General features: G+C 39.2%; 12 protein-coding genes across 16 annotated transcripts; 10 read left to right on the plus strand and 2 right to left on the minus strand.

The window, feature by feature from the left end:
- The first annotated feature begins 309 nt into the window (after positions 1 to 309).
- LOC131777926 (glutamine--tRNA ligase) lies at positions 310 to 18657 on the plus strand. 2 transcript variants are annotated; one of them, XM_066174242.1, is made up of 25 exons: positions 310 to 537; positions 1941 to 2091; positions 3105 to 3214; positions 3637 to 3712; positions 4010 to 4074; positions 4493 to 4549; positions 5669 to 5804; positions 6363 to 6448; positions 7017 to 7103; positions 7817 to 7916; positions 8688 to 8766; positions 8866 to 8974; positions 9927 to 9959; positions 10422 to 10519; positions 10735 to 10827; positions 11333 to 11470; positions 12146 to 12233; positions 12993 to 13078; positions 13657 to 13708; positions 14098 to 14202; positions 14943 to 15035; positions 15476 to 15603; positions 16208 to 16274; positions 16740 to 16865; positions 17194 to 18657. In XM_066174242.1, the coding sequence occupies exons 1-25, from the start codon at positions 340 to 342 to the stop codon at positions 17242 to 17244; spliced, it is 2412 nt and encodes an 803-aa protein (XP_066030339.1). In that variant the 5' UTR covers positions 310 to 339; the 3' UTR covers positions 17245 to 18657. The 2 variants fall into 2 exon arrangements, with proteins under 2 accessions (XP_066030339.1, XP_066030341.1); XM_066174244.1 differs by lacking the exons at positions 310 to 537; positions 1941 to 2091 and having other exon boundaries at positions 3155 to 3212.
- Positions 18658 to 19369: 712 nt separating this feature from the next.
- LOC131777929 (protein SPMIP1-like) lies at positions 19370 to 20494 on the minus strand. The gene has a single exon (XM_059094307.2). It carries the CDS (start codon positions 20375 to 20377, stop codon positions 19838 to 19840), a length of 540 nt encoding a protein of 179 aa, XP_058950290.1. The 5' UTR covers positions 20378 to 20494; the 3' UTR covers positions 19370 to 19837.
- Positions 20495 to 20990: 496 nt separating this feature from the next.
- Positions 20991 to 51764, plus strand: LOC131777909 (trichohyalin). Its single transcript, XM_059094274.2, has 39 exons — positions 20991 to 21766; positions 23404 to 23612; positions 24976 to 25262; positions 25972 to 26266; positions 26656 to 26915; positions 27384 to 27649; positions 27910 to 28257; positions 28580 to 28798; positions 29267 to 29421; positions 29543 to 29658; positions 30435 to 30638; positions 30719 to 30909; positions 31508 to 31700; positions 32455 to 32632; positions 33008 to 33166; positions 34054 to 34248; positions 34455 to 34635; positions 35142 to 35265; positions 35383 to 35573; positions 35997 to 36285; positions 36897 to 37138; positions 37605 to 37804; positions 38625 to 38790; positions 39428 to 39577; positions 39946 to 40191; positions 40937 to 41265; positions 41771 to 42047; positions 42634 to 42833; positions 43567 to 43822; positions 44430 to 44609; positions 45106 to 45336; positions 45782 to 45904; positions 46636 to 46836; positions 47356 to 47541; positions 48530 to 48694; positions 49171 to 49317; positions 49747 to 49860; positions 50022 to 50252; positions 50565 to 51764. The coding sequence occupies exons 1-39, from the start codon at positions 21224 to 21226 to the stop codon at positions 50781 to 50783; spliced, it is 8466 nt and encodes a 2821-aa protein (XP_058950257.2). The 5' UTR covers positions 20991 to 21223; the 3' UTR covers positions 50784 to 51764.
- On the minus strand, positions 51580 to 67545 carry LOC131777914 (serine/threonine-protein kinase pim-1-like). Of its 4 annotated transcripts, none has more exons than XM_066158653.1 (7): positions 67470 to 67545; positions 58879 to 59167; positions 58688 to 58788; positions 55915 to 55962; positions 55108 to 55468; positions 53780 to 53956; positions 51580 to 52745 (listed from the first exon to the last, which is right to left on the minus strand). In XM_066158653.1, exons 1-7 carry the CDS (start codon positions 67524 to 67526, stop codon positions 52534 to 52536), a joined length of 1245 nt encoding a protein of 414 aa, XP_066014750.1. In that variant the 5' UTR covers positions 67527 to 67545; the 3' UTR covers positions 51580 to 52533. The 4 variants fall into 4 exon arrangements, with proteins under 4 accessions (XP_066014750.1, XP_058950263.1, XP_058950264.1 ...); XM_059094280.2 differs by lacking the exon at positions 67470 to 67545 and adding an exon at positions 60837 to 61177; XM_059094281.2 differs by lacking the exon at positions 67470 to 67545 and adding an exon at positions 60852 to 61175.
- Positions 63020 to 65072, plus strand: LOC131777956 (uncharacterized). The gene is made up of 3 exons (XM_059094331.2): positions 63020 to 63258; positions 63953 to 64054; positions 64290 to 65072. The coding sequence occupies exons 1-3, from the start codon at positions 63177 to 63179 to the stop codon at positions 64577 to 64579; spliced, it is 474 nt and encodes a 157-aa protein (XP_058950314.2). The 5' UTR covers positions 63020 to 63176; the 3' UTR covers positions 64580 to 65072.
- On the plus strand, positions 66677 to 74391 carry LOC131777920 (proton myo-inositol cotransporter-like). Its single transcript, XM_059094289.2, has 6 exons — positions 66677 to 67055; positions 67753 to 68286; positions 69497 to 69656; positions 71402 to 71610; positions 71844 to 71967; positions 72737 to 74391. The coding sequence occupies exons 2-6, from the start codon at positions 67845 to 67847 to the stop codon at positions 73527 to 73529; spliced, it is 1728 nt and encodes a 575-aa protein (XP_058950272.2). The 5' UTR covers positions 66677 to 67055; positions 67753 to 67844; the 3' UTR covers positions 73530 to 74391.
- Positions 74392 to 76282: 1891 nt separating this feature from the next.
- LOC131777919 (proton myo-inositol cotransporter-like) lies at positions 76283 to 83939 on the plus strand. The gene is made up of 5 exons (XM_059094288.2): positions 76283 to 76703; positions 80213 to 80372; positions 80886 to 81094; positions 82194 to 82317; positions 83067 to 83939. The coding sequence occupies exons 1-5, from the start codon at positions 76283 to 76285 to the stop codon at positions 83857 to 83859; spliced, it is 1707 nt and encodes a 568-aa protein (XP_058950271.2). The 3' UTR covers positions 83860 to 83939.
- Positions 83940 to 89527: 5588 nt separating this feature from the next.
- On the plus strand, positions 89528 to 96740 carry LOC136284376 (proton myo-inositol cotransporter-like). The gene is made up of 5 exons (XM_066174634.1): positions 89528 to 89981; positions 92206 to 92365; positions 92876 to 93084; positions 94184 to 94307; positions 95066 to 96740. Exons 1-5 carry the CDS (start codon positions 89873 to 89875, stop codon positions 95856 to 95858), a joined length of 1395 nt encoding a protein of 464 aa, XP_066030731.1. The 5' UTR covers positions 89528 to 89872; the 3' UTR covers positions 95859 to 96740.
- Positions 96741 to 97702: 962 nt separating this feature from the next.
- LOC131777933 (proton myo-inositol cotransporter-like) lies at positions 97703 to 103432 on the plus strand. Its single transcript, XM_066174655.1, has 5 exons — positions 97703 to 98191; positions 98999 to 99158; positions 100847 to 101059; positions 101485 to 101607; positions 102448 to 103432. Exons 1-5 carry the CDS (start codon positions 97771 to 97773, stop codon positions 103241 to 103243), a joined length of 1713 nt encoding a protein of 570 aa, XP_066030752.1. The 5' UTR covers positions 97703 to 97770; the 3' UTR covers positions 103244 to 103432.
- Positions 103433 to 104698: 1266 nt separating this feature from the next.
- Positions 104699 to 112214, plus strand: LOC131777951 (proton myo-inositol cotransporter). Its single transcript, XM_059094328.2, has 5 exons — positions 104699 to 105444; positions 107886 to 108045; positions 109833 to 110038; positions 110482 to 110584; positions 111364 to 112214. The coding sequence occupies exons 1-5, from the start codon at positions 105024 to 105026 to the stop codon at positions 112157 to 112159; spliced, it is 1686 nt and encodes a 561-aa protein (XP_058950311.2). The 5' UTR covers positions 104699 to 105023; the 3' UTR covers positions 112160 to 112214.
- Positions 112215 to 114693: 2479 nt separating this feature from the next.
- On the plus strand, positions 114694 to 121214 carry LOC131777950 (proton myo-inositol cotransporter-like). The gene is made up of 5 exons (XM_059094327.2): positions 114694 to 115218; positions 116721 to 116880; positions 117738 to 117946; positions 118396 to 118498; positions 120177 to 121214. Exons 1-5 carry the CDS (start codon positions 114798 to 114800, stop codon positions 120970 to 120972), a joined length of 1689 nt encoding a protein of 562 aa, XP_058950310.2. The 5' UTR covers positions 114694 to 114797; the 3' UTR covers positions 120973 to 121214.
- A 1659-nt stretch (positions 121215 to 122873) lies between these two features.
- On the plus strand, positions 122874 to 136052 carry LOC131777901 (DNA replication licensing factor mcm2). The gene is made up of 20 exons (XM_059094264.2): positions 122874 to 122927; positions 123526 to 123698; positions 123942 to 124111; positions 124664 to 124755; positions 125210 to 125384; positions 125969 to 126078; positions 126583 to 126692; positions 127333 to 127540; positions 127832 to 127966; positions 128207 to 128398; positions 128536 to 128629; positions 129478 to 129728; positions 130793 to 130882; positions 131006 to 131080; positions 131897 to 131971; positions 132445 to 132540; positions 133091 to 133240; positions 133800 to 133982; positions 134739 to 134894; positions 135519 to 136052. The coding sequence occupies exons 1-20, from the start codon at positions 122922 to 122924 to the stop codon at positions 135627 to 135629; spliced, it is 2652 nt and encodes an 883-aa protein (XP_058950247.1). The 5' UTR covers positions 122874 to 122921; the 3' UTR covers positions 135630 to 136052.
- Positions 136053 to 136748: the final 696 nt, after the last annotated feature.

The raw sequence follows: 136748 nt of genomic DNA on the forward strand, positions 1-136748 counted from the left end.
AGTCTTACTTTTAGTCACAGCCCAGACACGAGGCTGAATGGGCTACTCTGGAGCAAAGTTCATCATTATATTGATGTATTTATCTATGTACCTGATTTTTCCTTAAAATATCACCCCTAAATCACGCATGAAGGTCACAACAATAAAGAAAATGATCACAAAACTAAAGAAGCTCTTGATTGGTACACAAATTCTTCTTGTCAACACCTTGGCAAGTCCACCTTAGGAAACGTACTGTGACACCGCCAAAATAAATGTAGATCCAATAAACCAAGCCAGTCTCGACCTAGTCTTCTTGAACGAGCTTGCGCGGCTACAAAGGTATAGTCTATTCCATGCATGTGGCTGTTTCCTCGTAGAATAAGGTTTCGTTCTTTTGCTTCCGCGCTTTGTGAGAATTTTTCTCCTGTTATTGTTAGTCGATCGGTGATGGACAAGGCTGGAATTTTCCAAAGTATTGGTTTAAGCGAGCAGAAAGCTCAGGAAACACTGAAGAATGATGCGCTTTCGAAGCGACTGGAATCCATCATAACTTTGGTGAGTAAAAGCTTGGGGTTTTCATTCGATAGATTTTAATAGCCTGTGATATTTGTGGAGTGTTAACTGATCATGGATGCACTTGCTTGAAATAATGTTTGTATACTTTTAGTGATTTCGATAGATCGGCTGAGAATGTTTGTTAAAGGTGCTACTGCAATCCCTCTATCTTATATCAGCTCGATTAGTTCTTCGTAGGCTGATGCAATAACTGGTACTTACATGTAATAGTAACATAAGTGGATAACATAAAGTCTTAAGTTTTTCTCTTTCTTACGATTCTTGCAATAATTGGAAATCTTGTTTATGTGTGATGAAATTAAAATTAATGCACTACTGGAATGAAGATTTGTTATGTAAATGAGCATATATTGGTTTTGAACAGTACATTGGTAATATACTGGGTACAAATTGAGTGAGTGAGAGGACTGGACGAGAATGCACAAGGTTTGTATGTCATGACACAAAGCTAAATATTCTCTGTCCAGCTGGACCTAACTCAGTCACTGAGGGCTGATTATTTAAACAAAGTTTAGCTTTTGTTTAACAAAACCACATTGTAAACAATCCTCAGTTTAACTGAACCCTTTATGTGAACATTTATTTTTGGGAACAGTGTCAAGAGAGCTGAAAGCTTGCAGTGAAAGGGCATTTTTAAGTCAATCAACCCTCTTGTAGTGTGCCTGAGGCCCATTGATTGCATAAAAGCTTGGTTTATCCTAGACCTTGTATAAATATCTGGCTTTATGTTCATGCAAATACTCTTTTTTTATCCTTCTCTACTTGCATCCTGCATGTTCATTTGTAAAGCAGGGCTGGGTTGTTCAAAGCTGGGTAAAGATAACCAAGGGTTAATTAGAAACCTGATTTCAGATCTGAACGTTAAAAAATAAATTTTTAATTTTGGTGTAATTTTTTTTGCCTTTTTTATCTTGGATGCTATCAAAAATTGTGAAAATTATCCCAAGAAGGCTATTGAATCAAAGGAATAAAGAAACCCTGATTAAAATTTAACTTTGGATTAGTGCTAATTGGCCTTTGAACAACTTGCCTCAGAGTGCTAATGGAGATGAAGTAATCAAGACACAAAATGAAGCACCCAAAATAAGGACAAGCAATGACCAATTTTGAGTTGTACTTTTTTAAGCCTATGGTCACTCTGTAATCTTTTGGCCTTGTAGTTGATCTCCTTTTTCCTTTTTGCCATTTTCTTCGTATCTAATGAATTGTGAAGACAAGCTTGTACCTTTGTGAAACAGTCAGTATGACACTAGGCTGGGGCAAACAGATTTTAGTATCCATGGTACAACTGTCCTACACTGTAGAATTGATGATGGTTATTTCTTGTGTTCACTGCTTCTCTATGCTTAGATTGAGCATCACAATTTTTCTGTTTTTAACAGGTGAAAGAAAAATCCACAGATGCAATTGGAAAACCCACTGGCATTTTGATGTACTCCTTGGCAAGCAGCAATATCAAAGATGAATCACAGATCAAGTTTGTTAGTAACTACATTGCAAACAAGAAGTTGGCATCTGCGATACAACTGACAGGTATGATGTTGCTATCTAGCGAAAGAGAGGGAGGAGAAGCTGTGATTGATCAGGTTTTTTATTATATCTCTGAATTACTATGTGCATCATGATTGGTCAGTTCATTAAGCCTTTTTTTACTATATGGTGTGCTAAATCAAAAAGTGTGTTTAGGTCAAAATCTACCCCCTCTAATTTAACCCAGAGATGGAAAAAAAATATTTTTAAGTTACTAACCTTGTTTTCTTGGTCCATTCTGTAAATTAAGTGTAAGTAGTGTAAATATTTTTAAGAAACAACTGAAAACGCATCTTTTTAAACAAGCTTACTGTTAACTGTGTGAACATTTTTAGACTATATACTATATAGATTTTTAATCACTTTTTTAATTTATTGTTAAATATAATTTTGTTTTCATTTTGTAATCTAACTATCATATTCTCTGGGGTTTCTTTTGATATTTTTTAAATTTATTGCAAAGTGCATTAGATCATATACCTTTAATGAATTTTATGCTATATAACTATTAAATTTATTACTATTATTATTATTATTGTTATTATTATTATTATTATTATTATCATTATTATTATTACAGAACATGGTTTTTTTATGCTGGGATTTTACCCAATGGAATTTTTTTGACCTGTGCAAAAAAAATCGGTCATAAGTTACAGTATGGACCTTGAACTTGGTGATTAAGAAGTACTTATTGTTTAGTTGATGATTAATTATTTCGAAGGTATTTCAGGGGATTAATAAATTTGACGGTCCTGTCTGATTGTCTGAGTAAATTGAGAAGGACTGCAGTTGGTGGAAGTGACTGACATTTTAAAAATCATTGCGGAGGTCATCATCAGAATGGAGACAAGATGAAGACTTCCCCTGGGGTTGTCAAAATATCACGAACTAATATGAACATTAGTACTTCTCCAGACTGCCTTTGTCTGATTGGATGACATAAATAAATTCTACCCCTGGGTTCAATCAGTTAATTAATATTCATATTATGTGTTACTTTTATTTCATCTTAGCTGCAGTGGATTTTATGAAGGCCAATCCAGTTTTGCCTGTTGATGTGGCTGCCTTTGAAAAAAATTGTGGTATTGGAGTAAACATCACACCTGATCAGATTGAAGACTGTGTAAGTAAGAAATTGAAAGATTTGATTTACTCTTTTAAAGTAGCTCACATCAGTTTCACTTAACTTACTTGAATTGCAAGGTACTGTATATCAGTTGAAAGGGAGAATCACTTACGTGTACAACAACTTGACCCTTTAACCCCTAAGAGTGACTAGCATCTAATTTCTCCTTACAATATCACCCCTGAATCACACAATAATGTCATGAGAATAAGGGAAATGATCATTAACAGAAGAAACTCTTGATTACTAAACAAATTCTCCTTGTCAGCACCTTGAGAAATGTATGATGAGCAGGATGGAGAATATGTCTACTGATGTTAGGATGTAAAGGGTTAATAATACCATTACTAATACTAAGGATTAAGATAACACTCATTTCAGGGACTTTTTGGTTTGATCGTCTTTTTTTTTCTCCCTAGGTTGAGGAACTTATCAAGAAACACAAGGAAGAATTGTTGAAGAAACGCTACAAATTCAATGTTGGAATAATAATGGGTGAGTTACGAATGAGACTTTATTCTTTCACAGTGTCTAATGAGCCCCTTTCTCCAATGAACCTTCTCAAATGAGTCCCCTCTCTCATAAAGCCTCCCTCCTCTAAAGAGTCCCTCCCTAATAAGCCCCTTTCTGACAAGCCCCTCTCAAATAAGCCCCTCAGTAATAAGGCCCCCTCTAATGTGCCCCTTGTCTGGAAGCCCTGAAAATTAAAAATCCTCTTGTGTGCTTATTTAATGGATATTGTTTGTATTAGTAAAGATATATGACCTGTTTTTAATTTGTTTGAAATTTTAGGAAAGGCAAGAGAGAAGTTGAAGTGGGCAGATGGAAAAGCTGTGAAAGCAGAAATTGATATGCAGGTTTGTGGTACAATAGCTTGCTATAAATCAGTCCTACTGTCTGCCTGTCATTCTGTATGTCCATCAGTTGTCACTCCATCCATCAGTTTTGCCAGGAACATCAAACTCACACCAGGTCAAAGGAAGTCTTCACTGCTGACAGGAATAAGTTGCCCTTAGACTGAAGAAAATGTCCTATATTAAATAGAAGATCCATGATTACTGTCACAAGTAGAGACTACTATATTATGAACATTTTTTGCAAGAAAGTTAGAGAGAACCATGCCCCAAAATGTAAAAAAACAGGAAAATATTAATGTTTGAATATTACGGACTTATCTTTTGGAAGGTTTGATTTCACACAGGTGTAACTATTAATATTGAACAATGACTCTTTTGTTGGATGATATTTATTGTTGGTATTTTGACTCTTTTACAGATCTTAGATTTGCTTGGACCTAAAACTGAAGAAGACATGCAAACTTTCAAAACAAAGGTGACATAACTAGAGACTTGTATTTATAACACCATATTTTAAAGTTTCCACCTTGATATAACCAATAATTGTGCAGAACCAGACAATGAGCAGCAAAAGTAATTGATGGAGATGATTTATAAGTCGCTCTCAGGGGTCAATGGCTTTGACTCCCATGAGGGACCAAGACAGAATTTCTCCTTACAAAATATATACAATATCAAGCAAAAAAGTGATAAGAATAAAGAAAAATATCAGTTAGGGGATTACAAGTTGATCCAATAACAAATTCCAGGCGTGAAATTAATTTTTTTTTCTGATAGCCACTTGGCTTCTAAATTCTTCAAAGTCGTAGCCAATTTAAAAAGAGTTGGGCACCATTTTCAAAGACAAACAAAACCTTTTTTTTACGCTGTCATCATTCTAGAAATTAAGTTAGGGAAAAGATCTTTAACATGCTACAAAGTGGACGCTAGGATGGATGATATGCAATGTCCAAGCTCACCTAAATCCAAGATGGCATCTAGTTATTGATTGAGATGCATGTGCTGTGTTTTGGAAACAAACTTAACGAGGAAGTTTGCCGCAGATTTATCTTTGCAAATCTTTTTAATTCACTATATCTCTTGGTAAGGTTATGATGAAGCATTCTAGTCGCCAATTTGGCTACTAATTTTCAGGATTTGGTCGCCGAAGTAAAAATTTAATGGCATTGGTGCCTGTGTTAGGCGCAATTTCACGCCCTGAATTCTCCAAACACACATTGCAAGAACTGTATAGTAAGGATTATTACTAGTGAGATCTTGGGAGTTAAAGGGTTAAGGATAATTTACGTAAATGAACCATTTTTCAAACAATATTGTATGATTTGAAGTTTGGTCCTTTTACCCTCTCAGAGTGATTAGCATATAATTTCTCCTCATAGTATCATCCTTTTAAAAAAAAGTGAATGAAGAAACTCAGATTAAAATTTTACCCTGGGTTAGCACTAAATGGACTTTGAGCAACCGGACCCAGAAGCTTCTGATTGTTAAACAAATTCTTGTTTAGGAAATGTGTTGGAAACAGTATGGAGAATATGCTTACTGATGTTAGGGTGTTAAGGGTTAATGTTATGGACTGTTCATGTATTGATCATAGGAGGCCAAGCCCAGCAAAGAGGGAAAGCCAGCAAAAGAGTCTCGTTCTGCAGCTGTAGAGGTTTCATTGAATGGTGATACTGGAGATGATGAAACAAGTTCTTTGTTTGGAGAGGCAAGCAAGTTCCACAAACCAGGTGAATATACAGTAGATCAGGATACAGGCCACATTACATGGTTTGTGATCAGTTTTAATCTAATCTGTTTTCAGCCAGGATACTCTGGCATGTATCTAATAATTCATCTTCATATTTGCCTCTCCTGTCTTATTATATCCCACCAAACTAAAATTTTTATAGTTTTGTGGTTAGCCAAAATTATTTTATCTTTTGAACTTTTAAAATGACTGGCATTTCTTCTTACTGACAATATCACCTCCAAGTCACACACTAAGGTCATGACAATGAAGGAAATGATCAGCTCTTGATTGTTAAACAAATTCTCCCTGTCAGCTCCTTAGGAAAAGTATAAGAACAGCTTATAGAATATGCATACTGATCATGGTTAGGTGTAAAGGGTTGACTCATTTGAAATCGTGTACTGTCAGTAGCTCCATTAGGAATAGTTATTATCAGGCCATAATGTAATAATGTTTATTATAATGGACATGTAAGATGTCTTCAGTCTCCCCTTGGTAACACACTTAGTTATGTATATGTACTAATCAACATTTTCAATACCTTTTTTAAACTTAGGTGAGAACTACCTTACACCTGCCTATGTTGTAACCCCTAAGACAATGACACTTCTAAAGGAACATTTAGAAAGAACTGGAGGAAGAGTAAGTGTCAGATAGTTTTACTGTTCAAGTAATGAAATGATTCTTACAGGATTTCACAGTTTCAGTGTTGAATGATGCATTATGCTTTGGAGACATGTTAACAATATGGACTGTTAACTGAGTACTTGGGTTACAAAACTGGCAGAGATCATTTTATTTTGTCCTGGGTTAGATTATTACAATAGCTTGTTCTCTCGCACTGACTCTTTACTCTGGGGATTACAAATGTGCAATGCTGGACTGCACAGAAATCAAAAGTACATTTTAATAAGGAATTTTTGTTGATTGTCCAACATCATACATAGAGAGAAAAGCCCCACATTGTAATCTTCAGGTGTTAGAAAATATGTACTCTAAAATACATGTAAGCATAGTTCCCAGCTCACAGTTTATTACTTTTTATTGTAATTTGTAGACTTCCATATTTATTTTCAGTAATTAATTATTATTTTCTGTCATTTTTTTCTGTGTTTCCTGAGTTTACATGCAGTACCTACACAATAATTACATAGCATCTTCTGACAAGCTAAATATTACATGGAGTTTATTAAGGATTCTACTTTTCTAGGTGCAAACAAGATTTCCTCCTGAACCCAATGGCATTCTTCACATTGGTCATGCCAAAGCTATCAACTTCAACTTTGGTTATGCAAGAGTAAGGTTTATGATACTGTATCACTTCAGAATGCTCTGATAGCTTTTTCTGATTGTTTAGTCTAATTGTCCAGATAAGGGTAGTCTGGAGAAGGAATGTTTTGGTAGTGCTTACTGATGTTTCAACAACCTAAGTGGAAGGCTTCATCGGAGTCTAAAGAAGAGTTTTTTTTTAGTTGAGTGGTATAAGTTGTGTGGTTTTTGGGGTGAAATGATTGCTCAGTTTATGCAGTGATGATATTGGCTGTTAGATTCAAGTAGTATAAGTCTGTGGTGATTGGTCAGTTTTGATCTATTGTGATGTGAGGTTGTGTTTTTTGGTTTGTTGGTTATGTAAAGTCAGGAATAATATGGTGCCAAAAATTGTTCATTATTTAATGTGGGAAGTGCTTCAAGATTAGCTCAAGACATGGTGATTTGGAGGGACCTTGTTAAGGTGTTACCTGTGTCACTGGGAACAGTGAAGTTGAGTGTATGCTGCCAGTTATTGTTGAAATCTGTTGTATTTAATAGACTCCTAGCACTAAATCTCATCTTGTTTATGTTATCATCATAATGATTTCTGTTTTAGCATTTTTTGAATGTATAACTGCGATAATTGTGATTGCCATCACAATCCCAACCTCATCATCATCATTACCTTTATGAATCTCATCAGTGTTATTGATATGTATTTATTATTAATAAATTAATTTTTTTGTTAATTCTCCTCAGGCCCACAACGGTGTTTGCTACTTGAGATATGATGACACAAACCCAGAGAAGGAAGAGGAAAAGTTTTTTACAGGAATTTTGGATATGGTCAAATGGCTTGGTAAGTAAAATAGTTTTGTTAAAGAAGATTTCTAGGAAAAGCTGAATATTTTCTGTCTGTATATCTCTCTTAGTTTTTCCTTTAAATTTGTCAAGTTCAAGAAGTTTTAATTGTCTTTAAAGAATTTATGCCCATTGTCAAAAATTAATCCTTTGATCCCCAAGTAGTACTTCATAACATCTAATTTCCAATATCACCCCTGAATCATGCTTTAAGGTGACAAGAATAAAGAAGTTCTTGATTGTTAAATAAATTCTCCCAGTCAACACTTTACGAAATGTGTAGAAAACAGTATGGAGAACATGCATACTGATGGCGGCGTCTAAAGGGTTAATTCACAAATTTCCAAGTGGATTCATTTGCAATCCATGCTTGATCATCTCTATCATTAGCCACATTTGATTCTTCCTGGGTCATTGATGCCTTTTACTGACCAAGCTCAAGGTCTGTGCTGTGAGCAGAGTATGTGGGGCATGTACCCCATTAGAAAAAACAAGGTTCCATAACTTACTGCACAGACCAAGAAAACGAGATTAGTAAGATATTTATTTTATTTCTGGGTTCAAATGGAGAAGAAAGATTTCTATTCAAACAAACTTTTGAATTTAGCAGGTGCACCATGAGATACAGCCTGCTTAATTGACCAATTATAGTGCGCATGCTAACAAATTATTATCTCCTTATTGTTCTCCTTCCTTACTAAACCAAAATTGAATTGTGTGTTGCTTCTCCACCAGACTATGATATCCCACTTTCAATTTTTTTTTTCAGGTTTTGAACCATGGAAGATAACTCATGCTTCAGACAATTTTGGAAAATTGTATGATTTTGCTGTAGAGCTCATCAAAAGGTAAACATTATCACATTGATGTGCATCTATTGCAACAAATCTGCTTGTCAGAGTTACGACAATTTTACTTTTTTTTTCATCAACTTTGTGATGATTTAGGGGACAAGCATATGTCTGTCACCAGCAGTATGAAGAAATCAAAGGCCACAATCCCCCACCCAGCCCCTGGCGGGACAGACCAATAGAAGAATCACTGAGGCTGTTTGAGGTTTGCTTCAATGTTGTTTTTTTTTAAGTAGCTCATGTAGGGGTGGCAATGGTAAAATCCTAGACTCCTGAGGTGCAAAGACTCTTGTTTAGAAACCTAAGACACCAAACAGTAGTCATACAAGTCCCTGTTATATACGGTTGCTTAACCCAGATTGTTGCAAGTTACTGGTAATGAGGAGAAAGTTATGATACCCTCTTCTGTGTTGGTTTTTACCATGTATTTGACAAGCACCATGTTAACCATTCAACTCCCAGAAGTGATCAACATGAAACTTCTCCCAATAATTATATCCTTACATTATCCTACAAGCAGCTGATGAGAATATTCAAACTTATCAGGTAGAGGTTGTTGTCTTGATCTAACACCAAATTCTTATAACTAATTTAGAAGGAAATGTGTAGCAGCTTGAGGGGATAATTACCAATCAGATCTTAGGAGTTAAAGGGTTTGACCAACAAGCAACCCTTCAGTTAATTCTCTTGATGACATAAATTCAGGTTGATTCATTCTTCTACTCCAAATAATCACCAATAATCAATTTTTCCTTACAATATTGATATGTTGTCCAGCAGGGCCCAGTTATTTAAAGGTGGATATGTATATAACAGAAAAATCCCTATTCAACATTTATTGAAGTGTTAACAAAACCTACCGCACTATCCACCACATGGAGATTTATCCAGTGGATAATGATATCCACCCTTCAAACCTTCAGGTCCAGTTGTAGTTGTAGAGAAGATGGAAAAATGACAATCAGAGGGTATCCTTTGATTCAACACCAAATTCTCTGAGTGAAATTACAAGGAATGTATGATAGACTGTGAGGAGAATTGATATATACATCCTGGGAGTATAGGTGAAATACGTCGGCCTGTCTACAGTTAGATGTGCTTCTTAGCAAATTGAAATAATTTTCTGTTCAAGTCATTCATGGTTTGCACTCTTTCAGGATATGAGAAAAGGGAAAATAGAGGAAGGAGTGGTAAGGGTTTTTATATTACAACTTTCTTTCTTCCACTTGAGCTATTTCCCTTTTTTTGTCCAAGAAGCTATCTACCACTTGACCTGGAAATAACTTCCTCCAAGTATGGTCTTGTCATGTATAAACTGTCACTTTGTCTTCCTGCAAATAATATTCTGCTCATGTTCATTTGTTTGCTTGCTCTTTTGTGAGAAATGGAGATAGCTCCCCTGAGCTTTCAAGAGAGAGAATTATGTAGTTATGAGAAACAAAACTGCCGATTAAATGATAAAAATAATTTTCAAACCCAGATTAGGCAAAATATCTTGATCCGTCAGTGTCTGACAGATCAATTAACTTGTCCCAGTCATGAACTTGGACAAATAATTAATTTTGACTGCTGATCACTGGAAAATCATTCTATCTGTTCAACTTCATCCAATGATTCTTGTTGATTATTACCTTTCATGTTGCATTCCCAAGGCAACACTGAGAATGAGGACCACGCTTGAGGATGGAAAAATGGACCCTGTGGCCTATCGTATAAAGTTTACCCCTCATCATAGATCTGGAACTGAATGGTACTTGTGTTGATAAATTTTTGTTGTCATAATATATTTACCTTGTTATAGAAAAATCAATGTCATTGTCAGATCACAGAGTTTATTTCCTCATCATTGTAGTCTGTGACAGCTGACTGAATTAATGATAGATTCTCACCATGCTTTTTAATGGTAATTTTATAAAACTGATATTTATTTGAATTAATATTGATGGATTATTTTATATTTATCAGGTGTATATATCCAACATATGACTTCACTCATTGTCTGTGTGATTCTGTGGAGGATATCTCACATTCACTCTGTACAAAAGAATTTCAGTCAAGGTAGGTGCAGTGTAGATAGGCATTGAATTTAGTAATAGACCCCACTTTGGACTGGTTAATTTATGTAATAACCCACTCGGGTTACTGGGAGAACACAAAAATATATTGTAAATCCCATGCCTATAAAGGTAAGTGATTTAGAAACTTTCTTGTGTTGTTTCCATATCCAACATTGGTTATTGTGCTGTCAAACCAGCAGAAGCAGGGTCTATTGATTTTATTAAATAGACTTAAAATGTTTCAGTTTTCTATGGTGCTATACACAATAGGTTTTTTTTGAACAATTAGGGCATGTGAAGTTTCTCAATTTTTTTTCACAATTAGTACTAGACCAATTCTTTCTTGCTCGTGTCCAAAAATAACAAATGTTGGTTTCACCTTACATGTATAGTGTTGCAAAAGTTGAAGCTGATCTTTTCTCTGCAGATGCTTTAGAGTTTGCACCCACATTAGCTGTGTCACATCAGGCACAGCTTTTAAATGTTTGTTTCTTTCTGTTTGACAGGCGTTCATCATATTACTGGTTATGCAATGCTCTTGATATCTACTGCCCAGTGCAGTGGGAGTATGGTCGATTAAACTTGAGTTACACTGTTGTCTCCAAGAGAAAAATTGGTAAATTGATCTCTTCTGGAATTGTCAGGTAGGTGAGAGAACAGAGGAGTTGTGTGCTGGTGTGTTATGGTTTTAACCCTTTGACTCCCATGAGTGAATGAGACAGAATTTCTCCTTACAATAACCATTCAATGTTAAGCAGGCAATTGATGAGAATATAGAAAAATATCAGCTAGGGGATTATAAGTTGATCCAATACTAAATTCTCCAAATTAACATCACAAGAACTGTATAGTAGACAGTAAGGAGAATTACTAATGAGATCTTGGGAGTTAAATGGTTTAAACATAATTAATTATACTGAGAGGGCAATTTTCTATCCACATCCTGGGAGTTTTAAGAATTTTCTTCCAGATCTTTGGGTTGATCCTTTTGGTTCCAAGATCTGAATATAAATTCTTATCTCTGATTGTCAGACATTCTTTCTGTCAATCCTTACCAAAAAAAGTAATAAGTATAATGATTTTTTTTGCAGAGATTCCTTTTTTGTTCTCTCTTAGGTGTTATCCACCATCTCTTTCATTCCCAAGATCAAAATATCCACTCTCTTTACTGTTCACCATACATTCTCTTGTAATTGTAGATGAGAGAATTTTGTTGTTAATCAAACAACAGTTTGTAGTTGATATTCTTCTGATACAAAAATTTCTTTTACATGTAGGTCTCTCCTGGTAGTGATAGGGTTAATTTTTGTCTTTTTCAGGGATTGGGATGATCCTAGATTGTTCACTCTCACAGCCCTGAGAAGGAGAGGATTTCCTCCAGAGGCTATAAATAAATTCTGCAGCAAGGTAACTTACTCCCTAATGTGTAAAACATTGTTTGTCATAGTTTCTGCAACACAAATTGTCAAGAAGTACTCAAGACATTTGATACTTCTTCTGGTGCACTCTGAACTGTGACAGTTTTGGTTTGTAATGGCAGTTGCCAATGTAGGAACCTGTGTTTAACCATTATGTAATAATTTGTATTGTTTTATAACATAGTTTTAATTGTTAGAAGTGAAAGTGAGATTAACATTCATAAAATATTACTCATGCATCATCTAAGTAATAAATAATAAATAAATAAGTAATTAATTATTGATTCATCATTAATTAAGTAATATCTAAGTAGTAAGACATGAAAGGTAGCATGGCTCTCCTGTTTTTGTAAAACTGAATTTCAGCCTCACTACCTTCTCTAAATATTTGCAGTGCTGTCATTGGTGTAATAGATCATGTAATAATATTACACAAGTTGACAACGTTGAAAAAAGTTGAGTTTACAGCCCAGTGTTAGGGACAGAGTGATGATCCCAAGAAAGATCAGGATTGACTCCTTCACTTCTGGAATCAATTTTCTGCACCTTCTGACATTCATTTCCTATACTTTAAGGCTTTGGGAATTTGCATGGTGTCAACTTAGAAAAAAATTGCCCAGTATTTAATATTTTTCTTTCTACACATTACTGCCCTGTTTTACAATGTGAAGAAAGAGTAAGGAGGAATTATTTTATGGTCACTCTCGGGAGTGAAAGTGCTAAACATTGTTGAATTATTTTGTTGCAGGTGGGTGTGACAATGGCACAGACAGTCACAGATCCATTGCTCCTTGAGTCATGCGTTCGGGATGAACTGAATGTTACTGCTCCCAGGTAGTCATAGCAACTATTGCAGTGCTCCTTTAATTTAGTCAGTGCTCATGTATGTTAATTTATGACAACCATGGAAATTCACAGGTAGTGGTGACACATTTTGCTGTGAATGGAGATTAGTGAGTTAAAGTCTTCACACCCAACCATCATTGATAATAAAATTATGCTCTGTACTGTTCTCTAATTCCAAAAGGTTCCAATAATGAGAATTTGTTCAATGATCAAGAGCTTCTCCAGTTGGCAATCATGTCCTTTATTCTTGGCAGAGTAATGCGTGATCAGTTCAGGGGTGAAATTGTCAAAAGAAATTTGACGCTCGTCCCTCTCAGGAGTCAAAGGTTGCTCATTGATGACACCAGACCAAGTTCCATGACATATCCATAAAATTTCTTTTGTTGTGTGAACCAACCAATCTGGCCTACATGTATGTTATCGCTGCTATTATCAGAGCATTCATTTGCAGAAGTTTATGGCCATTAACTTTTGGTTTCTAAGAACATATTAATGTTACTTATTATATAAAAATTGTTTTTGTGAAAGTGATGGAAATATTAATAAAAGCTTTTTCAAACTTTCAGGGTCATGGCTGTTCTTGAACCTCTCAAGGTGACAATACAGAACTTTGACAAGGTAATGTAGGATTTGAATTATCTAATTAATTAATTATCTAATTAATTAATTATCTAATTGATTAATTATCTAATTATCTAATTAATTGATTAATTATCTAATTATCTAATTAATTAATTATCTAATTATCTAATTAATTTATTTAGTGAAACTGTGATGGCCGAAAATTTTTCATGGACATTCACTGTGACACCATGATTATAACATTCTTGAAAATGAAAAGATACTGTATTCACAGTTTCACAGTTTTAAAATTATTTTTTTTTATTGCAAGCATTTGGCCTAGCTTCAACTTTTTCATGGCACAAGAACTATTTTGACTATGTGTGGAAAACAATGAGCAAAATAAAAGCAATGTCTTATTTTGGTTGTTGAATTTTTTCTTTTAGCAAGTCAAGCTCGGTGTTCCCAATTTCCCTCAAGACACAAGTAAAGGAAGTCATGAAATATCATTTGGAAAAACAATTTTTATTGAACAGACAGACTTTAAAGAGGTAGGTTACTAGATATTTCCAAATTGACAATCACAGGGTTGTGTCAACAATTTACACCGAAATGTCAGTATGCATATTCTCCATACTGTTCTTTATACATTTTCTGAAGCAGTCATGAGGAGAAATTTGTTAAATACAATCAAGAGCTTAAGTGTGTGATCATTTCCTTTATTCTCATTACCCGAATGTGTGATTCAGGGGTGATATTGTAAGGAGAAATCAGATATTGTTCACTCTTAGGGGTTGAAGGGTCAAGTGATAATGTTGAGTGGCAGTCTCATTTTAAATTGGCTCAACAACATGCATTTAGTGGTCCACAAGATGATGTCTACTTTCATAAGTGTTTGCTTTCATCTTTTAACCCTTTAATTCCCATGAGTGACCAAGATAGAATTTCTCCTTACAATATCAATACAATATCAAGAAGACAAGTGATGAGAATAAAGAAAAATATCAATTAGGGGAGCATAAGTTGATCTAATACTAGATTCTCTAAACTAACATCACAAAAACTGAATAGCAGACTGTAAGGAGAATCACTGATAAGATCTTGGTAGTTAAAGGGTCAAGATCTGTTATTTGTTTTTGTTGATTTGTGACACCTTCCCTTACCTTCCTGTCTTTTTGACTGGTTCCATAAGATGTTTTGTTGGTCCCTGCAACAATGGCTGCTTGCAGGGTTGCTATGGATACCTTTATTCTCCTCCTTCACTATTCAACTGTCAAAACTTCTGCTTTAGGTGTCAGAGAAGGGTTTTCGCCGTCTCACTCCTGATCAGTCTGTTGGCCTCAAGTACGCTGGTATGGTGATAACACTTCATAAAGTTGTTAAGGTATGGCTGGTTCACCTTCATACCTACAGTGTCACTATTTCTTCTTAGAGTGAGGTTCACTGAGTTTTATTCCATAGTGCCTCAATGCAAATCTGTTTTCTAGTTTGTAAGCTGTTTTATACATTCTTTAATCCATGTCTACAATGCAGCAATGCCAAGCTGTAGCAGTTATATATTTGTGTTCATGTTTTGTGGATATCATGCTCTATGATCATGTTTACCCTTTCAATCCAAAATGTTAAATGTCAATTGTCGCCACTGTCTGGCACACATTTTGTGTTGTTTTAGCATGGAGAAATTAGTGTTTAATCAGACACTCTTCCTAAGCTGTGATTTTCTTCCTAGTCATTAACTTTCTTATTGAAAGGGTGTTGAGATATTATAATTGTAATGAGTAATGGCTTCTCTTTGTTCCCTCTTGTTCTTCTTTTCTGTGTTAGGATTCCAGTGGGAAAGTGACAGAGTTGTTAGTGAATTGTGAGTCAACAGAAACTGCACCAAAACCAAAGGCTTTCATTCACTGGGTATCTTCACCTCTGAAATGTGAAGTCAGACTTTATGAAAGACTGTAAGTATTTTGAATTTTTATTATCTGGAGAGACCAGTGCTTTCACACAAAGGACCACTTTTCATATGTGACTTTTCAAACCATGCAGGCAATTTTCAAATTAAACAGGCGGTACAAAAGACACTCTTTTTCTCTAGGTCTTTTTTCCAATGTAATTGGTTGAAATTAACCAAACATGTAGTAATAACGGATTGCAGGATTTAATTTCAGTGCTCTGAGCTGCAATCATTTTGGTTATCATGGGGAGTAGAAAAAGATTTTGGAAACAAAATTTGTTGCCAATCTAATGACTTACTGCTGTGTTCAGCAGTTATGTGGCAGGCTACAACATTGGTTTCAAATACTGTGTATGGTGTTAAGTTTAAGTGACACAAACTTTGCATAAAATATTGTCTTAGTGCAATATGTGACAAAATTTCTTCTTTTTTTACTCTCTCCTGGTAACTTAAATTTTTCATTTCTGTGGACCACTTTGTATCGTCAGATGGCCAAGCAGTGACTGAAAAAACTGAACTTGGAACTCAGAATTTATTCAAGTCATACTTGACTGAATGAAATTGTTTGATTATAAATTAATAATTTTATGATAATTGCATTGAAACAGATTCAAACACAAGAATCCAGAAGACCCAGCTGAAGTACCAGGTGGTTTCATAACAGATTGCAACAAGGTATGATTTCTTACTTTTTAACCCTTTACAACCAAACATCAGTGTGCATATTCTCCATACTGTTCTCTATACATTTCCTTAGGCATCGACAAGGAGAATTTCTACAACAATCAAGAGCTTCTTTAGTTGTGATCATTTCCTTTATTCTCATGACCTTAATGTGAGATGCAACATTGATATTGTAAGGAGAAATTAGATGCCAGTCACTCTTCATGTGTGAACAATTGGCTGATGGGAAAATTAAACCCTATGTGAGTGTCGATAAACTTCTATTTTCCTTTAAAAACACATTGCATCAAAAACACTTTTGGCTCCCTTTCACCCACCCCTTCCTGCTTGATTTGGCAAGGCACTGAGACATTCATTGGACTTTTTCACGTCCCCTCTCCTTCCCCTCTCCTCACAAACACCTCCCCTTCCTTAGTAATACACTAACATGCTTTTTTTTTTTTTTTTTCCCAAAAGGATTCTCTTACTGTAATTCCTGATGCTCTTGTGGAACAAACTGTCAAACAGGCAACTGTCTATGACAAATTCCAGTTTGAAAGGATTGGTTTCTTTAGTGTTGATCCTGACAGCAGTAAAGACAAGGTGAGCACCCCCCTTTCATTGTGCACAGTTGTTGAAGCCCTATGCTATTTTGTTAACAATGGAGCAAATGTATCTTATTAGCTCTTTAGTGTGTAGTATCACTGAGTACTTTTACAAGTTGTGCCATATTTTGATAAGCCTGTAAGGCTAGTCAAAAGACAATCAATGACTGGTTAGCCAGCAGGACAGTGAAACCCCAAACAAAGTCAGCATGGCAGAATATTGTGCAATCCTCAACTCATCAGAGCCCAAGAACTGATTTGATTAACAGCTTACTTCAAATGATAATTTTGCTAGATGATGCAATTTTTTTTGTCTTATGTTTCAGCTGGTGTTCAACAGAACAATCTCTTTGAAAGAAGATCCTGGCAAACTGTAGTTGGGAAACAGAATATACTTCTATCAATGAATACTGTTCAAATAATATAGTGCCAAGACTTTCTAGTGACCAGTACCCAGCCATAGCGATTCAAATTCCCTTAGAGTGCCTCTTTACAACCACATTCATTTATTATTATTCTAAACCCTTTAGTCCCTAAGAGTGACTAGCATCTAATTTTTCCTTACAATATCACCCCTGAATCAAACATTAAGGTCTGGAGAAAAAAAGAGCTGATCACCAACTAAAGCAGCTCTTGATTGTTACACAAATTCTCCTTGTCAGCCTCTTTGGAAATGTATAGAGAACAGTATGGAGAATATGCATACTGATATTAGGATGTAAATGGTTAATTTAGTGCATGTCTCAGGCAGATTACTTGGTTTTGAACTTTTGAAACTAGGATAAAATCTAAAATAAAATAAATTGTTGGAGACTTAATAATCCAAATTCTACTATGTCAGAGATTTGAAATTCTGAATGTGTACCTTGGGTATGGCTGGAATATTTCCTTCACTCCCAGAGGGACCTTCTTTTAACATAGCTTGTGTAAGCAATAGATCACCCTTTTTATTGGTTTACCAGAGGACTAACCTATGCAAGATGTTGGGAGAACATAAAAAAAAAGGTTGGAAAACATGTCTTGAGTGTCCAGCTCATGATTTATAAACTTTTACCAACATCCCAAGTGAGTCATCATTCTGGTGAAATGGTACAAAAAGTGTGGTCTATTATTACCGGTGATTGCTTTATTCATAAAATAAACTTGAAGGGTCGCTGAGTTGCTTAAGGTCTAACCCAAACCACGGTTTTATGCAACCAGTGGGTCTTAGGTTTTCTCTATAAGAGGGTTGACCATATTAAATAAATGCCCTTCCACTGTTAGCTTTTGGCTCTTTTGACAATGTTCACAAAAGTAAATGTTTAGATGAAAGATTCAGCTAAATTGAGGATTGTTTAGGATGCAGTTTTGTTGAACAACCATTTGACTTTGTTTAAATAATTAGACAAAATGTCTCAATTCTCTATTATGGGCTTATTGCTGCAATAATTGATAGATCTTTGACCAATTAAGGCTCTTGTAGTATGTCAGCTATTGTTTAAAAAATCTTGACATAAAAAAGGCATAACATGTCTTTGAGTACTAGTAAATGTTGCAGTAACATATAGCTATATAGTTTACTTTATATCATGGCCTCCTAGTGGACTTCTCAACTGAGTTACACAATGTGACTTTCTCAAACCTTTGACACTAAGTATCAGTTTTTCTGATAGTCTCACAAAATGCCTTTCTTCTGAGTTTCCTTTAGTTAGTAACATAATGATATTAATATTTACTATTCCTTTTAGTACCTATTTCAAAGAGTTTTGTGCTTTCTGAAGCAAACAATAAAGGTCACTCACAGTATTTTATACTTTGGATACTTTGAAAAACAACATTCATGTTTTTATAAAAGCAACCTGGCAACTATTTTGTTAGATTTCCCAGTAACAATTAAAATGGAAATTCTATTAAAATCTCCTGAACATCATACCTGTGAGGAATACCTGGCAGGTTGTTTTGCTAGATTTGCCAAGTTCTTGATGCAAGCGGCAATTGTGCTGTTTTGAATTGAAGTGGAGTAGATTAATTATGTGGACAACTATTAAACAGTGCCAGACTGTAGTTTATTGCCCTCTCAACTTGGCACAAGGTTTCAAAATGTACTTTTATTCACAAGGAATAGGACAGACTGTTTAATGTCTGATCACACAGGCTTCCAGCTTGTATCCGTGTTCTCCTTTTCAGGCAGTAACCAGTAAAATTTACTTTCAGAGGTACCCCAGGGTACCACTTAAATTCCCTTTGAATTATTGAATATTCAACTGGTAAAAGGATTGCAAAACCAATTTGAAAACATCTTTTACCTGTCAAGCCTAACAAATAGGAAAATGCTGTGTATGTGTCTAAGAGTTCCTTAGGACATTCCTGCTGTTATCTTTTCCCAGGCTTTCCTCAGGAAATGTCCAAAAATTTGAAAGGAATAAAAGTTGTTAAAGCCCAGTTATTCTCATATACATACAGTTGCACTTAAAAATTGGTTGTAACCCCATAAAACAGAAAAAAAAGACTATCGTCAACAAATTATTATGTGTACAAAACGGGCAAAACTTTGATTTATTAAACAGCAAATATTAGTAAAAAAACTCACATTCCTTGGTGCTGCACGTGACTAATTCGCTCCTAAAAAAAAAAAACCTTCATCAACATGACAAAAGTTGGCAAGGATCTAAATCGCTCAAAGAAAGCTCGCCACGAAAAAAAATTATACAAACTCTAAAAATATCCCGCACCTTTACAAAAAATTTCCTGGTTGACAATAATCAAGTCAATTACAGTATGGTTGCTAATAACTAAATTAGCGCTAGCGTTTTAGTGTGACAAAGACCGAAGAGAATTTTGTTATTGACATCATCACTCATCACACTGAGCGTTTTACAAAAGTATTTTCATTATCCAAGGTAAAGATCAAAGTATTAGCTCTGTCACAAATGTTATTTGATAATAAAGACCTCCGAGCAAACATGTGTTAATCAAAAACTTAATTTCTTTTCAGTCATTGTACAGAATTCCATTTTGACGGTAAAACGTGTCCTTGATGACTCGAGTACGACCGCACGATGGGTTTGTGGTCTTCATACAGTCGTTTAATCTCCAACCGATCTCCCAAGAGCTCGTGATGGGGAATTCGTATTTATGCTCGGGAGCCTTTAGCTTTCTCTTCTGTAAATATGCATAGCGACCGCCTCCAAGTGCGCTGAAACCGTCGTACAACAATTCCCGTGTCTTGCCTGAAACCGGACGCATTTCAACAAGAAGGGACTTTGGATCAGCCTTAGCCTTCTCCTCAAGCTGTTTTTTAGTAGTACTCTCCTTCTTCTCCTTTTCCTTCTCTTCCATTTCTTGCTTCAACCCCTGCAAAGCGTTGATTTTAAGTCCTTCTTTTCGAGGTTTCGCAGCCATGGCGGCTACGTCGCGCGCAAATTCTTTGGAATATCTTGAATGCCAGTTCAAGCGGACATATGCTTCCTTGTCAATGGATTCCTTCCAAAAGTTTTGACGCTGTGTATCCATATTTAATTCCCGCACCATCTTGACAGATTTCTTGAGCTTTAGAGTTTGCAAAAGTCGCCAGCAGTGTGTTAAGTTTGTTTGAAGTCTTAATAGCAATGTTTGTCCTACGCTCCTGCGGAATGCTACAATCAGTTGCCATGGACAACTGTCTTAAGACGTCTGGTTTATTTAAGGACACTCTGTGTAAAATGTCATAAAAGGTTAGCTAAGAATAGTGTAAACCGCAGCTTCTCGGGGGAAGTCATAATTTATTAATTATTTCTCTGATTCTAAATGAAAAAAAAATTAAAAGTCGTTTTCCGCCCTGGAACAGAAATCGTTTATTAAGGAATTGTTCATGGAAAAAATCTTGATTGCCAATCAGCCGAAAAATATTATTCTTGTTTGTTCGCTTGCCTTTTTTTAACACCAGTAAGCCTTTTAGAAAAGAGAAAATAAAACAAAGGGAACCAGAATTGCATCGAGTTTATCTAACTCTTCCTTCAGGTAAGAAATGTTACTGAAAATCGGAGTTTGTGCGGTATCGATCGACCCGTAGTGTCCCGCACCTGCGGGTGTGATCCCGTGCGTGAAGTTCCCTGTGTGACCTCTGACGTCATAAGGTAAATACTATGGCAGCCATAGCTACATGCCGCATTCTTCATTCGCTGGAGAGTTTTGTTTCTTTGTAAAGATATTTGTCATCAAATATGCCGGAGAGGAAGAAAAGAATTTCAACGATGATTAACTATTATGGCTAGAGTTGTTTAAAGTTCAGTGTTCGAACAGAGAACACCTCAGAAATTGGCTTCGAAGTCTTTGGGTTAGCTTATAGTTAAGTCTGCAATCAGCTAACCTGTGATTACTCCATCTTATCAACCAAAAATGGGACTTATTGATATGGAATTGATGTTTGATTTACTGGATACGGACATGAGGGGTTATCTGACCTCAAATCAGCTCCAAGATTTTCACGAATCGCTGTACTTCTCTCCGATCGATCCTCGACAAATCGAAGGTGCCATAAGAACAGTTTGTGGCAGTTCTTCTCGCGGACTTTGTCCACGAGAAAAATTTATGGATGTGTTAGACGACCTTGACCGGAGGAAAAGTCTCGAAGAAAAAATTTCTTGGGATTTTAAATCACTTGATGTCGAAGGAAAAGGAAGAATTTCTCTCAAAACAGCGCTGTTGCTTTTCAAAGCTGTCCACAATGAATTGTTTTCAATGAAGACCTGGCGATCATTTGTTTCTCAGCGGGAATATCCCGATGCAGATGTATGTTTTGATGAAATCAAGATGTTCCTGTGTAACTTGGTTGATGGTGGTCCTTGTGAGAAAGAAGAGTTTAACGAAGAGGAGAGAGATGTTGGTTTGCGGTGTGTTGAAAATGAGTACAGGAATCTGAAGGAACTGGAAAAGTTTCAGGTAAGTTCTGAAGGCATTAAAAGCTGTCTGGCAACAATTATTAAAACTTGATTTCAGTATGATGGCCTGATTCGTCATGAGCATCCCAATTTTAGCATTTGGAATGATTCAGGGGATATAGAAAAGTGTGGTTAGCCTGATTTTCTGAGTTCTTTGAGATGATTTGGAATGGTTTCGTGTTACAGTTATCATCCAGACCCCCCTGAACATTATTTGGGATAATAAGGCTGATTTCGAGAGCAGGCTTAGCTCCATTCTTAACGCTTAAATATCAGTATGCACATTCTCAACACTGACCTCTTATCATTGTCTGTGGTACTGAATCTAAAGGTTGCTTTTAATGGTCTTTGTGGCTCAGTTAGCTTGTCTATATCTCGCACAAAAAAATCTTTCTTTGTGATTACTTGGCAAGTGAGCTTACCCTTTAGCTGGGATCTAATTATTTTGAAGTTAGGATCTCAGCCTAAGAGGATTTAAGTTCTCCTAGAAACATTGTTTGGGCTGGCCTGGTAGTGTGTTACTGTTACTATTATTACTCTAAGTGGGACTTCTTCAACGTTTACCTATCAGCAACACGATGAAATGATAAATTCTCCCTTCGAGATACTATATTTTTCTCTGCAAATTAATTCCAAGAATTTGGTTATGTATTTAGGTAACACTTGGCTGATAGGCCGGTTTACCTATTTTAATCACTAGATTGCTTGAAAAATGTATCTACAGTGCTAAAAGAAATACATGACTTCTGGCTGACCAGTTGTTTCACTGCAAATCAAAATCATTTTGCTGCAAATTTATGGTCGTTTTGCTACAAATCACAAGTCGTTTCGCTACCGACTGAAATGACTTCTGGGAGTTTCACAGCCTAAAAATTGCATGTACAAAATTTGATTGTATATAAAACATCTACTGCAGCACAGAGGTAAATAAGCTTATTGAAAATCTTCACCTTCTTTCTCCAGTTCTTTGATTTTCTCAGTGTTACTGACGCAGTGGTCAAATGTCTGTGCATTTGCAAATGTTACAGCGAATAGTTGGCATGCTTCCAGGTTTTTAGAACCAAGCTTTCTTACACAAATTACAAATAACCATGCAAGCCAGTAATTCATGGTATTTGAAAAGAGTATAACTTTTTTTAAAGCTCAAAACAGAGTTGTACAATAACAGGATACCCAAACTTGACTTAGTTTTCCTTTTCCTTGAGTTTTTTTTTCTTCATCAGATTGATACAAAGGTTTCAATTTTCTTTGAATTTGCTTATTTTGCAAGACAGCAACTGTTTCTTAGGTTTTCCTTTCAAATTTACCATGGAAATTAAGGCAAGCCTGCCAAAATTGATCCTTTTGGGCATGATGGATGTTTGACAGCTGTATTGGGTGTAGTATGTTGACCAAGAGTTGGTATGAGGAATCAGACCTCAGACAGTAGGCAACAGTCAGCCAGACAGTGGACAGACTATGGTGTGATGCGTTGACCAGTGTATCAGCTGACATGTTTTTTTGGATAGGATTTGTTACTGTAGCCAATCATATTATTCTGTACTCCAGTGCTCCACCATGGAGCCACACTGACTCTACAGTAAGGTAGGCTATTACCAGGGGTGTATGTGATATATGTTGTTCTAAATTTGTTTTAAGGAGGATGAGGCATCCCTAGCTGCTGAAGAGAGGGAGAGAATGCACCAGGCCAACAAACTGAAACAAGGAGCTGAACGACGAACCAAGCGGCTGGATCATGAAGGTGTTGTGGCCCTGCTGCATGAGGATGAAGAGTGGGATGAGAAAGCTGCAAAGAAAGCAAGACAGAAAGTCACAGCTACAGATTTAATACAAGCTCTACGAACAAAGTAAGATTCTTGAGACCTAACAAGAAGTTAAGCTATTCTTTAAGGCTGTCAATAAGGCAAGAAAAGTTTGAAAGTGGAAAGCAAATACATGTAAGATATAGAATAAGAGAGATGGTGAGTTCTGAGCCAGGTAAAGAGATAGAGAAAGTTTTTTTTCTTTTTGTCTTGTCACGAGTGTGGGACAAAGAAAAACTTCTGAGTCCCCATGAGGAATTGAACCTCAGACCGTTGGATTCCACTCTCCGATGCTCTACCACTAAGCCAAAGAGACTCTATGATGAGCAAGGCCCACTATGAAGTTTATATGTGGTAAGCATCCTGCATACTGCTTGGATCAGGGATGCCAATAATGTTGCTCACCACAGAGTCTCTGTAGCTCAGTGGTAGAGCATCAAAGCATGGAATCTGAGTGTCTGAGGTTCAATCCCTCATACAGACTCGGAATATTTTCTTTGTCCTATGCTCATAACAAGACAAAAAACATCTTTCTGTACTTGTAAGAAATAATAGGCAACCAGATTGTTTAGGAGGCCATGTTGTTTGGTCAGATTACAAGCAAGACTTAACCTTTTCAGTTAAAATGTCCAAGGCATTCCTCAAAAGTTGCTCAAATTGTAAGGTCAATTTTGAATGTGAGTTGATTTACACATCTATACCTATTACAGGTAAATTACAAAATGGCTGGGGGTTTATGTAGCTTGTATTTGTTATACTTGTGTTTCTTGCATGATTTTTTTGAACAATAATCTATTTATCCATTACGTTGTGTTCCATTCTTTTCTAACAAAATAAACATTGACCCCTGATTTTTTTTTCTCCCTTGATGATGTAGAGGATCTGCAAAATCTCCCAAACTATTTTTAATTTTCAAAGTAGCCTAAGGTCTCACAGAAAACTTCTATGTCATTGACATGTGCCTTTTGTGTATGGAAATCACCCCATTACCAGGAGTAACAGTGTGTACCTTCTGTTACCCAGTCTCTTCCTGAAAATAAAAAAAGGCAAGCAGTCCATACGACAACAAAAACTTTCATAGGAACTCTGATAGCAAGTAATCCCAGAATTCTATAGCAGGGGATGCATATAGTATATCTGTAGTAACAATATACGCTTCTGATTGGCGGAATACGAGTGCATTGTCATGTAACACGAGTGCAAAGTTGGAACACGAGTGCAGAATTGTAACACAGGTGCAGATTGCAAATTTTTCTAAGACTACAAATTTCACTTGCCCCACGGGCTCGTGAAGTTTCGTTGTCTTTTAACATTATTAACACCAAATTGTAAGAGAAATTATAATAATTACCAATACAAATATATTTGAGATCCTAAACGTTTCATGATGTCGATTGTTATTCTGCAGGTATGAGATCTTGCGTGACAAACTTCTTTTGGAGATGCTGAGACATCACATTGGTGAGGGAATGTGGACAGTGTTATCTGAAGATGAGCAGCACGAACGCCTCATGCAGTTGAAAATGCGTGTTCATCGTCTTCGTAAAGACAGTAAATTAGACGGCGCCAATTCCCTGCCTGGTGCTGGTCTCACATTCTTCTTCAATTTGTCGGCATTGATGGGTCTTAGTAGAATAGGAGATGAAATTCAGCAGCAAAAAGAAGCTGAGAAAATCAAAGAACTGGAGAAGGAAGGTGAAGATTTTCGATAAGCTTGTTTACCTCCGTGCTGCAGTAGATGTTTTATATACAATCAAATTTTGTACGTGCAATTTTTAGGCCGTGAAACTCCCAGAAGTCATTTCAGTCGGTAGCGAAACGACTTGTGATTTGTAGCAAAACGACCATAAATTTGCAGCGAAATGATTTCGATTTGCAGTGAAACAACTGGTCAGCCAGAAGTCACGTATTTCTTTTAGCACTGTAGATACATTTTTCAAGCAATCTGGTGATTAAAATAGGTAAACCGGCCTTTCAGCCAAGTGTTACCTAAATACATAACCAAATTCTCGGAACTAATTTGCAGAGAAAAATATAGTATCTCGAAGGGAGAATTTATCATTTCATCGTGTTGCTGATAGGTAAACGTTGAAGAAGTCCCACTTAGAGTATTTTAAAAGCCTTTGGACTCTAACATCAGTGTGTGTATTCTCCACACTGTTCTTTATAAGTTTCTTTAGATAATGACAAGGAGAATATGTGTAACAATCAAGAACGTCTTGAGCTGGCGATCATGGATCAATATCAGTATCTGGGCGACTGCCCACCTACCCCTCCCCTAACCCAACATTAACACTTAGTTGTTATCAATATATATCCGTCGCGGATCAATATCAGTATATTGATCCGTCGCACCAAGGGGTTGAAGTATTTAAAAATTGTTTTAATGTTGCAACTGTCACAGGGAAAAGCAACAAGGAGATAGAGGAAGAAATGCTCAGGTCTCGTGAAAAAGCTCTACAAGGACACGCCAAGAGTGAGCAACTTCTGATAGATCTTGAGAAGCGCTATCGCCAGGATAAAGACGCCATAACTGCCAAATTGAAAGGCGCTGGTACAAATACCATGACAGCGGAGCAGAAGCTGACTGAGTATGGACTTATTCTAAGAGAGCAGTTACGTGCCCGAGAAGAAGGGAAGTTTGAGAGTGCTGGTTTAGCTATGGGAATTGCTGAACGCGTGAAAGAGCAGGTGCAAAGGTACATGATTTTCATTCTGTATTTTGTATTGTCATATATGTGTGCTTTGCGAGGGACAGAGAATTGGACAGACAGAAAAACGAACGATTGGGGAGGTCAACTGACAGAAAATGAAAGGAATAGAGGAGAGAAGTGATTTGCGAAGAGATAGAAGGATGGATTAATAATGAGAACTCAAAGTTTAAAACAAGCAAACTGCTGAAAGCGCGGGAAAACGTGGATAATCAAGACGCGATTGGTATTTTCGCATCTGATTGGTTGAGACGGGGCGTAAGTTTTCTAGACCAATCACAACGAAGGAAAGCAAAACCAATGAAATCTTCCATTACTTTTGACTCTCGATTGAAAAATTTTTTTTTCTTTTTTTTTACTTTTACGTAATAAACCAGACCAAAAGATGACCGCAAACGACAGGAACAGCTTGGCAAAGAGCGCCTTACACAGCGGAAGGGCAGGAAGCTGCCAAGAAACTGGAAGGGAGGGGAACTGGACTTCAGTACACCAGGAGAGGCGGGTCTGGTTGATGTGTTGGAGGACACTGTCAGAGCATTGGAAAGGAAACACGCCATGGAAAGAGAGCTGCTTATTTACTTGTTACAAGGCCGGGAAAGTGTACAGGCCCGCAGTGCAGCTAAGAAACTATCTCCAGGTTAGTGGTGGAGGACAAAGTTAAGGGAGACAGATTTGTAAATGCGTTCAGTTTATGTTGGGAGAATACGTCGTAATGGATTAAAAGATTAGATAATAAAGCGGATTTACAATATTAAATGCCGCGATATTTATTAGACTCTAAGCTTTACCGCTGATTGAGTTTCGACAATGCTAAGGCAGTACATGTAGTTCACTGAAAAAATAGTCTAACAGAAGTGAAGAGAATTTCCTAAATTTCTCGCGGCCGTCCTGCCTTATTGTAGAGGCATTCATTTGAAGAGCGTTTACACCCTTTTCAATATTTTTCGAAGCGGTGGATCCAGAGAGAGGGTCTGGGAGGTCCGAATCACCCCAATGCAAGTAATGGGGGGGGGGAGGGGGAGGGGGAATGTGGGGGCAGGGTGGGTGTGGGTTAGTCGAGGAGTAGTTTTGTAAAAATAATAACTTGTTGTATGGTAATATTCAGACGAGCGATCCAACCAGCTGCTTGTTTTGAGAACTCAACAACAAGGCTGGCGGAAGCAAAGCTCCACAGAACGCTTGGTTAGCAAAGAACGCCATTATGCGATCCTGCAAGAAGCTGCAGGGCTGGTGATAGAAGACAGACGAACTGACCTCAGGGTATGTCGCGGTACCTCCCCTGACGATCAGGAGGTAGCGGCAGACATCATGGCTGATCTTCAGCATTACCAGGAAGTGGAGAGTCAGATGTTGTTGACACTGCATAGCAAGGTGAGGAGCAATTCATGTATGTTGTCGCTATCTATCCCTTTGCGCCCTCAGTCACAAGAGCTTGCTCGCGGGCTAAAAGGGCCGCGGTAAAAGGTCATATAGGCGGTGGAGGCCTGTCGGTAAATGGCTTTTATTCAAACCCCTGTTCTAAGTAAGGTCTAGGGTAGCATTTGCCTCAAAAGACATAGAGCAGGGATAGAAAGTTTTAATGTCTCTCGTGAATTAGTGGTAGTCCTAATCAGCTTTATTAATTTCCGCAGGACATGCAAGAATTGTTTCGTCTTCGACAACTGGAGCACCAATCATGGCAAGAGGAGTTGCTCGACGGGATATCATCTGTTCTTCTTGGCACAGAAGAAAATGTCTCTCAAGAGGATGAACTTCTCCAGGCTTTGGAAGAAAAATACGACACGCTTAGAGACAAGCTGCTTCTTGAAGCCTTAGAGAAACAAATGGGCGCAGCAGAATGGGCGCATCTCTCTGAACAAGAAAGACAGGCTCGGCTTGCTAAGCTAAAGCTACAGGAGAGACGTCTGAGACAACAAGGGAGGTTTGATGATGCAGCGGCTCTGTTAGGTGAAGGACTTAAGAATGCTGAGACTCTACAGGTATCGTAACTGACCCTTTCACTTCCAAGATCTGATTGTTAATTCTCCCCTCTAGCTGCTACACATTTTCTTGAAAATTAGTTATGAGAATTGATCAACAAAACAACTTCGCGGATAACCAAGTCGTGAGTAGTTTTAGTGTTGCATCTGATTGGTTGAGAGGGTGGATCGAGTTTTTTTTATTAGACCAATCACACTGCACAATGATGCAAAACCGATGCAATCTGCAATAACTTTCAACACTCCGTTGAAAATTGTTCTCTTGGTGGTTTCCTCTACGTTAATTTAAAGGCCTTTTTTTTCTTCCAATTTTTTTTTAAAGGCTCTTTTGGGAGAAAACCGACAGCGTTATTTAGAGCGACTTAAGGAACGCCTAGAGAGGCGCCAGAAACGACTTGAAGAAGGGTTGGATCCTGACGAAGAAGATGAGGAAACCATGCGACTTTTAAATGAAGAAGAAGCCGTCAGTACTGGCAACATCTTAAAAGACCTGCAAAACCGTTTTGACGAGGAGAAGGATGCACTATTACGAGGACTACAGGTACAGCGCTTTTATGTACCATAATCCTTGTTTTGTCGCATAAATTTCGCGCAGAACGCGTGCAAGGGTCGGGAATAAGCAAGCGAGCGAGCGAGCGAGAAAACCCCTTTGAGTGCGCACTGACATCTCGCACGTGCCTACCAAAGCGTCATACGCTGCTCCAAGTTTACACCCGTGGACGCGTCCTATGTTTGAAGTATCAAGGTTTAAGTTACAGTGGTTCTCTGATTCAAGTCTAATCCTGGGAACCCGGCCTAAATTTGAGACTAGTTAAAACTACAGTGATTCACTGACACATGTCTACACCTGGGGACCCGGCTAAAATTTAAGATCTCAAAGGGTAAAACTGTAGCGATGCACTGACACAAATTCACACCCGGGGACGTGGGCTAAGTTTAGGATTACGGATGTAAAGGATACCTAAGGTTTGATTGAATGGTACTCTACTCTTTCTCTTTGTGTTATCAGGAGGAACAAGACCGGAAAGCTGCAGAAAAACGTCGTCAGGCTGAACTTGTGAGGCTCAAACGCGAGAAAAGACAAGCTGAACAAGAATCACGGTTTGATGAAGCTGCGCTGGTACTGGGGCTGGCGGAAAGAAACAGACAGAACCTTGAAGAAAAGTGAGGCAGAAACGTGACCAGTTCTTAGCTTCTTGAGAACTGATGGATCCATTTTCAAAAACTTAAAGTTTTATTGCGGTTCGTTAAATCTCTTTAACTCATTTTTTTTTCTGGTCATCAGGTTACGCCGTGATCGGGAGCGTCAAGAACAGCTAGCAAGGGAACGATTGGCGAGAAGAAAGAGACGAGGAAAACCTGAGGAGCAGGAAGATGACGATGAACCAGATCCCGATAAAGGTTATATAGACAACAAGTAATCCCTCCTTTTCGGCCTTGTCCGTCGCGCGCGTCAATAAAAATCAGTACATGAAAAAAATTAATGAAAGAGGGCCGTGCGCATGTCTTGGAGTGAACCTACTTTTGGTGTGCCTCACTCGCTCGCCCCGAGTTCCTCCTCGGCTGCGCTGCGCTGCGATTCTTAAGCACTTTATGTTTACTTACGTCATTGTAAAGCGCTATTGGACAGCGATAGAAAGAGCTCTAATTACATAAACTATTATAATTATTACTCTCATAGTTCAGCGCACCAACATCAACACCAATTTTTTCACTAATTTTGGTTTGTACTCTACTGTATTTCCACTTAGATTCACTTGTCGAATTCAGCGCGACTGTGTAGCTTTTTTTATCCACCTCATTTATGCAAAAAGTTGAAGAAGTAGCGTCGCTTTAAGCTAAGTCAAGTGTTTCGACCATTTTAGAGGAAGACTGTCTGTCACTACGATTTTTGCTGTAGTTTAAAAGTAGAACGCCTCACTCCACCCCACCGTAACATTAACCTGCGCGCAGGCCCTCGTAATTGAACTTCGGGACGAGCGTTTCTCGCCCGCGGGAAAGTATGAAGCCTTGAGAAACGCGAGCCGGCGAGAGGTCAACACAGATATTAGTGCCACGCTTCCTGCAGCGCTAATGATAACGAAGGCCTACTCTCATGCTACCGCAAAACTAGGGTTCAAATCATTTTTGTGTGTGTGATCATTCTTCACGATCGGCATCTTCTCCTTGATTTATAGATGATTTACAAGGCTGGCAGGACGCTGTGTTGAAGTCACTGGAAAGAAAACACCGCGCAGAACAGGAATTCTTGATGGGATTGCTTCAAGATGAGAGCAGCGAGAGCATACGAGAAGAAGCCAGAACTGTTAGTGAAGACGACAGACTTAAAAGACTCAGTGAGCTCAAAGGGAAGAGAGAGGAACTTGACTTGGGTGTTAAAGGTTAGTTTAAGATGCTATTCAAACTTAAGTTCAAGGGTTAAAGTGGATTTTGTTAAAATTTTGTTTTTGTTTTTCCTTAGCTGACCAACTTCTCCATGTCGACATCCTGGACATGGCCGCTGCTTACAAATTTGAAGTTCAGCGATACAGACTGAGTAGTGAAAAGGAAGGTGAAGTGAACGATGAAGAAGTTACAGTCGCTATGATGGCTGACTTACAAGAAGAACAAGACAAGGAGAGTGCAGGAGTCCTAGGAAATCTTCAGGAAAAGGTTGGAGGGACAAGAGAAAAAACCGTCAATTGTTACTTTACATCCTACTGTTTACTTCCCAACACTGAAAAAGCCTGGAAAAAGGCCAAGTCTCTGATTGAAAACCGCCAAGATACAAGAGCGCAAATTCCCTTCCCCACCTCCCTCCTTATGGTATATGCTGGAGATTTCATCAAAGCTGGGGGGGGGCGGGGGCGGGGAGGGTGAGGGGATTTCTGACAGCAGCGAATAAATAGGACTTAAAGAATAAAGGGGCTTTTTCAGGATGATTAAGATGAATTAATTCTTACTCTTTGACAACAGAAATACAGTCTTTCTTACGTCCTCTCTGTCTCCAGTCCTTCATCCAAAACCTATTCCTCAGACACTGAAGTGTTAGTTTTTGCGGAGGGAGGGGACAGCGAAGAAATTAAAATGATGGGGTGGGAAATAGAGAGCGTTCTCGGCCCTGCGCCATTCTTGCTTCCCCCTCCCCTCCCCCTCCCCCTCCCCCTCCCCCTCCTCCCCTCCCTCTCCCCCCCTCAACAAAAAAAAAATTCCGAATCATTTTCACCGGAAACACATTTAACGAATGATTTTTTTCTTTTTTTTTTATCAGACTCAAGAAGAGCTGTCCGCCATGAAGGAAAAGCATGAACAAGAGCGGAAAGATGAAGTTGTGGAGAATGTAGCCACAGTCTTGTTAGAGTATGATGGGACTGGATCAGACAAGGATTTGATCTCAGCTCTGGATCAGAAATATGACGCGCTTAAAGACAAACTCTTGCTGGAAGCTATCAAGAAGCAGTTAGGTAAGGGTGTAGTGGTTTGAATCTCCTTCCTTTTCTAGTCCTTTAATGTTTTTATTTAAGTGACCGAGGGAATTGGGGAGGAAATATTTTAGAACACTTCTGCGAGGTTGATAACTCTGTTATTAACCTTGAACCCTGGAATTACAGTCGATCGTGTGCATTCTTTGTTAAGTTAGCTGATTTAGAATGCGACATACTATTGAAGAATATGTCTGTGGTGCGTGTGTACTATACCAGTTGAAATAGTGTGATACAAGAAACCCTTTCTCTATTATTGTGAAAATGTAAGGGAAGGATCCCCAACAAACAAGCCCCCATACTAATAGACCGTTATAACCCTTCTCCTACGACAGATGTCGCCTCTCTCTCCGACTGGGCAGAGAGGTGCGATATACCGAATTACGTCTGGGATCGTAGGCTCGTCTCCTAGATGCGAAGAGACTACCCTGCGATGTCTTCATTTTATTGTAATACTTTTGCGACAATAAAGCCTCAACCTATGAGAGTATTATCAACGGTCAGTCAGAATAAAGACAAAAATGACAATGAACCGATGATAACTCAAAAAAGTTTTAGCAGACGACAGGTCCTTGAGCGCGGGAAAACGTGACCAATCAGGTTTCGATTGGCCTCAACTTTACGTCTGATTGGTTGTCGGAGAAGGTGACGCGAGTTTCTTTCGGCCAATCCTAGTCCGAATTTTCGGAACTGAATGTAAAAAAGTCTCATTACTTTTTCGTATCGTTTCATGTAGGAGACGCCGAGTGGGCGCAGCTGTCAGAGCAGGAGCGGCAGAAGAGACTTGTGAAACTCAAATTAGAGGAACGACGACTGCGGAAGGAAGGACAACTGGATGAACTGCACCGTCTGCTGGGAGAAGGATTTGAAATGGACGCCAATCTAAGAAAATTGATGGGTGAAAACAAAGCAAGGTGTGTTTAATGTTACTGTCGGTGACCGCAAGTCATGAAACTATGAGTATCGAATTTCGACTTTCTGGAGGGTAGGGAGAGTAGGGGGCTGAATGATCAATTTTTGAATCACCAGACACGATATGATACGTTAAAAGGAAACAAGAAACAATTAGTTTGGTGATGATATTTGCTGGCTACATCGCAAATGAACAGATAGTGGTAATCATGATGAAAATTGGCCAAACAAGATCTTCAGGATCCTTAAGTGATCGAGATTAGCGGCCATCCGGTCGTCTGAGACGACCAGAAAGTTTATCGCTTAACCAACTACTGGTAAAATTAAGAGGCTTTTTTCATTCCCCTTCCAACTTTTTGAAATTCTAATTGTGACAGATACGAAGAAAAACTGAAGGAGCGACTAGCAAAACGTAGGGAGCGATTAGCTCAGGGATTGACGCCTGATGACGATGATGAGGCAGAGTTGGAGGATGGTGAGGCGGAAGGAGAAGGAGTAACAGATTTGAAAGCTATATTGGAAGATATGGACAAAAGGTACTTTGTAGAACTATATTCATAGCTTGATTTACTAGGCTGAAAGTTTTTTTAGAGGTTCCTCCGTTCATCCGCCCGCGGGAAGATTTGACACGAGTCAGGGAGAGGTTTGGTGGGGGTTGGCACTAATAATGATTAGTGCCAGACCCCTGGCAGACCTCTCGTCGGCTCGCTTTTCTCAAGGATTCAGACTTTCTCGCGGGCGAAGAAAACCTCGTGTCGCAGCGTAAATAATGACAACAGTTTTGATGTTAACCGATGTTTTTGTGGAGTGAAATGCGACCATTTATCCCGGCTGTGTTGCGTATGGATTATTTTACTTTACGGAATTTGCAATGACTTTCAGAAGAGAATACTCCACATCTGTCGTTTCTTATCCTTTCTTTAGGGAACAGTGGTGTAGAATTTCTTGTTGTTCGAAGCCGAGTGATGCCCTAAGAATTAAACCCAAGTGCTTGTTCCTGTGTCATACTTTGAATGTCGAGAGCTCGGTTTTAGAATGGCTTTTCCTACTCGGAATGTTCAGATATTGTCTTCCTTAAGTGATTTATGGAATTGGTAGCCTGTTTTAGTTGTACAATTAGTAAAACGCAGCGGAATACTAAAAGGTGCAACAGCACCGGCGGAGCGAAAACGAAAACAAGGTCTAGTTGTGAATATCATAACGCGACTCGACCCAAACCTTTCTCCGCTACTATGGCGCCGTTTGCTTTTTTTTGCTTCGTTTTACCAACTAAACGCTTGGAAAAAGCCCTGGAATTTGATATAGGGAGGTGAGAGAACTTGCCCAACTAAGAATGATCAGGTCCTGTCTTCTCCAAAGTTATCCACTGAATTTGATATAAGGAGGTAAAGAGAATTTACCATCTCGTCACTGCTTTCTTTAGATACGAGGAAGAGAAGGAAGCACTGATGCGTAGTTTACAAGGAAAAGACGAACACTTCATGAGCGAAAGACAGAGACAGGCTGAACTGGCCCGTCTGAAACGAGAGAAACTGAAAGCGAAACAAGAAGACAAGTTTATCACGGCCGCGTTAGTACTGGGACTGGCTGAGAAACAGAAAGCTGCAGTGGAAGAAAGGTTGGGGGCCAGTCATTTTTTATCGCGAGGGGGGGGGGGTGGTGGAGGATGTTGGGGGGAGATTATATGGTTTTCCGGGGGAACAGAGATAAGTCGTCGCTAACAGAGTATAAAAAGGGAACTGTGGAAAATTGACCGCCAGTGAAGGGGATGTAACCGATGTTGGAATCTAAAGGTGATAAACGTTTCTCTTTTTGTGTTTCTAGGCTTCGTCAAGACCGTTTGCGACAGGAACAATTGGCACGAGAACGACTGGAACAATTGCGTAACCGCAAAAGAGCCAAAGAACAAGAGGCCGAGGAGAAACTGGTGACTGACGGGGAAGTCAGCGTCTTACAAGAAGCTGTAATGAAGACGCTGGAACGGAAACATCAGGATGAACGGCAGGTGAGTATCAGATAAGTCAATCGAACCAGGGAAATCTTAAAAAGAGACGTAGGATTTTCTCTAGATGGACCATATTTCAATTTTTATACTGCTTTTCCGCTTCTCCCCTTAAAAAAACTGAACAAAAATTTTAAAAACAGTTAATCAGAACAAAAGAACAGGGCAGAAGGAGTTGATGGGAACCAAAACAAACCACGCACGTGTAAATTGTCTTAAAGGCGGGAAAACGATGAGTGAATGACTTAGTTCGCCATCTGATTGGTGGAGAGGGCGGCGTAAGTTTGGTTTGGACCAATCAAATAGCGTATTGAAACGAAACAAATGCATCCCTCGTCCCTAACCAAGTACACCGCATGGGTTTGACTTCTCATCCCAATTTCGTGGGCTCGACGCCTCGTAGGGTCTCAGATATTTCAATCTTGTTTTTGTTGTTTTGGATTCTTTATGCACTTAACATATTCTGGAGAAAGGTATGGATTTCTGATTTGATCATGGGTCTTTATTAGGCTTTACTTGACGTGTTGCAACAAGAAATGCCGGAATTAGCTGAGGCCGCCGCGACAATGACTCAACAACAGCGAGAGAATTGGCTCCAGCAGATCAGCATGAAAATGAAAGGTCTTGATCCAGGTATGGAAATACTTTTAAGATCTAAGATCGCGCTCTCCTTTTTAACTAAGTTGAACACTTTTACAAAAGCGAGTTTTCAAAGTCAAGTTTTCCTTATTCATCTTGTTCCTTTCACAGCCGACAAAGAGGCCCGTCATAATTTACTCGTGGAAGCTGCTGTTTTTAAAGTTGTAAACCGACAGAAGTATCTGGAACTGTCGCAAGAGGAAACTGTGAAGAAAGATGATGTTATTGTGTCGCTGTTGGCAGACTTGCAGCAGGAACAGGACCAAGAAAGCGAAAAACTTGTGAATGAAATTCAGGACAAGGTATGTTACGTCTCTTTGGTGGTCTGTGTAATTCAGTAAAGAGCTTTTCTATTGAATGTCCTAAAACCACAACGTAATAATCACATGGCCAATCAGAATTAACGTGAATATCACAACCGACAAGGAGCCAACTGAAAGTGGAATCAGGCGCGGGAAAACGCGGGTGACCAAATTGCGATTGCTCAAGGTGCTTATTTTGATCATAATTAATCCAATGTGACTTGTACCCTTGAAATATGGAACTGATTCTAAACAATGCCAACAAGTTTTAGTCATATTTACATTAGAATCCGTAATATATTTCTGTTGTGAGCCAAGATGGTGCTTCTTGTCTTCCCAAGTTGTCTCGTTCAAAATATTTGGTTGTTTCTTCTTGGACGTAAACGTTGAGCCAGTTTGATTTGTATTGTCTTTTCGGTTTAGGATAAAACAGAGTTAGTGCAACTTCAAGAAAACCTCTTCCAAGCGCGAAAAGACGCCTCCCAACCGAACGTCGTTGCAGTTGTCACGCAAGCTGAAATCTGGGGCACGGCTAACGAGCGTGACCTGTCACAAGCCCTGAATTACAAGTATGACGTGTTGAAAGACAGGCTACTGCGTGACGCTCTTATGCAACAAGTTGGCTTGACTGAGTGGGAGGCACTTTCTGAGAATGATCATTTATCCAGACTGGCGCAGATGAAACTGAAAGTACAGGCTTTACAAAGTGAAGGTAAACCTTTCATATTTCTTCCTTGAGCTCAAAACGTTTTTACAGGATGTCTTTAGGCGGTGGTTAAATGACAAAAAAAACTCAAAGATAAATTTGAACATTCCACGCGAGCGTGATACAGAATGAAAATCTGAGTCTGCCACGAGATTTTAAATTTCTTTCAGTTCCGACTTTGCATACAAGTGCTTTAACTAGAGTACATTTATATAGCGTGTTGTAAAAATAAAAGGAACAGCTTATTAAACAATGGAAAATATCGCAACGACCCATTGGAAATTCGTAGTAGAAATAAACTGCTCATAACGCAGATTGACCAAGTCATCGCGAGTTTCCGGACCAATCACTCTGTGAAATAAAGCGAAACTAAAGCAATCTCGGATTACTTTCGACATTCTGTCGAAAATTGCTCCAACTTAGCTAAAGAAGGCTTGTTAGAGAGCTAAGAAATGTTCCGGGCTCCTGTTGATTCTGAGTTATTTTGTAATCAGCTTTCGATGAAATAACTTTACTTTTAGACTTAGTTGGAAATCACTCTCTTAAAATTATCAAAAGAGCTTGAAGTTTCAGTTGCTTGCTGCCTCTTCCTGAGACCATGTGTTTGTGACTTGTAGGAAAACAAGACGAACTGAAACAGCTTTTAGGTGAGGCAGCAGCCATTAATCTCATGTCACTGATGGGTGCGAATGGCACGCAGCAGAAGCAACGGCAGAATGAACGACAACAAAAGAGGGAGGAAAGAAAATCTCAAGGAATGTCAGACGAGGAAATTCTCAAACTCGAGGCTGAAGAAGATGTCCAAGCCGAGGAAGAGGCGCTTAAAAAATCCACCGGGAGTACAGTTCAGGATCTTGAGGTAAATATGTCTGTTTATCGGAAGTTTTTGGACCAAATTTGTATCTGACAACAACGCCGTGAGAAAATACTCGAAGTAATACAACATAGATTATTTAGTTTTATGAAATGAATTGATACTGTAAACTGGCCACCTTAAAGAGTTTCTTAAGCTGACGTTTCCAGCGTTAGCCTTTAATTACAGCGAATGGCAAGGGACTAACGCTCGAAACGTCAGCTTTAGAAAGTCGTTACGTGGCCAAGTTAAATTATCAACTCAGTTGATAAAACCAGTTTATCTTGTATTGCCCCCAGCGAGGCAACACACAGTTTTTTTAGAAACTTACCCCTTTATTCAGTTGTTGTAATATAACGTACATCATTTAAACCTACTCAATCTATGAATTATCAGTTGTGGTGGGTAGGCGGACGTTTCTCAGAATATTTTATCCTCTCAGAATGATGTTATCTCTTATGTTTTGCTTTAGAATCGTCTCAGTATTGAAACAGACAGCCTGTTAGCTGACGTTCGCGGGGCCGACGCTAAATTTGAAAGCGAGCAACACCGACATGCACAGTTGGCGCGAATCCGTCATGAGGAGAGGCAGGCCTTGCAGGAGAGCTCGTTCCAACCTTCCGCTCTGGTGCTTGGACTTGCGCAAGCTCGTCAGGTTAACATGGATAGCAGGTAAAGAGTAACCACCATCTGATTTCTCCCTATAGTATCACTGGCGAATCAAACGTTTAAGTAACGAGAATAACGGAAATGATCAAGAACTACAGAATGTACAGCTGGACTATTTTTGAAGTGTTTTCAATTCACGCCGTTTTGCAGCAAATTTTTGGCCCACGAGCGTTTGTACCATTAGAAAATTGCATAGTTTTTTTATGGCTATTATCTCGATAAGTGTGCTGTCAAAAAGGCAAACGTTTCCCGGTGAGTGTACCGTCCATAAGGATCAGTGATGCTCCTTCCTTGCGTTGTGTAGCACCTCAAGATTTCTTTAAAATAACTGTAGTGCGAGGGCTTGATCATAACTGAGACATATGCCAGTATTTTGTATAAAGCCGACCATTTTGAAACTCCAAAAATCTCCCAAGGTTTGGTATTCTTGTTTTACGTGGCACGATTCGTGAGGTAACCAAGGGGGCGCTCATCACTTATCGCCTTGGGGGAAGGGGGGGAGCTTGTGGTGGAGGATTGTGGTTAAGAAGAGGGGGGGCTGGGGGCTGGGGGCTGGGGGCTGGGGGCTGGAGAAATTGGTTGTGTAGCAATAAAATTTATCCGATCCCCCCTAAGGCTCTGCCGTATTCTAATGATCCTCCTCATTGGCAGTCAATTGTGTATAGTCCCCCGTTTATGTTCTGTTAGCGACGACTGATCCTTCCACCGTACCCCCTGAAAACCTTAAAATGTGTTCCCCCAAGCTCCACGACCCCACCCCCTCCTCCCCTAAACTGGCCATCGACAATGACTAGTCCCAGAGTTTGATTTTTTTTTATTATAGCTCCAAACAGGATCAGGACCGTCAAAAGCAATTGGCCCAAAAGAGATTAATCGCGTGGCAACAGAAAGACCAATCAGAGATGAATAAAGTTAAGGAACAGCTGAAGGCATTGGAGACTGGAAGCGAACCCGAATCAGTCTCCAGTACGAGCATTGGAGCTCTGCAGGTTTGTGTGGTTACAAAGCTACAAGGGATTTAAGGTACTTCAGCTTAGCTAGTAGGATTTTCATGAATCCTTTTCGCACGCGTATTCGTCAGTGTCAGTGTAATTCCGAGAGAAGACCGACCCTTAGTTACATGAAAGACAAGAAATATTGGGAAACTCCTAACCACATTTTCACCAATCGATTTTCAAGCTGAAAGATGTGGAGAAGAAATGGAGTTCGGTTTATAAATCTGGCATTCTCTAAGTTATATGAGCCACAGGTCGGAATAAGATTCACTGGCGTTGGGAGAACAAAAAGACGAACAAAACGAACTAAAACTACTTTTAAAACGTCGAATTTCCTCCGCCGATTTACGTCTGATTTCAGTCAGCTTCGATCTGCCACGATGTCTTATTGATCGAGGAGGCAATCCTGCATTCGGCAAGTTTCTTAAGTTTTCTAATTAGTTGCCGAAATACTGAAACAGTTTGAGTTAATTCACGGGTGTAGTGAATGTTTTCAAAGCCTTTCTTCCATGAGGGTAAGCCTGAGGGCTTGTTTCACAATTTTCATTGTTTGTTTGTTTCTTTTTTTTGTTAAGATATTATGGTCAGAAGTCGTGTTTGATTTCGTTGTACTATGCGCTTCATTTCGCAGGAGGCGGTGTTGAAAGAAATGGAACGCAAACATCTGTGTGAGCTCCTAGTTCTAGAACGTTTGATCAGCGAAGAAAAAGAAAGTGACCTCAGGAAAACAACTCAACAACTTAATAAAGAACAACAGCAAGAGAGGTTATTCGAACTGAAGGTTTGTGCGATCAGTTCTAATTTTTTTTCAGTTGTAGAGCTTTCTAAAGACTTGTCGGAGATTGTAGCAGGAAGGCGGTAAATTCTTAAGTTGGTTGTAGAGTAAGGAAGGTATTAACCATTTGGCAAAAGGAGACGAAGTGAAATATACAAGTCTGTTCCGATTTTGCGGTCAGCGCACTTCCAACAGAGCAACAGAGAACTTTGTGGTGAGCGAGGTCATTAGTAGGTTCATATGTGACAAACGTGCTACGTGGAGGTTGTGAGGGAATGGGGGTGAAAAATGGTAAATTGTAAGCTTTTTTTCGTCGAATAAAGGCTTGCTCACTGTTGTTGTACCATTTATTTGATTATCGCCTCTATTTCCAGGAACTACGAAAACAGTGGCGGGAGTCTGGACCCGAAGAAATGACAGAGACCGCTGACGAGCAAGAAGCGATACTGCGAGAAGGTGTAGGCTTGAAGCTTGAACTGAGCCGTGAGGAACTGAGGCAGAAGGCTGCAGGGGAAGGAAAGGAACTGGGGCCGGATGACGATTCTGTGTCTCTACTCGCCGCCCTTCAGCAACATCAGGAACAAGAAGCTGAATATTTGCTGCGAGATCTTGCTGTGAAGGTAAGGAACAGAATCTTTGGGGAAAGCAGTTTGTATTCCTTACTTTTAATGCAAACGTTGGTCAAGACGGCTCCAACTATTCAGTCTGTGGATGAAAGCAAAGTGAAAGCTTTTGAGAAGTTCACGTGGTTATGGTTTTTTTATTGCTGTAGAGGGTGGTTCTATCTCTCAACCCTTTACACCCTAACATCGGTATGCACACTCTCCATACTACACTCTATAACTTTCCAAGGTGCTGATAAGGAGAATTTGTTTAACAATCAAGAGCTTCCTTAGTTGGTGATCATTTCCTTTCTTCTCCTGACCTTAATGTTTGAGTCAGAGGTGTTACTGTAAGGAGAAATTAGATGCTGATCACTCTTAGGAACCAAAGGGTTAAGTCGGTGGATGATTGGATAAAATCGTAGGTTATGGCCCTTCAAATGAAAGATACTGAGCAGTGCTTTGATATGGTCTTGTTTATTATGTCGTGGTTGAAACTTTTACGTTTGTGGATGAAACCTCAGTGTATGACCACAAATGAAACCTTCTGTGAAGCGCTTTCATTTGGTATTATGCTGTCCAGGGCGGTTCTCTGTTGAACTTTTTCGAAGAAACCCAAGTTTGTGACAGTCAGTCAAATACTCTCATGTGAAACTGTATTTTTGTACTGTACAAGGTGCAATGTAATGTCGTGTTTCAGTCAATGATGTAACGATTCAAGAAAGTCTCGCTTCTACTAATTTATTTCATCGTTCTTGTTTAGAATCCCATGGTGCTTAAGCAGCTTCAAAGCGTGCACTCGATGGCTTGCAAAGAACGTTGGTACGACAATCTGGCTGCCTGTGTGTTGGGTCTGAAGAGAAAACAAGCTCGCCTCACAACGGAGGAATCTGCAGAAGAGGAACTGGTAGAGGCACTGGAGCAGAAGTATGACGCCTTGAAGGACAAACTGCTGACAGAAGTCCTCATGAAACAGATGGGAGACGCGGAATGGGCGGCTCTGTCCGAGAGGGAGAGGCAGGCCAAGCTGCTGAAGCTGAAGCTGCAGGAGAGGAGGCTAAGGCAGGAGGGAAAGTTAGACGAGGCCTCAAGGTAAGTGGAACAGGAATGAGGCATTGGTGAGGGCGCTGGATTCCTAACGCAGGGGCTTTGATTGGCGTCCCGATCCTAAAATCAGATGCTGGTTGAGTTCATTGTAGTGCTTGTTTCGAGGGATTGTCACCAGCTTGTCATATTTTATCCCTCCAGAAAACCCAATAGTTTAGGGATGTGTGGACAAAGAGAAACTAGGTGGAGGTGATGCTGCTAAATTTATTTATTGATTTATTTTGTTTAAATATTTTCAAGAAACCAGACCGAGAGTTTTCATTCAAGATTTTAATGCCTCCTGCACTACCTTTGTTCTTGGTGAAGTATTTTCTCACGGGAAACTTGACCTTGAAAGAAAATTCAGTTTTTATTTTCCAGTTGGGTATATTTTGTTTTTCTTTCCCTGTTTTTTTTCATTTTCCTCTTTGAAACCTCTATGTCGAATGAAAACGAATTTCTTGACTGTGTTAACAATTGCATGCTTTTTCTTTTTCCTTTCCAATACCAGGTTACTTGGCGAAGGAATGAAACACGACGCAGCTTTGCGCGCCCTGATGGGCGAATCAAGGTCGCAACAAAAACAACGTCTGCAGGAAAGACTTGAAAAGCTACGTAAGATGAGACAACAGGGGGAAGAAGTAAATCAAGAAGAAATGGCTGCACTTGAACAAGTAGAAGCAGAAGGAGTTGATGCAGTGGATGCTGACGTATTGAATCACCTGATCGAGGAAACAGTAACAGATGCTGAACAAGTCACAACGAATACCCTGCTGAATGATCTAACGGTACGGTTCCCCCCCCCCTCTTTCTTATAAATTACCCCTGGGATTCTTTTCTACCCTTCTTATTTGACTTCATCATTGTTTTTCCATGCATCTCCCTCCTTTCCTTCTGTCTTCCGCTTTCGAATTCCATGCTCTATACTCCCCCCCTCCGCTTCCCTTCTCGTAAATATCTTTTTTCCTCTTCCTCTCACCTTGTCCTTTCCTCCAGTTTCATAATTCCTAACTCTCCACTTCTCTTCCTTTACACACTTTCCCATATGTCTTAGCTAACCCTTCCCTTTCCTATATTTTTTCTTTTCATTTCCCTCCTATTTTCCCCTTCCCTTTTTTAAACAGTTTCCTCTTCCCTTCCACCCTTTATTCCTCCTCCTTACCCTTACTCTTTCTATGTCATAACTCCTAGCCTTCGAGGTATTTTTTTTTCCTGCGTCATTTTTTTTCCATCCTCTCTTTCCCCTTAAAAATTTCTCATATTCATTTTCTTCTTTCGAACAAAATGCCACACCAACTCTTGTCAGTCTCTCTTAAGTCTCCTCCATTGGATTGCAAAAGACCCTGTTTAAATCTCTCATGCTTTATTTTAAAGTCTCAATTTGAGGAAGAAAAAGAAGCCCTGCTGCGAGGTCTCCGCGAGAAAGACGCGAGATTTGGTAGCGAGAGGAAGCGACAACTAGAACTGGCAAAACTTAAGCGAGAACAGCGAAGACTCAAACAGGAAGACAACTTCGATACAGCTGCTGTTCTATTTGGGTTGGCCAAACAGGAACAGGCCGCCAGAGAGGCAAAGTAAGTTGCTTGCGTTAAGTTAGAGAAGTTTTGAATAAAGTCGTAAAACCAAAAGCAAAGTGATCACATCGGCCAATCAGAGCAAAGGAGAACGTCATCATTAACCAATGAGAGCCCAAAGTAAGACCGGCAATCTGCTTGAAACGCGGGAAAACGCGAGTGACCAAATGGGGATTGGTTTTAGTTTTTTTATTTGATTGGTTGAGGTGATGGCGCCAGGTTTCTGGACCAATCACAAAGCGAAGTGAAGAAAAAGTTAGAGAAGTTTTTAATAAGGCGTCATAAAACCAAAAGCAAAGTGATCACATCGGCCAATCAGAGCAAAGGAGAACGTCATCATTAACCAATGAGAACGCAAAGCAAGACCGGCGATCTGCTTGAAGCGCGGGAAAACGCGAGTGACCAAATAGGGATTGGTTTTAGTTTTTTTATTTGATTGGTTGAGATGATGGCGCCAGGTTTCTGGACCAATCACAGAGCGAAGTGAAGAAAAACCAAAGCAATCCCTACTCTACGTTACCATGTATTACCGATGGCGTAGCTCCATCTTTTTTTTCTCCCCCTCTTCCTCCCCCCCCCCCTCCCCATCCCCATGCACTTGGTTGAGAAGGGGATGCGATGTTTTTAGACCAATCACGGAGCAAATAAAGTAACATCGAAGTCGTTCCAGATAATTTTTGACGCTTGATCGAAAATTTCTGGTTTTGACAAAGTAACCCTGTTTCTGTTGCAGCTTTGAGAAGGATCGCGCAAGACAGGAGCAACTTGCTCGTGAGCGCATCGCAGCCATCAAGGCTCGCCGGGCGGCAAATAGGGAAAAATCTGAGGAAGAGGCACAAAAGGAACTGGAGGAGAAACTTCTGAAGGAGCAGGCAGAGGACAGTGAGATTGACAAGAGGAACGCACTGGATGTGGAGCAAGGAGGACTGGCACAACTACAGGAGGCCATTTTGAGTGAGGTGGAGAGGAAACACTCTTCAGAACAAGAGGTATTTTTCGCGAACGGTTACATGATGTATAAAAAATCCTTGTTTCCTGCTGTTAGGAGGGGTGCACAAACAGATTCATCTCGGAATTGTTTCAAAAAAGCCACCTACATATTGCTCCTGGGTTTGAGAGCAAAAGAGCGAACCTCGATTGAGTGACGTAAAACCAAAACCGAAGTAATCACAACCAGCCAATGGGAACAACGGAAAATATCACAAGGAGCCAATGAGAACTCGAATAAACAATCTCGGGTAACAATCGTCAAATGTTCGTGAAACGGATAGTTCCGATAGACCTCCAAATGGATTTTGATTGGCTCCGATGTTATTCCAATGTCACATACTTACGCTCGTGAACCCACACGATAGCGAAATTACTAGTGCATCTGCGCAATAGTCACAAAAACGAGAAAACTGCTAGAAGCGTGGGAACACGCAAGAAGAGAAGACGCTTTTCGGTTAGGTGCCTGGCGCGAGTGTTCTGGACCAGTCTCAGGGAGAAGTAAAGAAAAACAATACAAATCTCTATTCTTGTTTGACAGTCCGTAAGAAATTGCCCTTCGAGAAATGTGTAGAAATGACGGTTAAGAATCTCTTTTCACTCATCTAGGCACTCACAGACCTCTTGGCCAAAGCTGATGCAGATCAAGATGGTTTAGCCGCAGCCAGGTATTTAACTGAGACAGAACGACAACAACGAGTGGATGAACTAGGCAATCAGAGGAGAGCTTGGAGATTGGATGCAGTTCGGGATGCAATGCAGGCTGTTCCTGATGAATTACAAACAGAGGTATGGATTTTTCCTCCTTTTGTTTCTCATCTCTTCGCGTTTCCACTTTCGTTTCCGTTCGTTTTCCTTTCAAGCATACCGATTTCTGTCGTCTGATATTGGTATCATCCCCAAGGTTTCCTACCCCTCCTTTACTAGCATTTTACTTTGTCCATAAGTTTTTCTTCCATTTTTGAATTAAATTGAAAAAAAAATGGATACTGTAAATTACGAAACAGTTATTTTCCGCTCGAATTTTCGCGCGGGCCGTAAATCTGAGCGGAAAAACTAGGTGTCGTAAATTACAATACGGACCGAGAAAACAAGGTTAGTAAGATCTTTATTATATTTCTCGGTTCAAATAGAGGGGAAAGCTCTCGATTCATGCAGACGCGTTTAATATCAGCGAGCCGCACAGTGAAGTCGCAGGCGCGTCCAAGTGCGCAAGCGCCGGCACGTATTACCGAGAGCTATAATAATGTAGCTTACATTTGTCTTACTGTTGTCAAATTCACAGGAAGAGAAGAAGGCTAATGCAACTCGTATTGCTGAAAGCCGAGCTAAGCACATGAACTTCTTAAAAGAAGCATTGGTTCTCCATATAGAGACCAAACGAGCACAGCTCTTAACACAAGGAGTTGACGAAGAGAAACTTCAAGAAGAAATATCTGTTCTTATCATGGCTGATTTACAAGAAAAGCAAATGACCGAGAACAATGCTGTTGCCAACATTTTGGGCGCCGACAAGGTTAGTCAATTTCAAACAGGTGAAACAGGATCCGAGCAAAAAGGTCGCTAAGGCTTACATATTTGGAAGTGGAATTTCAGGGATTCTGAAGGTGTTTTATCTGGGAAGGGTCCTTAGGGCGCTTTTCGACTGAGTGTTGTGACACCAGAGTAATCACTAGGGCCAATCAGGACAGTCAGCGGAGAGGAAAATACCAATAAGAGCTAATGAGAAATTACAGTAAAACCGACTAAACTGCTGGAAAATGCGTGCGATCAAGTCGTAATTAATTTTAATTTTGTATCTGATTCTAAGCTTAGTTTTTTTTTTGGTAGACAACTGAAATTTAGATGTTCATCCTATTTCTGGATTGTGTTTTGTGGATATTTGTTTCTTCATGACGATGTTTTACAGTTTTGGATGACGTGCCCCTCATTCAACAATTTGCGAAATTTACTTTTCACAGGACGAGTCCGTCTTGGCGCGAATCAGAACTGATCAGCGCATGGCACGCCGAGAAGGATGGATGGACAACTTGGCTGCAACTTTAATGGGTTCCCGTCCAGTGAGAAAAAGAAGCACAACTCTGGTAATAAGATATCCGTTGATCAAAGTTGACATTCTCTTAGTTGTTTCCATAAATTTCCCTTAATTGACCTTTTGAGAAGTGTTATCTTTATTCAAATTAATTTTTGGATCTATTGGTTTTTAATTAAGCTTCAAAACGACACGATAAAACGAACTCATTTCAGGACATTTGGAATAGAAATAAAACGAACATAACGAACATTACGAACGAAACCGGAACATAACAAAACGGAAGTTCAGATTTTTCCCTTGAATTTAAACTTTGATAATTAAAAAGAAGTTATTAACTTATTGTTCCTCAACAATTTTTCATAATCTCTGTTTGTAGTAGTCCAGAATTCCTATATCTCTAAAGAGGAAAAGATTAAGGAAGGGGCTGATATCGGGTGCATCTTTTTATTGCAGTAGGGGAAGGGAGGGCTCATGAGTGGGGGGGAGGGGAGGGGAGAGGGTTTAGTAAGAGGGCGGGGGAAGGGGAGGGCTTATAAGCGGCAGTTTAGGATAGTCGTGGTTTACTTAACTTCTTAAGATAGCAAACACTTAGAGTTAGATTGTTACTTGTCGGAGTTATCGTGCGTTATCTAGCAATCATGTGTCGAGAATAACAAAGCATATAGGTTGGACGGTGCTAATTTAATCTTAACTAATATACAAGGAAGTGTGCAACAGCTGGATAGGAGTATTAATAACAAATCTTTAGTGTTTACTGACTCAATACTCTTCTCACGACAGGCGCCGTCAACTATGATGGCGAATCTGGCCGAAGCAGACGAGGAAGAAGTTCGTTTGGAGGAAGAACAGGAAGCGAAGCTGGCAGAGTTGGAAGCTGAGATGGAGAACGAAAAAGAAGCTCGAAAGTTGGCTGGAGCCACAGAAGAGGAGATACAGAGAGCAATGGAGTTATTACAGAAACAGCATGACGCCAAGAGAAAGGTAAACTTCTTGTTTTAAAAGATTTATCATTTATCCAGACTGAATTGGTTTTTAAAGAGGCCACCCTACTTTTTCTGCTTCTTGGAATGCATGGTTAAAAATCTCAAATTTCGGCAATGATGACTTATGTTAATCTTTTTACGTGAATTTATTCCCGTCATCAAAGCTACCAGCCCCTAAGAGTTGGTTTTTTCCAATGTCTTTTTCGACCTAAACACATTCCTTCCTCTATCAACAAAATTTAGCTCCATTTCTTATTAAAAACTGAAAGGCGTTTTGGCATCGTGTCGTTAAAGGAAAACTGATCAGAAAATAGAGAATTACCACTAAAAAGCCAATGAGGGCGCAAACAGACTTGACAAGGTCACGATTGGGTTAAGCCTTTAATTGGCTGAGAGGGAGGTGCAGGTATTCTCGACCAATCACAGAGAGAATTTGATAAACAAAACCATTGCCATCCCTGGTAACGTTTAACGTTCATTTGCAGAATCGTTTTGATATTTTCTCTGTGTTCCTCAGGCTATGGCGGCTGATGTAGAGAGACAGCGTAATATGGTGCGGCAAAGGCTGGAGGCCAAACGGAGGAAACGAGAAGAACAACAGTACGAAGAAGACATGGCGGCTTCTATTGTGACAATGGCCGAGAAACAGTTCGCTCTTATCCGAGAGAAGACAATGTTGAGAAGAGAAGGACAGAAAGACACGGTGCGTCATTGCGCATTTTAGAAAATGTAGCTTAGGTAGTTATTTTCAATCCATCTCAATCTTCTCCATTATTTGCCGTCCTTATTCCTCCCTCGTTAAGTACTAACAATTCTATGTATTTCTATTCTATAAAATTCATACTTTGTAGTGATTTGCACTCCGCTCCAATCTTCTCCATTCTTAACCTTTCCCGTAGCTTCTTAGTTTATTAATTCCCCTTGTATGTTGAACTATCTTACCAAACTAATATTTTATTGCTAATATTATTGTTATTATTATTTTTTTTATATATCCATCATCAGCCATTCCTGTTTCTTCTTGGTTTATTGTTGTTTCTGTAGTGTTTTCTATTTTACTGCGCTCAGATATTTGGCATTTTTCAGTTCGCGTTTATCATTAACGTGAATTGTAAGACAGTCTTATCCATCCTTAGCTCTCGTTGCTTCTTTCTCTATTGATTATTATTTTATTGTTATCTTCACCAAACAAAAATTTTTTATTCTCCTTCGAGTGAGTGGGAGGTACCTAAGATATTCTTAAGTTGCCCTTTAGTGGATAAACGCCAGCGCCAATTTGTCACTGAAACGAAACAAATTGTTAGCACTGATCCATGCTAAAATTCATCGGCTTGCCTCGTTTCTTGTCACACTCAAGTTTTCCACCAGGGGAAGCGATGGTTTTTAGACGGAAGAAAGGACAATTTCAATCGAATTTGTTGGCAAGTCTCATTTGTCCGCCAGTGAAGGGGTCAAATGAAAGCACAGCCTGTAGAATTCATTGTTTTTCATAGAATAAAATGTTGCCGCTCTAAATCATTTTAATTAAATCACGTCAATTCTTATAAGCGTAAAATTTACCGTCGGAAATCACTTGTTTTATTAGAAAAAAACATTGAAATACAGCTAAATTTACGCTTCTTTCCGCAACACGTATGTTACCTGAAATATATAATTCTGACCTGGACGCTATTAATCTGTTATTATGACAGCTAAATGAACGCTTAGCGCGTAGAAGAGCAGAGCGTGAAAAGAAAAAAGCCGAGGAGGAAGAGGCCAGGAGAAAAGAAGAAGAAGAAGCGACCAGAAAGAAGGCTGAGGAAGAAGCAAAGAAGGCGGAAGAACCGAAACAGGCTCCAGCGGACTATCCATTACCGGTAAGAAGAGAACTATGAGTAACCTTAATGGAAATTGTCCGCACAATACCAATGCGTTTTTTAAGCAGAGAGGTGATAAGAAGAAAGAAAAAAAAATCAAGTAGGGTGTACTGTTTGAATTTACAATTAATTCCCAGAGCAAAGAGTACAAGACATGTATGGTAGATAGTGCGGGCAATTGATGTTTGGGTTAACTCAAGGGGTTAACGTTTGTCGCAATCGTTGTGCATAGAGAAATCTGAGCCCATGGGTATATTACAGTGGTCAAACGAGGGTATGCACAAATGGATCGATTCTGGTCAGCCGCGTATCAAAATTTCCCGCGCAAAATTATCAAGGAAAACAGAAGAAAACGGGTTTAGCGTAAAATTTACGGACGACAAAGAAAAATAAATATTTCATCATACTGAGATGTTACTGCTTCTTTTTTACGGGTGTTTTTGATTAGTTATTCCTCCATGTTTTGTTTCAATTAGGGCGGCTTTGCTATGAAGCGAGAAAAGACAGTGATAGACGTAGAAGTCTCCAAAGAGAAGCAACAAGAAATCCTGTCATCTCTGTTACGTGAGCACACCAATGTTGGAATGAAGTTTGAACGAGAGAGAACTCGTCAAGAGGAAATGGTATGTTTTAGTTCTAATCACCCGGACAATACAAAGGATTCTTAACGCGCTTTAAAAGCTATAACGCTATAAACGTCAGTAGAAAGAGCAAGAAACGCATTTGCTGTTGTGATGAAAACTAAATTTGGAGACGGGATGACGGAAGTTCTGGCATTTTCAAGGCCTTAAAAGTTGTCAAATTTGGTTGTGAGTTGAGGGAAGTCATCAGGTCGGAGGAAAAGGATCTCTCTGCAAAACAAATAAAAGAAAGATGAGCCGTGATTGAAATACCTTTTTCAAATCATTTTGAAATCAGGCTTTTGGTCACAAGTCAAGGTTGATGTCAAAAAGTGCACAAAGAATTATTAATAGTCGTAGTTCGTAAAAGTTCAAAGTGATCTCGGCAAATTTTACGTTTGACTTCACCAAGTTTCTTTTGTTTTCGTTCAGCTGAAAGCCCGGAAAGAAAGGAAAAAGTCTCGAATTGAACGAAAACAGGAAGAGGTGGCGACCATTATGGGTCTGGGAGAGAGACAGAAGACATTTGTGGAGCAACGGAAGAAAGTAAGTTTTCTTTCATTCCTTTGTTTCTTTTTCATAAATGCCCTAATCCATCTTACCGTCGTCGCATTTTACCCGAATTTGTTGATAGTTTGCGTTGTTGTTGTTCTATTTACCCATATTTTCAACTTCTGTTTACTTACGTTTGCTATTTCCATCCATAGGAAGAACGCGAACGTCAAATTACCATGGTTCGCGAGCGAATCGCGCGTGTTCGCTATGAGCGCACGATGACAATGCGCGAACCCAAAGATGAGAAAGCACAAGGTTTTGAGAGTCTGTTAACAGAAGAAGAGAAAGAAGGACTGTCTGAGGAGGAGAAAATGAAACGGATCGCCGCAAAAATGGAGGAGAAATTCAAGAGTGAACAACGCCGTGTGTCAACCGTTTCAGCGGTGGGTTGCGTTAAATTAAAGAAATTTTTTTTTCTTTTTAAAGAAAGGAGGTTTTCTGTCTTCAAGTTTGAGTAAGTTTTGTGTTCATGTTCCACGAACGTTCTGTATACCTTATCCAAAATGGTGGTATTTAACATGGAGACAAAGTGGTGCTGTATTCTGCGCCATTTTAGAATAACATGCGAGACTGATATGAAAACCTCATTAGACTGAGTATTGGTCAAGAAGTGAAATATTCTGCATATGGACAACTTTCTATAAACACAAACAAAATGACACGATAGCTTACTAACAGTCTACTTTGATTGACAGCTGGCTCCTCCCAGCCAATCATTCAGCGCCAGCGCCAGCTCAGCCGAGACTTCGGAGGAGGAGGGTCCTCATACGGAACGTGCACCACAGCTCCTAGACGAAAAGAGCCGAAATAAAAAACTGAAGGAGCGTATGGCCTCACGCAAAAGAGAGCGACGCAGATCTGTCGCGCCACCCTCCGGAGAAGACGGTGGTGCTACGGGTGGGGCAGACGAGTGATAGAGCATGATGTTAAGCCACAGATCAGCCCCTGAGCTGGCAGGATTAGTGAAAACTTCCTATTTATTTCTGGTGTTATTTATTGAGTTGGTCTAGTTTTTTTAGTCGTAGTAGACAGGCTTTGGTCGGTTTTCTTAGTTTTTATGTAAATAGGATTAATGTAGGAAAAGAAAAAGTAAGAAAATTGTTTCGCTCAGTTTACATGCTTATTATGATAATCGTAACTTCCACGGTTAGGTAACGAAGGAAAAAAAAACAATCATGTATTTTCCAGTACTTATTTTTCACATTTGGAAAGACTGTCGCTTTAATAAGACTTTGCGCTGCGCGTAGTAGTATTATTGGTAGGCCGGTAGTCACAGTAGTTGTGATTTTCGCTTTAAAAAACAGTAATTAAAACGAACTATTTTTGATGTTATGTTTTTGTGGAACTTCAAAGCGCGGGTAGCTTGTATCCAGTAGTTAACGCGCTTCCAGTGTCAAGGGCGAGAAATCATGCAACCACGAACACGTTCATGAGTACATGAAGTCAGTGACAAGCGTGGGAAAATGCAATCATAGATTAAATTATTCAATCGAGCACAGGAGGAAATGTCAGCTGAGACAAGTGCGGTTGATAGTCGAAACATTTCTATATTTCAGGGGAAAAGCGATGATTAAATTAATTGGGTAAATCGTCAAAGTTAGCGACTATTCTTTCTTAAAAAAAAAAAACTCAGTGCTCCAAGAACTCAGACCAAAATTTGCCAGGCCTCATCGCATCAAAGATTATCTAAGTGAAGACATAACGAATCACCACATTAACTAGGATAACTTTTATTTAGACATTATCTCACGGATCTCTCGAGTTGAAACAAGTGTTTAGAGTCATTTATTTAGAGACTTCGTAAAAAAAAAGTTCCTCTCAAGCTGTTTTTATGATCAGTCGGTCTGTAAGTCTAACCGAATTTTGACAAATAGTCAAACTTTCCCACTCCTTCCCTTTCGTCTTTGAAATGGTAAATGATAGTGTGACACTATGCACTTACTCGTCCTCAGTTTACTCCAAAGGTGTGCGACACTAAAGAAGGAGAGGAGAGGGTGACGGTTTCCTCTTGCCCATTCCGCTCGCGCTTCCATCTTACCCGCGTCGATGGCTCCAATTTTGAAGACTGAGGACGAATCAGCCACGCAACTGTTCGTTAACTTAAGTGGCGTGGTTTTGCGAAGAAAACCTACGGATGAGAACATTTTTCAGGACAGTATTTCGATGGAAACTGAAACTGAAAACGGAACGTTTGTATGAAGACTTGGTCCCCATCGATCGAAGGTTGGATGACGCTTTCTATAAGATAAATCCGTGGACAGAGCATTGGGATTTGTCAACACAAATCTACCAGATCGCAATTTATCCGTTGGATAGCGTCATCCCCTCTTTTTTTTTTTCTAACTTATGGCTTTCCCATTCACAGAACGCCCTGTTTCTCTCTTCCGTAATCTACCAGATCTTCTTAAGCGTACCGCGCTCTTGACAACGCCTCTCTCAGGGGTGAAAAACATAAGACCTTGTTTCTTTTTAGTTGGTCGACCACTTAAGTCCGTTATGGCTTGTGGAATTCATGCACGTGATCTGAGTAGCTTAGGCACGTAGCTCTTAACCGCGCCCTCGTTCGTGCTTCTTAAGTTTCAAGTCTTACAATTGGAGATAAGCATTGCAGACTTTGTCTCATGATTGACAGAAATTTTCGAGTTCCTTTCTCAGCCTTCCGTATCAAAGACCAGAATTTCCTATATGTCCCTGTCGTCCACGTCTTCCCTCGGGGATCTCCCCCGGGTTTGGTGCACTCTGACACATTCTCCTATCTACAGGACCACGAAGTTTATGTCTATGATGCTGAAGCCAGGGATGTTGTAAAACCTCCTCCAACGTGGGTCTGTACGATGGGTGCTTTGTTAAGAGACATCGTAGCATATCTTGTAGATCTGCACAAGATGAAATACTTATATGAACCTCGAGGGAAGATAACAAGCCTCTTCAAGCCATTCATATACTGAAAATATACCGATAATCTCCGCTCTCTTAAAAAAGACCTTCTCTCACCCATAACCCCGAAACAAAAACATGGTGATAGTTTTGTTGTTATAAATTTGTTCAAGCCTTTTTTCGGGCCCTATTTTCACTACCGCTTAAGCAGTGATTATTCCTGCAAAGATCGCTTTCGTATTCATTTCTTATTCCGCAGTTCACATATATCATTTTACATATTCACAGTCATTTATTCACCACTTCACAGGTTCGATATGAACCAGCATAATGACCAGCTCCCAGTTGGCTTGTTAGCTCAGTTGGTAGACCACTGCACCGGTATCACAGGGGTCATGGGTTCAAATCCCGTACGAGCCTGAAGCCATATTTTCACCACTGCTTAAGTAGTGTTCATTACTGCGAAGATCGCTTTCATATTGAGATTTGTTCTACTTAAACCTCTGCCCTCCCTTCAATACACCTTCCTCTATTTATACCCCCCTCTAGTGAGCTACCTTTTAGATGAGTTTCCTCTCTAATAAGCCTCACTCTGGTGATGCTCCCTCCGATAAGTCCTCTCTCCCATCAGCCCCTTTTATTATAAGCCCCCTTTAATTCATCCTCTCTGAAAGGCCCTTTCTACTAAAACCTCTAACAAACCCCTTCATTAATCCTCTCTTCCAGTCCCCTCCTTAATATGCCCACTTTTCCTAAAGGCCCCCGTCTACCAGTCAGAAGAAAATCAATAAATTGGATTTGGTTCCGAGAAAACTTTTAACAGACTATTCACCTCTCTCATAGTCAAACGCCACCCCCACCCCACTCCCCTCTCAACCCTCGCCAATCTGTCTAGAAATCAATAAACCTCACACGGGTTTATAAGGTCCTTTAAGGCATTCCTTATCTCCAAGAATCTATATCCCTTTACAATGATAAGTTTCCCACCAATAATCGACCGTCTTTAGATTATCTTTTTGTCTCATTCACTCACCTTTACTGACATCATCCGGGAAATTCAACTCGCCTCTTACAATCTCTATTTCGTTTGAAAATGGCACGTCTCCCACGATCATGTTGTGCAGCAGTATTCCCAGTGACCATACGGTGGCTGGGCGTGCGTAATAGCGATGAAAACGAAACCACTCCGGAGGACAGTAGGCTCGAGTTCCTTGAGGAAAAACACAAGATGATGACTTCACTTGAAGGTTTGCTATATGAACGTTTTATTTTGGTTAGTGTTCGTGGACTGGCCGCTTGTGGGACTATGTCATTAGAAATTAATCTCAGGGGCTCCAAAAAACGGAACATTATCAAGGTACAGAAAGAGGTTGAGCTGTAATATCTCAAAAGTGTCCGTTACAAAAGATTCGTCTCTACTGAACTCTCAACTAAGACAGAAGAAAACAAGTAGCAAAATTCAGTGATCATACTTTGATCTTAACTTTCAACTGTAGAAATCTCTTTGTCTCCTATTCCTTGGACCTGCCCCATAACTTTGCTTTGCTTTGTTTATAATTTAAATGACGATGTTTTTGCCAAAACAGTTTTTGTAAAGTCTAATACAAAAAGTCAAGTCCGTTGGAATGCCCAAAGCAAAAAGTTTAGCTACCAAAGGTTTGCACGTGCGTTTTGAAGTTGTGTGCCATTCATTTCTGTTCAATACATAGCACAAAGTGAGATGAATAAATTTTATCCTTTGTGGTGAATTTCATAAACAATATCGGATAATTGGACCTTATGGTAGGAGCAACTTTAGCAGAGTAGAGTTTCGACTCCGAGCAGAACATTAAGTCAATTTAAAAATATCTACTTATTGACTGAGTGGGAGGACTGTGCGGAAAAATATTTGACCCGAAATCATGAAGTACAAACCAAGCGCAGCAAGGTCACACGTTATGAGCGACATCCTACTGTTTTCACCATCCGGCCCTACAATAAACGTTTTAATATTTGACTGCTAAACTTCCTTGAGCCGTGCAACTTTTTCTGGCCGTGCGCGCGCGGAGCCTTACGGGTCATGCGATAAATAGTTTAGTGCAAAAAAAGTCGTCAAGAACGCTGCTGGTCGTTGCAATCAAAGCGCTCTTATGAAAATCGTGTGAAAGCCTAATTTTCACGTTAGTGTTTAAGTTGGATCGTTCCCGCAAAATTTTGGATCGATCGCAAAAAAAGGTTGCAACCTACTGGTATCTCTTCTACATACGTTTTTAAAGAGTTGAAAGGTGCAATACCTCGCTAGTTGAATGTTTTTTTCTTTGAGTGGCCATAGCAGTCATAGCAGTCATGGAAAGTGGTATTTTTAAGTTTTCTAAAACTGACCTTCGTAGTCCGTGTACAAAGTGTTCTCAAGCACCGTCCCTGAACCAAAATCAATCAGCTTCACTTGCCCAGTTATAGAATCAAGCAAAATATTTTCATCTTTGATATCACGATGGAAGATTCCTTTTGCTTCACAGTACATCACTGCCTCAACTACCTGGCGGAAAATGTTTCTCGCCTCGTTCTCATCCAGTCGTCGCTTTTCAGTGATGTAATCGAAAAGATCCTTGTGGTACTTGGGTCTCTCTAACACCATCACATACGCCTGCGCATGCTCGAAGTAGTCGAGAAGTTTTATGACGTTTGGGTGATCAAGAAATCTATGAAGATGGACTTCCATTGGTACTGGAACTTCACTTTCCTTAGGAAAAAGTTGAAAATAACTTCAGCTTTATATCAGACACCGAGCCAAGCGGTTCTGATAAAATTATTTGTGGAAAGATCAAGATGCTGAATTTTTTTTTTTGCTGCGATTGCGATAATTTCCGCACCAAAATGCAGTGGGCGTGGAGCCCCTTCCCTCTTTCATTTTTTTTCGGGTGGACTGGAGTTCTTACTCCTCCATTATACCCTTTCGTATGAAAACTTTTGACGTTTAGATAATAATTTACCAACCCACATACCTCAAAAATGCCTACACCGAAATGTTGAGGGGGGGCGGGAAGTTATACCCCTGTAATTTTCGTTTGGGGGGGGCGTTAGACACCCCACGGACGTTCCCCGCCTCTCCTCCGTTACTCCCTCGCAAAAGAAAAATTTGCACTCGTTAAATAAGACGTTTGAATAAGAACTTACAAACCTACATACCTCATCAAAAGAGTATACGTTGCTCTTGGGAATGACCTTGATTGCGACCTAAGAAAAAACAAACAAATTCTATAATGATGATCACCATACCCAAACCAACGTCACACAACTGTCACAATATTCGAAATTTTAAAATCGTTATCAAAATGATAGAAATCTTGTTATTTTCTTGATTTGTGATTGAAGTTTTTAATGCAAATTCAAGCTAAGAGGCCTCCTGTTGGAAACTGTTAGATATGTTGATCAGTCTTAATTTGATTCCCATTTCTGGTTATCTCGTTTATCTATTACGTAACCAAAAAAACGTGTATGCGGCACGTGTTTTTTCGCCCATATGTGGCCTTGTTCCATGTGCTTGCAACGTGACTTTTCCTGTGTTATTTTCCAATTAGCTAGGAGCTGTGAGTGGAAATTAACCGAAGCGTTGTAATAAAATTGTAAAATCAAGTGAATAAACTGTGATTCAATAAGGAAGCGTATAGCTTTTCCCCGTTTTCGACACCTCTATAATTTGTACAAAATCTGCCTCTGTTTAGTAAGAGTACACTTTTCTGTTTGATTCGCCCGACAGGAAAAATCTTCTGTGATAAATGAAACAGCTAAGGCAAAGCATCGATACTGGAAATAGACAGGCCCAGATGTAATAAAATTATATATGTGATCGATGGCTGAAATAAAAAAAAAAAACAAACAAACAGAAACTGGTTTCTTGAATTTGTACTGTCAACAGCTAGAATCAAATGAACCCTACTGCTGTTTCTTCTCCGACGAAAATTAAAAATCTAAATTCCGAGCCTTTTGCGATGGTGTGTTCATGGCAGTTCTATGCAAAATTTAATCATCAAGAACCTTTTAACTTGAACTTCACAAAAATAATCATTCGATTTGAAATATTACTTGTTTTTTTCCTAATGAAAGTATATCTTTCCTTAAGCAATAATTCATAGACTTAATGATTTGAAAAATATTCGAGTGATGTTTGCCAAAGGGAAAAGTTACGTAACTTTTATATTTAAGTTACTTTCTATGGGTTACCTTCGAATTTAAACAACGATTCTTTGAATCAAAATAATTATCTTACAGGCATTTTTCGTAACCTTGAGTTTGGAAAATTTCATATAGATCACTGGAGGGAATCTCAGCTCTTTGTAGATAAAATCAGTTTATTTGAGAAGAACGTTATTTATGCAAAGCTGATAGACGATATACTTTCAAACTGATGTTCTAGAGCGACAATAATTTTGCAAAAAGATCGTATAACAGTCTAGCATTTCTGGCATTTCATAGAGAAAAAAAATCAAACCTCAACATGTCATGAAAAAAAACTTGAAGAAAACTTCACAAAGACAACAATTGGTAACCAAGACAAAAATATATTTAAAGATCTAGAGTATTGAAAGCCCACTTTTTAAGGAAAGATTTTCAGGATTTGAAAGATGTATGTGCTTGTGGAAAGCTGATATCCGAAAACTTTCCAAGTGAGGAAAAACCGGTTTTTTAAAAATCTCAAATATTGATGTCAAGTTTTTCAAAATAAAATTCAATTTCACCATTATGTTGATTTTTGAGACCACACTTATTCCTTAAAAATGAAAAAAAAATTAAAGCTCATTACCCTTGAATGATTTAAATGATTTGAATCAATACAGAACGTGTTTATTTTCATATTTTCTTCGCGAAATTTCGGTGAAACGACTAGTCCAATGTGAGCTGGGAAAGCTTTACTTTTCTAAGAAAGCTTTGGTTTTTCCTTACCTTTTCCCAATCTAAAATATTCATGCAAAATTCTTGTTATGCTAATTTTAACGTCTTACCACAAAGCTCAATGTTATGGTTTAGATAATGGCTTTTGACACCTAGGGTGATAAGATTCTGCTAGTTGATTGCTCACTGTGTAAGATAATCGCCATGCAGATCAGTGGTGCAGGCTGATATTTATTTTCAATTTCATCAAGTACGCCATTTTACTCCAGAAAGAAGGTCGAGCACACATGGGTGGCTGATTCAACTTAAACATGAGAAAAAAGAAGCCGCTTGAAGTTAAACTCTTAACAGCTGGGGCTGATCCATCCGTCAGACATTCGCTAATTATTGAAATATCAGGAACCTTCGCCGCCAAAGAACTCAGGTTTATTGTGAGTCGATGACAGCTTGAAGAATTTTAATACAAAAATTATGCGGTATATTGTTCATCCGTACTAAGCATCTTTCCAGCTCAATCATATTTTGCATGAATATTAAAAACTGAAAAAACAATGAGGTTGGAATTGGTAGCCAAGAGTTTCTTAATTTGCGGCAAATAAACTTGTCTACATGAGATAGGTTTATGAAAAAACTGTGCAGTCTCCATATGTACGTGACCATTACAAGGTTTCGATATAGCTGGGATAAATAACTTACAGCGATCGGCAGAACGCAGCGATTAAAGATAAAACGAAAAAAAAATAATAACCAGTGGCAAATTCTTAACAATGCCCATGCAAACCTCCGACACGAGGGTTTACATTAAGACGTTTGATCATCATCAATTGGAACAATTGATCAGAACACACGATCAGAAAATTTTGATCTGGAAATTTGATTGGGTCACTCAATAACTATCACGATCTTTTTGTTGAATAGAATCACGCTGTCTTTTGTCGAGTCATGCGAGATTCGTGTTTTTTAAGACCATTTCACCATTTCCTATCTTAGATTCGATAGCTTATCCATCGTCCTTCTCTCCAAGTCATGAATTAGTTGTGAATCAGTGACAGGAAAAGAGATTACTTACTGCCAAGCCATCTCGAACCCTTGTTCCGGAATAAACAACAGCAAATCCCCCTTGGCCGAGGAGATGGTGCAATTCATATGTCTCGTTGAACTGCTGCTCCACTGTAAATAATAAAACTCTTGTTAAAATCTCACTTTCATATTCGACTTCAACCCTACATAAAATGAAAAGCACTTGTAGAATGATTGTACCTTTGTCTTCGTCGTTTGAAGCAGATTTCTGAGGTGCACGCGTCACTCGACAAGGACTCCCTACGACATCAGCTTTTGTTGGCAAGTTGCTGATTTCTTCCGCGCCTCCATTCTTTTTCTTCCGTATTTTCGCCATTTTGTTCGCAGATCTTTTTGCTGTTCGGCAAATGACGGTCAGAAGCGAAGAAAAACGCTTAGCAGTGTCGCTCATAATACCGTTCAGCTTGTCGTGTTCCCCGGACTCAGAATCATCTAAATCATCAGTGGTGAGATTTTCGCCTTCCGTGACCTGTACGTGACATTAGAAGCACATACAAATACAAAAATTAAACCTGATAATGTCAACGTCAGTTGTAAGGGCGACATGTCACTGTACTTCAGTATTTGTTCTATCCACCAAACATCGGCTAAACTAACAAAACCCACAAAGATCTTTAAGTCATTATGCGCACTTTCTCGGCCAATAGAATTCTCGAATGCACACACTCTAATTCGCTGTTGCCATCAGAAGGATTCTTTATAATGTCAAAAAAGACATTTTTTGCAATGAATTTGAATTGCTCACCGCAAACAGCGACCGCCCGCTTATGATCCTTTGTTCGATGCGCGCCCTGATGGTTCGTTATCGGATATTCTTCAAAAATGACAAAACAATAAGATATGTGTTTCGAATATCAAAAGCTAAAATGTAATCGCACGAGCGATGACATTTGACGCGCTTTCTGCAAAGAGGTGATATTCATTTCATTGGATATTAAAAATACCAAACCACGACTGACTTTTCCTCCTTTACGGTTGTATTTTCGCGAGAATTCTCTGAATAATTCATGTTAGTGTCATCCGGTAAAATATTTAAGCGACGTCGTAAGAGTGACAGCTGGAAACAGAGAACAAGAGTAGTGTCTCGTTATGATTGGTTGGTATTTTTGATAAAAGCGCTTTAATCGCTCGGGTCTCTTCAGCATACAATGGCGCGCCATACGTTTATATCTTATTTCCGTTTTTCCCCAAAGGAAAAATAAAATCAATAAGAGAAATGTCTTATTTGGTAAGAAACAGTTGCCATCAAAATTTCTTTCGGCTCGAAAATCTCATTTCTCATCTTTTTTTTTTTCTTTTAGTCGATCTAAACTTACAATGAAAACAATTTCATTAAAGATATCTTGGGGCCGCATTCGAACCTCAGTCGATACATTTAAAAACAGAAAAAAAATTCAAAACGTTTCCTTATCCGATTTCTAAAGACAATGTTTTATCTGTGCTATCGGTTTGAGAATCGTAATCAGAGAGCGATATGTTTTTGTGATCTACTGGGTTTACAAAACATTAAGTTCGCCCGGCATTTATCAAATAGCCTGTTGTAATATGCAGCGCAAAACAGGACTCTTTCATTACGAATGCTCTCAAAACAAGCCCTCGGGCTAAAAAAAAAAATTACAATAAAAAGCTGCACTCGGAACAGAATCTTTCTGTTATGAGAAAAATATGGAATTCGATAAGCCCACGTACATGAAAAGCTGCGTAGGATGTGCCCCCGACCAGACAAGTCTAAAAGAATGTTAAAAGAACGCCATATCACATTCGATGTTTCGTCTACGTGGCTTTCAAACTTTGACACTGATATCGTTCGCGACAAGGTCTTCGTCCCTGAGGACATCCACAAGAGGCTACATGCACGTGATCTTGTTTTTTGTCCACAGTCTTTTGGACGAGCAAATACAAATCCTTTTTCTTCCTTTGCGGCCATATTTCTTCGGGTATCCGTCAATGTTTAGGTATCATAAAAGCGTTTGGAAGTTTGTGATTACGACAAATGAAGAATTTGTTTACAAAGACTACAAACCCAATCAACTAAATTCGTTTGAAATGAACCAGCAAGCGCTGCGAATTTCCTCTGACCAAAGCCAAGCTACGCCCTGTTCTTTCTCTGTCTCAATTTTACACAATTTACAGCTAACCTTTTTTTTTTTTACCTCATTGCAAGACCCGTCGAGATCCCTGCCAATATTCCTCGATTTCCGACTTGATATTGAGACTTCTGGAGACATGGGAGAAGCTCGGCTGGATCTTGCCATAATAACACATAGAAATTCAACCTTGCTTCATAATACTCTTCTAAACTCGGAGAAGCGTTCGTGTTCTTTTCCGGCCTTCGAACGAAGTAAGAACTGAATTCACACATGCGCGCGACCTGTGACAATTCTGATCAGAATTTTAAAAAGATTTTTGTTTTTTTTCTCACTCCGACAAAAGCCAATCACACAAGCCAGACCTTGATATCGAATCGCCACTTATAAATTAGCGATGCCTTGCCTTTTATCGCGAGTATGATTATTTCATGGCTAACTAAGATTCATTTAGTGTTAACAAAAGTAAAAAAAAAATTGAAAGCGACGCGGATTTTCAATTCGTTGCAAAATGTCATGCGGCATAACAAATGCCTTTAACTGCCATAGCGCTTGTCTGTTAATAATTTTAATGGGTTTCCTTTGTTATGTTTTCGTTCTAAAAAATGGATTCATACTCTCTCCAAGATCCCTGTCGATTTGTGCAAAGAAAATCGTATTAATTAATTAATGTTCACGTTGGTAGACAATTCACATCCTTTATGTTTTGACGTCAAGGAAATTTCCAGGCCATGAAGAAAAAAAAATTGGGATAAATGAATAAATAAGAAAAAAAAATTTCAAACATTGAAAAACAGGCTGAGTTAAACATCTTTGTCGATTTCGGAAACAGATGAACGTGAAATGATTGTTGGAGATCCATTTTTCAGAAAAGGAAATTTTGCATAGAAAAGTTAATGCAAAACTCCTTTACTTAAATTGCTAAACATTGTAAAGTAATTGAGCCGTGATGAAAACAAAGTTAAAAAAGGAGATCTTTCTCTGAGAAAAAATAAAAGCCGTTAATAAATTTCCGTTAAAATATGAGGCACTTTCCCTGCAATTACAGCGTGAATGAAATCTTTTGACAAACCGCGGTGATTTTACACTGTTCATCTAAACAAACGCTTACATTCTAAAAGTGACATTTCTTCTCCCTGTATGCAAATATGCAAATATGATCGATTCTTGGAGACGAAAGATAAATAACACTTAACGGAATCATGAAAATCATTATCCGTCGTGAGACTAGACAAAATTTCATGCGGCCAATTTTTGGTTTTTAACATTATTTGTAAACCACAATTTAACGAAGATCATGAGACCGCTACATCTGATTCGGGAAACCCGTAAGATCTTAGTCCAATACCGATATGTAAGCCCTGGTCAACTGTTGTAGAAAAAAGACATTTTTATGATAACATTCTTCTTAATACTAGCCAGTGTTATTGATCCCAGCGATTTAACGTCAAAACATCCTCAGAACCTTGCATGTAAAGAGGTTAATGTATGATTGATATTCATAAAATCTGTGTAGAGAATGTTTCATTTATATTTGTGGAAAGTGTTTTGAACGTAATAACTTAGTCTGGGTGGGAACCTGGAGGGATTGGATATAGAATATCCTAGTGTGTCCCGAGCGGGATCCCCGAAAGTTAAGGTGAAATATCCCCGGCTTGGCCCCGGCGTTGCCCCGAATGGATCCCGTTTAGCAAGTGCGGAAAATCCCGGCGCAGTCCCGAACGAGATCTCATTGATTCGTGTGGAATATCCCAGCATATACCCGAACGGGATGCAGCAATTTTTTTTTTTCGGAAAGTGATCACTCCTTACCCTTTCGATATTTTTCAGCCTTTAACCCTCATTAGTGACCAAGACAGAATTTCTCCTAACAATACCAATATAATATCAACCAGATTAGTGATGAAAATAAAGAAAAATATAAATTTGGGGATAATTAGTTGATTCAACACTGAATTCTCTGAACTAATATTATAAGAAATGTATGGTTCACAGTAAGGTGAATTACAAATTTGATTTGGGAGTTAAAGGGTTAAAACGCCGTAAACAATCCGTAAAAAATCGACTTATCCCAACAAGTCTTATATGCGTTTAGTCTTTACCCTTAGCCACCAGTCCCCAGAATGTAAATCGGTAAACCCCACTCTCCCCTCCCAGAGTGAAGTTTTACGGTTGGATTGAGGGTTTCATGGAAGTACAAATAACTTAGACTAAAGTTCAAAGAGTGTTAACTGTTAGGTGAACACAGGCAACCCAACCAGAAGTCTCGTCGTCCGAAAGCACTGTTCAGGATGGTCTGCTTCATCGCCTTCTACTCTGAGAAATCGTGAGCGCCGATGCTCCGTTAAAGGTTAAACTCAAAGAACCACGAGGTTAGAAATATCTTACAAAATGTATCAACAAACAGAGACGATAAAGCGTTTTCACTCGAAACTTCAGTGGCAGCAAGTTCTTGCAATGAGCACTTTTATAGGTAAGTAAAAATTAGACATTTTTAACAAAAATTTTCTTTATTGGTATGTGTGTAACATGCTTTATAATCGAGAAGAAATTCCTCGCCGCTTATTTCTGATTTCTGATTTGCTTTCAAATGGCTATTGGAAAAATAATGAATTTTTAACAACCTGCAAGGAACTTTTTTGTTTGAATACTTGAATGGCAGCAGGTATATTTGTATGTTCTGGTTCTTCGCGTCCATGTTTTTTCTGTCATATAGATTCACGTAGGAAAACGCAGACGCTCGGGTCACGATTGGTTTTAATTTTTTTCCTGATTAGTTAGGGAAGGGATGTGAACTCTTTGGGCCAATCACATAGCAAGTAAAGTCAAGTCAATGTAATGATCACGGGATTCACTTTATAACTATTTTACAGATTACAATCTCGGATCAATGTCGCTTGTACAGAATAGCTTAAGATTCTTTTTCTTGATATAATTTTATTATTTCGTACTAACCTTTCGCTACCTTTTTACTCGCCCAGGGTTGAAGGGGAAAGGGGTGGACAATGTTTTGAATCTTATGACTTTCAGGTGTCCTGATCAGCGGTTGATCATGTATCATAAGCACAGTAACTCAATTCAGTCCACTTGCTTATCACGTTAAGTTGCCATGGTTACAATTGTAACTTTCCGTAAAATTTATTCGGTCCATTATTTCTAAATTCCAGGCTTCACTCTAGCAGTGTGGTACAATTTATGGAATACGGGATCACGGGTACCATTAGTGGGAACGGTGTCTTCATCCCTGGTCCATGAACAAAGAGGAGAAGGTGAGCGCTTGATAAATCTTTTAGTTGCTTAAATCCTTTCTTGGTAAATGTTAACTTAATCCGCCTCGCAGGCATACTGATTCATTGTCTGGTTCATTCGCTCCTACTCTTCTTTGTAAGTACATAGCACCACCCCCATTCCCACCCCCAAACTCCACGATAAGTGGAGCCATTCATTCCATTGGCTTAAAATGTCCTTCCTCGGCCTCCTCACACTTTTAGTACTTTTTTATAGGAGTGTATATGACCTTGAAACTGAAATGCTTCTACTGCGACTCCCAAGACTTCGGTGAAGCATGGGAAACTCTTACCCAGGACACTGCATGTCAAGACAGTGTGTTTTCAACTTGTTTTCGGAATCAGACACTCCCGGGCAGGCAAACGACGGAAGTTATTGATCTCATAAGAAGCTGTGAACAGAAATGCAAGTGCTCGGACGAGGAAGGTTGGTGCGTGACTCCGGAATGCAAACGTCAGACGAAATGCTGTTGGGGTCAGGTATACTGTGAAGAAGATCAATGGTGAGACAAATGCACTCGTCGCGAATGGAGTTTATTTTTTGAAATCACCATTCAAGCTTGCTTTAGGCGACCGTTTACGCATTGCGGACCTATTATCACGCGCAATGCTAGCCTATTACTTTTCTCGCTATTTCAAGCTACTTGTAACCGTTGGACGCGGTACAATAATGCAAACTTGTGGAGTACAGCATTTGCCTATTTTCGTTAATTGTCTGAGTTTTCGAAGCTTACACTCAGTCTTCGTTGTACCAGACTATAGGTATAAGACCGATTAACCAGACGGAGAACTGAAAGGAGACCATTTAAGGCGTCGCTAAACAGTTTTTTGACGCTTGAGAGATAACGCTCTCAAACAGAAAGGAATCCTGAATCGAAGATTACAATGATCATCTTAGGTAGGAGAAAAAAAGTAGCTGTGACGATGTCTAACACTCTTTATTTCTGTGTGAAATCATCAGTTACTGTAACAGCTCCCGAAACACATGATTGTAGAAATTTTTTCTAACAGTATCTTCAATACGTGATCGCGTAAATTTTCACGTGCATATTGGTCGAGAGCCATTTTTTGTACAATTTTTAGCAATTAATAAAATAAAAACCTCGCTCTGTGAATAGTTGTTGCTTATATCCTATCATAAAACTGACGCACAGAAGCACTGTAGAAACCAGCTTACGGTAGACTCGTTGTTTGTAGGGGTTTTTCAAGCGTGGGGAGGCAAGCGTGAGAACTGCGCAAAAGGCCCACGAGGGTGAGATAAAGTCACCTTTGACGCACTTCCCCTCTCGCGTGTGACTCGCCCTTCACACGCGTCTCGCGCTAACTTAAAAAAACAAATTTAACAGGAAACCACATCCCAAGCGACTTACTATGAAGATATCATTAGACTACATAGATGGGTGATGAACTCTAGATGAAAATATAAACGACCATATTCGGTTTTTCATTAAAATTTTTCAATACTGGTTGTGAGTTTTGTTACCAGGGAAACGCTATCTAGCTGAAAAAGCGGGTGTGGATCGCCCAAATTGCAGCAATGTTTAATAAGATCTTCACCATGTATACCCTTAAGCACTCGAGATCAGTGGTGGGTTCATTTACATTTTGAAGTCTGGAACGTATTTGTAAAATTAAAAAAAAGACTTTACGAGAGTAAAACGAAGCCAAAGCAGCTGAGAAATATTGGGAGGTGTGGATTAAGATGGTCTTACACCCGCATTTTAAAAATTTTTAATACTAACTGGGTCCAATTCATTATAATACCATTGGAAATATCCAAAAGTGTTGCGAATTGCACTAGTAATTGACATTTTGTAACCATGGCAACCAGTTTCCAGGCTCCCAAGGATGAAAAAAGGTACCCATCTGCTAAAAAGAATATTTAAAGAACCAGAGGTCCCATTGACTTATAAATGGTCTCAAAATGAACTACAATGATTGCTCTATGCTGTAAACCTCAAAAAGTAAACTATCAAAGTATCTTTCAGAACAATAAAAATTTATTTCTGAGAAGTGCAATATTTTAGCCCTAATCATTCTCAGAAAATTGAAATGAGATTCATTCACTTTCACACAACTGCTTTTGTTCTTGTTCACAACACGGCACAAATACAAGAGAGAATTCGCTGAAAATTTCAGTTCAATTGCTCTAAAAGAAAGAAATATATCATTTTTGCCGTATTGGCTATTAAGGCAAAATTACAAAAATGAGAAAACTGTGATTAAAGTATCACCTTCCTTTTCTTTTTGTTTGTCAGTTTTTTTTTCATGTTCCCTGCACTTCTTGCAGACTTTGCTTAAGGGTACGACATCCAGAATTTTTCTGGTTTCCAGGCTAATGGCAGTGACACAACCATTTAAAGAGGAAAAACCTCTTCTTTGCCAGGTGCCATCACAACATGCATTACACTTTACCAATCCATCTTGAAATGCATGTTTTAGGCTGTGGATTTCTTCTGCGGCACTGGTCATTGTTTCCACCGAAACTGCTTTAGTTGCCTTGAGCAACGCTTTGTTGTACAAGGCATTCGGTGTTTGCCTTGGAGGTTGAGGCATATTTATTAGCCGGCAAAATAGTTTCGCTGCTGCGAGTCCACAGTCAAAGGATCGCATGCTATAAACAAGTCTCCTGTTGGCTTCAAAACATCACTGATTTAGAACTTTGAGAGACGATATAAAGTCCTTCACCCAGCCACAAGAGACACAAAAGACGCGAAGATCGCTGGCACATCCTTTCCGTTTAAGAGTTTGCTCTTGCAAAATCAAACTGCATTCAAAGCACTCCTTACACGGCAAAATTCTGACTACAGAGTCCAATATTTCCATGTCGACTAAACGAAAGCCTGTAATGAATGGATCTGTACTTGGTGCTTTACGATTAGACGATTCAGACAGCTTGCGGAGCGAAATTTTACGAGCAGAGGCAGAGTTTACGGTGTCTGTGTCTGCAGTCGAAGGAATTCCATCACCTTCGCTTACGCACGTATGTATCTTCTTTGATTACTAATTTCCATGAAATCTACGCTTTTTAGAATATCCAGAGCGAACTTTCGGCATGATTTACCGATTAAATGGAAAATATTTTTGTAAAAGCTTGACAGTGAAATATGAAAAGCACATGTACGCAACCAAAATGGCGGATTGAGCATGAAGGGATGTTTTGAAAAGTTCCCCTTTCATATGTGCCTACTTCAAATGCCTCAAACAAGTCAAATGAAGACTCTTTTTTCAGCGAGGGTACCAGGGTAATTTTTGTTTGGTTCGGTGCACTGCGTATGGCTTTTTTCATTGTTTCTCCAGTTAAACAAACCGTTGCCATTGCCACTTTCGCATCGCAAATTGCTATTAAAAAAAAAAAAAAAAAAAAAAAAAAGAACTAGAAAAGGAAGACCAATACCTGAGGGTAGCAATTACAATGTGTCGTTGCCGGACGACAATTTGGAGTCGGCTTCATTCGCTCACGTTGCTCCAAACTCCTCAACTCAACTTGTTTTTATTTCACACATGAGCCCGTGGCCCATGGGAACGAGCCGACCTGTCAATTCACATAGCAACGCACAAAAAAAAAAAAAAAAAATAAATAAATAAATGTACAGGAAGCGGGAGGGACACAATAAAATTAGCAATTTCCATCGAAAAATGCGAGACCTTAAAAGTGTGTTGTCTGTTTATCCTAATAGATCAAAGTTCAGTTGGGTAATCTCGCTCGTTCCAGTTCTAACTCGGTTAGAGAGAAGAAGAAAACACGATCGAGCTGATTCCTCTACGGGAAATGGACGAGACGAGTAGCGACATGGAAGAAACTAACGATCAAACACCTTATTTTGATAAAGAAACCGAGCAAGAAGCCTTGGTTAGACATTCAGATGTGACAATGAAACAAAAAACTCCGCCATACGTGTATTTCCTGACAGTGTTTGCGGCAATCGGGGGATTTTTGTTTGGGTATGACACTGGCGTTGTTTCGGGAGCAATGATCCTCATAAAACAAGAATTTTATTTGTCCTCTTTTTGGCAAGAACTCATTGTTAGTGCAACAATCGGCACGGCTATATTGGGTTCTCTCTTTGGAGGTTTTTTGAATCAAAGGTTCGGGAGAAAACCTATGCTCATTGTCTCTGGGCTGGTGTTTACTGTTGGGGCTGTTGTAATGGGTGTCGCTCATTCAAGGGAAGTTCTTCTCATTGGAAGGCTCATTGTCGGCTTGGGAATAGGTAATTGATCAGAATGAAATGCTTTATCTATCTCAAGTATTGATTTAGTGATTGTGATAGAGTTTAAATTGTAGCTCGTTTTATGATGATCTCAGGGTAACTTTTCTTCTCCTAGTATAATTATAGTAACATACGAACGTGGGTGAGAGTTAATTTAATCGTTTACGTAACAATGTTTCAGCCTTGGAGCTAGTTCGGTAAAATTTCCGCACAGCCCCACTCTATTGTAAAACAAACCTGTTTTCCCAATGGCAATGTATTGTTTTTGTCATTGTTTTCTCTCTCCAAGAACTGAATGCATAATGTAGTATGGGGCTGTGCGGAAATTTTACCGCTAGCTCTCATGTTAAATCTATCTATGATCCATTTACGAGCACTAGCGTTACACCATGAGCAGTTATAACTCATGGGGTAACTCCAAATGACAATGCCAACTAATTTTTGTCATCTTACCGGTACCAGTACGCATAAACAGATGATTGCTTTAACCCTTCACTCCTAAGATCTTATTAGTAAATCTCCCTACTATCTGCCATACAATTCTTATGATTTTAGTTTGGAGAATTAGGTATTGGATCAACTAATTATCTTCTAATTTACAATTTTCTTCATTCTCATCACTTGTCTACTTGATATTGTATTGATATTGTGAAAATAAATTCTGTCTTGGTCACTCGTGCACATATAAGGGATAAAGGGATTTTAATTTTTTCTTGTTTTTATATCATCTGTTTAAAGCTGTAGATTAAGTCAAACCTGTATTAACACTTCAACTCCCAAGATCTGATTGTTAATTCTCCTCTTTAAGTGCTATACATTTCCTTGTAAATTAGTTGCAAGAATCTGGTGTTAGATTGAGGAAAAAAAAATTACCTGATAAATTTGAGTATTCTCATTACCTGTTTGGTGGAAAATGTTTGGATATTATCGGGAGAGGTCATGTGTCAATCATTTCTGGGAGTTAAAGGGTTAAGTGGAACCATATTAAGCAGTTTAATTAAGTCCTGAAACTTTTCTCCTTAATCACTGTATATTTCACTTGGGGGACCTCTAAATACAGGCTTGACTGTACTTGATATTTCAATAATGTCATTGTTCACCTTTAAATGGATATTTTGTACCCTGAAAGAGGTGTATATGTCTGACAGTTTGGTTTGCAAATTTAAAGTGAATTGCACAACCCCTTTAAATTTTGTTTTTTTTCTCTCAGGGGGAGCATCAGTCACAGTCCCTGTATATATTGCTGAAACAGCTCCATCAAACATAAGAGGTCGCCTTGTCACTGTCAACAATCTTTTTATCACTGGGGGCCAGTTTATTGCCTCTGTGGTTGATGGTATTTTCAGCCCTTACAAAAGAACAGGATGGAGGTACTTAATAATTCTTTATAACTTTGGGTAAAAACACACCAAGGTAGATAATTCTCTTGATACTCATTTCATTCTTCAAAGCTGAATGTAAATGTGGTAATTTAGTATTATCAACTGAGTTGATAATGAAGAAATGTAAAATGGTTTCCATGTTTACATAGCCTGATGTAAACATGCGGGGGGTTGGGAGAACACGAGATAAGTGTAGGAAACAACGACACGAAGCAGAGTGGTTTCCAGCTTATCGAGTGTTCTCCCAACCTCCCAAGTGTTTACATCAGGCTATGTAAACACGGAAACCATTTTACATTTCTTTTATAAAATAACTAATGAAAGAGGAACTGTGTTTACATACGCTCATGTAAAATGGTTTTATGGCCAATCAGAGCGTACATACTATTTGAATTATTTTATAATGTAACTTGGGCACTGCAAAGAGTTAAAGCTGTTGAACTCTTTAATCTTCTCAACTCAGTTGATAATACTATATTACCCTGTTATACTCTCCCACTGACGCAGCACCACAGTTTCTTTAGAAATTTACCCCCCAGGTAAATACCCTGATTTCATGGGGTAAGGAGTGAAGCGTTAAAAGGCTTCACATCTTGCACTTTAATTTCCATATCGAGTAAGTTTCTGCTTAGATTCTAACTTCTAATTTAAATAATTTGTTAACACTTTCACTCCCAAGATCTCATTAATAATTCTCCTTACTGTCTGACATATAATTCTTATAATTTTAGTAGAGAATTTGGTTTTGGATTAACTTTTAATTACCTTAGTGATATTTTTCTTTATTCTCATAACTTGTCTGCTTGATATTGCATTGATATTGTTAGGAGAAATTCTGCCTTGGTCACTCATGGGAGTTAAAGGGTTGGGAGAATTTTTTTCGCCAAGATATCATCTCCTAGTTCATTTCGTGCTCAGGGCTGAGCTTAAAGATTAATAATAATTGTGCATCAATATTTCGGGACTTCTATTTTAATAGGATAGCAAATTTGTGAAACAATATACCTAACGATGTTAGGCAGGCTGAGTCTATTGACTCTTTTAAGTGTAAACTTAAGTCAATTTTATTTCAGGAGACTTTTCAATGTTTTTGATGGCGACAACTTTCTTACCTTTAAAATAATTTGTCCTAAATGTCACCAGGTAAATACCCTTGTTGCATGCAAATGTTAAGCAGCCTATTTAGTCTATTTTTATTATTAAGTTATTTTAGGAGAGGGTTGGGTTGGAGCTTAAACCTAGTAGGGGACTTATGTCCTATTGTTTTTGCTCTGGTACTGCTTTGTACAAATCCTTAAATAAATAAATAATAAATAAATAAATAACAAATGAATAATAAATGAATAATAAATAAATAATAAATAAATAATAAACGAATTGGTCTCCCATCTACTCTCTTTTGCTGTCAGAAAAATCTATGTATATTGTAATGAGACAATCCTTGTTAATTGCTCCTGGGTGCTTCAGAGATTAAAAGTCTCAAACTTGCAGAAGAATTTTTGTCAGGTGAAGGGGAAGGGGGGCAGGCAAGGAAATTATTGCAAATGAAAGGAGCTGTTTCCACCACAAGATTTGCTCAGATGAGGGATGCCTCTTCATCCATTTAAATGCTGACTTTGCTCATAAGATGTTATTCAGCCATCTGTTGTAGCAAGTAGACTATAACTTCCCTTCAAAATTTCTTCTAGTCTGTTGTCAGAAAATTTTGCATTTTTTTCTTTTTATTTTCATAGATTTATGCTTGGTTTAGCAGCAATACCATCCATTGTTATGTTCTTTGGATGCCTGATGCTGCCAGAAAGTCCCCGCTGGCTTCTAAGCAGAGGGTTCTCTCAGGAGGCTAAGAAAGTTTTGGTCAAACTGAGAGGCACAGACAATGTGAAGGATGAATTTTTAGCGATGCAAACTGTATGTGAAGAAGAAGAATCCCTTCGCAAAACTAGTAAGTGGTATTAGAAGCAATATTGTGGCTTAGCATCTCTGTGCGAATCTGTTATCATTAATCTATGAGAAAAGGTGTACAATACATCACTTTTGAGGCTAAGACTTGCAAGTTGATTTAGCTACATCCAGCAGCCTTAAGGTCATGAATTCACACATTTTTTAAAAATCTTATTTTATCGATAGACTTAACAGACAACAGAGTCGTTTTAAATTATTTTGCTTACTTTTTAGAATCATTTTCCTTCAGTAAAAGCACAACATTTCAGATGGTGGCAACCAAAAGTACAAGGAAAGCTCTCCTGGTCGGCTGTATGTTGCAGGCGATACAACAATTGTCAGGGATCAATACTGTTATGTAAGTGAAAACGTTTTTAGAACTTCTTAATTTAAAATTTAATGTCTCGTAAGTGGACAACTGAAGTCATCTGAGATGTGCCGTTAGCGTGCATGCTCCAACAGTGGTCCTTGAATCATACATAAAAACACACGCAACTGGATACAAACCATTACTCACACTGAAATGGACATTTGCGTGAAATGTTCCTAATTCTCCGTCGCTTAATTTTAGCAAGAATTTGCCTTTTTCAATTGTTTTTCCCAGTCTTGAAATGTCTCTTGAATCTCCATAAACGATTGCTAGCCAGCCGAATAAATTTAATTTTTCTCGACCAATTTGTTATTTAGGTCGTCAAAGGGCGACTTTGAAATAAAAGTTTTGCTTGGAATCCAGGAATGACCACTTTTTTTAGCTTAAAAACTTTAAAAGTGAACTTATATAGATTGGCATACTTCCTAAGGTATTTACTGCTTCTCTATTCCTAAGCACTACACGAGATGAAGAGGTTCGACTGCATCATGCAGAGCGGGCGTAATTTTGAAAAGTCAAAGCTCAGTATTTTCTTATAGCGGCAGCAAAGGTTGGGGACAGAAAGGAATTTGTACTCGTGGGGTGAGCGACAGTTATAAGGAGGGAGAGGATAGGAGGTGCGTCTTTCCCCGCCCCCTCCCCCGTACGGTTCACTCTAACTCCAAATAAAACTTTCCGATTGCAAGCTTGTAACGTTAATTCGCCCAAAAGGATGCTTGTAATGCAGGCAAATTCAGAGTTTCCATGTTATTTCCAGGTACTACAGTGCAACGATTATACAGATGTCTGGTATACAGGGAGACCAGTTGGCCATCTGGTTGGCTGCGGTGGTCGCATTCGGTAATTTCGCTTTCACCATAATTGGAGTGTTTCTTGTAGAGAAGTTGGGACGTCGTAAACTATTACTCGGGAGTCTTGCGGGGGTCACTCTTAGCTTGTTTCTACTGGGTGGGGCATTTTACATGGCGAAGCAACACGATGCTGCGATCACATTTCACGAGAAAACGCTGTCCGACCTAAACAGCAACAAATGTCCCGCGACTGGGTACTGCTTGGATTGTCTCAAAGAAAAATGTGGATTTTGTTATGTTAAAGACTCTACCAGCAATCCTATAAATGGTTCTTGTGTTCCAATCAATGTATCTTCTAGTGATAACACGGCTGCATTTGGTAGATGCAGTCGCAAGGATCATTCAGTAACATGGTCGTACCAAGCTTGTCCATATAAGTATGCCTGGTTAGCAATTGTAGCTCTTGTTTTATATATCGCTGCGTTCGCTCCGGGGATGGGGCCAATGCCATGGACGATAAATTCCGAGATCTACCCCCTGTGGGTCCGTAGCACAGGAAATGCGTTTGCTACAGCAACGAACTGGACATGTAACTTGGTGATTTCCATGACTTTTCTCTCTCTGACTGAGTGGATTACGCGTTACGGTGCATTCTGGCTGTACGGGGGAATTTCAGTTTTTGGCTGGTTGTTTTTCTTTGTTTATCTTCCTGAAACGAAAACGAAATCGTTAGAGGAACTGCAACATTTATTTTCATAGTATACAATAACAGTTTTGAATTTTGATAATTTAATTTTTTGTTGGAACGTTAAAATGGTCTATGTGATGGAACGATTCCTTATGCTGTACCCCAAATATTGTGGGATGCGCCATGTATCTTTTCCAGCCGCTTTCTTATTTTATCACTGTCTTAAGTTTGTAAAGGCTATCGTTGTTTCAATTGCTACCCTCGCAGGAGCAAGATCAAAATAAGTCTGCTCACATTTCTTTTAGTAATCATATTGTTACGTTGACAAGATCTATGTTTCATAAGTGGCCTTGATATGTGTGTTGTACCCTAGCTACTATTAGTTTACATAAGCCTTTTTTATTGTTTTTCCTTGAGTTCAAACCATACAACCACAGCTACAACTTGGCAACAATCACAAGTACATCCTATTTCTACTTTTCATTCTGTTTCTAATTAGCATTTTTCCAATAAGTATTCTGATTGTTTTTACGTGGTTTTTCTGAAATTTACTCAATGTGGGTTCGAGTGTTATCAAGCTCCTGGGGTTAACTTGCCCTTATGCTAATGTAAACTGGGCTTCGATCCTGGAAAGTCATAATATGAAAGTAATAATTAAAAGGTGAGATTGTCACGAAAGTTTCTAGTCACTGCTGGTGTCCTAGCGGATATGGACCCCACTAGATTTGGACCCCCCGATCCAAATCCGCTAGCGGATATGGACCTCCCTCCGCAGATTTGGACCCCCCAACAGAACTGAGTGAAAACATCATCCTTAACGTTCTCGTAGAAATAGATAATACTTTACGTTTCAGTGCGTATTAAAGTCTGTTTTTAACTCAAGATATGCGTATCGCCGATGCATACGAACTGGCAGCTAGAAATGACCCGTCGGATGTTTCTTTTGACGAAGGGAAAATGTGCAAGCTTTTAGCTCAATGTTCGGAGAAAGGTCGTTTTTGAACCTTTTCCGCGATAGTCGAACACCGCTAGATTCAGTAAGAGTCAACCTCATGACACTAATTTATTTTATTGTTCAATGCCCAAGTGTTGGGATGACATGGTACAGTTCGAGTTTGTTATTTAAGATCCTTCAACAGTCAATAATCGTTAAAATTAGAAAACAGGATTGAGCTCGATGAAACAGTCTCCACTTTTGTTCAGACGAAGACAATGTTGATTTGCATCTGGAAATAAGCTGAGAGTTCCAATAGTTCAGAATAGAAACATTTTTTCTGATCATAGCCTTTACGAACGACTTTTAGTAGGAGTTGTTACTTCGTCCTTGTTCAGAAACTTTTTAATGTTATTTAATTAGAATATCAGACTGAGTTATTTTTGTGACTGGACGCAATAGTCACCACTATTGTTATGACGTTTCGTATCAATGTTGATTCGCATCAGAAGAAACAAAGATTTATTGTTACAATTTCAATCGTTCGAATGCAGTAGTGTGTTCGCATCCAATTGTTGCGTATACTGTACCACTCGCTGTAATAAATGCGGCAGGATTGGAACGAAATGGCTGTTTTTTTTTTTACCTTTATTGAGGAATGTTGTGATTGAAAAGAACATCGACCGAAAGCTTGCAAATAGAATTAGTTGTTTTTAGAGGATCCGTACCTTGCGAACAGGGCGGGCCTGAGGCAGTTTTTAAGTTAGTGATAAATATCTTTGTATGTCGTGCCTCGCCCAACGTTCCGCTTGTTTGCCGCACACTAGAAACATCTGATCGCCTTCGAAACCTGGTGAAACTTTCTCCACACGGAAATCATTCGTTAAACACTGATTTGACTTAGACCTTATTACGTGATTATTTTAAAGCAATCACGCTTTTGTGAAAGAAGCCGACCAAACTTAGTGCGTCATGCATATGAAACAACTTCAAAGAAGTCGAACACTTGGTAAGAGTATCGAGAAGAAGCCATTAAAGGAAAGTTCCAGTGAAGCGAAACCAAGAATTCCAGTGTGCGTGTATATTTTCACTTTCTTCGCCGCCATTGGAGGCTTTGAGATGGGATACAACTTCTCGGTCGTTTCCGGAGCAATGATCCTTATAAAAGAAGAGTTTCATTTGTCGACATTTTGGCAAGTGCTCATCGTGAGCGTAGCTATTGGTACAGCGATAATGGGAGCTTTGCTAGGAGGTTTTATGAATCAACGATGTGGGCGGAAACCCCTACTGTTAGCTTGTGCGATGGTGCTAACGATAGAAGCCGTGGTGGAGGCAATTGCTACATCGAGAAATGTTCTACTCGTTAGTAGGCTCATTGTCGGGTTTGGAATAGGTAAGTGAGAAAAATGAGGTTTTCCGTAATGTCTGTAAGATGCAACTCGCTGTGCAACATATGCATATTTGCAAATATGCAAATCGCTGTAAATCACTGAATCAAAACGGGTGTCACGAAAGCTGACCTGAAAGACCTGAGACCTAAGATCCTTCGAGAACTAACACCTCTCGAAAACTAAGACCCCTCGAAAACTAAGCCCCCTCGAAAACTAACACCCCTCGAAAACTAAGACCTCTCAAAAACCTTTTGGGTACGGGATATTTCAATTGGTAATTTTTGGCAATTAAGTCGGTGATAAATATTCATATATGTCGTACCTTGTCCAACGTTCCGCATGTTTGCCGCATGCTAAAATCTTCTGATCGCTTTCGAAATCTGGTGGAACTTTCTCCACACGGGAATGGTTAAAAACTTGTTTGACTGAGACCTTATTACATTTGATTATTAAAAGCGATCACGGTTTTGTGAAAGAAGTCGATAAAACTTAGAGCATCATGGATATGGAACAACTAAAAAGAAATCAAACACTTGGTAAAAGTACCGAGCAGGAGCCATTAATGGAAAGTTCCAGTAAAGCGAAACCAAGAATTCCAGCCTGCGTGTATATTTTCACTTTCTTCGCTGCCATTGGAGGCTTTGAGATGGGATACAACTTCTCGGTCGTTTCTGGAGCAATGATCCTTGTAAAAGAAGAGTTTCATTTGTCGACATTTTGGCAAGAGCTCATCGTGAGCGTAGCAATTGGTACAGCCATAGTGGGAGCACTTCTGGGAGGTTTTGTGAATCAACGATGTGGGCGAAAACCCATGCTGTTGGCTTGTGCGATGGTGCTAACGGTAGGAGCCGTGGTGGAGGCAATTGCTACATCGAGAAATGTTTTACTCATTGGTCGGCTCATTGTCGGTTTTGGAATAGGTAAGTGAGAAAAAATGAGGTTTTCCCTAATATCTGTAATATGCAACTCGCTGTGCAACATATGCATATTTGCAAATATGCAAATCGCTGTAAATCACTGCATCAAAACGGGTGTCACGAAAGCTAAGACCTGAGACCTAAGATCCTTCGATAACTAACACCTCTCGGAAACTAGTACCCCTCGAAAACTAAGACCCCTCAAAAACCTTTTGGCTACGGGATATTTCAAAAGAAAGAAGAAGCCAAGGTGATCGTTACACCCTGGAGGAGTTACAATTTGGAGATCGTGAATGTTACTTGAAGTGTTTACATGTTGGTTACTGAGCTTCAAAATTAAACGTTGAATCTAGATAAGTTAACTTTTTACTACTAAATTTACACTATTTAATTCAGAAAGAAAAAGTGAGCTTTCTGGCAGTTTTTAAGTTGGTAATCAATACTCATATACACCTTGCCCAACGTTCCGCATGTTTGCCGCATGCTAGAAACTTCTGATCGCTTCGAAATCCGGTGAAACTTTCTCCACACGGGAATCATTCGTTAAACATTCGTTTGACTACGACCTTATTGCATGTGATTATTAAAATCGATCACGCTAGCAAGCTGGTGGTCAAGCCCGAGGCAATTTTTAAGTGGGTGATAAATATTCATATATGTCGTGCAGTGCCCAACGTTCCGCATGGTTGCCGCATACAAGAACAATCGCTTTCGAAATCCGGTGAAACTTTCTCCACACGGAAATGGTTAAAAACTTGTTTGACTGCGACCTTATTACATTTGATTATTTAAAGCGATCACGCTAGCAAGCTGGTGGTCAAGCCCGAGGCAATTTTTAAGTGGGTGATAAATATTCATATATGTCGTGCAGTGCCCAACGTTCCGCATGGTTGCCGCATACAAGAACAATCGCTTTCGAAATCCGGTGAAACTTTCTCCACACGGAAATGGTTAAAAACTTGTTTGACTGCGACCTTATTACATTTGATTATTAAAAGCGATCACGCTTTTGTGAAAGAAGTCGACCAAACTTAGAGTGTCATGCTTATGGAGCAACTTAAAAGAAATCAAACACTTGGTAAGAGTATCGAGCAGAAGTCATTAATGGAAAGTTCCAGTGAAGCGAAACAAAGAATTCCGGCCTGTGTGTATATTTTCTCTTTCTTTGAGATAGGATACAACTTCTCGGTCGTTTCTGGAACAATGATCCTTGTAAAAGAAGAGCTTCATTTGTCGACATTTTGGCAAGTGCTCATCGTGAGCGTAGCAATTGGTACAGCGATAATGGGAGCTTTGCTAGGAGGTTTTGTGAATCAACGATGTGGGAGGAAACCCATGCTTTTAGTTTGTGCTATGGTACTAACGGTAGGAGCCGTGGTGGAGGCAATTGCTACACCAATGTAGATATGCAATATTTGCAAATACGCAAATAGCTGGAAATAAGTTCCGTGAACTTACCGAACTTATTTCCATCTATTTAGACAAAATTATGGCACATATCGTCAAAACTTTACCGTCTTACATTAAGGACAGCCAACACGCACTTGAAATTTTTCGTGACTTTAGTTTCCTCGATCAAAACAAACTTATTTTCACTATGGATATAACATCTCTTTATACTCTCATTCCCAATGACGAAGGTCTCCAGGCCCTCAAACATTTTTTCGATCATCGCACTGCTAAGGAACCTAGCTCTGAAACACTACTCCGTCTGGCCGAACTGGTACTCACACTCAATTGCTTTTTATTCGGTGGTAACTACTACAAACAAACTAATGGCGTGGCCATGGGTACTAAAATGAAACCCAGCTACGCCAATCTTTTTGTAGGTTTTATCGAACATCAATTTTTTTAGTTAATACCAGGGCCCTAAACCTGAACTCTACGGCCGCTACATTGTCGATTGCATCGGCGCTACCTCCTCTACCAAAGAGGAGCTCACTCAATTTATAACCGCCGTCAATTCCTTTCATTCGGCTCTTAAATATACCTAGGAAATTTCCGACACTTCTTTGGCTTTTCTAGACTCAAAATTTCAATTGAAGGCAACGGTTTATGCATTAGTGTTTATACTACAAACCTACAGATTCACATTTTTACTTGTTGTATTTATCTTCACATCAATCACAAGTCAAGAACTCCATACCTTTTTCACAGTTTCTCAGACTTTGTCGTTTATGTAGTGACGACTCTGATTTTTCCGAAAAATCAGAGGCAATGTGCCAGTTTTTCGATAAACGTGGCTATCCTGTTTTTGTCGTTCAAGCGGGCCACCACCGTGCCCAACAAATTGATCGACAGTCAGCACTACAAACGGCTGAAAAAGTCATTTGTTGTGGTGCAGAAAACTTTAGGTCAAAGTTTTCGATGGGTCTTACTTCTTATAGGTTTTTCTCATAAGCTCAAGAACGGCGACAAGTACCGTAATCAAAGGCTCCTTTGAGCACAGGCGCCTCAAACTCACGTTTCGAGAGAAAGAAAACGATTTTTTCATGAATTATAATCCATTAAAGCGCCACACGTTGTGTGGCCCCGGGTTAAGTTTCGAGAGGAACCGTTGAGAATTTGAACACGTTGTATATATTTATACGATTGATTGCTTCTGGTTACAATTGGGTCTTTCTATTTAATAATATCTGCTCCCCCTATACAATAAACTAGCCTTTGCTTAAAATTAGCCAACACAAGTAGATGAACTATAAATAATCCTGTAGACACATGCGGTCATAGACTGCCTATTTTTATCATCTTTCCAGTAAGCAAAAATAAATGATTGCTTTTGCTCCTAAGGTCTATGCCTATTTTATCATCATACTAGTAAGCAAAAATAAATGAGCCCTTTCACTTCTAACATCTTATTAGTAAATCTCCCTACTGTCTGACATACAATTCTTATGATGTTAGTTTGGAGAATTAGTTATTGGATCAACTAATAATTTCCTAATGTTTAATTTTCTTAATTCTCATCACTTTGCCACTTGATATCATGGTATTGATATTGTGAGGAGAAATTCTGTCTTGGTCACTCGTGCACTTATAAGGGTTAAAGGGATTGTAATTTTCCCTTGTCTTTATATCATCTGTTAACACTTCATCTCCCAAGATCTGATTGTTCACCCTCCTCTCTAAGTGCTACACATTTCCTTTTAATTTAGTTGCAAGAATCTGGTGTTAGATTGAGGAAAAAACATTTTCCTGATAAGTTTGAGTATTCTCTTTGGGTATTATAGGGAGAAGTCATGTATTAATCACTTCCAGGAGTTAAAGGGTCAAGTGGAACCATATTAAGCAGTGGGTTGTCAGTGTCCTGAAACTTTTCTCTTTAATCACTGTATATTTCACTAGGGAGACCTCTAAATACAGGCTTGACTGTAATTGATATTCCAAAAGTATTCTTCACCTTTAAACAGCTATTTTGTACCCTTAAAGAGGTGTATATTTTTGACATTTAAGTGTGTAAATTTAAAATGAATCACAGAGCCCCTTTAAATGTTCTGTGTTGTTTCTCACAGGGGGAGTATCAGTCACAGTCCCTGTATATATTGCTGAAACAGCTCCGTCAGACATAAGAGGTGGTCTTGTCACTGCCAACAATATTTTTATCACTGGGGGCCAGTTTATTGCTGCTGTGGTTGATGGTATTTTCAGCCCTTACAAAAGAACAGGATGGAGGTACTTAAAAACTTCTCAATAATTTTGGGTAAAAACACCAAGGTAGATAATTCTCTTGATATTCATTTCATTTTACAGAGCTTGAAGCAAATGTTCCAATTTCATCGGGGGAGGGGTGGGGTGTTAGAAGGCTCCAGGTCTTACACTTTAGTTTCCAAAATGTAGTAAGTTTCTGCTTAGATTCTAACTTCTTATTTTTATTAACCCTTTCACTCCCAAGATCTCATTAATAATTCTCCTCACTGTCTGCCATATAATCCTTATAATGTTAATTACGAGAATTTGGTTTTGGATTAACTTTCTATCCCCCATCGGATATTTTTCTTTATTCTCATGACTTGCCTGCTCGATATTGCATTAATATTGGTAGGAGAAATTCAGTGTTGGTAACTCATGGGAGTTAACCCTTTAACTTCCATCCTGTTGTGGCAAGTAGACTATAACTTCCCTCCAAAATTCCTTCTTTATTCTGTTGTCAGAAAATTTTGCATTTTTTTCTTTCTCTTTTCATAGATTTATGCTTGGTTTAGCAGCAATACCATCCATTGTTATGTTCTTTGGATGTCTTGTGCTGCCAGAAAGTCCCTCCTGGCTTCTTAGCAAAGGGTTCTCTCAGGAGGCTAAGAAAGTTCTGGTCAAACTGAGAGGCACAGACGATGTGAACGATGAGCTTTTAGCGATACAAAGTATATGTAAAGAAGATGAATCACTTCACAAAACTAGTAAGTGGTAATGATAGCGGTAATATTGTGGCCTAACATCTCTGTTACCATTAATTTGTGAGAAAAGGTGTACAATACATTGCTTTTGAGGTCATGACTAACAAGTTAATTTTGCTACGTCTAACAGCCTTAAGTCATGAATTCACACATTTTTTAAAATGTTATTTGATAGTCGACTTGACTATGTCTGCCCTTATGTAGCAATATTTAATCCTTTCATATTTATATTTGATTTAAACTTATTTTCTGTTAAATTTAAATTTCACGACTAAAATTGAAGTAAATTTAAAACATATTCCTTGGTATACCTTATTTCCTTTCCAGCAAACCAACTACAAAATCAAAAAAAGTCTAAGGAATCGAAGCGTATTGAAGTCGTTCAGATATTCCGCCAAACGAAATGGCCGCTGATGATGAACATGTGACATAGTCACGTGACCCTGGTCGAGCTCGCCTCAGGAAGATCAAATAGAATTTCGCAGTTTAAATCAAAGACAAATTTTGTAACTTTCGATAAAATTTTAAAAGTTAAAATTTAAATGAATTCAAAGGAATGTTATTATATTACTAAAGGAGCCCATTACCTGGAGCCTCCATACCAATTGTACCCTTGAGTCAACCCTGTCCCGTATCTCTTTATTTTTAGAACTGAGATGCGTAGGGGGTTCTTTAATTTCCCGTGAAAACTCGCTGACGTTCGGACAACACCCTTAAAAAAATGGTGTTCTCGAAAAACTTTCGTGCGGCCTGCATGTGACATAAACAATAGAGCACCGCAGCTCTCTTATGATTGGTTATTATGTAAACACCCGCGAAAAACCCCGTGGGAGGTGCTTCTAAAAATAAAAAGATACGGGACAGGGTTGACTCAGAGGGTAAGTATGGAAGATGGAAGCTCCGGGTAATGGGCTCCTGATTACTACTAAATAGTGTTAAACGCGTTTAAATAGGAACTTGTTTTAAATTTAAATAAATTTTGAACGCAAAGTTTAAATTTAAAAGAAGATAAGTTTAAATAAAAAAATAATATAAGAGGATTAACTAATGCTACACATGGACACGCACAGTCATTTTAAGTTATTTTTATTTCTTTTTTTAGAATCATTTTCCTTTAGTCAAAGCACAACATTTCAGATGGTGGCAACCAAAAGTACAAGGAGAGCTCTCCTGGTGGGCTGTTTGTTGCAGGTGATACAACAATTTTCGGGGATCGATAGTATTATGTAAGTGAAAACTCCTAATGAAAACTTGATATCTGTTAAGTAGAAAATCGAAGTCATGTGGGATGCGCCATAAGCGCGCATGCTCCAACAGTGATCTCCTACATAAAAACACACACAACTGAATACAAACCTTTACTGACACTGAAATGGACATTTACGTTAAATCTTCCAAATTCTTCGTCGCTTACTTTAAAAAGAATTTTCCTCTTTCTATTTTTTGTCCCAGTCTTGAAATTTCCCTTGAGTCTCCATAAACGATTGCTAGCCAGCCGACTAAACTTTTAATTTTTCTCGACCAATTTTTAATTTAGGTTGTTAAATAGCGACTTTGAAAGGAAGTTTTGCTTGGAATCTAGGACTGACCACTTGTTTTCACTTAAAAACATTAAAAGTGAACTTATATAAATTTGCATGATTCCTAGGGCATTTATTGCTTCTCTATTCCTAAGCACTACACGAGATGAAGAGGTTCGACTTTATCTTGCAGAGCGGGCGAAATTTTGAAAAGTCAAAGCTCAATATTTTCTTGTAGCGGCAGCAAAGGTTTGGGACAGAAAGGAATTTGTACTCGTGGGGTGAGCGACAGTTATAAGGAGGGAGAGGATAGGAGGTGCGTCTTTCCCCGCCCCTCCCCCGTACGATTCACTCTAACTCCAAATCAAACTTTCCGATTGCAAGCTTGTAACGTTAATTCGCCCCAAAGGTTGCTTGTAATGCAGGCAAATTCAGAGTTTCCATGTTATTTCCAGGTACTACAATGCAACGATTATACAGATGTCTGGTATACAGGGAGACCAGTTGGCCATCTGGTTGGCTGCGGTGGTCGCATTCGGTAATTTCGCTTTCACCATAATTGGAGTGTTTCTCGTAGAGAAGTTGGGACGTCGTAAACTATTACTCGGGAGTCTTGCGGGGGTCAGTCTTAGCTTGTTTCTCCTGGGTGGGGCATTTTACATGGCGAAGCAACACGATGCTGCGATCACATTTCACGAGAAAACGCCGTCCGAGGTAAACAGCAGCAAGTGTTCCGCGACTGGGTACTGCCTAGATTGTCTCACAGAAAACTGTGGATTTTGTTTTGCTAAAGACTCTGCCAACAATCCTATAAATGGTTCTTGTGTTCCAATCAATGTATCTTCTAGTGATAACACGGCTGCATTTGGTAGATGCAGTCGCAAGGATCATTCAGTAACATGGTCGTACCAAGCTTGTCCATATAAGTATGCCTGGTTAGCAATTGTAGCTCTTGTTTTATATATATCTGCGTTCGCTCCGGGGTTAGGTTCAATGCCATGGACGATAAATTCCGAGATCTACCCCCTGTGGGCCCGTAGCACAGGAAATACGTTTGCTACAGCAACGTACTGGACATGTAACTTGGTGATTTCCATGACTTTTCTCCCTCTAACTGAGTGGATTACGCGTCACGGTGCATTCTGGCTGTACGGGGGAATTTCAGTTTTTGGCTGGTTGTTTTTCTTTGTTTATCTTCCTGAAACGAAAACGAAATCATTAGAGGAACTGCAGCATTTATTTTCATAGTATACAATAACAGTTTTGAATTTTGATAATTGAATTTTTTGTTGGAACGTTAAAATGGTCTATGTGATGGAACGATTCCTTATACTGTACCTTAAATTTTGTGGGAAACGTTAAAGAAGACTTCTCAACTTGACGACATATTTTGTTCTGCCTATTTGTGCAGCTCTTGATGGTTGAACAAGTTCTCCTTGTCATCACCTGAGGAAATTTCCAGGGAACAGTGCAGAGATTATGCATATTGATGTTAGGGAGTAAAGGGTTAACAGTTTGGGCGTTTTCAAGTTTTTATTAGTAATGCAGCTATCGCTCGATATCAAGTTTTATTATGTAACCTTTGGAATCGATGTGAATAATAACCTACGTGTAGCTGTACCCTCCCCCCCCCAGGTGATACGGAGTGGAGGGCGAGGAGGGTACGGCTACACGTAGGCTATGTGTTTAGCCTCACTACGTTTTTATTATTCAGTTGCGCCATCTTATTCTATGGCTATCTTAATTTTGTAAAGGCTATCGTAGTTTCAATTGCTACCCTTGCAGGAGCAAGATCAAAGTAAGCCTGCTCACTATCTTTTAGTAATCATGTTGTTACGTTTACAAGATCTATGTTCCATAAGTAGCCTTGATATGTGTGTTGTACCCTAGCTACTATTAGTTTACATAAGCCTTTTTTATCGTTTTTCCTTTTAGTTCAAACCATACAACCACAACTAAAACTTGGCAACAATCACAAGTACATCCGATTTCTACTTTTCATTCTGTTTCTCATTAGCATTTTTCCAATAAGTATTCTGATTGTTTTTACGTGGTTTTTCTGAAATTTACTCAATGTGGGTTCGAGTGTTATCAAGCTCCTGGGGTTAACTTGCCCTTATGCTAATGTAAACGGGGCTTTGATCCTGGAAAGTCATAATATGAAAGTAATAATTAAAAGGTGAGACTGTCCCGAAAGTTTCTAGTCACTGCTGGTGTCCTAGCGGATATGGACCCCCCTAGATTTGGACCCCCCGATCCAAATCCGCTAGTGGATATGGACCTCCCTCCGCAGATTTGGACCTCCCAACAGAACTGAGTGAAAACATCATCCTTGACGTTCTCGTAGAAATAGATAATACTTTAAGTTTCAGTGCGTATTAAAGTCTGTTTTTAACTCAAGATATGCGTATTGCCGATGCATACGAACTGGCAGCTAGAAATGACCCGTCGGATGTTTCTTTTGACGAAGGGAAAATGTGCAAGCTTTTAGCGCAATGTTCAGTGAAAGGTCGTTTTTGAACCTTTTCCGCGATAGTCGAACACCGCTAGATTCAGTAAGAGTCAACCTCATGACACTAATTTATTTTATTGTTCAATGCCCAAGTGTTGGGACGACATGGTACAGTTCAAGTTTGTTATTTCAGATCCCTCAACAGCTAATAATCGTTAAAATTAGAAAACAGGATTGAGCTCGATGAAACAGTCTCCACTTTTGTTCAGACGAAGACAATGTTGATTTGCATCTGAAAATAAGCTGAGAGTTCCAATAGTTCAGAATAGAAACATTTTTTCTGATCATAGGCTTTACGAACGACTTTTAGTAGGAGTTGTTACTTCGTCCTTGTTCAGAAACTTTTTAATGTTATTTAATTAGAAAATCAGACTGAGTTATTTTTGTGACTGGACGCAATAGTCACCACTATTGTTATGACGTTTCGTATCAATGTTGATTCGCATCAGAAGAAACAAAGATTTATTGTTACAATTTCAATCGTTCGAATGCAGTAGTGTGTTCGCATCCAATTGTTGCGTGTACTGTACCACTCGCTATAATAAATGCGGCAGGATTGGAACGAAATGGCTGGTTTTTTTTTTACCTTTATTGAGGAATGTTGTGTTGTGATTGAAAAGAACATCGACAAAAAGCTTGCAAATAGAATTAGTTACCAAATATGATACAATCGATGCTTAAAAGGAAAGTTAGGTAGGGGGGTCCAAATCTGCGAAGGGGGGTCCATATCCGCTGTGACACCGGGTCTAATTATGCTCCTGTTTGATATGCTACGGTTCTTTTCAAAGCTCGTCGGTAATTCCTCCCATCTTCTCTATCGTCATCAAGTGTTCTTTGACATCTTTGTTTTCAGAGGATCCGTACCTTGCGAACAGGGCAGGCCTGAGGCAGTTTTTAAGTTAGTGATAAATATCTTTATATGTCGTGCCTCGCCCAACGTTCCGCTTGTTTGCCGCGCACAAGAAACATCTGATCGCCTTCGAAACCTGGTGAAACTTTCTCCACATGGAAATCATTCGTTAAACACTGATTTGACTTAGACCTTATTACGTGATTATTTTAAAGCAATCACGCTTTTGTGAAAGAAGTCGACCAAACTTAGTGCGTCATGCATATGGAACAACTTCAAAGAAGTCGAACACTTGGTAAGAGTATCGAGAAGAAGCCATTAATGGAAAGTTCCGGTGAAGCGAAACCAAGAATTCCAGCCTGCGTGTATATTTTCACTTTCTTCGCTGCCATTGGAGGCTTTGAGATGGGATACAACTTCTCGGTCGTTTTCGGAGCAATGATCCTTATAAAAGAAGAGTTTCATTTGTCGACATTTTGGCAAGTGCTCATCGTGAGCGTAGCCATTGGTAGAGCGATAATGGGAACTTTTCCTGGAGGTTTTATGAATCAACGATGTGGGCGGAAACCCATGCTTTTAGCTTGTACGATGGTGCTGACGATAGAAGCCGTGGTGGAGGCAATTGCTACATCGAGAAATGTTCTACTCGTTGGTAGGCTCATTGTCGGTTTTGGAATAGGTAAGTGAGAAAAATGAGGTTTTCCGTAATATCTGTAATATGCAACTCGCTGTGCAACATATGCATATTTGCAAACATTCAAATATGCAAATCGCTGTAACTCACGGAATCAAAACGGCTGTCACGAAAGCTAAGACCTAAGACCTAAGATCCTTCGAGAACTAAAACCTCTCGAAAACTAAGACCCCTCAAAAACCTTTTGGCTATGGGATATTTTAAAAGAAAGAAGAAGCCAAGGTGATCTTTACAACCTGGAGGAGTTACAATTTGGAGCTTGTGAATTTTACTTAAGGTGTTTACATGTTGGTTACTGAGCTTTAAAATTAAACGTTGAATCTAGATAAGTAAACTTTTTAATACTAAATTTACACTCTATTTAATTCAGAAAGAAAAAGTGAGCTTTCTGGCAGTTTTTAAGTCGGTGATAAATATTCATATATGTCGTACCATGCCCAACGTTCCGCATGTTTACCGCATGCTAGAAACTTCAGATCGCTTTCGAAATCCGGCAATTTTTTTTTTTCAGTGGGTGATAAATATTCATATATGTCGTGCAGTGCCCAACGTTCCGCATGGTTGCCGCATACAAGAACAATCGCCTTCGAAACCCGGTGAAACTTTCTCCACACGGAAATGGTTAAAAACCTGTTTGACTAAGACCTTATTACATTTGATCATTAAAAGCGATCACGTTTTTGTGAAAGAAGTCGATCAAACTTAGAGCGTCATGCATATGGAGCAACTTAAAAGAAATCAAACACTTGGTAAGTATACCGAGAAGGAGCCGTTAATGGAAAGTTCTGGTGAAGCGAAACCAAGAATTCCGGCCTGCGTGTATATTTTCACTTTCTTCGCCGCCATTGGAGGCTTTGAGATGGGAAACAACTTCTCGGTCGTTTCTGGAGCAATGATCCTTGTGAAAGAAGAGCTTCGTTTGCCGACATTTTGGCAAGTGCTCATTGTGAGCGTAGCTATTGGTAATTTTTGGTAATTAAGTCGGTGATAAATATTCATATAAGTCGTACCTTGTCCAACGTTCCGCATGCTTGCCGCATGCTAGATACTTCTGATCGCTTTAGAAATCTGGTGGAACTTTCTCCACACGGAAATTGTGAAGAACTTTTTTGACTAAGACCTTATTACATTTGATTATTAAAAGCGATCACGCTTTTGTGAAAGAAGTCGATCAAACTTAGAGCATCATGGATATGGAACAATTGAAAAGAAATCAGATACTTGGTAACAGTATCGAGCAGGAGCCATTAATGGAAAGTTCCAGTGAAGCGAAACCAAGAATTCCAGCCTGCGTGTATATTTTCACTTTCTTCGCTGCCATTGGAGGCTTTGAGATGGGATACAACTTCTCGGTCGTTTCTGGAGCAATGATCCTTGTAAAACAAGAGTTTCATTTGTCGACATTTTGTCAAGAGCTCATCGTGAGCGTAGCAATTGTTACAGGCATAGTGGGAGCAAGTGTCGTGGCACTAAGGCCTCGTCCCTGGTCAGGAGAACAGTCTTGTCAATCTCCCCCAAGTGTCGCGGCACTGAGGCCTCGTCCCTGGTCAGGAGAACAGTATTGTCCATCTCCCCCAAGTGTCGCGGCACTGAGGCCTCATCCCTGGTCAGGAGAACAGTCTTGTCCATCTCCCCCAAGTGTCGCCGCACTAGGGCCTCGTCCCTGGTCAGGAGAAGAACAGTCTTGTCAGTCTCCCCCAAGTGTCGCGGCACTAAGGCCTCGTCCCTGGTCAGGAGAACAGTATTGTCAATCTCCCCCAAGTGTCGCGGCACTGAGGCCTCGTCCCTGGTCAGGAGAACAGTATTGTCCAGAAGCCAAGGTGATCTTTACAACCTGGAGGAGTTACAATTTGGAGATCGTGAATTTTACTTGAGGTGTTTACATGCAGGTTACTGAGCTTCAAAATTAAACGTTGAATCTAGATAAGTAAACTTTTTAATACTAAATTTACACTCTATTTAATTCAGAAAGAAAAATTTAGCTTTCTGACAGTTTTTAAGTCGGTGATAAATATCCATATATGTCGTACCTTGCCCAACGTTCCGCATGTTTACCGCATGCTAGGAACTTCAGATCGCTTTCGAAATCCGGCGAAACTTTCTCCAAACGGAAATCATTCGTTAAACACTCGTTTGACTACGACCTTATTGCATGTGATTATTAAAATCGATCACGTTAGCAAGCTGGTGGTGGTCAAGCCCGAGGCAATTTTTCAGTGGGTGATAAATATTCATATATGTCGTGCAGTGCCCAACGTTCCGCATGGTTGCCGCATACAAGAACAATCGCCTTCGAAACCCGGTGAAACTTTCTCCACACGGAAATGGTTAAAAACTTGTTTGACTAAGACCTTATTACATTTGATCATTAAAAGCGATCACGCTTTTGTGAAAGAAGTCGATCAAACTTAGAGCGTCATGCATATGGAGCAACTTAAAAGAAATCAATCACTTGGTAAGAGTACCGAGAAGGAGCCATTAATGGAAAATTCCGGTAAAGCGAAACCAAGAATTCCGGCCTGCGTGTATATTTTCAATTTCTTCGCCGCCATTGGAGGCTTTGAGATGGGATACAACTTCTCGGTCGTTTCTGGAGCAATGATCCTTGTGAGAGAAGAGCTTCGTTTGTCGACATTTTGGCAAGTGCTCATTGTGAGCGTAGCTATTGGTAATTTTTGGTAATTAAGTCGGTGATAAATATTCAGATATGTCGTACCTTGTCCAACGTTCCGCATGTTTGCCGCATGCTCGAAACTTCTGATCGCTTTCGAAATCTGGTGGAACTTTCTCCACGCGGAAATGGTTTAAAACTTGTTTGACTGAGACCTTATTACATTTGATTATTAAAAGCGATCACGCTTTTGTGAAAGAAGTCGATCAAACTTAGAGCATCATGGATATGGAACAATTGAAAAGAAATCAGATACTTGGTAACAGTATCGAGCAGGAGCCATTAATGGAAAGTTCCAGTGAAGCGAAACCAAGAATTCCAGCCTGCGTGTATATTTTCACTTTCTTCGCTGCCATTGGAGGCTTTGAGATGGGATACAACTTCTCGGTCGTTTCTGGAGCAATGATCCTTGTAAAATAAGAGTTTCATTTGTCGACATTTTGGCAAGAGCTCATCGTGAGCGTAGCAATTGGTACAGCCATAGTGGGAGCACTTCTGGGACGTTTTGTGAATCAACGATGTGGGCGAAAACCCATGCTGTTGGCTTGTGCTATGGTGCTAACGGTAGGAGCCGTGGTGGAGGCAATTGCTACATCGAGAAATGTTTTACTCATTGGTCGGCTCATTGTCGGTTTTGGAATAGGTAAGTGAGAAAAATGAGATTTTCCGTAATATCTGTAAGATGCAACTCGCTGTGCAACATATGCATATTTGCAAATATGCAATCGCTCTAAATCACTGAATCAAAACGGGTGTCACGAAAGTTTAGACCTGAGACCTAAGATCCTTCGAGAACTAACACCTCTCGGAAACTAGTACCCCTCGAAAACTAAGACCCCTCAAAAACCTTTTGGCTACGGGATATTTCAAAAGAAAGAATGAGAAGCCAAGGTGATCTTTACAACCTGGAGGAGTTACAATTTGGAGATCGTGAATTTTACTTGAGGTGTTTACATGCAGGTTACTGAGCTTCAAAATTAAACGTTGAATCTAGATAAGTAAACTTTTTACTACTAAATTTACACTCTATTTAATTCAGAAAGAAAAAGTGAGCTTTCTGACAGTTTTTAAGTCGGTGATAAATATCCATATATGTCGTACCTTGCCCAACGTTCCGCATGTTTACCCCATGCTAGAAACTTCTGATCGCTTTCGAAATCCGGTGAAACCTTCTCCACACGGAAATCATTCGTTAAACGCTCGTTTGACTACGACCTTATTGCATGTGATTATTAAAATCGATCACGCTAGCAAGCTGGTGGTCAAGCCCGAGGCAATTTTTAAGTGGGTGATAAATATTCATATATGTCGTGCAGTGCCCAACGTTCCGCATGGTTGCCGCAGACAAGAACAATCGCTTTCGAAATCCGGTGAAACTTTCTCCACACGGAAATGGTTAAAAACCTGTTTGACTAAGACCTTATTACATTTAATCATTAAAAGCGATCACGCTTTTGTGAAAGAAGTCGATCAAACTTAGAGCGTCATAGATATGGAACAACTGAAAAGAAATCAGATACTTGGTAACAGTACCGAGCAGGAGCCGTTAATGAAAAGTTCCGGTGAAGCGAAACCAAGAATTCCAGCCTGCGTGTATATTTTCACTTTCTTCGCTGCCATTGGAGGCTTTGAGATGGGATACAACTTCTCGGTCGTTTCTGGAGCAATGATCCTTGTAAAAGAAGAGTTTCATTTGTCGACATTTTGGCAAGTGCTCATCGAGAGTGTATAGGTTTTTCTCATAAGCTCAAGAACGGCGGCAAGTACCGTAATCAAAGGCTCCTTTGAGCACAGGCGCCTCAAACTCACGTTTCGAGAGAAAGCAAACGATTTTTTCATGAATTATAATCCATTAAAGCGCCACACGTTGTGTGGCCCCGGGTTAAGTTTCGAGAGGAACCGTTGAGAATTTGAACACGTTGTATATATGGTTACAATTGGGTCTTTCTATTTAATAATATCTGCTCCCCCTATACAATAAACTAGCCTTTGATTAAAATTAGCCAACACAAGTAGATGAACTATAAATAATCCGGTAGATACATGCGGTCATAGACTGCCTATTTTTATCATCTTACCAGTAAGCAAAAATAAATGATTGCTTTCACTCCTAAGATCTATGCCTATTTTATCATCATACTAGTAAGCAAAAATAAATGAGCCCTTTCACTCCTAACATCTTATTAGTAAATCTCCCTACTGTCTGACATACAATTCTTATGATGTTAGTTTGGAGAATTAGGTATTGGATCAACTAATAATTTCCTAATGTTTAATTTTCTTAATTCTCATCACTTTGCCACTTGATATCATGGTATTGATATTGTGAGGAGAAATTCTGTCTTGGTCACTCATGCACATATAAGGATTAAAGGGATTGTAATTTTCCCTTGTCTTTATATCATCTGCTAACACTTCATCTCCCAAGATCTGATTGGTCACCCTCCTCTCTAAGTGCTACACATTTCCTACATTTCCTTGTAAATTAGTTGCAAGAATCTGGTGTTAGACTGAGGAAAAACATTTTCCTGATAAGTTTGAGTATTCTCATTACCAGTTTGGTGGAAAATGTTTGGATATTATGGGGAGAAGTCATGTGTTAATCACTTCCAGGAGTTAAAGGGTCAAGTGGAACCATATTAAGCAGTGGGTTGTCAGTGTCCTGAAACTTTTCTCCTTAATCACTGTATATTTCACTAGGGAGACCTCTAAATACAGGCTTGACTGTACTTGATATTCCAAAAGTATTGTTCACCTTTAAACAGCTATTTTGTACCCTTAAAGAGGTGTATATTTTTGACATTTAAGTGTGTAAATTTAAAATGAATCACAGAGCCCCTTTAAATGTTCTGTGTTGTTTTTCACAGGGGGAGCATCAGTCACAGTCCCTGTATATATTGCTGAAACAGCTCCGTCAGACATAAGAGGTGGTCTTGTCACTGCCAACAATATTTTTATCACTGGGGGCCAGTTTATTGCTGCTGTGGTTGATGGTATTTTCAGCCCTTACAAAAGAACAGGATGGAGGTACTTAAAAACTTCTCAATAATTTTGGGTAAAAACACTTAGGTAGATAATTCTCTTGATATTCATTTCATTTTACAAAGCTTGAGGCAAATGCTCCAATTTCATCGGGGGAGGGGTGGGGTGTTAGAAGGCTCCAGGTCTTACACTTTAGTTTCCAAAATGTAGTAAGTTTCTGCTTAGATTCTAACTTCTTATTTTTATTAACCCTTTCACTCCCAAGATCTCATGAATAATTCTCCTTACTGTCTGCCATATAATCCTTATAATGTTAATTACGAGAATTTGGTTTTGGATTAACTTTCTATCCCCCATCGGATATTTTTCTTTATTCTCATGACTTGCCTGCTCGATATTGCATTGATATTGTTAGGAGAAATTCAATGTTGGTAACTCATGGGAGTTAACCCTTTAACTTCCATCCTGTTGTGGCAAGTAGACTATAACTTCCCTTCAAAATTCCTTCTAGTCTGTTGTCAGAAAATTTGAATTTTTTCCTTTCTATTTTCATAGACTTATGCTTGGTTTAGCAGCAATACCATCCATTGTTATGTTCTTTGGATGTCTTGTGCTGCCAGAAAGTCCCTCCTGGCTTCTTAGTAAAGGGTTCTCTCAGGAGGCTAAGAAAGTTCTGGTCAAACTGAGAGGCACAGACGATGTGAACGATGAGCTTTTAGCGATACAAACTATATGTAAAGAAGATGAATCACTTCACAAAACTAGTAAGTGGTATTGACAGCGGCAATATTGTGGCCTAACATCTCTGTTACCATTAATTTGTGAGAAAAGGTGTACAATACATTGCTTTTGAGGTCATGACTAACAAGTTAATTTTTCTACGTCTAACAGCCTTAAGTCATGAATTCACACATTTTTTAAAATGTTATTTGATAGTCGACTTGACTATGCCTGCCCTTATGTAGCAATATTTAATCCTTTCATATTTATATTTGATTTAAACTTATTTTCTGTTAAATTTAAATTTCATGACTAAAATTGAAGTAAATTTAAAACAAATTCCTTGGTATACCTCATTTACTTTCCAGCAAACCAACTGCAAAATCAAGAAAGTCTAAGGAATCGAAGCGTATTGAAGTCGTTTAGATATTCCGCCAAACGAAATGGCCGCTGATGATGAACATGTGACATAGTCACGTGACCCTGGTCGAGTTCGCCTCAGGAAGATCAAATAGAATTTCGCAGTTTAAATCAAAGACAAATTTTGTAACTTTCGATAAAATTTTAAAAGTTAAAATTTAAATGAATTCAAAGGAATGTTATTATATTACTACAGGAGCCCATTACCCGGAGCCTCCATACCAATTGTACCCTTGAGTCAACCCTGTCCCGTATCTCTTTATTTTTAGAACTGAGATGCGTAGGGGGTTCTTTAATTTCCCGTGAAAACTCGCTGACGTTCGGACAACACCCTTAAAGAAAATGGTGTTCTTGAAAAACTTTCGTGCGGCCTGCATGTGACGTAAACAATAGAGGACCGCAGCTCTCTTATGATTGGCTATTATGTAAACACCCGCGAAAAACCCCGTGGGAGGTGCTTCTAAAAATAAAAAGATACGGGACAGGGTTGACTCAGAGGGTAAGTATGGAAGATGGAAGCTCCGGGTAATGGGCTCCTGATTACTACTGAATAGTGTTAAACGCGTTTAAATAGGAACTTGTTTTAAATTTAAATAAATTTTGGACACAAAGTTTAAATTTAAAAGAAAATAAGTTTAAATAAAAAATTAATATAAGAGGATTAACTAATGCTACACATGGACACGCACAGTCATTTTAAGTTATTTTTATTTCTTTTTTTAGAATCATTTTCCTTTAGTCAAAGCACAACATTTAAGATGGTGGCAACCAAAAGTACAAGGAGAGCTCTCCTGGTGGGCTGTATGTTGCAGGTGATACAACAATTTTCGGGGATCGATAGTGTTATGTAAGTGAAAACGTTTTCATAACTCCTAATGAAAACTTGATATCTCTTAAGTAGACAATCGGAGTCATGTGGGATGCAACATAAGCGCGCATGCTCCAACAGTGATCTCCTACATAAAAACACACACAACTGAATACAAACCTTTACTGACACTGAAATGGACATTTGCGTTAAATCTTCCAAATTCTTCGTCGCTTACTTTAAAAAGAATTTGCCTCTTTCTATTTTTTTGTCCCAGTCTTGAAATTTCCCTTGAGTCTCCATAAACGATCGCTAGCCAGCCGACTAAACTTTAATTTTTCTCAACCAATTTTTAATTTAGGTTGTTAAATGGCGAATTTGAAAGAGAGTTTTGCTTGGAATCCAGGAATGACCACTTGTTTTCACTAAAAATTAAAAGTGAACTTATATAAATTTGCATGATTCCTAGGGCATTTACTGCTTCTCTATTCCTAAGCACTACACGAAATGAAGAGGTTCGACTTTATCTTGCAGAGCGGGCGTAATTTTGAAAAGTCAAAGCTCAATATTTTCTTATAGCGGCAGCAAAGGTTTGGGACAGAAAGGAATTTGTACTCGTGGGGTGAGCGACAGTTATAAGGAGGGAGAGGAGAGGAGGTGCGTCTTTCCCCGCCCCCTCCCCCGTACGGTTCACTCTAACTCCAAATAAAACTTTCCGATTGCAAGCTTGTAACGTTAATTCGCCCCAAAGGTTGCTTGTAACGCAGGCAAATTCAGAGTTTCCATGTTATTTCCAGGTACTACAATGCAACGATTATACAGATGTCTGGTATACAGGGAGACCAGTTGGCCATCTGGTTGGCTGCGGTGGTCGCATTCGGTAATTTCGCTTCCACCGTAATTGGAGTGTTTCTTGTAGAGAAGGTGGGACGTCGTAAACTACTACTCGGGAGTCTTGCGGGGGTCAGTCTGAGCTTGTTTCTACTGGGAGGGGCATTTCACATGGCGAAGCAACACGATGCTGCGATCACATTTCACGAGAAAACGCCGTCCGAGGTAAACAGCAGCAAGGGTTCCGCGACTGGGTACTGCCTAGATTGTCTCACAGAAAACTGTGGATTTTGTTTTGCTAAAGACTCTGCCAACAATCCTATAAATGGTTCTTGTGTTCCAATCAATGTATCTTCTAGTGATAACACGGCTGCATTTGGTAGATGCAGTCGCAAGGATCATTCAGTAACATGGTCGTACCAAGCTTGTCCATATAAGTATGCCTGGTTAGCAATTGTAGCTCTTGTTTTATATATATCTGCGTTCGCTCCGGGGATAGGTTCAATGCCATGGACGATAAATTCCGAGATCTACCCCCTGTGGGCCCGTAGCACAGGAAATGCGTTTGCTACAGCAACGTACTGGACATGTAACTTGGTGATTTCCATGACTTTTCTCTCTCTGACTGAGTGGATTACGCGTTACGGTGCATTCTGGCTGTACGGGGGAATTTCAGTTTTTGGCTGGTTGTTTTTCTTTGTTTATCTTCCTGAAACGAAAAAGAAATCGTTAGAGGAACTTCAACATTTATTTTCATAGTATACAATAACAGTTTTGAATTTTGATAATTTAATTTTTTGGTGGAACCTTAAAATGGTCTATGTGACGGAACGATTCCTTATACTGTACCTTAAATATTGTGGGAAACGTTAAAGAAGACTTCTCAACTTGACGACAAATTTTGTTTTGCCTGTTTGTGCAGCTCTTGATGGTTGAACAAGTTCTCCTTGTCATCACCTTAGGAAATGTATAGGAAACAGTGCAGAGAATATGCATATTGATGTTAGGGAATAAAGGGTTTACAGTTTGGGCGTTTTCAAGTTTTTATTAGTAATGCAGCTATTGCTCGCTATCAAGTTTTATTATGTAACCTTTGGAATCGATGTGAATAATAACCTACATGTAGCTGTACCCTCCCCCCCCAGGTGATACGGAGTGGAGGGCGGGGAGGGTACGGCTACACGTAGGCTATGTGATTAGCCTCACTACGTTTTTATTATTCAGTTGCGCCATCTTATTCTATGGCTATCTTAATTTTGTAAAGGCTATCGTTGTTTTAATTGCTACCCTTGCGGGAGCAAGATCAAAGTAAGCCTGCTCACTATCTTTTAGTAATCATTTTGTTACGTTTACAAGATCTATGTTCCATAAGTACCCTTGATTTATGTGTTGTACCCTAGCTACTATTAGTTTACATAAGCCTTTTTTTATCGTTTTTCCTTTTAGTTCAAACCATACAACCACAACTACAACTTGGCAACAATCACAAGTACATCCGATTTCTACTTTTCATTCTGTTTCTCATTAGCATTTTTCCAATAAGCATTCTGATTGTTTTTACGTGGATTTTCTGGAATTTACTCAATGTGGGTTCGAGTGTTATCAAGCTCCTGGGGTTAACTTGCCCTTATGCTAATCTAAACTGGGTTTCGATCCTGGAAAGTCATTTTATGAAAGTAATAATTAAAAGGTGAGATTGTCACGAAAGTTTCTAGTTACTGCCGGTGTCCTAGCGGATTTGGATCCCCCTAGATTTGGAACCCCCGTCCTACTCCACTAGCGGATATGGACCTTCCTCCACAGATTTGGACTCCCCAACAGAACTGAGTGAAAACATCATCCTTAGCGTTCTCTTAGAAATAGATGATACTTTACGTTTCAGTGCGTACTAAAGTCTGTTTTTAATTCAAAATATGCGTATCGCCGATGCATACGAACTGGCAGCTAGAAATGACCCGTCGGATGTTTCTTTTTTCCTTTTTTATCGTTTTTCCTTTTGCTCGAACCATTCATTCACAACTGCAACTTGGCAACAATCACAAGTACAACCAATTTCTATTTTTCATCCTGTTTCTCATTAGCATTTTTCCAATGAGCATTCTGATTGTTTTTACGTGGTCTCTCTGGAATTTACTCAATGTGGGTTGGAGTGTTATCAAGCTCCTGGGGTTAAGTTGCCCTTATGCTAATTTAAACGGGACTTCGATCCTAGAAAGTCAAGGACCGGCACAATTACATTACTATCTCTTTTGTTGTGGAACACGATTGGTACACAAAGCAAAGATAAGGCACTGAATAACAACGACAAGTACACTTCGTCTAAACGCCTTTTTAGACTATTTTGTAAATTAACACGCGCATACGCCTATAATACTAGACTATACGAGTCTGCGAGGTCCCTGATCGTTGAAATGCAGCTCTGCTCAACTTCGCTAGCAAGCCGGTGGTCAAGCCAGAGGCAGTTTTTGAGTGGGTGATAAATATCCATATATGTCGTGCCGTGTCTAACGTTCCGCATGTTTGACGCATACAAGAATAATCGCTTTCGAAGTCCGGTGAAACTTTCCCCACAGGGTAATGGTTAAAAACTCGTTTGACTAAGACCTCATTTCGTGTGATTATTTAAAGCGATCGCGCTTTTGTGAAAGAAGTCGACCAAACTTAGAGCGTCATGGATATGGAACAACTGAAAAGAAATCAGATACTTGGTAACAGTACCGAGCAGGAGCCGTTAATGAAAAGTTCCGGTGAAGCGAAACCAAGAATTCCAGCCTGCGTGTATATTTTCACTTTCTTCGCTGCCATTGGAGGCTTTGAGATGGGATACAACTTCTCGGTCGTTTCCGGAGCAATGATCCTTGTAAAAGAAGAGTTTCATTTGTCGACATTTTGGCAAGAGCTCATCGTGAGCGTAGCAATTGGTACCGCTATAATCGGAGCTCTGCTAGGAGGTTTTGTGAATCAACGATGTGGGCGGAAACCCACGCTTTTAGCTTGTGCGACGGTGCTAACGGTAGGAGCCGTGGTGGAGGCAATTGCTACATCGAGAAATGTTCTACTCATTGGTCGGCTCACTGTCGGTTTTGGAATAGGTGAATAAGAAAAAATTAGGTTTTGCGTAATATCTGTAATATGTAAATCGCTGAGTAATATTTGCATAGTTAACGCTGTAAATCTCGGAATCAAGAGTTCTCACAAGCTCAAGAACGGCGGTAAGTACCTTAAAGGCTCCTTAGCTCAAAGCACAGGCGTCTCAAGGTCACGTCTCAAGAGAAAGCGAACGATTTTTTCATGAATTGAAATTCTTAAAAGCATCGCGCGTTGTTTGACCCGAGGGTTAGTTTCGAGACGAATCGCTAAGAATTTGAATACGTTATAGGGAATAATATGGAGAACGAAATATGGTCGATTTACGACGGTAAATATTTCGAAATTGTAACATTTTACGCATAAAAAAAATAAAACCTACTCACATCTTGTGTGTTCGTTATGGTTTTCGGCGTTTTCTGCCGTTTTAAGCTTGCTTTGCCGTCACCGTTATTCCTGTTATAAGACGAAGTAACAGTGATTTTAAAGCAGGCTTAAAACGGCACAAAACGCCGGAAACCACAACAAGATGGGAGTAGTATCCATTGATTTTACGCGTTCATATTTTGAAATAATTATCGACACTACAAATGGAAATTATAGGTATGCGTCTCCTCCATTCTAGGGGTTGAAGAGTTATGCAGCTGAATATCCTATTTTGGAATGAGTTGAAATACACCAGTTTTCGTAAAACCTCCCTCAAAAAAGAAGAGATTTAAATAAAAACTAAATTGAGTTAATCTTTGCTTGTAGTGATATTCGGTGAGATAGATGACAGGACCTTACGTTTTTTTTTCTTTAATTGTTTGCAGGAGGGGTGTCTACTACCGTTCCAGTTTATATTGCTGAAATAGCGCCATGGAGTATAAGGGGTCGTTTAGTCTCCGTCTATTACCTATTTATGACGGGAGCTGAATTTGTCGCTTCTGTTGTTGACGGTATATTCAGCCCTTACAAGAAGACAGGATGGAGGTAAAGAGATCTAGAATTATTTCTTTTGTCTTTTATGTTAACTTACTTAGATTACTTTCAACAAATTCTGGTCAAAATTAAAAATTCTTTTTTTTTGCTCTTTAGTCAGAGAAAGCAGTGAACTTTAATTTTTCGAAAGAAAATCTCATAACTTTAAAACGAATGCGAGATACGGCTGAAAGAGGAACCCGTAGCGAAGAGCGAAAGGGTTGTCCTAATTGTCGTAAAATAACGGAAATTAAGCTTCTCACTGGAATGTAAAAAAGTTGTAAAAAAATTGCCAAAAAACCAAAAAGTTGCAACCTACATTTCTTTATATTTTTACCTAAACTTTGATTAAAAGGTTCAATTTTTTGTTTTTCACAATAAATGCTAACATCGGTCAAGAAAACTTTATTTAAACTGGGTGTTATTAAACAGTCGATCAGCAGACCGCGGAACCTGTAGAACCTACAGAACCTGCGGAACCCACATTTTTTCGGTTTAAGAAAAGTAATGAGAGTTACCTCTACTGAAACGAATTAACATAGGTATGTAGATTTGTTGGATTTTCATGAAAATTGGCTGGAATAATGTTATTAACGCAGCAAATGTTGTGAGACCTATACGAAAACCGAAATATTTCTCTTTAGACGTATTATCATAACAACCAAAATATTTTCGTTGTCCAACTTCCAAATAGTTTTCTCAGGAACCGATAGGAACATCGAAAAAAGCCTCACACACTTTGTTAGACTACTGTCTGTTGAGTAAAACTGTTCAGTTTCTTTATTGGAGGCCCGCTGAAACGCGGAGGTTGGTAATTTAGTTAGGCAAACACCGCTAGTTGTGTTTAAAGGCTCACATGTGCTTACCAAATCAAAAACTGTGAGAACTTATGTAATTTTCTCAGTGTGAGAACTTATGTCATTTTCTCAGTGTGAGAACTTATGTCATTTTCTCAGTCTATACTTGACATACTTTTTAGTGTTATCTACTTTTCTGCGGTTCTTTAAAGGTAGCGCTCATACGACGATTTTTCCGAAAGGCACCCTATTTCGTTGACAGCTGCTATAATTTCTCATTTTGCAAATATACCAGCCATGGGGAGTAACGTTGAGATGGCCAAGTTAATGTATTTTCCTCCACTCCTCCGCCCATTATCGACAGAATTTGCAAAACAACAACCAAAATAACTTGATTAGGCACTTGAAATTGTAGACAGTGCTTATAGGAACATTTGCCCACTTTATGTTGCGAAACCTCAGTATGTGGCACATAGCGAATAGGTCAAATGCTATCCCCACCAACCCATCCGCCCCCCCCCCTTCCCCACCCACTTCTCTCCAATTTTCCACACAGTTTTATCAGGTTCTCTCATGGGTGCCTACGTAAAACTCCTCGTGAAGGAAGGTACTAGTCTCGTACCCAGGCCTTTCATGCCTAAGCCTACACTTCAGTTACAGTTGCACAATAGGATCAGGGTACGAGATGGGGGAGGCACTGAGTGACCTTGTCAAGACTTGGGTACCAGCCAGCAACTTGCTTGGGATAAACTTAGGCACTAACCGGGCTTACGAATCAGATTGTACACTTACAACAATCAAAAAGTAATCGTACTATAATAGTTCTCGATCACAAAACCCTGACATAATACTCCCCAACCATCTTCAAGAAATTTATTGTAAAATCCTGTATCCCTTTGGTAGATTCATGTTTGGTTTAGCTGCACTTCCGTCGGCCATCATGTTCGTGGGTTGTCTGTGGCTTCCAGAAAGTCCCAGTTGGCTCGTCAGCCGGGGCGCCTGTGAACATGCAAGGGAAGTTCTTGTGAGAATTAGAGGAACGGCGAATGTGGACGAGGAGCTGCAAGCTATACGGACCGTTTGTAAGGAACAAGAATCTTATGATAAGAAAAGTAAGTTTCTTAATTATTGGAGGGTTGGTTTATTGATTGACACCTCTACACGAAGCGTAAAACTCTTTTGAGTGGTTCTGTTTAAGTTTGAACCCGATGTGATCCCGAGGTAATAATGGGAGATTCCGAGTGGAATACGAGATCGCAGCGGAATTCAGACGTGGCACGGGGAAGAATTCCGGTGTGATTCCGTGGTGGTCCTGCATGGGATCCCACACTGTGCTCGAGTAGGTTCTGAGTGTGTTCATGTAAAGTATTTTTGTTGTTGTTCTGTTGTCAATGCAATGAAATTCTAGCATTCCGTTTTCTCATTTTCTTCAGTGGAAAATACCGATCGCTGATCAAGTTTTGTTATAAAACCTGAACTTTTGGAGACCCTTTCACAGCGAGTTATTTGGTGTCACAGAGACGTTTTCCGCAAAATAAAAGGTTGTCAATATTGTTTTTAGGCAGATTTTATGAGATGCTGACCACGTCAAGTACAAGGAAGGCTCTTTTAGTTGGCTGTATGTTGGTATCAATGCAAGATCTGTCTGGGATTAATTTGATTCTGTAAGTGAAACCGTTTTATTAACTACACAACTTTCAATTTAAAGCCTAGAATATAGATCTCTGGGCGAGCCAAGCAGAGTGCGTGGCATAGCTTTGACTATAAGCTGATTGAAAGGGGCCTTTGTTGAGTTACCTTGTCAATCGTAAAGAATGCATTGCATCAAAGTAACAGGTTAGTAAGTAGACATGCATTATTTCGTCAATATTTTCCACCAAGCATCTTTTCATCACAAGTTTTGATGTTTTTTTGTAACCGTTGAAAAACCGTAAATTTTTAGCACTTTTGTCGGTGTTGGGCTCAAACTTGGAGAATCTTCGAGTGTGATCTTACTCTTTTCATTGTTGAGATCGATTTGGCGCCACAATCCTATTTATTTTCTGGTCGCTCAACCCCGGCGGCGGGCGGGGTACTTTTTAGTGATAGGCGAATGGGGTTGTGCCGCTTGATGAGGTCGCTTTATCACGACTGGATTGACTATAGAACGGGTAAGCTTTCAATGGAGTTATTAGAGTGGAGTCGTAAGATTTTCGGGATTTTGGGGTAAAGAAATTCTGGCAAAAAGGATTTAAAAATAGGAAGACCTGCGGTTTAAAAGATGTTAGCGTGTTCTGTTTGATATTTAACAATCGGCTCGCATAAAAGGATGTCCAATTTCTTTATAAGGTAGAAGCATAAACAGAAAGGGACTGGGCTGAGATTGTGAAAATTGCATTTGTCCCAAAGTTCTCAAAGGCCAGCGGCACATACCCAGCAAAAATTGACCTACGTGCCCCCTACCCCTGGTCTTCACATCAATAATAAAATAAAGTTTTGATAAAAGTGTGTTTTCTTGTTTCCAGATCTTACTGTGCAACTATTTTACAGATGTCAGGTGTACAGGGAGACCGACCAATCTTCTGGCTTGCCGTGGTGATATATTTTGGTAATTTCACATTTCCCTTTGTTGGATTGTATCTGGTAGAGAAAGTAGGACGTCGTAAGCTACTATTAGGAAGTCTTGCCGGGGTCACTGTTTGCTTGTTTCTCTGTGGTGGTGCATTTTACATGGCGAAGCAACACGATGCCGCGATAACCTTTAACGAGAGAGCGATTTCTAATATCAGCAACAATTGTCCTGCTACTGGATATTGCTTAGATTGCCTCGGAGTCCAAGAAAACTGTGGATTTTGTTATGCTAAAGACTCCTCCAATAATCCTATATATGGTTCTTGTGTTCCAATCCATGTATCTTCTAGCGAGAACACGGCCGCTTTTGGTAGATGCAGTCGCAAGGATCATTCAGTAACATGGTCGTACCAAGCTTGTCCTTATAAGCATGCGTGGTTAGCAACTTTAGCTCTTGTGTTATACATCGCCGCGTTCGGTCTGGGTATGGGGCCGCTGCCATGGACGATAAATTCTGAGATCTACCCCCTATGGGCCCGTAGCACGGGGTATGGGTTTGCTACAGCTGTAAAATGGTCTACTTATTTGGTATTATCCATGACTTTCCTGTCTCTGTTTGAATGGATTACGAGTTTCGGGGTGTTTTGGCTGTACGGGGGAATTTCGCTTCTGGGTTGGTTGTTTATCTTTGCTTATCTTCCTGAGACGAAAAATAAATCGCCCGAGGAATTGGAACATTTATTTTCATAGCATGTGAAAACATTTGGTATTTTGTCTAGTTAGTCACTTATGGAACAATGAAATGGATGATCGAAAAAAATCCTTGAAACTTCTCAGAGAATATCGTGAGGGTGTGGAAACTACATTATTAGTGCCAGACCCCTTACAGACCTCTCGCCGGCTCGCGTTGCTCAAGGGCTTGTGCCGAAGCACTAATAGTGAGGATATTTGCCACTCGTTTCAAAGTCTAGAATACACTGAGGGGAATTCTCATTGGCAATCCTATTACTGACATTGCTAATAAGTGGATCAACTTGTGTCGGCCTCAGCCACAGGTAGCCCAAGGTCCAGGTGTGAGATGATCATCTTGCGAAATAAGAGTCATGACGAAAATGTAAGAGTTTTTATGGGAATATTAACGACCGCTTTTGGGAAGTAAAAATACAGTCAAATTATCAATAAATACCTCACCTTACTTTCATAGTGCATTGCTTTTTTGCGACCGCTTACTTTATTGCAACGAGGTCATTTCAGCGAGTTATCCATTTCTAGGTTTACTACTTCCAAGTGAAGGACTTAAATATTCCTATACAAACTCCTATATTTTGGCCATGACTCTAATGTCGCAAGATGATCATCTCACAGCTGGAGCTTGGGCTGCCTGTGCCTCAGCTAGTTAAGTTGACGAGGACTGAGCAAGAAAATGAAATAACGCCTTCTAGTTGACTCTCTTTTTTCTCAGCAGATTTTCATAGTGTGATAACGTACAGATATCTGGCTCGCATGATTGAATATTAAAAGAATCGATTATTCTATACAGTCAATATTGTGAAAGTTTCCGGACGTTGATATCAAATTGTCAAAACTCTGGCCGCTTCTTTTACCATGAAAATTGGATTGAACAAGTAAGAACGGAGTCTAACCTGTAACTGGTTTGGTCATCTGGTGAAAGCACAGGCGACATAAGCGTACTAAGCGTGATTTCGGGTTTTTAGAAAAGTTTTCAATGGGAATACCTTATGTAATGAATATGTGCGCTGACTGGAGTAGTGGGCCGCTTGTGGTGAAACTTTCTCCACAGGGACATTTAACCAAGACGTGGTTTCATGAATTTCACGTTATTATTCAAATCGATCTTGATTTTGTTTAAGAAGTCGACCAAGAAAGCGGTCGAATACTTGTACTTGAAAAGAAAACCGAGCAAGAATCATCACTGAAAAGTTCCAATGAAGCGAAACAAAGAATTCCAGCGTGGGTGGAAATATCCACTTTCTTTCCCGCCCTGGTAACTATTCAACAATTTGCATGCGATAGTCTTCCTTGACGTTTTCATAATTGTTTAGCGACCTTCAGGGTCAAGGACCGGTGCAATTACGTTACTATCTCTTTTGTTGTGGAACACGAATGGCACAGAAAAGAAAGATATGCTAATGAATAACAGTGACAAGCACACTTCGTCTAAACGCGTTTTTAGACTATCTGTAAAATTAACACGCGCATACACGTATAGTACTAGACTATAGGAGTCTGAGAAGTCCCTAATCTTTGAATTACAGCTCCACTCAACTTCGCTAGCACGCTGGTGGTCAAGCCTGAGGCAATTTTTTAGTGGGTGATAAATATTCATATATGTCGTGCAGTGCCCAACGTTCCGCACGTTTACCGCCTACAAGAATAATCGCTTTCGAAATCCGGTAAAACTTTCTCCACACGGAAATGGTTAAAACCTTGTTTGACTAAGACCTTATTACATTTGATTATTAAAAGCGATCACGCTTTTGTGAAAGAAGTCGACCAAACTTAGAGCATCATGGATATGGAACAACTGAAAAGAAATCAGATACTTGGTAACAGTACCGAGCAGGAGCCGTTAATGGAAAGTTCCAGTGAAGCGAAACCAAGAATTCCAGCCTGCGTGTATATTTTCACTTTCTTCGCTGCCATTGGAGGCTTTGAGATGGGATACAACTTCTCGGTCGTTTCTGGAGCAATGATCCTCGTAAAACAAAAGTTTCATTTGTCGACATTTTGGCAGGAGCTCATCGTGAGCGTAGCAATTGGTACAGCCATTGTGGGAGCACTTCTGGGAGGTTTTGTGAATCAAAGATGTGGGCGGAAACCCATGCTGTTAGCTTGTGCTATGGTGCTAACGGTAGGAGCCGTGGTGGAGGCAATTGCTACATCGAGAAATGTTCTACTCATTGGTCGGCTCATTGTCGGTTTTGGAATAGGTAAGTAAGCAAAAAATTAGGCTTCTACGAAATATCCATAATATGTAAATCGCTGTGCAATATTTGCATGTTTATCGGGGAAAATCTCGGAATCAAAAGTTCTCACAAGCTCAAGAACAGTAGCAAGTACCTTAATTAAAGTTGAGGCTCCTTAGAGCACAGGCGTCTCAAGTTCACGTCTCGAGAGAAAGCAAACAATTTTTTCATGAATTAAAATTCATAAAAGCATCACGCGTCGTGTGACCCGGGGCTAGTTTCCAGAGGAACCGCTGAGAATTTGAACACGTTATAAGGAATAATATGGGGAACGAAATATGGTCGATTTACAACGGTAAATATTCGAAATGATAACATTTTGCACGTAAAATTAATAAAATCTTCTCACATTTTGTGTGTCTGTCGTGGTTTCCGGCGTTTTCTGTCGTTTTAAGCTTGCTTTGTCATCTCTGTTATTCCTGTTATAAGACGAAGTAACAGTGATTGTAAAGCAAGCTTAGAACGGCAGAGAACGCCGGAAACCACAACGAACATACAAGGAGTGATTAATTTCTAATGATTTTACGCGTTCATATTTCGAAATATTTATCGATACCACAAGTGGAAGTTACGGATGTGTGTCACGTCCATTCTAGGGGTTGAAGGGTTATTCAGCCGAATATCCTATTTTGAAACTAGACCCTGTGAGCAGGGTAACTGGGATACCTGGATGGTATTGGATCCTTAGGATCAAGTGTAGTGATACTACGGGTATCGGACTAGTATACTGAAACAGTGAGCTCAAGTCTGGCCGAGGGCATACACCTATTTCAAAAAATGTTGTCATCAGGCGATAGGTGATAGGTCATTCCAAGACGGAAAGGAATCATGGGTATACAACTCAGTAAATAGTTCTTGCTGAGTGTTGTACATTTGTTTTTTTTAACTGGATAACAGTTTTTCTGTATTGTATTCTGTTACAAACAGAGAAAATATAATATGAACCTTCTCTAATCTTACTTTGAAAAGCTGTGATCTTTTGAACTAAATCAAGTTGAACTAAGTTTCTATGGGTTTCCTTATTAGCTTGGACTTGTGATGTAATCTTATCTTTGTCTGCAGGATCCAGCGTTTTATACCATTCTGCTCTGCCAGACAAAAGTTTTTCTTTTTCTTCAGGATTCAATGACTTATACCATTCTGCTCTTTTTTTGTTTTTGTGCAGAATTGAGCAAATTAAATAATTCTGCTCTCTTTTGTTTCTGTGCAGTATCCAGTGATTTATACCAAATTGCTCTGCTAGACAAAAGATCTTGTTTTTCTGCAGAACCAAGTGATTTATACCAATCTGTTGATTTGGACAAAAGCTTCTCTTTTTCTTCGGGATCCAGTGATTTATACCACTCAGCCCTGTGAGATAAAAGTTTTTCTTTTTCTGCAGGATCTAGTGACTTGTACCATATTGCTTTATCAGGTGAAACTCTTTTTTTCATGGCAGGTTCCATTTGTGCATAGCTTTCTTTTCTCCTTTTTGCATGTAGTTCTTTCTGACTATGAAGACTCATGTTTTGCCATTACCTTCTGTCTTGCAGCATTTGACAAATCGGTTGAATAACGTGCAAATTTAATACAATATTCTACATCTTTACTCTGGAATTGTTGTTTTTTTTTTTACAATATTCACTAATGACTGAATAAGAAAATCTATGTAATTCATTTTTTCAAATATATTAAATGTGCCATGGGGACTGAATCTTATAATATAGTACTCAAGAATTTTTGCTTTTGTTTTCATATTATTGTGCTGAAAAATACAGCTGAAGCAATAATTTGAAATCCACATTAAAAACCCAGTATTATCCTAAGTATTATCTGTGATTAACTTCTGAAGCAATAATTTGCTACCAAGAGGTGTACGGCATATTCCTTGTTTCTCCTAATTTAAGGCAATATTAATATCTGCAACATATATTTGAAGTGTCCTTAGGAAATTGTTGATAGTCAGTGGATGGTTATCACCATTGAGTTTTCCTTTGTAAAACTTGTTTGCATGGTCAGTGATTCTATCTAGAGTCAGTGAATTCCAATACCCACGGTAGTGGTGTTGTTCAATAGATTGCATAGAGTATATGCAGTTTGGTTTCAGCTTTAAGATTTTACTTTTTTCAACAAATGTACGTTTTTCAACTAAGACACTGGCTTACTTGGCATACAAGGCATACAAGGCATACATGGCTTTCAAGGCATACAAGGCTTTCATGGCTTTCAAGCGTTCGCGACTCAATCCGTTCCAAAAATACCGCTCAGTAACATCTTTTAGTGTGGATTGGCCGCGAACAATACGACTTGTGTATGCGGCTGTAAGTATTTTGAGCGTTTGCACCATAAAGCTCCAGGTAGCTTGCAGTGATATTCGTTGAGATAGATGACAGGACCTTAAGTTTTTTTTCTTTAATTGTTTGCAGGAGGGGTGTCTACTACCGTTCCAGTTTATATTGCTGAAATTGCACCATGGAGTATCAGGGGTCGTTTAGTCTCCGTCTATTACCTATTTGTAACGGGAGCTGAATTTGTCGCTTCTGTTATTGACGGTATCTTAAGCCCTTACAAGAAGACAGGATGGAGGTAAAGAGATCTAGAATTATTTCTTTTGTCTTGTGTATAAGCTTAATTAGATTACTTTCAACATAATCCGGTCAAAATTTCAAGATTAATTTTTTGCTCTTTAGTCAAAGAAAGCAATTATGTTTAATTTGTGGAGAGAAAATCACAAAACTTTAAAACGAACGCCAGATACGGCTGAAAGAGGAACTTGTTGCGAAGAGCGAAAGGGTTGTCCTAATTGTCGTAAAATAACGGAAATTAAGCTTCTCACTGGAATGTAAAAAAGTTGTAAAAAAAATTGCCAAAAATCCAAAAAGTTGCAACCTACATTTCTTTATATTTTTACATAAACTTTGATTAAAAGCTCTATTTTTCGTTATTCACAATAATTGCTAACATCGGTCAAGAAAAATTGATTGAAACTGGGTGTTATTAAACAGTGGATCAGTTGACCCCTGAGCCTCCAGAATCTGCGGAACCTCCGGAACCCACATTTTTTTGGTTAAAGAAAAGTAAAGAGAGTTACTTCTATTTAAACTAATAAATAAAGGTATGTAGATTTGTTGGATTTTCATGAAAATTGGCTGGAATGTTCGTCAGATATTAACGCAGTAAATATTGTGAGGCTTATACGAAAATTCAAACATTTCTCCTCAGACGTAGGATCATAACAATCGAAATATTTTCGTTGTCCAACTTCCAAATAGTTTTCTCAGGAACCGATAGGAACATCGAAAAAAGCCTCACACACTTTGTTAGACTACTATCTGCTGAGTGAAATTGTTTAGTTTGTTTATTGGAAGTCCGCGGAAACGCAGAGGCTGGTAATTTAGTTAGGCAAACACTGCTAGTTGTGTTCAAAGGCTAGCACGCTCTTACCAAATCAAAAACTGTGAGAAGTTATGTCATTTTCCCAGTCTATACTTGACATACTTTTTAGTGTTATTTAGTTTTCTGCGGTTCTTTAAAAGTAGCGCGCGTAGGACGATTTTTCCGAAAGGCACCCTATTTCGTTGACAGTTGCTAAAGTTTCTCATTTTGCAAATATATCAGCCATGGAGAGTATCGGTGAAATGGCCAAGTTAATGTATTTTCCTCCACTCCTCCACCCATTATAGACAAAATTTGCAAAACAACAACAACAACTTGATTAGGCACAAAACTGTGAAATTGAATAAGGCTTAAAGGAGCATTTGCCCTCTTTATGTTGCGAAACCTCAGTATGTGGCACGAAGCGAATTCTTCGTTTTCAACCACGTGACTTTGCCTTGCCTTGACGACGGTTGCTATCCGCCATGTTGATGCCCAAACAAATAGTTACAAATGTGCTTGTAGTAAGGTGAGAGTAAGAAAGTAGAAATTGTTCTTTGTGTAGTTTTTGGCCCCCCCCCCTTCTCTCCACATGGTTTTATCAGGTTTCTCTCATTGGTGCCTATGTAAAACTCCTGGTGAAGGAAGGCGCTAGTCTCGTACCCAGACCTTTCACGCTCAAGCGTACATTTCAGTTAAAGCTGCACGGTAGGATCTGGTTACGAAATTGGGGAGGCACTGAGTGAACAAAGCTCCCTGTGACCAAAACATAACAAAATGACCTTGTCAAGACTTGGGTACCAGCATATAGTCGATTCTTGTTTCGTAACTTGCCTGAGATGAACTCCAGCACTAATAGGGCTTGCGAGTCAGATTCAACGCTTCTAACAATCAAAAAGTAAGCGTATTATTATGAGTTCACAATCACAAAACTCTGGCATAGTACTCCCTAACCATCTTCAAGAAATGTCTTGTAAAATCCTACATCCCTTTGGTAGATTCATGTTTGGTTTAGCTGCACTTCCGTCAGCCATCATGTTCGTGGGTTGTCTGTGGCTTCCAGAAAGTCCCAGTTGGCTCGTCAGCCGGGGCGCCTGTGAACATGCAAGGGAAGTTCTTGTGAGAATCAGAGGAACGGCGAATGTGAACGAGGAGCTGCAAGCTATACGGACCGTTTGTAAGGAACAAGAATCTTATGATAAAAGTAAGTTTCCTAATTATTGGAGGGTTGGGTTATCGATTGACACTACACGAAGCGTAAAGATCCTTCGAGTGGTTCTGTTTGAACCCGATGTGATCCCAAGGCAATAATGAAGGGGATTCCGAGGGGGATCCAGGCGAGATCTCGGCACAATTGAGACGTGGCACGGGGAAGAGTTCCTGCGTGATCCCTGGTGGTCCTGCATGGGATCCCACACTGTGCTCGAGTAGGTTCTGAGTGTGTTCATGTAAAGTATTTTTGTTGTTGTTCTGTTGTCAATGAAATGAAAATCTAGCATTCCGTTTTCTCATTTTCTTCAGGGAAAATACCGATCGCTGATCAAGTTTTGTTATAAAACCCGAACTTTTGGAGACCTTTCACAGTGAGTTATTTGGTGTTACAGAAACGTTTTCCGCAAAATAAAAGGTTTTCATTGTTGTTTTTAGGCAGATTTTATGAGATGCTGACCACTTCAAGTACAAGGAAGGCTCTTCTAGTTGGTTGTATGTTGGTATCAATGCAAGATCTGTCTGGGATTAATTTGATTCTGTAAGTGAAACCGTTTTATTAACTATTCAACTTGAAAGCCCAGAATATAGATCTCTGGGCGAGTCAGGCAGAGTGCGTGGCATAGCTTTGACTATAAGCTGATTGAAAGGGGCCTTTGTTGAGTTACCTTGTCAATCGTAAAGAAGGCATTGCATCAATTTTAAATGACGGGTTAGTACGTAGAGATGTATAATCTCGTCAATATTTTCTACCCAGAATCTTTTCATCACAAGTTTTGATGTTTTTTTTAACCGTTGAAAAACCGTAAATTCTTGGCACTTTAGTGGGATCAGTGTGATCTTACTCTTTCCATTGCTGAGATCGATTTGGCGCCACAATCCTCCGTTATTTCAAGTCGTTCAACCCCGGCGGTGGGCGGGATACTTTTTAGTGATAAGCGAATGGGCCTGTGCTGCTTAATGAGGTCGCATTATCACGACTGGATAGAACGATAGAACGGGTAAACTTTCAATGGAGTTATTAAAATGGAGTCACACACTTTTCGGGACCTTGGGGTAAGGAAATTCTGGCAAGAAGGGATTTAAAAATGGGAAGACTTGCGGTTTGAAAGATGTTATGGTGTTTTGCTTTGATATTTAACAATCGGCTCGCATTATAGGATGGTCTATGATCTGCTGAAGAGTAAATTATAGGGAGGAAGAATTTCTTAAAGGCTAACGACACATACCCAGCAAAAATTGACCTACGTGCCCCCTACTCCCGGCCTTCACATCAATAATAAAATGAAGTGTTGATAAAAGTGTGTTTTTTGTTTCCAGATTCTACTGTGCAACTATTTTACAGATGTCAGGTGTACAGGGAGACCGACAGGCCCTCTGGCTTGCTGTGGTGATATATTTTGGTAATTTCACATTTCCCTTAGTTGGATTGTATCTGGTAGAGAAAGTAGGACGCCGAAAGCTACTATTAGGAAGTCTTGCGGGGGTCACTGTTTGCATGTTTCTCTGTGGTGGTGCATTTTACATGGCGAAGCAACACGATGCCGCGATAACCTTTAACGAGAGAGCGATTTCTAATATCAGCAACAATTGTCCTGCTACTGGATATTGCTTAGATTGCCTCGGAGTCCAAGAAAACTGTGGATTTTGTTATGCTAAAGACTCCTCCAATAATCCTTTATATGGTTCTTGTGTTCCAATTAATGTATCTTCTAACGACAACACGGCCGCTTTTGGTAGATGCAGTCGCAAGGATCATTCGGTAACATGGTCGTACCAAGCTTGTCCTTACAAGTATGCGTGGTTAGCAACTTTAGCTCTTGTATTATACATCGCCGCGTTCGGTCTGGGGATGGGGCCGCTGCCATGGACGATTAATTCTGAAATCTACCCCCTGTGGGCCCGTAGCTCGGGGCATGGGTTTTCTACAGCTGTAAAGTGGTCTACTAATTTAGTATTATCCATGACTTTCCTGTCTCTAACTGAATGGATTACGAGTTTCGGGGCGTTTTGGCTGTATGGGGGAATTTCGCTTCTGGGTTGGTTGTTTTTCTTTGCTTATCTTCCTGAGACGAAAAATAAATCGCTAGAGGAATTGGAACATTTATTTTCATAGCATATGATAAAATTTTGTATTTTGTACTGTTCGTCACTTATGGAACAATAAAATGGATGGGAAAAACGAATCCCTGAAACTTTTTGGAGAATAGCATGAGAATATGGGAAACGGAAAGTGAATAGTAGCCTACGTTTAATTGCACCCTCTCCCCCCCCCAAGGTGATACGGAGGCTTGAGGGGGGAGGGTACGGCTACACGTAGGCTATGTGATTAACCTCATCACGTTTTTATCAGTCAGTTGCGCCATCTATCTTTCCTTTTCGCTTTTTTATTCTGTCGCTATCCTAAGTTCGTAAAGGATCTCGTTCTTTCAATTGCTACCCTCGCAGGAGCAAGATCAAAGTAAGTCTGCTCACATCTCTCTGGTTGTAATCATTTTGTTACGTTTACAAGATCTATGTTCTATAATTGACTTTGATTTATGAGAGAATAGTGAGATTGTCTCAAATGTTTCGAGTTACTGTCAGGTCTAATTACACTCCTGTTCGATGTGCTACGGTTATTTTCAAAGCTTGTCGGTTACTCCCCTTATCTTCTCTGTTGTCATCAAGTGTTCTTTGACATCTTTGTTTTTAGAGGATCCGTACCTTGTGAGCAGTCTCTTAAGATAAAATGCTGCTGAACGGGCGTTTCTCCGCCCGTGAGAAGATTCGAAACGAATTGGGGAGAGTTTGCGGGGGTGTTGCATTACATTATTAGTGCCAGACCCCTTACAGATCTCTCGCCGGCTCGCGTTGCTCAAGGGCTTGTGCCGAAGCACTAATAATGAGGCATGCTCGCAACGCAGTTCCCCGCTTATGGTAACTAGACATTTGCCACTCGTTTCAAAGTCTAAAATACACTGGGGGGAATTCTCATCGGCAACCCTATTACTGACATTGTTAATAAGTGGATCAACCTCTGTCGGCCTCAGCCACAGGCAGCCTAAGCTCCAGGTGTGAAATGATCATCTTGCAAACTAAGAGTCATGACGAAAATGTAAGAGTTTGTATGGGAATATTAACGACCGCTTTTGGGAAGTAAAAATACAGTCAAATTCTCAATAAATACCTCACCTTACTTTCACAGTGCATTGCTTTTTTGTGACTACTACTTTATGGCAACGAGGTCATTTCAGCGAGTTATCCATTCCTAGGTTTACTACTTCAAAGTGAAGGACTTAAATATTCCTATACAAACTCCTATATTTTGGCCATGACTCTAATGTCGCAAGATGATCATCTCACAGCTGGAGCTTGGGCAGCCTGTGCCTCAGCTAGTTAAGTTGACGAGGACTGAGCAAGAAAATGAAATAACGCCTTCTAGTAGTGCCTCTTTCTTCTTAGCAGATTTTCATAGTGTGATAACCTACAGATATTTAGCACGCATGATTGAATATTAAAAAAGGAATCGATTATTGTATACAGTCCATATTGTGAAAGTTTCCAGACGTTGATATTATTATGAATACGTGTGTTGACTGGAGTGGTGGGCCACCTGTGGCGAAACTTTCTCCAGAGGGACATTTAACCAAGACGTAGTTTCATGACTTTCATGTTATTATTTAAATCGATCTTGATTTTGTTTAAGAAGTCGACCAAAAAAGCCATCCAATACTTTTACTTCAAAAGAAAAACGAGCAAGAACCATTACTGAAAAGATCCAATGAAGTGAAACAAAGAATCCCAGCGTGGGTGGAAATTTTGGCTTAATTTGCCGCCCCAGTAATTGTTGGGTGTCACGAAGGCTAAGACCTAAGACGCAAGACCCATCGAAAACTAAGACCCCTCGAAAAAAACTTAGTTTTCGAGGGGTCTTGAAAAAAAAAATCTAGTTTTCGAGAGGTCTTGGTTTTCGAGGGGTCTTAGGTCTTAGTTCTTAGCTTACGTGACACCCCTTTTGATTCCATGATTTACGGCGATTTGCATATTTGCTTATCTAGATTCAACGTTTAATTTTGCAGTTCAGTAACCTGCATGTAAACACCTCAAGTGAAATTCACGATCTCCAAGTTGTAGCTCCTCCAGGTTGTAAAGATCAGCTTGGCTTCTCCTTTCTTTTGAAATATTCCGTAGCCAAAATTTTTTCGAGGGGTCTTAGTTTTCGAGAGGTCTTAGCTTTCGTGACACCCAGCAATTGTTCGACAATTTGCATGCGATAGTTTTCATTGACGTTTTCATAATTGTTTAGTGAACTTCATGCTCAAGGACCGGCGCATTTACGTTACCATCTCTTTTGTTGTGGAACACGAAGGGAACAGAAAAGAAAGATGTGCCAATGAATATCAATGACAAGTACACTTCGTCTAAACGCGTTTTTAGACTACCTGTAAATTAACACGCGCATATGCGTATAATACTAGACTATACGAGTCTGTGAAGTCCTTAATCTTTGAACTGCAGCTCTGCTCAACTTCGCTAGCAAGCTGGTGGTCAAGCCTGAGGCAATTTTAAAGAGGATAATAAATATCCATATATGTCGTGCCGTGCCTAATGTTCCGCATGTTTGCCGCATACAAGAATAATCGCTTTCGAAATCCGATGGAACTTTCTCCACGCGGAAATGGTTAAACACTCGTTTGACTAAGACCTTATCACATGTGATTATTTAAAGCGATCACGCTTTTGTGAAAGAAGTCGACCAAACTTATAGTGTCATGGATATGGAACAACTAAAAAGAAATCACATACTTGGTAACAGTACCGAGCAGGAGCCGTTAATGGAAAGTTCCAGTGAAGCGAAACGAAGAATTCCAGTGTGCGTGTATATTTTCACTTTCTTCGCTGCCATTGGAAGCTTTGAGATAGGATACAACTTCTCGGTCGTTTCTGGAGCAATGATCCTCGTAAAACAAGAGTTTCATTTGTCGACATTTTGGCAAGAGCTCATCGTGAGCGTAGCAATCGGTACAGCCATAGTGGGAGCACTTCTGGGAGGTTTTGTGAATCAACGATGTGGGCGAAAACCCATGCTTTTAGCTTGTGCGATGGTGCTAACGGTAGGAGCCGTGGTGGAGGCAATTGCTACATCGAGATATGTTCTACTCATTGGTCGGCTCATTGTGGGTTTCGGAATAGGTAAATAAGAAAAAAGTAGGTTTTGCGTAATATCTGTAATTTGTAAATCGCTATGCAATATTTGCATAGATATCGCCGTAAATCTCGGAATCAAAAGTTCTCACAAGCTCAGGAACGGCGGTAAGTACATTAATGAAAGGCTCCTTAGAGCACGGGCGTCTCAAGGGCACGTCTCGAGAGAAAGCGGACAATCTTTTCATGAATTAAAATTCCTAAAAAGTGCCAAGGGTTGCTCGACCAGGGGTAAGTTTCGAGAGGAATCGCTGAGAATTTGAACACGTTATAAGGAATAATAGGGAGCTTAAGCAAACTACGACGGCGACGGCAAAGAGCTCAATTGCTCAGCACGTGCGTTTTAAAACTGTGTACATTTCTTAGCCATCCTATGCAAAACAACAACGTGAAATCAGCAAAATTTGCGTCGTCTGCGAACCGAAACCGCGACGGCAAATGATTTTAATTTCCATTTGGAACTCAACGCTTCTTTTATACGTTCTGCTGAATCTCGGAATCAAAAGTTCTCACAAGCTTAGGAACGGCGGTAAGTACATTGATGAAAGGCTCCTTAGAGCACGGGCGTCTCAAGGGCACGTCTCGAGAGAAAGCGGACAATCTTTTCATGAATTAAAATTCCTAAAAAGTGCCAAGGGTTGCTCGACCAGGGGTAAGTTTCGAGAGGAATCGCCGAGAATTTGAACACGTTATAAGGAATAATAGGGAGCTTAAGCAAACTACGACAGCGACGGCAACGAGCTCAATTGCTCAGCACGTGCGTTTTAAAACTGTGTACATTTCTTAGCCATCCTATGTAAAACAACAACGTGAAATCAGCAAAATTTGCGTCGTCTGCGAACCGAAACCGCGACGGCAAATGATTTTAATTTCCATTTGGAACTCAACGCTTCTTTTATACGTTCTGCTGAAGTTGAGGTGTGGCGCTGTATGAGACGGTAAACACATGCAGCCAATTTCTGAAATTCTAATTAAAGGTAGAAATTTATATTTTAATCGAAGTCTTCCTTGGTGTTGCCGTCCTGATTGCTGAAGGTCCCTATGGTCGATTTACGACGGTAAATATTTCGAAACAATAACATTATACACGTAAAATTAATAAAACTTACTCACATCTTGTGTGTCCTTTGTTGTTTCCGGCGTTTTCTGCCGTTTTAAGCAAGCTAAAAACGGTAGAGAACGCCGGAAACCACAGCAAGATGGGAGTAATATCTTAGGATTTTACACGTTCATATTTTGAAATAATTATCCACACTAAAAATGGAAATTATAGGTATGCGTCCCTTCCGTTCTAGGGGTTAAAGGTTTATGCAGCCTAATATCCTATTTTGAATAAGTTGAAATACACTAGTTTTGTTAAAATACTCCCTCTCAAAAACTAAGAAGAATTTTAAATAAAAACTAAATTGTGTTTATCTTTGCTTGTAATGATATTCGGTGAGATAGATGACAAGACCTTTTTTTTTTTTTTTTATTTTAATTGTTTGTAGGAGGGGTGTCTATTACCGTTCCAGTTTATATTGCTGAAATTGCGCCATGGAGTATAAGGGGTCGTTTAGTCTCCGTCCACTATCTATTTCTGACGGGAGCGGAATTAACGGCTGCTATTATTGACGGTTTATTTAGCCCTTACAAGAAGACAGGATGGAGGTAAAAAGATTTAGAATAATTTCTTTTGTCTTGTATGTTAACTTATTTAGATCACTTTCAACAAAATTTGGTCAACATTCAAATTTTAATTTTTTTACTCTGTAGTCAAAGAAAGCAGTTAACTTTAATTTATCGAAAGAAAATCACAACATTTTGAAACGAACGCGAGATACGGCTGAAAGAGGAACCTGTGGCGAAGAGCGCAAGGGTTCTCCTGATTTTCGTAAAATAACGGAAATTAAGCTTCTCACTGGAATGTCAAAAAGTTGTAGAAAAATTGTCAAAAATCCAAAAAATTGCCACCTAAATTTCTCTTGATACATAAACTTAGATTAAAAGTTCAATTTTTCGTTATTCACAATAATTGCTAACATCGGTCAAGAAAAATTGATTGAAACTGGGTGTTATTAAACAGTCGATCAACAGACCGCATAACCTGCGGAACCTGCGGAACCCATATTTTTGCAGTTTGAGAAAAGTGATGAGAAATACCTCTACTTAAACGAATTAACATAGGTATGTAGATTTGTTGGATTTTCATGAAAATTGGCTGGAATGTTCGTCAAATATTAACGCAGCAAATATTGTGAGGCATGACGAAAATCGAAATATTTCTCTTCAGACGTAGGATCATAACAACCAAAATATTTTCATTGTCCAACTTCCAAATAGTATTCTCAGGAACCGATAGGAACATCGAAAAAAGCCTCACACACTTTGTTAGACTACTTGCTGTTGAGTGAAACTGTTCAGTTTGTTTACTGGAGGTCCGCAGAAACGCTGAGGCCGATAATTTAGTTAGGCAAACACCGCTAGTTATGTTTTAATAATTGTAAAATCCTACATCCATTTGGTAGATTCATGTTTGGTTTAGCTGCACTTCCGTCAGCCATCATGTTCGTAGGTTGTCTGTGGCTTCCAGAAAGTCCTAGTTGGCTCGTCAGCCGGGGCGCCTGTGAACATGCAAGGGAAGTTCTTGTAAGGATCAGAGGAACGTCAGATGTAAACGAGGAGCTGCAAGCTGTAAAAAGCGTTTGTAAGGAACAAGAATCTTATGATGACAAAAGTAAGTTTCTCAATTATTGGAGGGTTGGGTTACTGATTGATACCTCTACACAAAGCGTAAAGCTCTTTCGAGTGGTTCGATTTGAGTTTGAACCCGATGTGATCCTGAGGCAATAATGAAGGGGATTCCGAGTGGGATCTAGGCGCGCGATTGATTGAGACGTGGCACGGGGGAGAATTCCGGCGTGATCCCGTGGTGGTCCTGCATGGGATCCCCACACTGTGCTCGAGTAAGTTCTGAGTGTGTTCATGTAAAGTATTTTTGTTGTTGTTCTGCTGTCAATGCAATGAAATTCTAGCATTCCGTTTTCTCATTTTCTTCAGTGGAAAATAGCGATCGCTGATCAAGTTTGTTATTAAAACCTGAACTTTGGAGACCTTTCACAGTGAGTTATTTGGTGTCACAGAAACGTTTTTTGCAAAATAAAAGGTTGTCATTGTTGTTTTTAGGCAGATTTTATGAGATGTTGACCACTCCAAGTACAAGGAAGGCTCTTCTAGTTGGCTGTATGTTGGTATCAATGCAAGATCTGTCTGGGATTAATTTGATTCTGTAAGTGAAACGTTTTATTAGCTATGCAACTTGAAAGCCCAGATTATAGATCTCTGGGCGAGCCAGGCAGAGTGCGTGGCATAGCTTTGACTATAAGCTAAATGAAAAGGGCCTTTGTTGAGTTACCTTGTCAATCGTAAAGAATGCATTGCATCAAAATAACAGGTTAGTACGTAGAGATGCATTATCTCGTTAATATTTTCCACCCAACATCTTTTCATCACAAGTTTTGTTTTTTTTTTTAAACCGTTGAAAAGCCGTAAATTTTTGGCACGTTTGTCAGTTTGGGCTCAAACTTGGAGAATCTTCAAGTGTGATCTTACTCTTTCCATTATCGAGATCGATTTGGCGCCACAATCCTATTTATTTTCTGGTCGCTCTACCCCGGCGGCGGGCGGGGTACTTTTTAGTGATAAGCGAATGGGGCTGTGCTGCTTTATGAGGTCGCATTATCACGACTGGATTGACTATAGAACGGGCAAACTTTCAACGGAGTTATTAGAATGGAGTCGCACGCTTTTCGAGATCTTGGGGTAAGAAAATTCTGGCAAGAAGGGATTTAATCAATGCTCTGTGAGCAAACTCGTGAATTGACAGATGACTTACATGATTTTTTGGATTATGTTTAATGTTATCTGGTTTAGGGAATTTTGTGGTTGATTATCATATTTAGAGTACGAGCAGTAGTTCAGTGTTCACTAATGCAGCAAAGAAACAAAGTAACGTTAGGATAAGAAGGCATTACAATTGAAATGATCATGCTATTACATTTGACAAGGGTGGATGATGTCAGGTGTTTTAAACTGGTTCAAAAGAAAAGGTTGGAAGTAAATGTGGGTGAAAAGTGAAATTTATTGTCTCTCACTGGAAAATCAAGGCGGTACTGTCTTAATGAAAACATTAATTTCACATCGATCTCACATCGTAACAGAAAAAGCTTTTGAACATCTGTAAACTCCGAGCGCTTCCGAGTAAGTGATATTTTTAATGAATCTTGGGATTGTTTTCATGTTCAAGGATTGTAAATTACAATTTTATGAAAAACGAAGGTTGTCCTCTTATTTCAGAGTGAATCCTCGCACGCCTGCCAGTCGCTGACGCCGCTTGTTGAAACTAAAACGAAAAAAAAATAAACTCTTTTAAGATTATCATTGGCTTCTTTTTCACCCCACCACTATTCTTAGCAACAAAGGCCACCATTTCATTTGCTTATTACTCGCCAAAAACTATCAAATGCGCTCAAAAGCCTAAAATCGAGAAAAAGTTTACAGGAATCGACCAATCTAGCGAGCGAGTACCATTCTCACATCATATCTACAACTCGCTCTTGCGCATGCGCGCAATTCACGAGTTAAAAATGGGAAGACTTGCAGTTTTAAAAATGTTATGGTGTTTTGCTTTGATATTTAACAATCGGCTCGCATTATAGGATGGTCTACTTCTTTAGAAGGTAGAAGCATAAACAGAAAGGGTCTAGGCTGACATTGTGAAAATTGCATTTGCCCCAAAGTGACTAAGATGGGGTCTATGATCTGCTGAAGAGTAAATTATATGGAGGAAGAATTTCTTAAAGGCCAACGGCACATACCCAGCAGAAATTGACCTACGTGCCCCCTACCCCTGGCCTTCACATCAATAATAAAATGAAATGTTGATAAAAGTGTGTTTTTGTTTCCAGATTCTACTGTGCAACTATTTTACAGATGTCAGGTGTACAGGGAGACCGACCGGCCCTCTGGCTTGCTGTGGTGATATATTTTGGTAATTTCACATTTCCCTTAGTTGGATTGTATCTGGTAGAGAAAGTAGGACGCCGTAAGCTACTATTAGGAAGTCTTGCGGGGGTCACTGTTTGCATGTTTCTCTGTGGTGGTGCATTTTACATGGCGAAGCAACACGATGCCGCGATAACCTTTAACGAGAGAGAGATTTCTAATATCAGCAACAATTGTCCTGCTACCGGATATTGCTTAGATTGCCTTGGAGTCCGAGAAAACTGTGGATTTTGTTATGCTCAAGACTCTTCCAATAATCCTATATATGGTTCTTGTGTTCCAATCAATCTATCTTCTAGCGAGAACACGGCCGCTTTTGGTAGATGCAGTCGCAAGGATCATTCAGTAACATGGTCGTACCAAGCTTGTCCTAACAAGTATGCGTGGTTAGCAACTTTTGCTCTTGTATTGTACATCGCCGCGTTCGGTCTGGGGATGGGGCCGCTGCCATGGACGATAAATTCTGAGATCTTCCCCCTATGGGCCCGTAGCACGGGGTATGGGTTTGCTACAGCTGTAAAATGGTCAACTAATTTGATGCTATCCATGACTTTCCTGTCTCTAACTGAATTGATTACGAGTTTCGGGGCGTTTTGGCTGTACGGGGGAATTTCGCTTCTGGGTTGGTTGTTTTTCTTTGCTTATCTTCCTGAGACGAAAAATAAATCGCTAGAGGAATTGGAACATTTGTTTTCATAGTATATGATAACATTTTAAATTTTGTCTAGTTAGTCAAATTAATTTTTTATCAGAGAACTCAGAAGTAGCTGCAAAAGGGAAGTACCATCCAGTAGTAGAGGAGCAGAGATTGGAGATCGTTTTTTAGTGATGCGCAATAACTTAGATTTCTTTGTATTAAAGCTTATTTGCGTATGCACTGTTAGCTTTTGGTGACTAAAAATTTTGCTTGCTGATCGCCATACGTACCAAATGTAATTTAGCATGAGATGAAAATAAATAAAGGTAGCGTGCTCTTTTATTCTTCACTTTTGAATTTTTTTCTTGGCGATGTTGTTACTACACTAGCTCAGTTGAACAAGTTCAAACAATGAATAACAAAATTCTGGGATACGGGATGAGAAGAAGCCGAAAAAAAAAAAAAATAATAACGAAACATATCAAACTCATGGGGTACAAATAGTCTTAACATGAATGTAGTGACCACGCCCACTTCAACACCCCACTCAAATCGAGTGAAATTATCGAATGTTTTACCATCGTGCGGATTCTCTGCGGAAAAAGCACTCAATGTACCTCTGAAATATTAAACTATAATATTGTGGCTTTCTATTTCGCTTGTTTTCTAACTTAAAGGTTAAGTTTTCCCCTCGTCATTTTTACCTTTTCTCCGAGCGGTTGCGTGAAATTAACAAGGCGTTTTTGATCAAAACACGACCGAGCGAAGGGTCTCGGGTGATATCTCTTTTACGCAGGCGCAAATTAAAAATGTACCGCCAGAATCAATAAGAGGAACAAATTTCCTTTGTTTTGATATGTAAAGTGTCGAACAAAAAGCAGATTTACCTTCATCAAATGGCGTTTAAAAACAGCTGTATCTTCCTCCTTTTGATTTTTCCTGTTTTGTAAGCGTGAAAGCAGTAGGAGAGGGATCGGGAAACTCAGAGAGCGCTCCGGGAATTAATCTGCCATCGTTTACATACAAGATAAACAAGTAAGATTTGTGAAGTTCGTTGAAGTATGAAGTCTAAATAAATGCTTTTTTAAAGCTTGTTTGCTGGATTTTTCGTAAACTTCCCTGATTAATTTTTCGTTTCAGCTTACTAGTCTATACTATTTCAAAGCAATGTCAAGACGAAGACGGAGAACCATGAGTCGGTCCTTTCAACAATCGTAAACAAAGTGTTTGAGCAATCAGGTATACGAGGTGTAATAATCAATAGCCGCATATCAGAAGTCTTCAGAAAGAAAGTATTCTGTCTTCAGAAAGCTGTTAAGAAAGCTAATAATCATGGTGGAAGGCAATTAAACGGGCCCTCGGTATCGATTTAATATCATATCGATCTCAATGTCATACAGTTTTGTATCTTTCTTCCGTAGATTCGCCTTTCTAACGAGGGTGTATGTTGAGAATTCATTGCAAAATCGCTTTGTTTTTTTAATTTCCCTCTTTGACCTGTACGCCATTTTGAAAATTCGTAACGGAGAGCATGCGCATTACGTGGGGTAAGTGGTTGCGTACACCTGGAACCGAGAAAAACAAATGTTCGTCGCACTGGGGAAAGAGTTTGATACGAGGAGGTTACGAACTTACGGCCTTCGCCTTTGATGGAAAAGCGGCTTTGGAAAGCGTTGTTCTGGAGTTTACCCGCCTGAAATTGGCGCGCTTGTTCTGATTACTCGAAAACCATTACACGCGCGAGAAAATAAGATAGCCATAATTCGTGGAAGTATTTTTACGAGCGTTTTTATTTTCCTAGTTTTTGTTGCTTTTTGTGGTTGCAAAAGACTGGTTTGAAAAAACGTTAAAAATTTTGTGCCCTAAATGTTTCGTGAACTCTTTGCGGATTCAAGGTTCTCTGAATAGACTCCATGGAGTCAGCTGATCGATCTTGCCTCGATTTCATTATCGCTCGAAAAACGCGGGAAAATTGTGTCACGTGAACAGATCAGCCGGAGAAGACGACAGCATGGCGGTAAGTGAGCTGTTCATTGCAGAAAAAATTGATTTTACTTCGTTAAAGCAAAGCCTCCTTCTCTTGATTTACCGTCGATTTTCATTGCTTTTGCAATATAAAGTTCAGATATCTTAGTCTGTAACCACTTCGATCGTTGTTGAGACAGTTACCAAGCATGCTTTCTCCTTGCAGAATGAGTTCTATCGATCGATCATTCAAATTCACAACATGCGGAGACATGATCGATTACTTCAGAATTTAAATCTTTACAGCTTTTGATGTTGGCTTCGTCCAACTTTCCATGATGAAATCGCTTTGGTAGAGGGTAAATGAGCCTGAAGTACACGAATGTTTCTTTACTAGGTCTTATTGTAGCGAGCGAATTGTACAAAATTTGTCGAGGCTTCATTTGTACGATTTCGCGCTCAAGTTGTCGTAGACCTTTGACAGATCTTTCCTTTTTGAAATTATTTTTCAAGAAAGAGAATCTTTGATTGAAATTTCAGATCATGTTTTTGAGTCGCGAGACAAATTATCTTCGCAAACTCAGATGAAAATGATGGGAATCAGAAACGAGAGTTCGCGTATTTATCAGTATTTTCCTAAAACTCAATAGGAATCTTCAAGCAGTATTGGTGTACCCAGCAGTCCTCACAGAGCAGATGGCTTGACGTCAAGTCCAGGAAGGGATCTGCCACCGTTTGAAGATGAAACAGATGCAGTCCTTGGTAACGATGATGTGGGAGAGGAGGAAGAAGGGGAAGAATTGTTTGGTGATCGAATGGAACAGTAAGTTTCTTTGAACTTGTTTTAGAATTTTCACAGTTAGATCTGTTGATTTGAGTGGTAAGAATTTAATCCAGTACTGAGAGCCTTGCTAGATTTGACAGGATTGTGTGCAGTTAAGGGAAAATTCTAACCCTTTCACCCCAAGATTTAAATAGTAATTCTCTATACTGTTTGCCATAAATTACACCTTTTAAGAGGTTGAGATGTGAAAACTATTAATGCCATTTTTATTTCAATGAACAGAGATTACCGTCCAATTCCAGCCCTTGATGTCTATGATCCTGCTGCATTGGATGATGAGGACTTTGATGAGATGACACCAGAAGCTCGGCAGGAAGCTGAGCGTCTCATGAGGAAGAGGGACAGAGAAGAAGCTGCTGCAAGAGGAAGACTTCATAGGGGACTTCTTTATGGTATTGACTGAATATTTGATATTTTTGTTTATTTTGTAATAGAAGTAAAGTTTTGTCCTTACTTGTTTACAAAGGAGAGATTAAAATAGAACTTGTGAGATCTGGGTTTTGTTAAAAGCTCTTGCCACTCTCTGTTTAACTGGTAAGCACTGTTTTTGATGCTAAAAATTATATTTCTGAGCTTCTATATTTCAAATTTATTCCTGAGAGAGCATGCTTCCAGACACCCCCAAGGGGAGAAGGGTGAGGATTGTGGTCTTATGGCAATGATCATAACTGACATTTTAGGGCTTGCTCATAAAAAAAAAAAAAAAATGTCATTCATAACATTAACCTTCTAACTCCCAAGATCTGATTGTTAATTCTCCCTTCTAGCTGCTATATATTTCCTTGTAAATTAGTTATGAAAATTTGGAGTTAGATCAAGATAATAACTTCTACCTGATAAGTTTCAATATTCTTACTACCTGTTTACTGTACAATTTATGGATTCGGTAGGGAGAAATTACATGATAATCACCTCTGAAAGTGAAAGGGTTAACTCATTTATAGATGAAACTGATGAAGAAGACGAGGAACAACCAAGACGCAGACGAAGACTGGCAGAAAGGGCTGCTGATGGTGACATGCAAGACGAAGATGAGGTACAGGGGATCAACACCTTACTAAAAATTATTTCTAGTTATAATTAAGTATTAGTAAAGTGGATTTGATGTAGCTTAGGAAGGGATATTTTTGTTTTTGTCTAACAAAATCCCATGATATGTCTACTTAAACCTACAGACATCAAATGGAGGTTCTTGTAGTTCTGATTTTTGGTTAATCATTTTGTTTAATTGATGGTTATAATTTATCAACAAATCTACTCATGGCAAGCAGAATAATGCAAGTCAATCTGTGAGACTTAATTCACTTATCCATTACACAAGATCAAGGCCATGTATGTCAGTCAGTCCAAGATTGCGTTGAAAAGCTAGAACAGTCTGGCTTCAGATCCACACCTGTGGGATACCATGAAAGCTACAGGACTAGCAGTTTCAAATGAATCTGTCAATGATAAAGTTGACCCATTTTTTGTTTTCATTTATCTCTTTATAGCTCATTGAAAGCATAGAAAACCTTGAAGACATGAAAGGACATTCTGTTCGCGAGTGGGTGTCCATGCAGGCTCCACGCCTTGAGATCAAGAACAGATTTAAACAGTTTCTGCGCTCCTTTGTTGATGACCAAGGAAAAAGTGTGTACAGAGAGAAAATTTCGCAGATGTGTGAAGGTAATTGTGATCAATCCTTTCAGATCAAAATGCATAATCTCCATTCTGTTCTCTATATATTTGGCATGGCACTGATAATGAGAGGTTGTTTTAAAATCAAGAGCATTTTTAGTTGAGGATCATTTTCCTTATTCTCATGACCCTATTGTTTGACTCAGAGGTTTGACTGTATGGAGAAATTAGATGCTTGTCAATGGTAGGCAGTTTAGACCATTTAAAGGTTAAGATTATATCTTCCTGTGCATAAAATGCTGCTTCACCTCTAGAGGTTTGACTGTATGGAGAAATTAGATGCTTGTCAATGGTAGGCAGTTTAGACCATTTAAAGGTTAAGATTATATCTTCCTGTGCGTAAAATGCTGCTTCACCTCTACAAAATGAACTAAACCTGAATCCTGTACCAATCCCTATTTTTGTGACCTGTTCACTTACACTTCTTACACAGTAGAAAATCATAAAAATTGTTAATGAACAGTCTGTGGCATAATACTATCACAGGGTTCAAAACCTAAATTAGCTTATATTCTCTAAGGAAATAAAGCATTCATGGTGTTAATTTTTAATTTTCTTTTTTTTGTCTGTAGCAAACAAACAAAGTCTTGTTATTGATTACAACATTCTTGCCAATGAGCAGCAAGTTCTGGCATACTTTCTTCCTGAAGCCCCATCTGAAGTCCTGCAAATCTTTGACGAGGTAAAAAAAATGTCCTCATGATTGTATAGTTGGTTTGAATTTCAGATCAAAATGATTTTCAACTGGTTAGAGTTACTTTCCTCTGTTTCAGATTCACTACAGACACCATAAGTAATATTTAACTATTTCACTTCCAAGATCTCATTAGTAATTCTCCTTACTGTCTGCTATACAATTCCTATGATGTTAGTTCAGAGAACTTGGTATTGAATCCACCAATAATCTGCTAATAGATATTTTTCTATATTCTCATCACTTATCTGCTTGATATTGAAGTGTCATTGTAAGGAGAAATTCTGTCTTGGTCACTCACAGGAGTTTAAGGGTTAAACAACGAAAATAGCTGCCTCATTTTCCTTGCAAATTAATTGAAAGAATTTTTAGCTTGATTTTCAATCTCTGGCAGTTCAAAGTTGGTCTTGGTTCATGGTCAAAACCTTTTTAGTTTGTGTCAATTCAAGCTGGGTATGGTAATTATCTTAATTTTTAATTATTTGAATTCAGGGTGCAAAGGAAGTGGTTCTTGCCATGTTTCCAAACTACGATCGTATAACAAGTGACATTCATGTGAGAATATCTGATCTTCCTTTGATGGAGGAACTTCGATCATTAAGGTATCAATAATTTTTTTGTTTTGTTATGGTTTTTTTTCCTGGGAGAGGGGGGTCTTGTTTAATTAGTCCTATCTGTAATTTACGAGACTTTGTAAGATCTCAAAGCTATGATAATAACTGTCAACTCAAGAGTTAAGGTGCTAGATTTAGGATAATTTGGTTTTATCAAATGAGTTGAAAATGTAAATCAGCCTCTGTGAAGAGTTATCCCTTTGTCAGAGGGAATGATGCCATTAATATCTGCCGTTAATGGTGGCTGATTTACTTTATCAACTCAGTTGATAAAACAAAATTGTTGTGTGATACCCCTCCCCTATACAGCACCACAGTTTCTTCAGAAATTTTCCCCCTTTTCTTCATTTGCTAGATTCAGGGCTGAGAGGTTTGGTATAAGTCCTTTGTTGTTTTTGCAGTTCTTTCTCCACTCAGGGTTATCCATGGTAAACCTGCAAAACAATCAGAAAAAAAAAAATTGACGGAATGGAATGGTTGGGGGAGGGGTGGGAGGGAAACGGTGGGTTTAACTGATCTAGTATATCGTCCTGGAGTGATACACATATGAAATAAAATTTCAGTTAAGATGCTCAGCTCTTCAACCAGTCTTCAACATTCTGCAAGTGTTTTTTTTTCTATTTTCCAGGCAACTACATGTGAACCAACTAATCCGAACTTGTGGTGTGGTCACCAGTAGCACTGGAATCCTTCCTCAGCTCAGTATGGTGAAGTATGACTGTCAGAAGTGCTCCTTTATTTTGGGGCCTTTCTACCAATCAGCCAATCAGGAGGTGAAGCCTGGGTCATGCCCAGAGTGTCAGTCACGCGGACCTTTTGAGATAAACATGGATCAGGTATGATGTGATCAGGAACTTGAAATTATGCTGGGGAGCCACCTATTGTAGACTATCTTTCCACTGAGGTGGGAAAAGATCTATTTCCAGCTTCCTCATGCCTCAAAAACCAGGGATAAGCAGTGAAAACTGTTTGCCTCTTGGCCGCACGACTTGAACCTGATATTGTATCGATGACAAGATTTTGTCCTCTTAACACCTTGCCTTTAAGCACATTGTGTTGCCTAAGATTTTAGTGTTTTTTTTTTTCCTGAATTTTGGTTAGCAGTGTTTTACTTCCATTTCTTACAGACTATTTATCAGAACTTCCAAAAAATCAAGATTCAAGAGAGCCCCAGTAAAGTTGCCGCAGGCAGACTTCCAAGATACAAAGATGTCATCCTTACTGGTGATCTAGTGGACAGTTGCAAACCAGGAGATGAGATTGTAAGAGCCACATAAAACCTCAGTTCTGCTATTGACAGTTTCAACTATTTATTATTTTCAACTATGTGTATTGGATAGGTACAGTTGTATCTCGTGTGTAAAAAAAATCTGGTAAATCAGTATCCCAGTAGCCTCTCCCCTCCCTCCCTAGTCAGGCCTGTCTACTGCCTAGACTTAAGTGCACTCAACATGTGATATTTGCCTTTTCTTTGTTTCAAATTATCATATTCATCATTGCAGGAACTCACAGGAATTTACAGAATAAACTACGACACAAGCCTGAATCGCTCAAACGGTTTTCCAGTGTTTGCAACAGTGATAGAAGCCAATTACATCACCAAACAGGATGACAAATTAGCGGTGACAAGTCTGACTGATGATGATATCAAGGCAATCATTGAGTTGTCAAAAGAGGAGAGAATTGGTGAAAAGGTACAATTAGTTTAATTTGTTTATTTTTCCAGATGCTTAGAGTTACCAAAGATAAATTTTGTATCTTTTGGTAGGACTTGTTTTGAGGGATAGGGTACATATGTAGCTTAAAAGTCTTATTCACTGTCTTGGTTTAGATTATCAACAGCATTGCACCATCCATATATGGTCATGATGACATTAAGAGAGCGATTGCTCTTTTGCTGTTTGGAGGCGTGGCCAAAGATCCAGGTAAGGATGGAGGACTACATTACTATGAAATTATCTGCATTATTGGTCGACATAAATGTACTGAGTGCTATATCAATTGGATGTGTGTCTAATACTTAACATCTGAGCTGTCGTAGTGTATTTTTATTTTTTTCCTGCTTTTTTTCGATAAGGATTTATGTTTAAACATTGTATAGTCTGATTATCTAGGTTGAGAGGAGTCCTGAAAAAGATTCTTTTCAGGAGTACTTTCTGACTCTAACAACCTCAGGGGAAGTTATGATCAGAGTCAAGTTAAGAGTTTTTTTCCAGTTTATTTTTTTTTCCAAGAAAACTCATAGGTCAATTTTGCTGGAACCAGACTTAGAACAAACAACCTTTTGACTCTGATGACAATTTCTCCTCAAACATCAGCTACTTCAAGGGACAAGAGTCCTTTTCAGAACTCCCCCCTCCCCTCCTCCAAATGATTAGACTGTATAATGAAATGTTACTTGCGGGCGCAAACTATATCTATGTAGAAGAATTTCAATAGGCATGAAATTGTGTATGGAAACACTGGATTGTATCATAACATTCAGATATTTTTGTGTTAATAATTGCAGATTTCCTTAACTTGGGCAATATATATTAGCAATATATCATATGTAGACATCAAATTTTGTATGAAGGCACCAGATTGTATTATAACATTCAGAGGTTTTTGTGGGTAACTCAGAAGTGCCCAGATTTCCTTTAGTCCAGGCAATGTATGTTGTCAATAGGCCTGAAATTTTGTTTGAAAACACTGAATTGTATCAAAACATTCAAAGATTTTGGGTAAGTAGCTGCAGATTTCCTTTAACTTGGGCAATATATTTTTTTTTAAGGTGGAAAGCACAAACTTCGAGGTGACATCAACATCCTTCTATGCGGTGATCCAGGTACAGCTAAGTCTCAGTTTCTGAAATATGTGGAGAAGGCAGCTCAGAGAGCAGTATTTACAACTGGTCAAGGTGCATCAGCTGTTGGATTGACAGCATATGTTCAGAGGCATCCGGTCACTAAAGAGTGGACGCTTGAGGCTGGTGCATTGGTGTTGGCTGATAAAGGCGTCTGTTTGATTGATGAGTTTGATAAAGTATGTGCACTTCTTTTTAAGCACAAATTTTTATTTTTAACCAAAGTGTTCACCTGGGAGTTTAGCATCATGTGTACTCTTGGAAGCCTGGTTTAAGTTATTGGTCAATAATTGATTGTTTATGGAGAGATAGTCAGTCAATCAATTGACCAATTAATAACCAATAGACTGCACTCAATATTTATCAAATTGCCAGCATATTAACTCACATGAGATTTCGAGAGAACATGGGAAAAGTTTGTCAATCACAATCTCATGGTGGGTGATTCACAAAATTTTTAAGTGTTTCACTGATATCACATATGGTCTACTAGGCATCTAAACCTAAGAAAATGTCATCTATTGCTTCTGTAAAATTTGTTTTAAGTTAACTGGTAAAATTAATAGTAGTTTTTTGACTCACTAAGGCATGCACAATATTTTGGGTGTTTTTTAACAACTGATAATCGACCCACAGTCAACTGTTGATCAATGGATATGGGTTGGTTGACCAATTTTGGTTAGCTATCAACTGACTAGTATTTAGATGAAGGCTGTCATTAGTACACTAAACGTGGAGTTTCGTGAATAAGGCACAAAGCTATTTTCATGCATACATATATGCAGTAGAATTTGGGCTGGCATGGAATACCTAACCCTGCTCGTTGGAACCTAGTCATGTAATATTATAAGTTTCCACATGTAATATCTTAGAATTTAATGATCCTGCTGATTTTGAGTATTTTGAAAATGATATCCAAGCCAGAAAGTTGTCAGAAATTTTGGGCTCTTCTGCTGCATTCTCTTTGGTGGTTTTGTATGCAGCTAGTGCTTTCACACCCACCTGCTCATTGCCTTGGCCACAATCTTAACCAGGGCAGGCAATAAGTGGCATAAGTATTAAGTGGAGATGGTTAACTGGTTACCTATCTGGATATTTCATCTAACCTTTAGACGAGCCTTACAGTATGCATGTGTAAAAGCAAATGTCCATTTGCAAGTAGCATATTAAGCTAAGACTGCAGCATAATGCAAGAAAATCTTTTTGTGCGATGATCCAAAATTTCTATGATTTTTTACTACAGATGAATGATGCAGATCGTACAAGTATTCATGAAGCCATGGAACAGCAGAGCATATCAATCTCCAAAGCTGGCATTGTGACCTCACTGCAGGTGATTTAAAAAACTTTCAATTCAATCGGATAATTGAGCTTTATTTTAAAAGTGCTTTTTTATGCTTAGAGTTTCTTATCTTGCTTACTAAGGTTTTTTTCTCTGGTGATTGTTTTTTTATAGGCTCGTTGCAGTATCTTAGCTGCTGCAAATCCAATTGGTGGGCGTTATGATCCATCCATGACTTTTGCTGAAAATGTAAGTTACTATTTCTTCAGAAGAGAAAGCCTTAATTTTACCTCACAAGGTAATAGCTCCACTTGCAGACTCCTACAATATACCCTTGAGATTGTGGCCAAATGGTAGTCTACTATTTTGTGGTTGAACTCTGAGGGGTTTGCAATTAAGTCCACTTTTGGGTGTGACACTTTACCTCCATAATGCCTCTTATCTAAGAGTGTGAGCTGGTTTTGGTTGGTTGATGAGCAGAGCATAGGGGCAGATCTAGGAATTTTTGATTGAGGGTCCCAGTTGTGATTCTGATAATTTTTTTATCTTTTTTTTTTTTTTTTCATAATTGAGAGCCATAAGAAGCCAAGAAATATGTCAAAATAAGTTAATTTTAAATACTTCAAGTTGAATAGTAATATGCCATCCTGTCTTTGGAAGAATTTTGGTATCAAACAAGAAGTATAAATACTTACAGGTCTGATGGGTCTGATGGGTGAGGGGGGGGGGGGAGAGCGGATAGAACTCTCTGGACCCTCCCTTAGAATCTGCTATCAGAGGACTCTGATGACACAATGTGAGGGTATCTGTGGTTTTTCTTTCTTCAGCTGCTTATGGCCTGCCTTCAGACTGTGGGCATGCTCTTGTGTTTGAGTGTTGCCTTACTCTTCTCCCCCCCCCCCACCCTTTTCCAGGCACAGCTACCCATTACACCTTTGACAGCTGCTTATAGAAAAAAAACAATTGCAACCCCAGGATCCCATGAATCATTGCTAGCTTACTTTTGACCTTGGGTCTTAGCAACCCTCTATACACTATCATTTACATTCTTGTCTGCTATAATAGGTTGATCTGACTGAGCCAATCCTTTCTCGTTTTGACATTCTCTGTGTTGTCAAAGATACAGTGGATCCTGTTCAGGTAAATTAACTCTTAAATTCCCGTAGTTGATGAACATGTAAATTCTTCCAGACCTATAACTTCAAAACACTATGGGGCAAATAGGTAATGAGAAAAGGTGAACTGATCAGCAAGAGGGTGTCATCTTGTCATGATACCAACCTCTTGTATCATTTACAAGGGAAAGTGCAGTACCTAGAACGGGGAAGTACTGAATAGATCTGCACTGGGTTTTTCAAAGCTGGGTTAAGATAACCCAGGGTTAGTGTGAAGTCTGATTTCAGATCTGAAAGCTTTCAAAGAAAATTCAATATAATTCTTTTTGTTAACAATTTGACGGTTGGATGCTCCATATAGAATAGAGAAAATTATCCCAGAAAGGCTTCGTCACAAGCCTCTGACACTCCTATGCACAAAATCTCATAAGATAAACGTGTCCTTAGCCATGTTAGGTCATTGCGTTTTGTACTTCAGTTTTGTGCGTGATTTTGCAGGATGAGATGTTGGCTAGGTTTGTCGTGAACAGTCACGTGAAGCATCATCCAAATGCCGTGAACAGTGAGGAGAATGATGACGAGGACACGGAAGAGGTACGCGTAGATCATAACTTTAGTTCAACAAGAATTAACTAAGCCATGCTTAGAGGGACATTAGGTTGGATCAACACGAGTTTTTAATGAGAAATTCACTCTCTGGCGTGGTAAGGAGGCTCTTGGCAAGAATGCATTGAATGCCAGTAAGGAAGCCGTCTTGCTTGTTTGTCCTAATCTAAATCATTGGGGAGCATTTTGTTGTTAGAAGGTTTTCTTTTTTTTTCCGACTTAAAGGAAGCTTGCGAGTTGGCAGGACGCTCGTTTCACCGCTCGCGGAAAGATTTGAGACCAGTCGGGGAGAAGTTTGCTGGAGGTGTGGCACTAATCAGTGCTAGAACCCCAGCTGACCTATCGCTGGCTCGCGTCGCGTGAGGCCTCATACTTTCCCACGGGCGGAGAAGCCCCAGTGAAAAGGATCTTCCCGGACGCTACTCAAAGAGATGTCGATATGCAGATTCCTTAGGACCTCTTAGTTGCAATTTCTTTGAGAGCTGCTGTCATCATATTTAGCAGTTGTAAGTTTTAAATTCCTTGTCTCTTATTGCAGATTTCTCCCCTGAGTGGAAAGGAGACTATTCCGCAAGAGATGCTGAAAAAGTACATCATATATGCGCGCGAGAAGATTAACCCTAAACTGCACAACATGGACCAGGATAAAATCGCCAAAATGTTTGCTGAATTAAGAAAGGAGTCAATGGTGAGACAAAATTTTATCATGTGTTATTTTAAAACCGGTTCGCATCGTCTTTGATTCTTAGGAAAAGTGTGGAAATTTGGAAAACAATTTTTTATGACCCGCGAAAAGGGTTGATGCTGAAAAAAAGTCGAGGAGAGGCAAGATTTTTCTCTAAGCTTTAAGAAGAGCTTGATTACGGAGTGAAATCTGCATTAGTTCTCTGTTCCGTGGCCAAACTTTTCATAAGCGCCGTTGGAGAATTGGTAACTGCACTCTTGTAAGGGCCATTTGATTTGCCTAGTAACCTTAACCCTTTAACTCCCACGAGTGATTAAGGCAGAATTTCTCCCTTCGATATCAATACAGAATCAAGCAGACCAGTAGTGAGAATTAAAAAAATATCAATAGACGATTATCCGAATAATTCGAATAGTAAAGAGAATTACTAAAAAGACCATGGGAATGAAAGGTTTTAGAACGTAAAGCGAAAACAGTGGTCTTAAAAAAATTCGAAAAGTTGTTTGAGTCTTTGAATTTGAAATTGCAGTTTGTTAGACAGAAATGAATTTAAACGTTTCAGGCCACTGGTTCTATCCCTATAACTGTGCGACATATCGAATCCATGATCAGAATGGCTGAAGGACACGCGAAGATGCACCTGAGGGAATACGTCACCGAAGATGACGTCAACATGGCAATTAGAGTCATGTTGGAGAGCTTTATCGACACCCAGAAGTTCTCTGTTATGAGGAACATGAGAAAGGTATGTTTAAAACTTCCTACGCAACTTAGTTTGCGAGAAAGAGAAGTTGTGATTTACGCGGTTTTTGCCACCTCACCAATCGAGGTTAGGCTAGTTCGTTGCTTTGGTAAGTCGTATACCAGATTCGCAAATGACAAGTGCAGTTCTACCATATGTTAGAATCATCTCCTACAAGTGTCCTGTACACTTGTGAGATCAGCAGTTTTGAAAGCGTTTTGTGAAGATTGATTGTAAAAGATGCTGAATTTAACACTCTGTTCGTCGACAAAAGAAAGACGCAAAAACTTTTGACACAAGCGTGGCTCAAGTTCCTTCAATTCATTTTCTTAGGTGGCATTTTCGTTTTTAATGCGTTTAACTTTTTCAATCTGGTCTCACTACCCCTCCAAAGCACTCTGATAAATTTCGGTGGTAGAGCGATGTTTTCGAGCAATCAGATCAATCGAGTTTCAAATAGGACCAATCCCACCATGCCTCAGAGAAGATGATCTATTTATCCTCAGTTCTGATTGGTTATTTGATTTCTCCATGTTGCCGCTTTCATATTGAATCCGCTGATATCAGTGTACGCCCAGTTCCCGCTAAAGACGCCACTTTGCCGCCACACTTAAACTGATTTCTCTACTGACTGGTTCATTAATAGACATTTGTGCTGATTAACGAAATGGGAATCTTCAGTCAATGTTTCGCGCGTTTTATTGCAAATTTTAATGAGGAAACTCTGACAAAAGCTGTGTTGTTTCTTTGTTTTAACAGGCTTTCTCTCAGTATCTGGCTTATCGCCGTGACAATAATGAGTTACTCCTGTTCGTACTGAGGCAGTTGGCCAAAGAACAATATACCTTCTCCCGCAGTCGATATCGCAGCGAACCCGATGTGATTGAAATTCAAGAAGACGAATTCACAGACAGGGTAAGCTTCGCTGAATTCAGTTGTTTTTCGTTTACTCCGGTTTGTCATGGGTCTTACTTCACCTCGTACAATGATTGGTCTAGAAAACTCACGTCATCCTCTCAACCAATCAAATGCAAAATTAGCGCCTATCGCGTCCTGGTCTCAAGTTTTCCCGCGCTTTAGGCTGGTTACAGGTTCTTATGTTAAGTTTTCATAGGCAACTTGTGATACTACCCTCATTCTTATTTGTCACTGTGATTTTACTCTAGTTCTCTCGAAAACTTCGTTGTTTCGACCTTAGTGTGTGTTTCCATCAGATATCCACACTTGAACCAATCCAACAATTGTTACTTGATTAAGGCTATCGCGTTGAGGTCTGTTGTAGCCTGAACTAGGCCCGTAGTCAGCGGAGATGCGAACAAAAAACGGCGGAGGTTTGAGAAAGAGTTTTTACTTTCCAAGCTCAAAAGGCTGGTTATTTACACGCGGTTTGGTTAAAAAACGGCTAAACTTTGTTTGAATAACCGGCCCAAAGTCTATCGTTCGCTTTACTTTTAAACGCATCTCTCACTGAGAATGTAGTACAGGCTTATCCTGTTGCAATTGGTAATCGATCTTAAATTTCTTCCTTTTCTTTCACAGGTCAGGCAAATAAATATCACTAGTTTGGGATCGTTCTACGAGAGCCCAATGTTCACATCTAACAGATTCATCCACGACAAGAAACGAAAGCTCATCATTCAAACACTGTGATCTTTTACTTCACGAGAACGATTGAATAACCTTAGATCAGAACTGTTTCGGCACTATACCAGTCACACACTCCTTTTGGGGTTGACTGGGTTTATATGAAATAGTTGCATCTTTTCTCATTCATGCTGTAAGAGTTGCTAGGATTTGGCTTCATCTCGGTTCAAGTTAAGAAGGCTTTCATTCTAAGGGCTTACTTATGAAGGAGGCATTGGTTACTTGAATATTTTGGAAGGTGAAAAGTAGCAATTAGCCTGCGGGTAAGCTCTTATTGACGGAGGGGCACGCGCCGTCAAGTCTGCGAGATACAAGCTTGCAAGAGTGCTGTGAAGGGTCTGAAGAACCCCATCTTGTAAATTAAGCACTTTCTTTTCGTACAGATCTTTTGTATCGGCTGTTTGAAATATAAATTTTCTTGAAACTTTTCCTCTTGTCGTTGCACTTAATCATCTCACAGCAACTTTAGGTGATTAACATGTAACTTCTCCCTCCGCACATTGTCCAGTCAACATGTCAAACTTATCGGGTAGGAATTAGTAGTCTTGATGTAACACTAAATTCTCATGACTCATTTACAAGGAAATGTGTAACAGCTAGAGGGGAGGATTAACAATCAAATCTTGGGAGTTTAAGGGTTAAAAAGCAAACAAATATGGCAGATTTTGCTTCTCTCACCAGCCCCTTCTCGTGCTTTGTGAGTAGAGGAAAGGGGACGGTGGTCCATAACGGCATGTTGTATCACGTGACCAGGCTGCACCTGACCTCGGCGCCTCGCGATCCTCCAGACGATAAAATTTGTCGCTTAAATCCAGCAGCTTACGGTCAAAAAGCAAATGAACAAAACTTTTATCTACATTCTGATAACCAAGAAACTTCATGTTTAATTTATCAGCCCTGTATTCTAAAAGTTTAAGTGACAACACGTAACTGTTAACAATTATCGTTAAGAGCATATAAAAGGTCGTAAAAAGGGCATCTTAATGAGTTCGACCTCGTGGGTCTCAAGGGCGAGACTGAAACTTCCATGAACTTTGATCCTCGACTCTACTCCTGTCCTACAGTGAGCCACACCCACAATATCCCTGTTCTAAGAACTTCAAACGAAATATCATCAAAACTTTA

This window comes from Pocillopora verrucosa, chromosome 11 (assembly GCF_036669915.1).
Source record: "Pocillopora verrucosa isolate sample1 chromosome 11, ASM3666991v2, whole genome shotgun sequence".
Taxonomy (NCBI): Eukaryota; Metazoa; Cnidaria; class Anthozoa; order Scleractinia; family Pocilloporidae; genus Pocillopora; species Pocillopora verrucosa.

Coding starts and splice junctions, on each gene's coding strand:
- LOC131777929 (XM_059094307.2), bottom strand. CDS start 20,377: ATGGTGCGGGAATTAAATATGGATACACAGCGTCAAAACTTTTGGAAG.
- LOC131777950 (XM_059094327.2), top strand. CDS start 114,798: ATGGATATGGAACAACTAAAAAGAAATCACATACTTGGTAACAGTACC. Junction 115,219..116,720: donor CATTGTGGGTTTCGGAATAG/GTAAATAAGAAA, acceptor AATTGTTTGTAG/GAGGGGTGTCTATTACCGTT. Junction 117,947..118,395: donor AGAATCTTATGATGACAAAA/GTAAGTTTCTCA, acceptor TGTTGTTTTTAG/GCAGATTTTATGAGATGTTG.
- LOC131777926 (XM_066174242.1), top strand. CDS start 340: ATGTGGCTGTTTCCTCGTAGAATAAGGTTTCGTTCTTTTGCTTCCGCG. Junction 12,234..12,992: donor TAAATAAATTCTGCAGCAAG/GTAACTTACTCC, acceptor ATTTTGTTGCAG/GTGGGTGTGACAATGGCACA. Junction 16,866..17,193: donor CTGACAGCAGTAAAGACAAG/GTGAGCACCCCC, acceptor CTTATGTTTCAG/CTGGTGTTCAACAGAACAAT.
- LOC131777956 (XM_059094331.2), top strand. CDS start 63,177: ATGTATCAACAAACAGAGACGATAAAGCGTTTTCACTCGAAACTTCAG. Junction 63,259..63,952: donor TGCAATGAGCACTTTTATAG/GTAAGTAAAAAT, acceptor TCTAAATTCCAG/GCTTCACTCTAGCAGTGTGG. Junction 64,055..64,289: donor CCATGAACAAAGAGGAGAAG/GTGAGCGCTTGA, acceptor ACTTTTTTATAG/GAGTGTATATGACCTTGAAA.
- LOC131777901 (XM_059094264.2), top strand. Junction 125,385..125,968: donor AATTTCGCAGATGTGTGAAG/GTAATTGTGATC, acceptor TTTTGTCTGTAG/CAAACAAACAAAGTCTTGTT. Junction 127,967..128,206: donor GCAAACCAGGAGATGAGATT/GTAAGAGCCACA, acceptor TCATCATTGCAG/GAACTCACAGGAATTTACAG.
- LOC136284376 (XM_066174634.1), top strand. CDS start 89,873: ATGCTGTTGGCTTGTGCTATGGTGCTAACGGTAGGAGCCGTGGTGGAG. Junction 92,366..92,875: donor TACAAAAGAACAGGATGGAG/GTACTTAAAAAC, acceptor CTATTTTCATAG/ACTTATGCTTGGTTTAGCAG. Junction 94,308..95,065: donor TCGGGGATCGATAGTGTTAT/GTAAGTGAAAAC, acceptor TGTTATTTCCAG/GTACTACAATGCAACGATTA.
- LOC131777919 (XM_059094288.2), top strand. CDS start 76,283: ATGGATATGGAACAACTAAAAAGAAATCAAACACTTGGTAAAAGTACC. Junction 76,704..80,212: donor CATTGTCGGTTTTGGAATAG/GTAAGTGAGAAA, acceptor TGTTTCTCACAG/GGGGAGTATCAGTCACAGTC. Junction 82,318..83,066: donor TCGGGGATCGATAGTATTAT/GTAAGTGAAAAC, acceptor TGTTATTTCCAG/GTACTACAATGCAACGATTA.
- LOC131777933 (XM_066174655.1), top strand. CDS start 97,771: ATGGATATGGAACAACTGAAAAGAAATCAGATACTTGGTAACAGTACC. Junction 98,192..98,998: donor CACTGTCGGTTTTGGAATAG/GTGAATAAGAAA, acceptor AATTGTTTGCAG/GAGGGGTGTCTACTACCGTT. Junction 101,060..101,484: donor TCTTATGATAAGAAAAGTAA/GTTTCTTAATTA, acceptor GCAAAATAAAAG/GTTGTCAATATTGTTTTTAG.
- LOC131777909 (XM_059094274.2), top strand. CDS start 21,224: ATGGGACTTATTGATATGGAATTGATGTTTGATTTACTGGATACGGAC. Junction 39,578..39,945: donor AGAGGTTATTCGAACTGAAG/GTTTGTGCGATC, acceptor CTCTATTTCCAG/GAACTACGAAAACAGTGGCG. Junction 48,695..49,170: donor CAGCGGACTATCCATTACCG/GTAAGAAGAGAA, acceptor TGTTTCAATTAG/GGCGGCTTTGCTATGAAGCG.
- LOC131777951 (XM_059094328.2), top strand. CDS start 105,024: ATGGATATGGAACAACTGAAAAGAAATCAGATACTTGGTAACAGTACC. Junction 110,039..110,481: donor ACAAGAATCTTATGATAAAA/GTAAGTTTCCTA, acceptor TGTTGTTTTTAG/GCAGATTTTATGAGATGCTG. Junction 110,585..111,363: donor TCTGGGATTAATTTGATTCT/GTAAGTGAAACC, acceptor TTTTGTTTCCAG/ATTCTACTGTGCAACTATTT.
- LOC131777920 (XM_059094289.2), top strand. CDS start 67,845: ATGGACGAGACGAGTAGCGACATGGAAGAAACTAACGATCAAACACCT. Junction 68,287..69,496: donor CATTGTCGGCTTGGGAATAG/GTAATTGATCAG, acceptor TTTTTCTCTCAG/GGGGAGCATCAGTCACAGTC. Junction 71,611..71,843: donor AGAATCCCTTCGCAAAACTA/GTAAGTGGTATT, acceptor CTTACTTTTTAG/AATCATTTTCCTTCAGTAAA.
- LOC131777914 (XM_059094280.2), bottom strand. CDS start 60,953: ATGGCAAGATCCAGCCGAGCTTCTCCCATGTCTCCAGAAGTCTCAATA. Junction 58,789..58,878: donor TTCAAACGACGAAGACAAAG/GTACAATCATTC, acceptor TATTATTTACAG/TGGAGCAGCAGTTCAACGAG. Junction 52,746..53,779: donor CCCGGATGATGTCAGTAAAG/GTGAGTGAATGA, acceptor CATCTTGTGCAG/ATCTACAAGATATGCTACGA.